Source organism: Chanodichthys erythropterus, chromosome 12 (assembly GCF_024489055.1).
Source record: "Chanodichthys erythropterus isolate Z2021 chromosome 12, ASM2448905v1, whole genome shotgun sequence".
NCBI lineage: Eukaryota > Metazoa > Chordata > Actinopteri > Cypriniformes > Xenocyprididae > Chanodichthys > Chanodichthys erythropterus.
In genome coordinates, this window is record NC_090232.1 from 28,994,847 (window position 1) to 29,119,136 (window position 124,290).

General features: G+C 37.1%; 4 protein-coding genes and 1 non-coding gene across 10 annotated transcripts; 2 read left to right on the plus strand and 3 right to left on the minus strand.

The window, feature by feature from the left end:
• Nucleotides 1-10,525: 10,525 nt before the first annotated feature.
• On the plus strand, nt 10,526-60,183 carry prkx (protein kinase X-linked). 5 transcript variants are annotated; one of them, XR_010896729.1, is made up of 9 exons: nt 10,526-11,206; nt 29,563-29,731; nt 31,702-31,965; nt 40,498-40,617; nt 51,159-51,254; nt 54,371-54,428; nt 56,425-56,502; nt 57,732-58,834; nt 59,187-60,183. XR_010896729.1 is itself a non-coding variant. In XM_067404475.1 (8 exons), exons 1-8 carry the CDS (start codon nt 11,044-11,046, stop codon nt 57,855-57,857), a joined length of 1,074 nt encoding a protein of 357 aa, XP_067260576.1. In that variant the 5' UTR covers nt 10,526-11,043; the 3' UTR covers nt 57,858-60,183. The 5 variants fall into 5 exon arrangements, 3 of the variants coding, with proteins under 3 accessions (XP_067260576.1, XP_067260578.1, XP_067260577.1); XR_010896730.1 differs by lacking the exon at nt 59,187-60,183 and having other exon boundaries at nt 56,377-56,502; nt 57,732-57,787; XM_067404475.1 differs by having other exon boundaries at nt 57,732-60,183.
• Nucleotides 60,184-77,578: 17,395 nt separating this feature from the next.
• Nucleotides 77,579-88,902, plus strand: mxra5a (matrix-remodelling associated 5a). The gene is made up of 7 exons (XM_067404776.1): nt 77,579-77,615; nt 78,833-79,041; nt 80,338-80,467; nt 80,647-81,037; nt 81,279-85,391; nt 85,528-86,449; nt 86,847-88,902. The coding sequence occupies exons 1-7, from the start codon at nt 77,613-77,615 to the stop codon at nt 88,753-88,755; spliced, it is 7,677 nt and encodes a 2,558-aa protein (XP_067260877.1). The 5' UTR covers nt 77,579-77,612; the 3' UTR covers nt 88,756-88,902.
• A 2,884-nt stretch (nt 88,903-91,786) lies between these two features.
• Nucleotides 91,787-101,943, minus strand: gyg2 (glycogenin 2). Its single transcript, XM_067402740.1, has 9 exons — nt 101,673-101,943; nt 97,737-97,875; nt 97,307-97,481; nt 96,907-97,069; nt 95,573-95,699; nt 95,228-95,423; nt 94,464-94,625; nt 92,599-92,727; nt 91,787-92,013 (listed from the first exon to the last, which is right to left on the minus strand). The coding sequence occupies exons 1-9, from the start codon at nt 101,677-101,679 to the stop codon at nt 91,888-91,890; spliced, it is 1,224 nt and encodes a 407-aa protein (XP_067258841.1). The 5' UTR covers nt 101,680-101,943; the 3' UTR covers nt 91,787-91,887.
• A 165-nt stretch (nt 101,944-102,108) lies between these two features.
• Nucleotides 102,109-121,043, minus strand: cd99 (CD99 molecule). Of its 2 annotated transcripts, XM_067402742.1 has the most exons (14): nt 120,725-121,037; nt 117,926-117,967; nt 115,436-115,486; nt 115,248-115,277; nt 114,627-114,668; nt 112,897-112,917; nt 112,745-112,777; nt 110,392-110,439; nt 107,718-107,798; nt 107,186-107,221; nt 107,057-107,080; nt 103,871-103,978; nt 103,119-103,169; nt 102,109-103,007 (listed from the first exon to the last, which is right to left on the minus strand). In XM_067402742.1, the coding sequence occupies exons 1-14, from the start codon at nt 120,783-120,785 to the stop codon at nt 102,979-102,981; spliced, it is 657 nt and encodes a 218-aa protein (XP_067258843.1). In that variant the 5' UTR covers nt 120,786-121,037; the 3' UTR covers nt 102,109-102,978. The 2 variants fall into 2 exon arrangements, with proteins under 2 accessions (XP_067258843.1, XP_067258844.1); XM_067402743.1 differs by lacking the exons at nt 102,109-103,007; nt 103,119-103,169; nt 103,871-103,978 and adding an exon at nt 105,379-106,391 and having other exon boundaries at nt 120,725-121,043.
• On the minus strand, nt 103,415-103,506 carry trnar-ucu (transfer RNA arginine (anticodon UCU)). Its single transcript is given in 2 exon segments — nt 103,415-103,450; nt 103,470-103,506. It is a non-coding gene; the product is annotated as a tRNA-Arg (tRNA).
• Nucleotides 121,044-124,290: the final 3,247 nt, after the last annotated feature.

Here is a 124,290-nt window from a genome sequence, read left to right on the forward strand (position 1 = left end):
ACAGACCCCAGGTTGGTGGACATGGTTACGAGGTTTCTGGATTCGCCGGTTCCATCAGCAACAGTATTTACGACACTGGTAACAGACAATTTCGCTTATCAACCACATGGGGGAATCGTGAGCAAATGTTCCATGGTGTTGCTTTAAATGCAATTTATTTTACAACAAATGGTTAGAGGAAAATGAGGAGCTTAATGTTCATGAGGTCAACTTTCATATTAGCGGTTTTATTTTCTGTTATTATTTGTGTCATTTAAAGATACAAAAAAAAAAAAAAAAAAAAAAACTTTTTTCTAATAACATAACACATGACAAAAAATTTTTGAGGAAAAATTAGGAAATTAAATTATTACTTTTTTACCAGACATGGGGACTTGTGACTTGGTGACTTGGACTCAAGTCGACTTGAGTCGCTATTTTTATGACTTGTGCCTTGACAAAAAATAAAATTCTTGAGACTTGACTCGGACTTGGAAGTTAAAGACTCGGGACTTGACTTGACTTGAGACACGATGACTTGAGTGTTAATCACATCATGTTTTCAGTTTGAATATAAAATATATAAATTATTTTAAAAAATAAAGTATATAGCTACTGCATACAGGCATCCATACACTGGCAGCGCTTTCTCTCTCTTCTCTCCAACAGCGAGTTCACGCGGTTCACGCACACCGCAGTTAAACACAGACACGCCTCCTGTAACTCACTCAGAGCAGCGGTCCGGTTGAAGGGTTTTTGTTAATAAAATGTTAATAATGTATAAAAATGTTTATGCTTTTGTCGCCGCATTCAAACTGGCGCAGTGCTTACTTACATTAAAATTAGGGACTAATTCAATTTATTAAACATGAAGAGGACATGATATGCGTCTGGCAGGCAAAAGCGAAAAAGAAAGCATGAAGAAGCATGAAGATTAAACAAAGAGCGCCGTTCCCTTTCAGTCGGTCACGTTCGACGTACGTCAGTAGTGACCGACGAATTGGGATATCGCTAGAGAGCCCCTATCAGCTTCGAGAAGACTAAAACAAGCCAATGAACATTGGCGTGCGATATTTGCATAACGCACCCCTCCCCATCCGGGGCATATAAAAGGGGGAGGAGATGCAATCGCACTCTGTCTTTCGCTTCGGAGCCAAGCTTTGGTGTCCTACAGCTAAGAAGATCTTTAAAACAAGAAGAAACAGCGTTCTTACCGTGTTTGGCGCAACGACACTGCAGCGAGTCCACGAGCTTCCGGGTCCGGGCGGCAACATCGGCTGTGAAACAGCGTTCCGCTGTAATTCCAATTGTTTGGTCTGCGATTTGGCCGGGTCCCGTGTGTGTGTGTTTACCACACTTCGTGACACTCCCTGTGTGTCTCATTCACAAAAGAGCTGTGAGTTTCCCCCTCTATTAGACTTTACAGACGAACCCTGCATCTGGGGAGATGGCATTTCGTCTGTGGGTTACTGGGTGTGGTCGTTCCCTGGTCCCTGCTGATGGGCACAATCGCTGTATCACGTGCTTGGGCGTTCAGCACGCTGAGGCCGCGTTTGTAGATGGTTCATGTTCTCATTGTGGGAACATGACTATCGCGGTGCTGAGGTCGAGACTCTCGTTCCTTGGTTCTCAGGGAGCGGGGGTCCCCTCCCCTATGCCCTATGCCCCGTGCGGCCGTTTTCTCTGGCTCCGGTCGGGGTGACAGTTCGTCGGCGTGTAGGCAGGGTGACTTGAGGGTCACGGTTAGGGCTTCCCCGCCGAGTGTTGCTCCGCGGGCCCCTGCCGCCTCTGCAGCACCGCAGCCAGTGGTGTTACCGCCGTGTCATGCCAGGCCCTCTTCGGAGCGTCCGGTATTGTCCTTCGGTGCACCTGCGGAGGACCAGATGTCGATCACGGTATCGGAAGGCGAGCATGAGTCCTCGGGAGAGGATGACTCGGCTGAGCCCCCGTCTCACGGGGTGGCGGCTGTGGCCGAGTCGGATCCTGAGTTGATGGCTGTGCTTTCCCGGGCTGCCGAGAGCGTCGGGCTCGTGTGGAACCCTCCACCCTGTCCCGGCCCCTCTCGGCTTGACGATTGGTACCTCGGGGCGGGTCGCACTGGTCCTCAGCGTCCCGCCCCGATGCCTTTCTTCCCGGAGGTGCACGACGAGGTGACCAGGTCTTGGCGGACGCCGTATAGTGTTCGTTCGAGGCCAAGCCCCTCGTCCACCTTCACCACCCTGGATGGCAGAGAGGCTAAATGCTATACGGGAATCCCTCCAGTCGAACGGTCTGTTGCGATGCAGTTGTGCCCTACGGCCGCCGGCTGGCGTGGTGACCCGCGCCTTCCGTCCCGAGCCTGTAAGATTTCTTCCTCTCTGACGGAGAAGGCTTATAGAGCTTGTGGGCAGGCCGCCTCCGCCCTGCATGCCATGGCCCTTTTGCAAGTGTATCAGGCAAAAGCGTTATCGGAAATGCCACAGGGTGGTCTTGACCAGCATCTGTTGGGGGAGTTGCGAGCTGCCACCGATCTCGCCCTCCGGGCGACTAAAGTGACAGCACGCTCCGTTGGTCAAGCGATGGCTACTATGGTAGTCCAGCAGCGCCATCTATGGCTAAACCTGGCTGACATGAGGGAGACCGATAAATATCGGTTCCTGGACTCCCCCGTGTCCCAGGCTGGCCTATTCGGCGACGCAGTAGAGAGCTTCGCCCAACAGTTCTCCGCTGCCCAGAAGCAGGCTGAGGCGATTAAACACGTCTTGCCCCGCCGGCCCGCTGCTGCCTCCACCCCGCCGGCGGCGCAACCTCAGCCTGCTCGTCGCCGAGGGCGCCCGGCCGCGTTGTCCTCCGCTCCTGCTAAGTTGGCCAAGCAGCAGCCTCCACCAGCCAAACAGCAGGGAGCCGGCGCCGGCCGGGGCGCCCAGCCCGCTCAAGCCAAGCCAGGTGGTAAGAGGTCGAGGAAGTCGCGATCCTGAAGCGGGCGACCTGGAGGAGGAAGTAGCAGCTCTTCAGGGGGGGATTCCATCTGCCCCTCCACTCCCGGGGGAGGGCCGGGAGAAACTTGTTGTATCTGTCCCGCCGCTGGCTCTCCGGAGTCCAGCGGTACCCACCTTTTCACAGAAAGAGCTGTTTCCCTTTCATCCTCCAGGTCACAAGAGGGCGCGGTTGTCAGGACCTGGGGCTCTGCCTTGGTGTCCGCAGCCCCCTCTCATTTCGCCAGTGGGGGGCGCCCCGATGGTGCAGGCCGTACCACGTGTACCGTCTCCCATCGTTGCTGTCACCCCACAGAATCTGACTCCACTTCGGGCCGCTGTGCTGTCCGAGTCGAGTCCCAGTATTCTGCCTCGCTGCCCCACTCCCGGTGCGCCTGTGGTGCCCTTGGTCCCGCTCGTTCGGCGTCTGGAAGCCTGGTTAACGCTTCCCAGCCCGTCCCGCTGGCTCATCCGCACTATCAGGCTCGGCTATGCGATTCAGTTCGCCCGGCGTCCCCCGGTGTTCAGAGGTGTCCACTACACTCAGGTGTCACTGGACAGTGCTCCTGTTCTTCGGGCGGAGATTGCTGTCCTCCTGGCGAAGGGTGCAATCGAGCCGGTCCCTCCAGCCGATATGAAGTCAGGGTTTTACAGTCCCTACTTCATTGTACCGAAGTAAGGAGGTTGGTTACGGCCAATCTTAGATCTGCGAGTCCTGAATCGGTTCCTTCACAGGCTGCCATTCAAGATGTTGACGCAGAAACGCATTTTTCAATGCATCCGTCCCCAAGATTGGTTCGCAGCTATAGACCTGAAGGACGCGTACTTTCATGTCTCGATTCTGCCTCGTCACAGACCCTTCCTACGGTTTGCATTCGAGGGTCGGGCATATCAGTACAAAGTCCTGCCCTTCGGGCTGGCCCTGTCTCCCCGTGTCTTTACGAAGGTTGCGGAGGCGGCCATTGTTCCCCTCAAGGAACAAGGCGTTCGTATTCTCAACTATCTCGACGACTGGCTTATTCTAGCCAGTTCGCGGGAACAGTTGTGCGAACACAGGGATCTGGTGTTGGCACACCTCAGCCGGTTGGGTCTTCGGGTCAACTGGGACAAGAGCAAACTCTCCCCCGGGCAGAGGATCTCTTATCTCGGTATGGAACTGGACTCGGTCGCCCTGACTGCGCAACTCACAGAGGAGCGCGTCCAGTCGGTGTTGAACTGCCTGAGTACGCTCAAGTGCAGGACAGCGGCCCCACTGAAAATGTTTCAGAGGATCCTGGGGCATATGGCATCCGCAGCTGCGGTCACGCCGCTCGGATTGCTTCATATGAGGCCGCTCCAACACTGGCTCCACGGCCGGGTCCCGAGATGGGCGTGGCAACGCGGCACGTTCCGTGTTCCTGTGACACCGAGCTGCCGCCGTGCCCTCACTCGATGGTCAGACCCCTCGTTCCTGCGGGCAGGAGTTCCCCTCTAACAGGTGTCAAGGCACGCTGTGGTTCACACAGATGCCTCGACCTTAGGGTGGGGCGCCACGTACAACGGGCATGCAGCCTCAGGTCTTTGGACGGGGCCTCAGCTGCATTGGCATATCAATTGCCTCGAGTTGCTGGCAGTTCGTCTTGCGCTGGGCCGCTTCAAGGAGCTGTTGACAGGCAAGCACGTTCTAGTCCGCTCAGACAACATCGCGACCGTAGCGTACATCAATCATCAAGGTGGTCTACGCTCCCGCCGCATGTCGCAACTCGCCCGCCATCTCTTGTTATGGAGTCAGAAGCATCTGAGGACGCTTCGTGCCATTCATGTCCCGGGTGTGCTCAACCGTGCAGCCGACGAGCTTTCACAGCAGCCTCCACTTGCGGGCGAATGGAGACTCCATCCCCAGGTAGTCCAGCTGATTTGGCATTACTTCGGCGAGGCTTAGATAGATCTGTTTGCCTCCCAGGAGAATGCTCAGTGCCAGTGGTTCTATTCCCTGACCGCAGGTACTCTTGGCACGGATGCACTGGCACACAGTTGGCCCCGGGATCTACGCAAGTATGCGTTTCCCCCAGTGAGCCTTCTTGCTCAACTCTTGTGCAAAGTCAGGGAGGATGGGGAGCAGGTCTTGTTGGTGGCCCCTTATTGGCCCACCCGGACATGGTTTTCGGACCTGATGCTCCTCACGGCAGCCCCTCCCTGGCCCATTCCTCTGAGGAAGGATCTTCTGACTCAGAGAGGGGGCACCCTCTGGCACCCGCGTCCCGACCTGTGGAACCTCCACGTGTGGTCCCTGGACGGGATGCGGAGGTTCTAAATGATCTCCCGCAAGCGGTTGTAGACACTATCACTTCCGCTAGAGCTCCTTCCACTAGGAGTCTCTATGCGTTGAAGTGGAACCTGTTCGTTGAGTGGTGTTCTTCTCACCGAGAAGACCCCCGATCATGCTCGGTCAGATCCGTGCTTTCCTTCCTGCAGGAGGGTCTGGAGCGAAGGCTGTCTCCCTCCACCCTCAAAGTGTATGTTGCCGCCATTGCCGCACATCACAATGCAGTTGATGGGAAGTCCTTGGGGAAGCACGATCTGGTCGTCAGGTTCCTGAGGGGAGCGAGGAGACTGAATCCGCCTCGTCCCCCCTCCATACCCTCTTGGGATCTCTCCGTAGTTCTTTCATCCCTTCGGCGTCATCCCTTCGAGCCCTTGCAATCAGTTGAGTTAAAAGTACTGTCCCTTAAGACCGTCCTCCTGGTTGCATTGGCCTCGCTCAAGAGGGTAGGGGACCTGCACGCATTTTCGGTCGACGAATCGTGCCTGGTGACTCTCACGTTATCTTGAGACCCCGGCCTGGATATGTGCCCAAGGTTCCTACCACTCCCTTCAGAGATCAGGTAGTGAACCTGCAAGCGCTGCCTTCGGAGGAGGCAGACCCAGCCCTGGCTTTGCTCTGTCCAGTCCGCGCTCTGCGCGTTTACGTGGATAGAACTCGAAGCTTTAGGACCTCAGATCAGCTCTTTGTCTGTTACGGAGGCCAGCAGAAGGGGAAGGCTGTCTCGAAGCAGAGGATGGCCCACTGGATTGTGGATGCCATCGCCCTGGCTTATGATTCCCAGGGCGTGCCTTGCCCGTTCGGGTTGAGAGCCCACTCCACCAGAGGAGTGGCCTCTTCCTGGGCGTTGGCTCAGGGCGCCTCGCTGACAGATATCTGTAGAGCTGCGGGCTGGGCGACACCAAACACGTTTGCTAGGTTTTATAGCTTACGTGTGGAACCGGTTTCTTCCCGTGTACTCGCTTCCACTAGCCGGTAGACGCGTTGAACCTGTTCTCTGTGTCGGCTTGCAATGCCATTCCCGCTCTCTGGGCTGGATACGTGCATTTTTGACTCCAGTCGTGTTCCCTGATCGGTGAACCCTGTCGAGTTCCTCCGCCTCCCCTTTCGGCTCGGACATTGCGGAGTGTCTGAAGCCAGACCAACATCCACCTTCGGTGTTGTCTGTTGGTTGGGTTCCATATGTTGTAATCCCTCTAAGCGAGTGATTCCATATGTGCATGGTCCACGTTTACTCCCTACGGTGAGTCCGTGTCTTCCCTTAGCAGAGTTCTGCTGTCACCTGTCAGATGAGTCTCCCCCTACTTAGGTGGAGCCATCCCAGGGACATGTATGCGTTCTGCCCTTCGGGCCAGGCCATATGTTCCACGTAAATTCCTTCCCCTCTGGGTGGGTAGTGGCTCCGCAGCGTCCCCTTCGGGTTCGCTTTCCCAGTGTAGTCTAGTTTACTTAGTGGGTATTTCGGAACAGCAGTAGACTTCCCGGCGTAAGCTCGCCCCCTTCTCCGTCCCCCTGGTGCAACGGGTGGCTAGAGCTTGCGCTGGGTTCGTAACTGTGGCGTTTTATTTGGGATCCCAATTCGTCGGTCACTACTGACGTACATCGAACGTGACCGACTGAAAGGTAAAGTCTTGGTTACGTATGTAACCCTCGTTCCCTGAAGGAGGGAACGGAGACGTACGTCCCGTCGCCACAGTTTCTGTACCCTCGCTGCAGTGCGGACACCAGTTGTCTCCTCAGCGAAAAACAGAGTGCGATTGCATCTCCTCCCCCTTTTATATGCCCCGGATGGGGAGGGGTGCGTTATGCAAATATCGCACGCCAATGTTCATTGGCTTGTTTTAGTCTTCTCGAAGCTGATAGGGGCTCTCTAGCGATATCCCAATTCGTCGGTCACTACTGACGTACGTCTCCGTTCCCTCCTTCAGGGAACGAGGGTTACATACGTAACCGAGACGTTTTTATCATGATTACCAAATATTATCATGATTACACAAGTGATATTGATTTTATTCAGCGTACAGTTTAATGAACAAGAACTTAGATTTTAGACACCAAATCGCTTGTTTCGCTGTATTTCACCAACGAAAATAGTTCCAACGTCCACAGCATTGTTTTGCGTCTCTGAGCAACACTTCCTGAGTGAATCAGCTGTTTGAATGAATCGGTTGAATCTCAATGATTCGCTCATTAACAGTGATTCGCTTCCACCTACTGGCGGGTTTAATTTCACATTTGAAGTGTCTTAATTTTTTTTTAATAATTTCAAATAACAGTAGGCTATTTAACGTTTTATATTTTCAACATTAAAACATTTTTATGCATCTGTAACTGCTCTTGACCGATTAACTTTAATAAATCTTAATCTATTCTATAATTCTATAGTTACACATTAGATTACAATTTATGTACCTGAAAATCTCCTGTTTAAACCTATATGAAAAACTTGAAAAGCACCATTTATTTAATTTATATGTTTGTTCTGTTGTATTTATTTGTGCTATTACTCTTAATTGTATTATTTGTTACTCTTTTATTACTTACTGTTTATTTGTCTAACAATATTTATAATATAACTTAATCTAGTAGCTTTTGGTGTCTTAACCCTATTTATTTAGGTTAAATGTAACAAAGACAACGGAAACAATAAATATGCTTATTTTATAGGCCCATTTTCTTGTCTTTTACTTTTATAAATTTTTTTGTTGTGGGACCAGTAAGAAATTGAGCCCTGCCTAGTTTATCCAGCTCGCATTAATATAAATAAATATCAATACATTTATTTAGTTGACATTATTTAATTAGTAAGATTTGTTGATGAAATTTGTAAATTAAAAACAATTTGTTCTGTTATGTGTTTTGACTGTGTTATATGTTGTATAATTACGTCACTAGGTAACAAAGATATTTTAACTATAAAATCTTTTAGAAGGGCCTCATTTATGAATTTTGCCTGGGGCCCCCACTTAGTGTCGGTGCGCCTCTGCAGCTGATTTTACAACTTTGGCACATTTGTCAGCTAAACATTCATTCAGTGTTTCCCAATGACCCTGTGCCGCCACCACCGTTTCATCATAAACCGAAAATTTAAAACATAGGCCTACAAAGCTTAAATGGTCTCTAAGTTGTATTTTAACAATGAACTAAAATCGAAACCATGATATGCCAAATACAGTGCCAAATAATGTACATTTTCTGAACAACAATACTACAACAAAAGCTCCTTTCATGTCAGTAAAGCTGTTGTGTGAGAGAGAGGAGAAATGTAACAAAGTTTAATGTATGTAAACTGTGTTTGAGAGAGAGAGAGAGAGAGAGAGAGAGAGAGAGAGAGAGAGAGAGAGAGAGAGGGAGGTGTTCAGAGAGGAGTCTGTTGGATGTTAAGCTGTTATTTGTTTTATGGACTCAATGTTGAAAATTTAAAACATTTCAAACACTGTTGGCAGAAGTGAAAAATAAATAATTTTATGAAGTTACAATTTTGTTTGATTCCATGATGTATTTTACTGAACATGAGTATTTACAATGCAAATCCAAATTATTTTAATTTACCGACAGTTACTTATATCTTGTCTTTTCACTTTATTAAGATCAGATTCTGCAGGTAAAATTACAATAATAAGGTGACTTGACTTGGACTTGACTTGACCTACTACAGGACTTGACTTGACTGGACTTGCCCAAGAAAAAAATACTTGGGACTTACTTGAGACTTGAAGGTTAAGACTTGAGACTTACTTGAGACTTGCACATGTGTGACTTGGTCCCATCTCTGTTTTTTACTTCCACTATATTATAGAAAATAATACAATATCACCTCACACAAAATGTGAAACATAGGTACTGGCTAGATATTAAGGTTTTGGTAATTAATTAAAACTACTTTTATGTTAAGTTTTATGTTAGGTTAATTTTATGTTAGATAATTAGCTAATGCCATTACATTTGTGCCTTCAATGCAAGAGGCATGAAAAAAAAAAAATGGTTGGCGATGCTTGTTTATGTAACAGAATAAAAACTGACATTTTTAACTTGTTAAAATGCTTTGGATTTTAGATATCACATTTTTGAAAGTCTAAAAAGAAATTTCATGGTGCCTGTAAACTAGCTTAGATCATCTCCCTTAGGCTGGTCAGAGAGCACAGTCCATAAATAGACACTTAAGGTTTACACATGGGTCAGTGAGTCCATAACAGTAAGTGAGTGGGTTGTTAGTTTTGTATGTGGTCTTGAGCAGCTGTGCTAAATTAAGAGAACATGAGTTAAAAAAAAAAAAAAAAAAAAAAAAAAAATTCCCTCCTTTCAACCTTCAATAAATAGGAGTTGTGGTCATATAAGTTTACATACCCCTTGCAGAATCTGCAAAATGTTAATAATTTTTTTTTAAAGAGGGATCATACATTTTTTTTTTATTATTATTTAGTAATGCCTTGAATAAGCTATTCAACATGTTTACAGTCAACAATTTACACAAATTAACCCATTTACAAGTTTACCTACCTTTGATTCTGTTTTTATGTTTTGTGATATGTGCATGTGTCTCTTTGCCTTGAGCAGTTAAAATGCCAACTGAAGGAAAATCCTCCAGGTCCTGCATTCTTTGGTTTTTCAGCATATTCTGCACATTTGAGCTTTCTATTACAAATGTAAGTTCAAGAAGGCAACAGAAATTTATAGGACACAATAAGAGTAAACTTTGATCAAAATGATAGCGTGGATGGCTATGGTAGCCTATTAAAATCTAAAGCCTAGTTTTTAATAATTTATGAATTTGCCATTACTGCTTTACACAAACGTCTCAGATGAAGGACTGCACCTATGTCATGTCAGCAGCTCTCTATCACTGTCTTGTATAATTTTGTTAAGTATTATGTTCAGTATTTAGTCACATCGCTTAGATGGCTGAGAATTATAGTGCTGTCACTGTGCTATATAATTAACGGCCTACAATATGTGTTTTGATGAAATGATTAAGAAAAAAATATTTTAAAATTAATTAAATTATCTTATCTATAAGGTATAAATTCTCCTGTCAGAAAGACTGAAGCTACAACGTGTCCTCCTGCCCCAAAATAGCATCCAGTACCCAAGGCGTGGTGATGTCTACGTTGTGTCTACATGTGCTACAAACTACTGGGAAAATACGTCCACTCAAGCTGTCAGTCAAATAGTGCTCCGCCTTTTCTAACGTTCGATTGGACATTGCCGCAATCGCGCTGCATATGATTGGTCAACGCCGCTGCCTGTCATTTTCAAGCGTTTCTCTGCTTCCTTGCCGCTGAGCGATGTTTTGAAGGGGAAATGGGTTCCGATTTCTTGATGGGTACGGAAGGGGATAGTAAATAATTGAAATGTATCTAATATCTGGCAGTATACATTAGGGGACCATCAACCAACGTTTATGCCGTATCCTTGTTCCTGAAAATTATCGACTGGATAACCTCCTGGATTCGTAAGACTTGAAGTTTGAATCCTGTCCACTCCTGTCTTTGTTAACGTGCAGTAGTCGCACAGGGGACGTCCGTATTAAAGTAGAGAATAAATGACAGTCCCATTGACATGAATCGCTTAATATTTTAATGACTTGCTGTTTACTAGTCTTTATTGTTTTGATACATTTCTGGTTGCCAAGCGATGGAAAGCAGAGGGTCACAGTCTGGTTTGTGCGAACAAAGGATATGTTAACTTGACCAAAACAGATCAATGTGTATGTTATCGATAGCGCGTTTTCCAAAAGCGGAAATTCTAGACTTGATATCTAGAATTGGCCATTAATGTGGCTAGAGTTAGAAAATCATACGGAAGAAGATGGCATCAACTAAAGGCAAAGCTGGAATAAATAATGAAAGCAGTTCTGGTCGGGATAGTGGCAGGACAGACGCAGGCAGTCCCACGATATCCGCAGGGGCCGCATCCCTGACCACCAACAGGACCTACACACTAGATGATCTGGACACCATTGCCACTGTTGGTAAGTTGGTCCTTCTGCATCAGATTAAAACACGTTTTAGTCAACAACTATTTTCCAAAATGTTTTCATATTCTCTTATATGTGTCCACCCATGTTTGTCTCACCCAAGTGACTTATTATAATGACATTTCAAGGTTTAGTTTTTTGATCCTATAAGCTTACCATTTAGGTCAACCAACTATACAAAGAGACAAGCCAGAGCTTTATAGCAGCATATTAAGTTGCCCTGGGAATTCCCTTGGGAATGACTGCAGTAATGGGCTGTCAAGTACACCTGCATCCTTTCTTTACCGAGCAAGACCTAAATATAGTTCAAAACATATACTTTTGATATTTTGTTAATTGTTACCAGTAGATTTTTAAGCTGATTTTCAGGACTGCACCCCTCCATTTATCTTTTTCATGGGTGGATGCCATTAACTTTTCAAGAATGAATAACACCAGAAAGTAAAAAAAAAAAAAAAAAAGAAAAAAAAAGTTGAGTCAGTTTCAAAGTTGAGTCAGCTGAAAGCTCAACACCCAATTGCACAACAGCACAAACCCTTTAAAAGTATGTATATCTCTCATAGCCTTGTTGTTCATTCACATAGTACCGAATATGATTCATAGCTATGTTATATGTTGGGGGGTGGGTGGGGGGAGATTTATTAAAGATATTTATTAAAAAAAGCTGTTAAACATAAAATACACTTGACTTCTGAATGATCATGTGACACTCAAGACAGGAGTAATGATGCTAAAAATTCAGCTTTGCCATAACAGGAATAAATTACATTGTAAAATATATAAAATTAGAAAACAATTATTTTATGAATTATTTTATTTTGTAATAATATTTCACAATATTACTGTTTTTACTGTATTTTTGATCAAATAAATGCAGAATTGGTGAGTGTAAGAGACGTATTTTAAAAATCTTACCAACCCAAACCTTTTGAACAGCAGTATATTACAAACACACATTAACTGATCTCATTTTGTTCCCCCACCTAGCCTAATTTTTGTTCCAAAATGGGAGAGCCAAAAACTTCAACAAAGTCTGCAGTCACTTACATCGGTGCAATGCTAATTATAAAATTAGTTTATAATTTACTACTAATAATCTGAAGTTTATAGTAGTGATTTTCTTGCTTTTAAAACTGAACCCAATAAGAATACTCAATACTGTTTTTTTTTTTGTTGTTTTTTTTTTTGTTCTTCCTCTCCCTTCCGCCCCTGAAGACCTTCACTATCTTAGTTCACTCACACCCTTAACACATTTTAATTAGTTTCATTACACACCTTCTCTTCTACTCCCACATTTGGCAGTGAAAGTAATTTAAGTACATACATACTGTTCACACGAATGGAACAAGGCCTGTCTGACAAGGAGTAAATCTCATGTGACCAAATCGTATCTGTTAATAGAATGCTCCGTTTCTAAACAAGCCTCTCTATTATATTGAAATGCATGGCGAGAACATGCTACCTCCTTTCTGAGCACCAAGTACTTCCTCGTTCTCATTAGCACCATGTGATTTCAGGCAGAAACTGACAGAATTATTATTCAAGCCATAGAACAAACATCATAAGACAGCAACCTACACCATTGTAGTTTGCATTAACACCATCAGTGATGTTTAGCCATAGGTGAGAGCAACAGTGCTTGAATAAGAATTTATTCATTATCGAGTCATGGTGATGGGCATAGTGGCTAATATTAGTCCTTCCATTCTTTTTAAGGTGTGATGTTTTAGTTATTAGTAGTTGTGGTCATGTTATTTACCTCTTTTAGCTGGACTATGTGAAACTGAAAGGGCAACTCATTGTTTAAGAGCCTCAGGGTGAGGAGGAGAACATTTAGAAAATAACCAGGTCATGTCGAAATGTGTACAAAAGCATTTTGCACATGTGTCAGCCTGTTTTGGATTTGTTTTTCTGATTAGAAAGTTATTTTTGTTATTGCGCACACATCCAAAGCTGTGTTTTAGACTGCGTGCAAACACTGAATTAAGTTCTTTTAAACGTCTTCTAATTCATACAAAATTATATTAAAATTTCAGTCTTGGCAAGTATCCTTGTAAACATAGTAAGTTATTTCTTAAATGCACATAAACAGTTGAGAAATAAAACACTTGTGGACCACTATATTGGATCCATTCAGCTCTTAAAGTGAAAGCAGCCTATTATCCCTGCTGTGCTGTTGTCTGTGTTTTAATGTTAATCAAAAAAAAAACAAAAAAAAAAAACGCTCACTTCTCTTTACTAATTTAAATTAAGGATTAACCCTCTGGTGTTGTTTGACCGACAAAAAAAAAAAAAAAAAAGGAAAAATGTTTTTTTACTTCATTACGTTACTTCATCGGAATGGTACGAAACTCTGAAGAAAACTAAATGGTCGGGAAAAAAAAAAAAAAGTCACACTTGTGTTATTCGCGATCAAAAATGACAGCCATAGGAAATTAATGGACACACACAGGCACACATTATGGACTGGTGTGACTGTATACTAGACGTGTAACAATATGTCACAATACAAAAATGCCACAATATGTATCATGGATAGTGACAGTATTGTGCATAGTTCATAGTTATTTTTATTTACCTCCAACTCTCGTTGCAGAACACACAATCCACAGTCTCCCCAACAATTTCCTCCTCCATATTCTTCTTTTCTTTTTCTTGTTTTCGCTGCAAATCAGCGCACAGGCAATTCGTAATGCAAGCTTCTTGCGGGCTACCGTTTTTAATAATAATAATAATAACTCCGGTCTTGCACACGTGATATCGCGTTGTTTCCTTGTCACATCTCGCGTGTGTTTGGTTGTGAAACGTAGTTTGTATGCAAGACATGCAGTGTGAAACCAGATAGCACTAATCTGCCTTAAAAAATTGGATTTTAAAGGCATTTAGAGTCTCTATTTTAACATGAAATACTGCTTTAAAGATGCAATAGGTGATTTTTTTGTTATACTGGTTGAAAGTCTTCTCATATCCTGATAGCAATCACTATGTTAAGCAGTCTAAATGTATTTTTATAAATGTATCATCTGTGGAAAGCGTAGGACCATAAAATGTTCATTTAATCATTGTATTCGGTCCGATACTGGTTATAAAAATGGTGATGTGGTTTATTTTGTGCTCAGTGCTGCTAGTTTTTCATCAGCTATCACGTTAGAAATGTCCAACATATCCATTTGCTGCATCTAATTCCCTTTTTTAAAAAGTTGTTTACGTTCGTTTTTTGTAGTACGAATGACACGTGATGTATTCCAATAACGTTGTCTCTGGTCGTCTCACTTCTGGTCTTTGTGCGTTCATGTTTTGGAGAAGGCGTGGCTTTGGTAAGCGATTTGCAGGGAGGGTGGGATTAGAGCTGCATGATTCTGGATAAATTAAAAATCACAATTTTTTTTTTTTGTTTCAAATAGAGATTGTGATTCTCACGATTCTGAACAAAATAACAATTTACTAGAGGTTCTGACTAAATGTTAATTGCTGCAGTCAGAATTATTTTTTTTCTGACAGTTTAACTCTGAGAATATAGTGAATAAACTATATTAATGAATTAAATGTTCAAGGTGTCTGAATAAATTTTGGTTTGACTGTATTTAATTTTTATGATTATTTTATTTCTATACCTGAAAACTACTGTTAGACTTAACATGTTTGGCTTATATGTTTGGCAACGGTTATTTTAAACCTTAAAAGCTTTTCATTTCTTAAACAACCATGTTGGAAGACACATCATGGCCATATTCCAGGATGACAATGTCAAGATTCACCAGGGTTAAAACTGTGAAAGAATGGTTCAGAGAGCACAGGAATAATTTTCACACATGAATTGGCATGTTTGAGTCCAGACCTTAAATTCATTGAAAGTCTTTGGGATGTGTTGGAGGAGACTTTACAGAGTGCTCACCTCTTGCATTATCAATACAAGATCTTGTCCAAAAATTGATGCACCTCTTGATGGAACATTTATTTCTGTCGAGAGGTGCATCATTTTTTGGTCAAGATCTGCAAGAGGTGAGCACTCTGTAAAGTCTCCTCCAGCACATCCCAAAAACTTACATTGAGGTTAAAGTCGGTGCAAATTCATGTGTGAAAATGATTCTTCATGATCCCTCCCAACAATTCTTTCACAGTTTGAGCCTAATCTTGACATGGCATCCTGGAATATGGCCATGATACATCTTAATACAAGGTTGTTTAAGAAATGAAAAGCTACACACTCCATCTTTTAGGGTTAAAAGAACTCCTGCCAAACATATAACATGCTAGAAAAATAATAATCACTGTCATAATGATCCATCCATAGACTCTTAAGTATTTGCCTATTAAAATCCAAACAGTGACTTTTTTTTTTTTTTTTTGTTGGCCGGGCAGTGTTATATATATATATATATATATATATATATATATATATATATATATATATAATATATATATATATAATATATATATAATATATATATATATATAATATATATAAAATCCTGAGTCAGAAACAGCCTTCTATCTATACCATAGACTGTAAATATACATCGAAACTCTATTTCAGTCCCTCAACCTTGAGAGGTTTCAGTTTCACAAGAATAAGCTTGTCATGCTGGATTCCTGTTGGAAGCCTATAGCAAGCAAGTGCAGACTAGCAACAGAGAGAGTTAGCCAGGCTATGTTCTGCAGCATTAAAGCCTTTCCTGCTGTCAGCACTGTAAAAAATCAGAAGGTGCAAAAGCTCAGGCAATCAAAAATGTGTTGTGTCAACCTAACAACTGAAGTTTACATCAAACATAAAACAAAATTTCTATAAACTCAAATTCTATAAAATGAGCTTGTATTTTAAGTTAAGCTATAAAATTCACATTGCATAGAGATTTATAACTTGTTTACTTTACCTAACTATTAGTTCAAGCAAACTCAAAAGTTTAGAGTTATTTCTATGCTTCTTTCTTCTTTAGTAACTTTTTATACATTAAATAGTTCAGTCAGTCTTTAAATTAGAGTTTGTTTGACAAAATGAAAGTTGGATTTCATTTTGGGATCGGTAAGATTTTTAATGTTTTTAAAAGAAGTTTTGTCTGATCACCAAGGCTGCATTTATTTAATTAAAAATACAGTAAAAACAGTAATATTGTGAAATATTAAAATATTATTACAATTTAAAATAACTGTTTTCTATGTAAAAATATTTAAAAATGTAATTTATTCTTGTGTTGGCAAAGTTGAGTTTTCAGCATCATTACTCCTGTCTTCAGTGTCACATGATCCTTCAGAAATCATTCTAATATGATGATTTGCTGCTCAAGAAACATTTATTGTGTACAGTTGTACATAATATTTGTATCGAATTCTTTTTTTTTCAGGATTCTTTGATAATTATAAAGTTTATTTATTATTTAGTTTATTTGAAATATAATCTTTTGTAACATAAAAGTCTTTACTGTCACTTTTGATTGATTTGTTTTGATCGATTTCATCCTTGTTGAATAAATGTATGAATTTCTATTAAATTGATTAATATTAATATTTAATAATTAAATTAATATTAAATTGATTTCTTTAAAAAAAATAATAATAATTCTCACTTACCCCAAACTTTTGAACGGTAGTGTATAATGTTACAAAAGCTTTGTATTTCAGATAAATGCTGTTCTTTTGAACTTTCTCTTCATCAAGGAATCATGAAAAAAAAAAAAAGTACACAATTGTTTTCAGCATTACTAATAATAAGAAATGTTTCTTGAGCAGCAAATCGGCATATTAGATTTGCAATAATATTTCACAATATTACTGTTTTTACTGTATTTTAATTAAATAAATACAGCCTTGGTGAACAGACGAAACTTCTTATCATTCATTAAAAAGAAAATCTTACCGATCCTAAACTTTTGAATGTTAGTGTATGTTCTTATGCAGTAAACCTTAGGCCTATAATTAAAGTATCTTCATCAGCATACATACTCAGGCTTCAACAACTTGCACACAGCGTAAGGCTGGGCAGTATATAAAGTTTGTAATATGTATATATAATTATACAGTAATATGATATTACGAGCAGATCTGAAAAATAGCTGAGGAAGTGCATAATCCAGCTTGTGAGACATGCTTTATAAAGGGCTTCAAAACAACCCATAAGATATATAGTTAACATGTATATTTTAATGTGGCTTTCCCCCTCAGATGCTCTGATAGATACTTGTGCTGTGTGGCTACTTGTGCTGTTTAATGTGTGAGATGCATTATACACAGTGCATAACTTTCATTTCACAGAAATGTTCTTTATCTGTAAATGTTAGAAAAGCATGCAAATATTTCCATTTTGTTGCCAAGCTTTATGCAAGTGAGTCTCTGCTAAACTTCACAGACTTTAATGAACGAGTGCAGCTGCGCATGCAATATAGTGATGCAGGGATTGATGTCAAAACCCGGAAGACTAATTTGCCACTGGTTCCCTCAAGATTTTCATTTGGGTTTTTATAATGAGGTTTTTCAATTTATGAGTAAAAAAGAGTCAGTGGTAAATGTTTTATTATATGAACACTCATACCCAGATGCTTATTAGAAACACATTTTTAAAATAAACATAACTTCAAAATTCAATTTCGATATGGATGTTTTTAATTTGCAGAGCAAATTAAACGTTTAAGTATAGTCAAGTTATGTTTACCACAGACCTTATTTTAGTAATAAATTGAAAAACCTATTATAAAACCCCATAGTAAAATCTTGAGGGAAGCAGTGGCAAATTAGTCTTCCGGGTTTTGACTTAATTTCTGCACCACTGTAAAGGCTTTATTTACCAGAGAAACAAGCGCGCCGCCATCTTTAGAACATTGTCTTTGAACTTCCGTTTTTGCGGTAGCCCTATATATTTCTATAGCATCGCTGTCAAAGAATAATTAGCTGGTGAAGTGGATTTACCTGTTGTAGAGTTAATGAAAGTTATCATGAGCATTGTATGTTTAAAGCAGATGTGTTAACAAATGTCAGCAGACCGGGAAGATTTTAAGATCGCTGTGGAAATACAAACCGGAAGTCAAAAGACAACGAGAGCAGGACTGAAAAGGGGCGGGGCTACATAAGGTCTATAGATATAGAATAGGATACTTTATGGAATTGGAGCACAATAATTCTGACTAAAATATACATTTTGCCAACATTTTTGTTGTTTGACATTAAATGTGCCATATACGGTGGCCGAGAGAGCTCAACGTGCTGCAAATGAAGAAAACACATGCAAATAGAAAAAACACCAGCAAATAAAGAAAACCTCTTCATCAGTTTGATAACACATGCGCTGCAAAAGTCCACAACACATACAAATAGACAAACATGCTGCAAATAGCACATACCAGGCCCAGCGATCTTAAGCCCTTCTGCGATGATCTGAATGATGATGAAGATGATGATGATGATGATGATGATGATTAGGCTACTTTTAGAATTAAATTAATAATTTAATTTGCCCCGCAATAATTTATAGCACATCATACATAACCAACATGCTGTAATAAGATAAGCTTTTTTTAAAAAAAAACAAAACAACTTGTAACACTTAACACTTAGAAGAAATTCTCATTTTTTTTTCAATACATTTGGGCCACAAGAGAAATATTAAGAAATAAATTAAGGTTAAATAGTGTTATCAGAACATGTTGAAGTAGAGCTCTCATCGCTGAATTTTTACTTTCACTTTCTGTAGTGAATAATTGACTGGGATCTGAGACATAAAATCAAGTAAATTATAAAAAAAAAAAAAATATATATATATATATATATATATATATATATATATATATATATATATATATATATATATATATATATATATATATATATATATAAATATATAAATTATATATATATAATTATTAATAATTTATTAATAATATTTTTTAATGCAAAATAATACCCCCCAAATCATTTGTCCTGGCGGGACTGGCACAGACCACAACGAAAATGTTATAGGGAACACATTGACGTACCTGTCTAGGGCCGCTGGCTGGGATTGTTCAATGTTTACTCATGGTGTGCACCTGAAAGATGAGTTTTTTTGTTTATACTTTTGTTTGTTAACATTCTGATCGTATGTGCAGGCCTATTTGCAGCGCGTTTGTCTATTTGTATGTGTTGTGGACTATTGCAGCGCATGTGTTATCAAATTGATGAAGATGTTTTCTTTATTTGCTGGTGTTTTTTCTATTTGCACGTGTTTTCTTTATTTGCAACATGTTGAGCTCTCTCGGTCACCGTAGCCATATGTTTAAACCGATGTTTAAACAAAATGTTTAAAGTACATTTTTATGATAGCAGTAACTGTGACTATTGTAATGGACTAATCAGATGTAGGCTAATATAATTACTAAGCTTAGATGAGTAAATATGTGTTCCTCTTACCAGTTAACATTTAATTTATTTTTTTGTTTGTATTTTTCATTTTTAATTTAGTGATTTTAACTTTTACTTTTAATATAATTATTTTTGTTTCTAGATTATAATGTTGTGACAATGTTAGAATGTGATGCTATTTTAGTTCTTTCTTCTTTATTTGCACATAATATGCATAGCCTACATGTTTACATTCTATATATGTTTTCATAAAAAGTAGAAAATGCCAAGATATATACTGTATATCACCATTCAGCAAAAAAAAAAAAAAAAGAAATGTGATTTTTTTTTTTTTTTTTTTTAGGGGTCTATATCACCCAGCCACAGAATACAGTTTACACATAGCAGCCTCACAGTTTTTATTGGAGTGGATATATAAGTGCTTTTTCCAAAAAACAATGATCTTTGTCATATCTGTGATTTACAAGGAAATTGCTTTGTGGTTTAGGGGAAAATTTTGTTCATGGCATTTTGAGAGGCACTCTCTTGTATAAAAATGGATAGTGTGGATCTAAACTGTATACTATAGCATTAGGCCCAGCATAAATAATCCAATTTGCAGAGCTTTTTGTGGGATGGTAGAGATTTACGGCCTGTGACGAATGGTTTAAGCTCCTATCTGAATGCTCTTATCGTTAAATTGTCATTAAAATAATGAGGAAATCATCATCTCTCAACTCACTTTTTGCTCTGATTTGATTCATGTGTTCTTTTGTTAAGTAAGGGCAAATACAGCTTGGAATATTTTCCAGTGATTTTAAGGCATTTGATATCACAGGCTAAATGCAGCTCAGTGAAGGTTATCTCTGCCCACCAGTGTAAAGTCAGATGTGATGCCAGACTATTACTAAAACACGCGTTTCATAGTGAAAGGCTGAAATTGTGCTTTACTGAGACTTACTTTTAAAAAGAACCTTTACAGCCTTTAAAAAACACCAGTTTCAGTGTGTATTAGAGAAGAACTAATCCATTAATGATGCCTTCAATTAGGTATTCATTAATAATTCAAAGTAAGGTCAGTGTAATGGCCAGTTAATGGTTAAGGTTGGTAATTGAAAAGTATTCTCATTTCCAGATAAAAGAGCATCAGCCACCCGAAACTAGAGTGATCCGCCTATTTAGAAAACTAAAATATATTTATACTTATTAAACTGATTGTACAATTAGGAACCAAAAACAGCCTACAATAGTGTGCTTCAGGAATTAGGCTGAAAAATGTTAGCATTTTTGCAATTGCAGTTCCCTCGTAATTTGTTTTTTGAATGGATTTTTGGTTAAATGCCTGAAATACAGTATGGTCAGTGGTTAACACAGGCTGAACATATTTTCACTTTTAATTACATAAATAATCACTTTATTATTATTTGATTATTATTATTATTATTTAAATTGTGAAACAGAAGCTGAAATAATAGTCTTTTCTTCCATATTGTGTCATATAGTGAGAAAACTTCTTGAACCAGAAAAAATGATTTTGAACATGATTTTGTCCATTCGCAATTGATTGGATCGCTGAATCATTGTCTGTTGCTGTTATCTATTGTAGTGATCGACCGATATAGATTTTTTTTAGAACCGATACCGATAATTTTTGTGTTTATTTGCCCGATAACCAATATGCAGAACCGATATTTATTTACTGCTATACTTCTGTTTTTGACACGATTACAACACCACTGAACTGAACAAACCATTTTATTTATAAAAATCACTCCCTCCTTGCATAGAAAACTATTTTTATTTATGCACCAATACATTTTGTTAATTTTAATCTTCATATTACAAAAATAATTTTATTTATAAAAAGCATCAGCAGGAACACTTATGTTAACAATAAGCAAAATAAATGTAGAATGTTTCAAATGGAGAAAATAAATTAAAGACAGGAGTCATATCAACTTTCCAGAAATGTAATACTTCATTTTGAACTACAGTTTTAGTAGATTTATAAGCTGTTTAATAGGCTAAAGAGTGAAGAATATTTCGATGGATAATGTTAAATAACTGAATAATATTCTCTGGAATATTGGAAAATAACAAACAAAACATTGTATTTTATTTCATTTTTCAGCTGGTATGTTACATCAGAATTATTAATAATGTTTTTGTCATTCTAGAATCTAGATTATGAAATATCTGCTGACAAAGCACTTTTTTTCTATGCATTTACACAGAACTATACTCAAACTGATCGCTCGTGGAGATAATAAATAATTCATTTCCATAGAGTTGTGTTTTCTTGGATGTTTATTAGCGAATTAATGGTTATATAGTAAATGTTTGTATAATTACGTTGTTTTAAATAAGTGAATTATGTTAAAAGTTACATGCGGCGGCCATGGAGCATTTCATGAGCAACAACCTGCTGAGTGAACAGCAAAATGCAGACGACTTCACGAGACTAATGATGAGCATAGACAACAGAGAGAGAATTCAATTCAGTGCTTTTATTTCCAACATGTGATCATTCATGGCTGTATTATTTAATTCATGCAAAGTTACATCTTTATTTGGACAGTACTTGACGGATTATCTTACTTGACTAAACTATCTACATTTCAGGCATTTATGTAACCCATCTAATTGAAAACTGAACACATTTAGCATCATCAGGCTTTTATTTGTGCTTAATGGATAAAACAACAGAACTGTGCACTAAGGTTTACGCATTCTGTACATTTACCTGCCACAAGATGGCACTGTTTTCGACACTCTTGATGCATTGAAACCTTTCCCGAAAAGCTTCAAAGATTTAAGAGGCTGCATTTCTCCATCCCTCCATTTTTACATAATTTAAAAATTATGTAAAAAAAAAAACGGCATTAAATATCGCCCTCTCATGGTACGTACAGTGCATACAGCCGTACGGCTGCAGGCACCACTGCCCTCAGATGTGCTTTAACGGCAATCCTGCGTGCAATTCTCAAAAGACCCACAAGATGGCGCCGTTTATCCGTAAATCCGAAATTACAAAAATTATATCCGATTATGGTCAAATGCTTAAATATCGGGGGAAAATATCGGTAAAAGGAGGAAGTTATTTTAATTAAAGATTATGAGAGCTTGTGAATTATAAAATAAATAATTATGTGCACATCATAAATTATTTATAATAAATACTCTAATATTCCATAAAAAAAAAAAAAAAAAGAATTGTCCATTTTGATTTTAAGCTTTTATGTGGTTACTAACAAGTGGCTAAATAGGACTACAGAGGTTTGCTGGGACATTAAACCGCATCATGCTGAACAAGGAAACGTATACGTTTATAAATTGTTCATTTGTGAAGATTATCTTGATGAACATAATGTTTAGGTTAAAGTCACTGTGAACCAGAAGTTGCGAGTGACTTTACTTCAGTATTGTGACATATTTTCCGAGTGAAACTGGAATTGGAATCAGCTTACATGTATGAATTTTCCCGCACAAGTAGTAGTAGTAAACTTTATTATCCCCTTGGGGAAATTTTGTTAGAGTGGGTTTCAACATGCATTTTCACAGAAGATAATATAACATACACACAAATATAATATGTATAAAAATAAAACAATCCCCAATACTAATTTAAGACCCGCTTAATTACAAAAAAAAAAAAAAACATCTTTCACTATCTTTCATTTAAACACTTAAAAACCTGTGGTATAAAGATTTTCCTCCCTGTTTTTAAGAAACTCTGGCATTCTGAATCTTCGACCTGAAGGCAAAAGCTTACTCATTATACAGTGGGTGCCTAATCAGACATAATTTTCATAGCTTTACTACAGCAATCTGCTAAACAAATGACATACTTGGGGGAACAATTTTTATTATTATTTCAAATAAATGTGATTAAGGGTGGGAATCTTTTGGAATCTCATGATTTGGATAAAATCGATTCTTGCAGTCACGATTCTATTAAAAATTGATTCTCGATTTTGAATCAGATTATTGACTCAATATATGCATAGATTTGATTTTAGATTTGATTCCAAACATATTTTTGAATTTTATTTAATTTATTTGTTTTTTATCTGGAAATCCTTCACTGGAGCTTTAATGAAGAGAGGGAAGAGTTCAGAAGAGTGTAGAAGGAGAGCAGCAGTATGCAAACTGAGCAACAGCTACTGTTAGTGAAGTTATTTAATAAGGTAGTTTAAATTGTACACACCTTATAACCCCATTGTTATTTTACTCAAGCATGCTTTTTTGTGGACTATCATTATATATAGTATATTTATACTTATTAAACTGATTGTACAATTAGGAACCAAAAACAGCCTACAATAGTGTGCTTCAGGAATGCAGCCTCCAAATGCGACTGCCGGGGGACACCACCTCTGAAATAAGACACATCTCCTGTTGTGAGGGAAAGATTACCTTTTTCAGCTTCCCAAAGAACCCAGCGTTAAGGGAACAGTGGATAAAGTTTGTTTTTCCGGGGCAGCAATGGAGTTGTGCACGTATGTTTGTTTGTTCCCGGGATTTCGGTGACGAATGCTTTGTAAACAAGCCCCAGTTCGGCACTAGATTTGCAGATCGTGGGTGGTGAGTAAAGCAGCATCAGATGTCTGTGTTTTGTTGGCAATCAGAGCACCAAGTGCATAAAATGTAAACAACACAAACGTTTTTGTTCCCTTTTTATTTATAATGATGTCACAGCTTGCAGACGATCTATACGCAAAAGCTGCGTGCACGTGACTTTTTAGCTCTGCTCACGGTACTGATGGCAGGCTTGGTACAGCGTATCTATCTTTTTATAAATATGATAAAACAAAAGACTTTTTGGAGATATGAAGGATGCAATATTACTCTATGTACTCAAGATTAACATGAGATTGGCATAAACTGTGTGTGACAACCCCCTTTTTAACTTGTAATTATACATTATTTAAGGCTATTTTCTAGGGCTGCACGATTATGACAAAATCATAATAGTCGATTATTCCCTTGAAATTGTAATTGCGATTTATTAATTACGATTATCACAATTACATTGAATGATATTTTCAATAGCATTATACCATTGTTTGAAGCAAATGCATGCCATATTTTTATGTAAACATAAAAATCCATCTGAAAACACTCTTCCTGATTTTTTTTTATTGCTTTTCTATAGCATTAAGCCTTAAATGTCAACTAACAAAAATAAATGTATGCATGTAGTAATAATAATAGGGCTTTCGCACAATGTTGATCTAGGAACTTAGTTCTAGGAGCTAGCCACCAGGAAGTTTCCCCGAGAACTAATGTTTCCCTAGGGCCATTTTCCTGGTTGCTTTCACAACGCCCTGTACCCTGGAACAATATCTAGAAAATGTACTGTGGCTGAGTGGCTCTTCCCTCACAGTAGGAGAAGTGGATGAAGACACAATCGCCCCTCAGTGGCAGCCTCCCTAGACCAATTTAGTTCTCCTGGTGTCATCGGTCTTCAACTCAAGAGACACCACTCATTTTGGAACTCCTCCCTAGTCCTTCTCCACCCTTTACACCCACCACTGAGCCAGAGCCAATGACTGCCACATACCCAGAGCCAAAAAGGCCCCTAACTCACCATGGTCACAGAGCCAGAGCCCACCACAGATCCAGAACCTGAGCCAGAGCCAATGCCCACCAAGGACCTTCCACAGATGGAGAAGGTCACCCCGGAGGCAGAGCATGCAACCCTACTCATCCCGGAGCCTGAACCAGTCATTGTGTCTGACCAGGTGCAAGTGTCGGCACCCATGTTCATCCTAGTAAGGATTTTAGTGGAATTTGATGGTGTGGAGATGGATTCCATCCATGCCCCCTTCTCTGGTGAACAGCTGCTGCTTACTAGCATGGTATATATCATGGATGCCCTGGTTCCCTCCTGTTCCCAAGCCAAGTCTCCTTCATCCCTGCTGTTCCTGCCTAGCTCCAAGTCTGCTGTGTCTCTGCTGGTCATGCCAAGCATGAAGTCCCTTTTATTCATGACGGTCCCGCCAAACCTCCCTCTCCTGCCTCCTCCGCCTAAGCCAGCCAATCGTACAGCCCCGCCTCCATTGTATCCCGTTAGCCCCTCAGCTCCTTCTTCAGTGGTGCCGCATAATGGTTTGGATCCACCTTGGGCCTCCCAGTCCCCAGCTTCGCCTTGGTTTGATGATCCCCTAGATCCATGTCTGGCCTCAAAGCCCCGGACTCCACCTTGACCCTCTGACCCATTGGCTCCACCGTGGACTGTCATGCCACTGGTTCCACTGGGCTACCTCATCCCTCTGGCTCTTCCTTGGCCAGACTTTACCCTGGTTTTGTCACAGGATCCCAGGCCTCCACCATCGTCTCAACCTTCCATGCCTTTTGGATTCACCAGGCTCTGTCTTCCCTCCAGCTCCACCGTAGTCCTCAGTCGCTCTGGCTCCACCATGGTTTTCTGGGTCCCTGCCTCTGCCTCAGTCTCACAAGCTGTCAGCTCCACCTTGGCCCTCCACACCAGTGGTGTCACTCTGGCTCTTTGTCTCCTCAGCTTTGCCTGGCTCTCCACCTCCCATAGCTCCATTTCTGTTGGTCAGATCTCTGGCTCCATCCTGGTTTACACCATGGGTCGTTGTCCTAGCTCTAGTCTGGCTCACTCTGTGGTGTTTTCCTTCACTAACTCCTCCACTGCCCTCTCACTCACTGTTCCCCCTCAATGCCTCAAACCCTCCCTCCCAGGCCCTCAAAAACTACAACAAACTATGTCATTAAGGACTGTTACATTTTTGTGTTTGTCAGGAGCTGCCCTTAGAGGGGGGTATGCTCCCCGTCTGCCCAACTTCAACAGTCCAGTCATCTAGTCAAAGACCACATTTCCCAGCATACCCTCCTGTTCATTACCTGCACAGCACTGCAATCTGCACTAATAGCACGCACCTTACAGTTACTCTTTCTCTGGTCTCAACTACGGATAACAGACTACTTAACCACTCTACTTACCTATTGGATCTCCTTGTGAATCAATCTCCCTGTGATACTCCAGCAATCTTCTGTAAGGTACTCTTTGGAATATTATACGTACCTGTCTACTCACCATAATCATGTGAAGAGGTGTGTGTGTGCTCTCTCTACTATCACGCTCTGGTCATCATTGCTCCGCTGTCACCCTGGTAAAGGAAAAGAGAATCAGACAGTTCATATGCATTTGCTCATCATTATTCTGACCATTACTAACCTGCTTTCTGATTAATTCATCACTGTCTATAAATGACCTGTTTGGAATTAACCTAATTTCTGTCTCCAAGTCTGGAATTCCATTATACATTTATGTATTCCGAACAAAACTTAAATGTATACGCAGTGCCCTACTCACCATGTTTATAACTGGAGAAAGCCGCAGCTTTAATGTCACTGGAGTCACTACTAGAGTATCGTTTTTGCCTTAATGACTTACCTAAGGAAAGCTGACAAATGCCAGAAGAGCTTTTTTGGCAAATACTTATTCACTGACCAGTTCGTAAGACCTAAGTAAACATGTGCACATTTGTAAGAAATAAAATGCATGTAAACAGATCTTATTTTAAAAATGCTCTGGTAGACATCATCACAGCACTGCACATGTGCGCAATGTATTTCTGAATCCAATTGAGAACATGTTAATGTGTTTACATGCTTAGTTTTTTTTTTTTCCCCTATATTGTTTAAATTATTTCAGGTCCCACCCCTTTCAATTCAATTGAAATTTAATTTGGATCAAGCTTAATTGGATCAATTGAGATTTTACATGAAGGCTTTTCAGTCCGATTGAGCCATTAATCTGTTTTTTGGGTGCTGTACAAAGGTGGAGAACAGTGAAGCATTGGGTCCTTTTGTCTATAGAGACTTCACTTCACAATATCAGATTCGTAATACAATGAAACTTCAACTCATTTGAAGTTTTAAATATGTAGCTAGCTGAATAAGATTTCCCTGTAACGTCGGAAATATGATCTAATAATGTGTCATCATCACAAGTGTCTTACTTCACATTACCAATCCCACCTCCTCCCCACTGACATCTAAGGCATTTGTTTTCTTCCATGCTTGTGTAACCATGTCAACAAAGTGGTCTCTGAACAAAGATTCCTTGTGTGAGGTAAATGTGTTAAATGCCAACATTCCATGTCAGTTATTCCATCTATGTTGTAGCTCATAACTCATCACACAATGCAACTAAAGGAAATGTAGGTCGTCTGAAACTGCCCTGTTACAAATACTTGGAGCATGGCTTAGTTCTTGTTCAGTAAACATTAAACATTTTGTTTCTATTTCTAGTTCCATTTTTTTTTTTTTTTACTTAGTGAAATGTAACTTTCTTTTGACATTTGTACTTTCATTGTTACTGTACATGGAAGAAGAGCCATGAGTCTCAATACTTTATTGTCCTTTTAATATTACTAAGCAACAGTTTTATGAAACAGTTTTATGAAATTTCATGTGTTTTATGAAATTTCAAATGTTTTTAAAAAATGTGGGGAAATGTTAAGAATTTTGATCAAATATTAAACTTGTCATTGTTTAAGTGCCTATATAAATAATGGTATATTTATTTGTGGTATTTATTTCCGAAAATGCATATAAAGCTAAAAAAAACCCTACTGTTACAAAGTTTAATAAATGTAATTCACAAAAATATTCTAAAAATATTATTACAATGTAAAATAACTGTTTTCTGTTATATATATATATCTTTTAAACTTAAATTATATTAATTATATTAAACTGTTATTATATCATGTATAAATTATATTAAACTGACTGAATTTTCAGCAGCCATTAATCTATTGTTTAGTGTCACATGATCCTTCAGGAATCATTCTAATATTATGATTTAGTGCTAAAACATTTCTTATTATCATCATCAATATTAAAAACTGTTGTGCTTCATTTTTTTATTTGGTAAATAGAAGGTCCAAAAGAACACCATTTATTTGAAATAGAAATGTGTGTGTGTCAGTGTGTGTGTATATATATATAATATATATATATATATATATATATATATATATATATATATATATATATATATATATATATATATATATATATATATATATATATATATATATATATATATATATATATATATATATATATATATATATATATTTAGATTTTTTTTCCCTCAAAATGTTGGGGATGTTTGTTCTTTCTCAGGTGTCTAGGTACTACTTAAGAAGTCTTTCTCAAGCCGAAGCTAGGTTAAACATATAAACGCTCTCTGCGGTATCTCACAGCTTCTTGATTCACTTCATGCCCCTTAAACCCAAACTACTGCCACTCCACGACTGTTGTTTTCCACTTCTTGACCCGAGTGCTAACAGTACCCGCAGAGAATGCCAACTCCTCACGTACACACTCACAACAGGGTTTATTTTTTTATTTTTTTTTACTCACCATGCTTTAAGGTTATGTTTGGTTTATCATCAAAAATTAATTAAGCATTTAGTGTGAGGTTTAGGTCTTAGAGCATATAATAGGATGTGTTGGTTCAAATAGTCTGTCGGGTTGTCTCCTGTTGGTATTGACCTGTCAAGCTTGTAAAAGTGCTCCAATGAGACCGAGTAGCCTGTAATTTTGTGGGTGGTTCAAGGTGCCCTGCTCTCTGTTTGAGAGCTCTCTCTGTTGCCATTGATCATATGTGTGCAGCATAAGATATTTTACCCACTGAAAACCATGTCCCCATACAGTAGAAATCAAAGACTTCTTTGAGATAGGCTGTCTTTGAGAGTTTTACACTCCCTGCTCTGAGTGCCATTCATCTGTGAAGAACAGAGCTATGTGGAGAACAAACACAGACATGCTTCTGCAGTCTCAGTATTTAAAAAGTTGGATAAAGTGGTAGTAATTGAAGTAGCTTAAGTGTCCATACATTTTTGGTCCACTGTGATTGAAGTTTCTCTATGTATTGAATTTTGTCAGGCTATTGTGTGATTTTTTTATTTTTTTTATTTATTTTTTATTATTATTATTATTATTATTATTATTATTTGCAGTCACTGTCTTTATGTCAGTACTCCACGTTGTTTCAGGTACAGGAACCTTTGGAAGGGTTTTTCTGGTGAAGGATAAAAAGACAAGAGGTTTCTTTGCTCTGAAGGCGATGAAGATCCCAGATGTTATCCGTCTAAAGCAGGAGCAACACGTACATAATGAGAAAGAGGTTTTGACGGAGGTGAACCATCCTTTCCTTGTCAGACTGTGAGTGAACACTAAACAACATTAACATATAGGCTAACAGAACTGAGAACACTGTTTATACACTGTTATCTCATAAACACACACTTGTTTATGATCTGTATAAACATTTCAGTCTGCTGTATAAATATATATAATATATAATATATATATATATATATATATATATATATATATATAATATGTATAATTTCAATGTTCTGAAGTACCAAATATATCAATGTCAAATGTTGTTTTACCTGCTACAATCAGTTTAGTCAGTTCATAACACTGAATTTGTTATCTTTAAATCTATTATTATTATTATTTTTTTTTTTTTAGATAGATAGATAGATAGATAGATAGATAGATAGATAGATAGATAGATAGATAGATAGATAGATAGATAGATAGATAGATAGATAGATAGATAGATAGATAGATAGATAGATAGATAGATAGATAGATAGATAGATAGATACTGATCTAGTTGTTTTCAACCAGGGGGCCTCAAGAAAAAATATTTTTAATTCACCCCCTTAACAACTAGATAGATAGATAGAGTTGTAGTGTATGTGTGTAATTGTTTCAGGTACAGGATATATATATATATATATATATATATATATATATATATATATATATATATATATATATATATATATATATATATATATATATATATATAAAAGAGCACAGCAGAACTTAAAAGGGCATCACTGTTGAGCAGCAAACAGATATTTGAAGCTGCTGGTATCTCTGGAGTCTTGAGAAGCTCTCCCTGCAGGCTGGCAGTTATGTGTAAAATTGCATTTCAGCCACCACTAACCAAACCTCACAAACAGAAACATTTACAGTAGGTTTAGAAATACATAAAGACTCATTTTTAAATAGTTTTATTCAGTGACGAATGCCGTACTACAGTGGATGGTGTAAATGGATGGATGGTTGGTGAATGGCCACCACATTCACATCCAATAAGACTGCGACGTCAGCAGGGAGCTGGCGGGTGATGATTTGGGCTGGAATATTGGGAACTGAGATGGAAGGTCCCTTTAGGGTCTCTGAGGGTGTCAAAATGACTTCATCAAGATATGTGGAGTACATAACTGGTCGTTTTCAGCTTTGGTATAAAAAGGATAGTGCCTTCTGAAATTCAATGTACTATGCATACTATCCCATGCGGCAAAAAAAACAAAAAAAACACCACAGCAATAAAACTACTTGAAAATGTATTTCTACACCCACTGTAAATGTTTCTCTTTGTGAGGTTTGGTTAGTGGTGGCTAAAATGCAATTTTACACATAACGGCCAGCCTGCACAGAGAGCTTCTCAAGACTCCAGAGACACCAACAGCTTCAAATACCTGTTTGCTGCTCAACACTGGCTTTTTTTTATAACTGCCCTTTTAATACAATTAACTTGTTTGACAGTAACTTTCCTTAATAAGCCTTTATCTGACCAAGTTCTGCTGTGCTCTAAATCACTCACAAATCTTATGATACTTCAATAATCTGCATTCAGTTTTCACACAATATGAGTTGTTTTCATGCCTTTTGCACAACATTGCACCATTTCATGCTTTTCATCTTCAGAAAGATCTTTCTTCCTCTCCATATTGCATGAGAACTGTGACTTGTTTAATAATGTGGAACAACCTCTAAGTAGGGTTTCCATTTACCTAAGTAGACCTGGCAAACTATTTTGTCTGAGATTGATACCAGTTATCTAAAAAGACATGGATAAATAAACAAACAAACACTTTCTTAGAAAAAACTAAAATCTGAATGTTTATTGTACTGAAATCCTACTGATATGTCACTTGCATAATAATTTGGAACACAGTGTATAAGAGGAAAAACCTGGATATGTGAGGTAGTCTAATTTTAAAATTATGAATTCTAGACCTGGAAAAGTTCATAAAATTAATTAATATAATTTTATAAAGCTGTATGACCAAATCACATGTAAATATTATATGGACCTTTCTCAGGTTCTGGACACATCATGATGATCGCTTCCTGTACATGTTGATGGAATATGTGAATGGCGGTGAACTCTTCAGCTATTTACGCAGCCGAGGACGTTTCAGCAACAGCACCGGAATGTTTTATTCAGCTGAAATCGTGTGCGCCATTGAATACCTTCACTCCAAAGAAATAGTCTACAGAGACCTGAAACCAGAGAATATACTGCTGGACAACGAGGGGCACATTCGACTGACAGATTTCGGGTTCGCTAAAAAGCTCTCAGAAAGGTATGTCGTCATTGGTTATCTATAAAAACAATATCTGTGTAATTTTCGTAAAGTTTTTGAAAGAAGTCTCTTATGGTCACTAAAGCAGTAAAAATATCATTACTAATTTATAAAGTATTATTGCAATTTAGAAAAACAGTTTTTCTATTGTAATTTTATGTTATTATTTTTATTCCTGTAATGGCAAAGCTTAATTTTCAGCAGCCATTACTCCAGTCTTTAGTGTCACATGATCCTTCAGAAATCTTTCTAATGTGCTTTGGTGCTCAAGAAACAAGAAATTTCTTATTATTATCGATGTTTAAAAATGTTGTGCCTCTTAATAGTTTTGGAGAAACCGTCAAAGAATTTTTTCAGAATTCTTATGTTCAGCTATTTCTGTGGTTTACACCAATTTGATGGACAATCATCCACAGTGGATAATCATCCAAACAAACATGATAATCTTTATTTTGTGTGTGTGTCTGTGTGTGTGTGTGTGTGTATATATATATATACAGTTCTTTCTGGTTCTTGGATCTATTTGGCTGAAAGCTGTGCGATATTCCCCCAGTAACGGCACTGGAACCATTTCACCGTTTGTATCATTCTGATTGCGCTGGCTGTCAAGGTGGTCCAGCAAGTTCACCATATTTTTTTAAATAATACTACTTCTGTTGTGTCACAAAATATAGTTTTAAAGTTGTTTTTTTTTTTAGCCGAGAATGTAGTTATTTAGACCTCAAATATGTGACTCATATATAAACATAGCGCCTATTTTACAATTTATTTAGACACTTTTGTAGATCCGAGATCCAGGCCGTCAACGGTCTTTCAGCGCTCATACCCGCAGAGAACTGCTTCATCTCAGCCAGTCATTTGGGAATTTGCTGCTGACACTTATGTAGATAGTGGTTAAACATGAGATATAATTAATTTGGGGTATTATCAAATGGGGAATCTTTGGTCTTATTAATCTATTACTTGTTTCAGAGCAAAACGATTTGGGTTGAGGGGAAAATTAAGTTTTGTAACTTTAAATTTAGGCTATATTTAACATAAATCCTGATTTTGAGATCACTCTTTTCACTCTGAGGGACTCATACACAACTCTGACAAAAGGTACAAACATTCACTTATGCTCCAAAAGGAAACATGATGCATTTAGAACCAGGGGTTGTAAACTTGATGAAGATGTGTAAATATTTCTTATTTTGTTTAAAGATCATAATTTTTTTTTTCATTTAGTACTGGCCTTCAGAAGCTACAGAAGATACTTACATGTTTTCCAGATGACAAAATAAGTAAAATTTACCCTAATCTTCAAATTCAAAAAGTGTTTTTTTTTTTTTTTTTTTTTTTGCCCTGGCTCTTAATGCATCATGTTTCCTTTTGGAGCATCAGTGAATGTTTGAAGCTTTTTTAATAGTTGCGTATGAGTTCCTCAGTTGTCCTCAGTATGAAAAGATGGATTTCAATATCATACAGTTACTGCTGGAAAGGGTTAAAATATGCAAAAAAAAATGCTGGAAAACCAAAGAATTTGTGGGATCTGGAGGATTTTTCTGAAGAACATTGGATAGTTTAACTGCTCAGGACAAACAAGGGACTCAACAAGGGACTTGTGTGTAAACTTATTTTTTATAAATTCAACTTTTATTTTGTCTTGTGGACCATATGTAGACATATTTTAAGTAAAATATTTCATTCAGAACAGTACTAAATAAAAAAAAAAAAACATCAATTTTTGTATGATCTCTCTTATTTTGTTAAAATGATTAACATTATGCAAGGTGTAAACTTGTAAACTTATGTAAACTTTGACCACAACTGTATATAATACATGCATGTATAAATATATGCATCCGTATTGTTACTAGAATCAATATAAGATTGAATTTGGTGCTTATGTACTCGTTAAAGTGCTCCGGATCCAAAAGTCAATACTGTAAATATGAGAACCTACACAACTGTCTGCAGCTCTAATCTTTCAGTCTCTAAAAATGGCATTGGTACATTCCTACCTCAAACAGTCAACATATGATGGAATTTGAATGCAGATATCACACTTTTTTCTACTTGTTGTTGAAATAGTACAGTGAAATTTCTGCTTAATACACTCCTAACAGTGTTGGATGTAATGCATTTCTAATTAATTATTTTTTATAATTATCTTTGAAAAAGTAAACCAAGGGACTACTCTCAATATTTCTGTAATTCAAAGGGTTAATCAGTATCTGGTGTGACCACCTTTTGCCTCATGCAATGCAACACATCTCCTTCGCATAGAGTTGATCAGGTTGTTGATTGTGGACTGTGGAATGTTGGTCCACTCCTCTTTAATGGCTGTGCGAAGTTGCTGGATATTGGCAGGATCTAGAACACGCTGTCGTATACACCGATCCAGCACATCCCAAACATGCTCAATGGGTGACATGTCCGGGGAGTATGCTGGCCATGCAAGAATTGGGATGTTTTCAGCTTCCAGGAATTGTGTACAGATCCTTGCAACATGGGGCCGTGCATTATCATACTGCAACATGAGGTGATGGTTGTGGATGAATGACACAACAATGGGCCTCAGGATCTTGTCACGGTTTCTCTGTGCACTCAAAATGCCATCAATAAAATGCACCTGTATTCGTTGTCCATAACATATGCCTGCCCATACCACTCGATCCACAACGTTGACATAAGCAAACTGCTCACCCACACGACGCCATGCACGCTGTCTGCCATCTGCCCTGTACAGTGAAAACCGGGATTCATCCATGAAGAAAACACCTCTCCAAAGTGCCAGAAACCATCAAATGTGAGCATTTGCCCACTCAAGTCGGTTACGATGACGAACTGCAGTCAGGTCGAGCTTCCCTGAGACAGTTTCTGACAGTTTGTGCAGAAATTCTTTGGTTATGCAAACCGATTGTTGCAGCAGCTGTCCAGGTGGCTGGTCTCAGATGATCTTGGAGATGAAGATGCTGGATATCGAGGTCTTGGGCTGGTGTGGTTACACGTGGTCTTTGGTTGTGAGGCCGGTTGGATGTACTGCCAAATTCTCTGAAACTCCTTCAGAGAGGGCTTATGGTAGAGAAATGAACATTCAATTCACGGGCAACAGCTCTGGTGGACATTCCTGCAGTTAGCATGCCAATTGCACGCTCCCTCGAAATTTGCGACATCTGTGGCATTGTGCTGTGTGATAAAACTGCACATTTTAGAGTGGCCTTTTATTGTGGCCAGCCTAAGGCACACCTGTACAATAATCATGCTGTCTAATCAGCATCTTGATATGCCACACCACTTACGGAACAAACATGGCACCAGTTCCATTTTTTCTATAAGTTGAATAGGGAAGGCGTAGGTCATACAGCGTAAGCTTTTTGAAGAACATGGAAGGCGAATGGCGAAGCACTTGCAAGGTGATCATTTGTGTTTATAAAGCATATACATTTTGTATTTTATTTTTTTTTTTAAGAAAATAACAGATCGTTTTGCTAGATAAGACCCTTATTCCTCATCTGGTATCGTTTAAAGCCCTTTGAAGCTGCACTGAAACTAATTTTGACATTCAACCGTTAGAAAGAAGGACATGGCCTTCTTGAATGACATGGGGGTGAGTAAATTAACAGGAAATGTTTATTTGAAAGTGGACTAATCCTTTAATGTTTTCCTGGCCTAAAATATAGTACTGCCACCTTGTGTTGACATTGTGAAACTACACAATTTGTAAATTATTCATGGCGGGCCACATATAATAGATTTTACTAGACAAGCTGCTGTGTTTGGCCCACGGGCCGTAGTTTGGACACCCCTGCATTAAAATATCTTCATCTGTGTTTTGAAGATGAACAAACATTGTATGGGTTTGGAACAACGTGAAGGTGAGTAATTGATGGCAGAATTACAGTTACTTTTGATATAACTGCATTAAATACTGTATAGACTACAATTCTGTACAAAACAATAATGGATTTAATATCAAAATTGAATGTCTTATGTTAATGTTTTTAATTTAACCTTCTCCCTTTAAATACTTTAGTCAGTTCAAAATGTATTAATGCAATTTTATTTTATTTATTTGAAAATTAAAAGAGCAGTTTCATGTCTATCCTTAAAGGGTTTTGGTCGAGGTTGATATGGGATTTAGAAAGTAAGTAATAAAAATTCAATACTTTTTAGAGAGAGTAATTTATGTAATCTAATTACACAGTTGAAGATGTAATTAGTAGTAATTAATTACTTTTTTTTTCCAAGTAACTTACCCAACACTGACCTCTAGGTCTGTTTATGTTGTGAAGTAATTAAGTACATAAACCAAGGAGAGAGATGGCTGAGCAGCAGTTATCTGAAGTGTGTGTCCTTGATGATTATAGTTTTAAGATTGGTTTAGGCATGCTCCAGAATTTTTACATTCATTTCATGTCATTTTAACATTCCCAGTGTTTTCATTGTCAAATGAAATGTAAACCACCATCAGACAAGCATTGCTGAAATTCTGTAGGCGATCAAATTCATTTCAGTTTTTCAGAATCTCAGCTGATGTGTAGAGAATGAAGATGCAGAAAGGGCCCAGAAACCAAACGTTCCACTCTTCGTCCTTCAAAACATCCGACTGAATCCCTTAATTTATTCTTCACTCATACAGTGTGACTTCCCCTACAAACGTCATATAAAAGTCCTTCTCTGTGGGTATTAAAGCTGTCCTAATATGAGTCTCTTTAACAAAAAAGGTGGCTTTGTTTGGCCCCAGAGCATCCATCAACCCACTGTTATTAATTCTGAATGAGAGCAGCACAGACCAATTTAAGAGTAACCTTGCTGAAATTGAAAATCCCTCTGGATGTGCCCTCTGATAGTATCATTCAAATAAAAAAAAAGAGAGAGAGATTGTGTGTGTTTGTTTGTATGTATGTGTGTGTATCCATCTGCAGTGCAGAGTACTGCAGTGTTTTTTTCAGAGCAGCCAATGACCCCAATGACAATGTGTATGCTTAATGGGTCACGATTCTGTTTCCCTGTGCATGAAGAAGGGGTCCAGAACAGTGAGGGTCTGCGCAAGCAACCCACACATATATAAACCGAAAGCAGTGTCTCTCATCCAGTGTAGAAGACAGCAGTCCCTGCAAGCAACAGCTTCGGCTTTTGAGTTTGAGTAGCTAATGTCTACACAGATTGTCATGTGGCAACAATGCCACCTGGTGGCTATAATTGCGTTTGGCTTTTCGAACGTGATATTTGCTGTTTGCCTTGATCAGTGGCCATTTAAAGTGCCTGTATTGTTAAGATTAGGACAGGATGAGGACCTTGGAAACCTGGATTTTTTTTCTTCTTTTCCTTTTTATTCATTTATTTTTAGACAGCACTAGGGCATTTTCATCTGTTTTTCTTTTATCATCTTGTCAGTGTCTGCTCAATATGAGGGCTTATTAATGTGCCACACTTTTACTGATGAATTGCAGGGCTCTTATTGTGGTCATGTTTGGAGGCAAAGGAGAGAACGTGTCAAACGGTATCTGCACAGTTTCGAGTGGCCGATCAAAAAGAAAACATAAAAAGGAAAGTCACCTTGAATACAACAGCGCTGACATCCTAAAGGTCCTTTTTGAAAATTCCACTGAATTTTGAAATGTTTACACACTTATTATAGCAATAACATATACTTGTCAGCCGTGACCGCAAAGAGTAACAGTTAAATAAAACAGGCTTACCTTTTCTTGTCTTGCCCCTGTGCAGACACACAAACACAGCCATACAGACAAACATATTGTTAAGTGAGTCATCAGGTGTTCTTATTTTGATAACAGGAACTGATCTTGATAACAGGATCAGTTTCTTCACTGCTCCTATTAGTATGCAGTCTGATATAATTAGTGTAAACATAAATCATCTGAGCCAATCAAAAACCACGTCACACCGAACTTCTCTTGCGGTTCATTGAAATGCTGTTGTGAACTGACACTGAGAGGCTTCAGTTAACACAAGGGAGACTAATCCTCTCTATTACAGAGAGAAGGATTAAAACCATACAGCTGAGCACAGAAAGATAAAGAAAGACTAAAATAGAGGGAAGAAAATAAGGAATAGAAATACTGTGAGAGACATTTACACAAGCTGTTCCAGACTCACTAGCTATTATTTTTTATATATATGTATATATATATATATATATATATATATATATATATATATATATATATATATATATATGTATATATATATATATATATATATATATATATATATTGGGAATAGAAGGGCCAAGCAGAGATTTGTAGTCTCTGCCCTGCAGTACTGAGTGAACATTTTCATTTAATGTAATAAATAATATAATATTCATGTAATTCATGTATGTTAATATAAAATAAAATGTTCCTCCTATACTATAATGTTTTAACTAAAATGTAAATATAATGTATGGTGACAAGTGTATGACTGCAGACATCAGTAATGAACATTTTAATGACTTTGCATTGTTACATATGTTATTAGGCCTGGCCTAAAATTCAATACTGATTCAATATGTTTTGTCCCTTTATTAAATAATTCTTGGCCTGAAAAGGTTGAAGACCTGAAAGCTATAACAATCAAAAGGTTGAGCTGAGTTTTTTTTTTTTTTTTTTTTCTGTTAAAGTGCAAAATATATTTTTGTTTTACAGTTTTTATACAGAATGAGTAGTCAATAATTTTCTGCTCTTTTACATATCTTTTCAATATTAACATTCTGGTATCAACAGGATACAATCTTATAATTCTGTTACAAAACCGTGTCCAGACAAAGAAGCAAAGGGCAGCCATTTACTGAAGGACAGGTCAACAGACTCATTTATCGACCGGCCCCATGGCCCCAAACAAACAGATTTGTCATTTCACCCCATGGAGCTGCAACTGCTCTATGTAATCAGAAACCCTCTACTACAAATAAAACACAGTGTAGTGGGCTTTCACCCTGGCTTCTAGCTCAATATACAGTTACGCTTATAGTATCCTTGTCTTGAAGTGGATATGCTGTCTCTACCTTACACCAGCCAATACAATCCAGCCCAGATAGCCAGGTGTACTGTAATTACACCCCTCTGTGTGTTATCTAAGCAGTCCCTGCAGTAGCTTGGCTATGTCATACTGAGATCTATCTATATCTATCTATATCTATATCTATCTATATATATATATATATATATATATATATATATATATATATATATATATATATATATATATATCCCAGTACTGTGTTAAATATAATGTATATAAATATATAGACAACACAAATCAATAATCCAGGTCCATTTATTTATTTATTGTAAATACTGTATGTAAAAGAAGTATCTTAAACTTATACAAAATGTCTTTTTTGTTTTCTTTTTTTTTTATTTTTTTTATTCATTTATTTATTGCATGTATTTTTCTTTCTTTTTTGATTTGAGCTAATTTTTTTAATAGAAAAATTAAAGGTGATAGAGAGGATTTTCGTCGACTGAGAATCCAAAGACTGTTACTGAGTTTTTGAAATGACTTTCAAAGGAACGCCTCCCAAAACTCGTGCACGAGTATTGGAAAACTAGTGTTTACCACCGGCTTTCGCTATGTCGTGTTTTTTGGATTCATTATGTCGGACTCACCGCAGGTAACTCATAATCTGCAGTTGTTACTCCTGTCTCCTGACAAAAACATCGCATGCGGCGCCTGTGGAGTGTGGAAAGTTACTGGAGCGCACAGCCGCGCTCGTCTCTCACAAGGAACGTCATGGCAGTGATTGACAAGCCAGAGGGCCAATCGTTTACGTGATGATCGCGTAAACGATTGGCTGATGTTTTTAAGGCCCTACCTCGTGCACAGATGATGTATATTAATATTATTCCTTTCAGTGCACCTAATAAATAGTCTTTTATCAGTTAGTAAAGACAGTTTCAAGTAATATTGCAAAAAATGTATAAAACAAAACATCCTCTTTAGCACCTTTTAATATGAATTTCAGTATGTTTAATATTCAATGTGTCCCATTTTTCCTTTACTGATCATAGCACTCAGACTGACATACCACATTCAAAAAACTGATGATTGATGTAATCTAGCATGAATTGAGAATACCCCAAAGAGCATTGTGTGCTGTAATGAAAGCATGAAAATCTGATATTTTAATAGAAGTGTAGTTCACCCAAACATTAAAATTGTCTTAATTTGCTAAACCTGTATAACATTCTTTCTTCTGTGGAACATAAAAGATATTTTGAGAAATGTCCCTGTGCTTTTTTTTTTTTTTTTTTTTCCTGAAATGGAAGTCTGTAGTTGCCAAAATATCATTATTTTTTTTTATTTTTTTTTGTGTTCCGCAGATGATGGTAAGTCTTGTGAAGTAAATGATGACAGAATTGTCATTTTTGGGTGAACCATGCCTTTACCTCTTAACAAGGTCAACTTCAAAACTATTTGATTATTTTTTATAGTCTTAAAACATTTGGTTTATTTTCGAGTTTAAATCACTTTTGGGCCCTGTAGGATTTTTTTTTTTCTCTTTTTCTGTCCATCACAATTTTATTCTTTCTTTCTGTACAGGACATGGACTTTATGTGGTACTCCTGAATATTTGGCTCCTGAAGTGATCCAGAGTAAAGGTCATGGGCGAGCCGTGGACTGGTGGGCTCTCGGCGTGCTCATCTTTGAAATGCTAGCAGGGTAAGACCACCTGCTAAACATTGTACAGAGTTTGTGTACCCTGCGTGTATGTGTGCGTGTGTGTATATATAATATCAGTGGTGTGCGGTCCATATAAGCTCTGAATTCTCTGCATACCCAAGATATTCATGGACTCGGCAATTAATATTAACACTATAAATTACCATTAAATGCCTTGTTTGAGGTGTACCATAAAGCCTACATGATAAAATGTTGGTAATGCGTATGTAACTGTCTGTAATTTATTTATTTGCCAAACGGCGGCAATTTTCTTTAAATCTGCCAGTTATGGAGACCTCCGGGTAAGCGGATCTACAGCAGCTTTTGCGCATTCACTCTTTTGTTATGGAACGTCATCATCTTCCTGCGTTCTCATTGGTTTGCTGGCCTATGGCAGATTCCATGGGCAGGATATGCTGTGAGCAGATCATGAGAAAAAATGAGCTGCTGCCAGATCTCGATCAATGAAAATCACATTGTATTTGATACAAAACTAACTAGACTAAATCAAATGGTGAAAAAAATCATAACTAAAACAATTTTCATAGTAGACCTATTTAATTTTCTCCATAGGGAAATACATTTTTTTATGAAAACTTGTTTAAGACAGTCCTACTGTCACTATCAGAGGGTGTTAATGTAGTCTGCATTTGTTAAAGTCATCAGTTTGCATAATTTCAACTTTTTTTAAACATTTTTTTTAAAAGAATACTGACATTTTTTTAATTGTTACAGCCTACTTACATTTGCTAATACAAATTATATTAAAGCCCACTTATTTTTAGTTATTAATTTAAAAAGTACTTCTGGCATACATTTAAATTGATGCCATGGTGTTTCTTATTCATTGTGTTTGATTTAGATCTGTGTCCTAAAATTATACGTTTAAAGGTGCAGTATGTAGTTTCTGTGACTTAAGTGGACAGTGGACTTAAAAAAATACAGCATATTTTGCAAATGTACCTTTCGCATGCCGACTCAAACATCACAAAAGCTCTTGCGGTTGCTTGTGAAGGCACGTCTCAATAGGTAAATGTAGGCTACTCTAAATAAAAGGTAAATGTAGGGTACTCTAAATAAAAGGTCCAACATATTAGAAATACTTTTCACTGTGTTGCTTTGTGTCTTGAGTAGGCAAATGAGTAAACTAACACTGTCTAGAGAGAACGCGAGCATCTCGCTTATTAGCTATATCTATATATATCAGTATTTCACAAAAGTGAGTACACCTCTCACATTTCAGCAACTATTTTAGTATATATTCTCAAGGGACAATACTATAGAAATGAAACTTGGATATATTTTAAATTAGTCAATGTGCTGCTTGTATAGTAGTACAGATTTACTGTCTTCTGAAAATAACTCGACATCCAGCTATTAATGTCTAAATAGCTGGCAACAAAAGTGAGTACACCCTAAGTGATAAAAGCTCTATCTTTTAACCATGCAAAGTCACATGTCCGATTCATCATGTTCATGTTTTTGTCTGCTTGACAGGACCATACAAATTTGTGTATCTTGTATTAGAGCAGTTAAAATTTGGTGCTTTGAGTACAATCCTCTCATACTGAACACTGGATGTTCAACATGGCACCTGATGGCAAAGAACTCTCTGAGGATTTGAGAATTAGAATTGTTGCTCTCCACAAAGATGGCCTAGGCTATAAGAAGATTGGTAAGACCATGAAACTGAGTTACAGCACAGTGGCCAGGGTCATAGAGAGAGGTTTTCCAAGACAGGTTCCACTCAGAACAGACCAAAGAAGTTGAATCGAAGAAGTTGAGACCTTGTGTTGTGCATCGGGTGCAGAAGCTGGCTTCAAAAAACCGACACATGAGTTCTGCCAGCATTGCTGTAGAGGTTGCAGAAGCGGAAGGTCAGCTTGTCAGTGCTCAGACCATACAAATCTGTTTGCATGGCTGTCATCCCAGAAAGAAGCCTCTTCTGAAGCTGGCTCACAAGAAAGCCCGCAAACAGTTTGCTGAAGACAACATGTCCAAGAGCATGAATTACTGGAACCATTTCCTGTGGTGTGATGATACTAAGATAAACTTGTTTGGCTCAGATGGTGTCCAGCATGTGTGGCGATGCCCTGGTGAGAAGTACCAAGAAAATTGTGTCTTGCCTACAGTCAAGCATGGTGGTGGTAGCATCATGGTCTGGGGCTGCATGATTGCTGTTGGTACTAGGGAGCTCTGCTTCATTGAGGGAAACATGGATTCCAACATGTACTGTGACATACTGAAGCAGAACACGATGACCTCCCTTCAGAAACTGCCAAGATGACAACTGCCTTGCTGAGGAAGCTGAAGATGAAGGTGATGGAGTGGCCAAGTATTTCTCCAGACCTAAACCTTATTTGAGCACCTATGGGGCATCCTCAAGCGGAAGTTGTTTATGTCATTATGGAGGAGTGGAAGAGGATCCCAGCAACAACCTGTGCAGCTCTGGTGAATTCCATGCCCAGGAGGATTAAGGCAGTGCTAAATAACAATGGGTCTCACACAAAATATTGACACTTTGGACACAGTTTTGACATGTTCACTTAGGGTGTACTCACTTTTGTTGCAAGTTATTTAGGCAATAATGGCTGTATGTTGAGTTATTTTTAGAGGACAGTAAATCTGCACTACTATACAAGCACCACATTGACTACTCTAAAGTATATACAATTTTCATTTCTATAGTATTGTCACTTGAGAAGACATACTAAAATGGTTGCTGAAATGAGGGGTGTACTCACTTTTGTGAGATACTGTATATAAGGAATCACTAATTTGGTTGAGAATCTACCTTGGATCTACAAACTTTAAAAACCCTGATTTACACTAATTATTAAAAAAAAAAAAAATCCATGCCCACACTTTTGTAATCTGTTCCCACAGTTTTGCAAACTGTACTCAACCTAATAGTACACAATAAAACAATGTAAATATATATATATATATTTTTACTTTTTTGTTTTCATTTCGATGATTACAGCTTGCTGCTCATGAAAATCAAAAAATTATATGAATATTTATATAAAATTATTAGAATATTTAATTTCAAGTTCTATTAAATTGACCTTTCGCCTGGAGTTTGATTGACAAGCAGTCTAACCAATCATAACGCCAAATCCGCTACTGACACTTGAACTTGAAAAATGGTGTGTATTTACGTCTTTCTGCGTCTTAAACGACATTCCTTCTCATGTTCATTCATGTTTATTTGATGCTATAAATAAACTAGTAGGAAGAGATGATCGGTTCACGAGCCGCTTGAACTGCGGCACTACAGCAATCTGTCACGACACATTAAAGAGACACACAACTTTTTTTATCGTTCGAATTTCTTCAAAAAAATTGCACAGTTTGAAAGCTGGGACTTTGTTTAATATCATAAGTAACCTACTCTGTCTTGTCTGTCGACGTGTTGTCAGTATCCTCTTTGCGCCACAATGTATTTTTCACTCTGTGTGGGGTGACAGCACCACGGCTTGTCGGGCAAAGCAACAGTAACTAAGGGGGGCGGGTCTTTGCGAAGGGTCAATTACCATTCTCAGGGTATAAATACCCATGGGTTTAGGTCAGTAATCCCAACAGCAGTCATGGGGAAGTCTGCTGACTTGACAGTTGCCCAGAAGACGATCATCAAGACCCTCTACAATGAGGGTAAGCCACAGAGGGTCATTGCTGAAAGAGCTGACTGTTCACAGAGTGCTGTGTTAAAGCATATTCATGGAAAGTTGACTGGAAGGAAAAAGTATGGTAGGAAAAGGTGTACAAGTGAAAGGACTGACCACAGGCTTGAGAAGATTGTCAAGCGAAGCTGATTTAAGAACTTAGGAGAGCTTCATAAGGAGTGGACTGAAGCTGGAGTCCTTTATGAAGATGTTGATTTCCTTTTCCAGCAGGACTTAGCACCTTCCCACAGTGCCAAAAGTACTACTAACTGGTTTGCCTGCATAATATTACTGTGCTTGACTGGCCAGCCAACTCGACTGACTTGAACCCCATAGAGAATCTATGGGATATTGTCAAAAGGAAGATGAGAAACACCCGACCCAACAATACAGATGAGCTGAAGGCCGCTATCAAAGCAAGCTGGGCTTCAGTAACGCCTCAGCAGTGCCACAGGTTGATTGCCTCAATGACACGCTGTATTGATGCAGTAATTTGTGTCAAAGGAGCCCCAACCAAGTATTGAGAGCAAGAATGAACATAAACTTTTCAGAAATTTAATTTATTTTGTATTGTAAATCCTTTTTTGATTTATCTTATGTAATTTTCTAATAATTTGAGATACTGATTTTTTGATTTTGATGAACAGCAAGTTGTAATAATCAAAATGAAAACAATATAGATAATATATAATATATAAACAATATATATATATATATATATATATATATAATATATAAACAATATATATATATATATATATATATATAATATAATATTGCTTTATTGTGTATTAATAGGTTAAATACATCAAACTGTCTTAACTGTTTGCTTAAATTCTAGGCTATAACTTTGTAGTGGAGACAGGGTGAAATAGACAAAGATTTAATAAGAATTATGTGCGTCCGTCTGTTTATTTGTGATATTCTAATACTCTCGCTTTTTATAGACAGGGGACTGTGTATTTTCAATACAAAATACATTTTACCCCAGCACTTTTTCTATTGGCAAACAACAATACAAAATACATTGAGCATTTCCATGACAACCTTCAGTCAGCCAAGGAGCATAAGCCTCCATTCATTCTTCAACACCATAGGATTTATTATTATTATAATCAGTAGCACCAATCCTGTGGGTACTCGGGGGCTTGATAACCCACGGAAATGGCTGAGCACCCACAGGAAAACACAAGATATTCTCTATTCACAGTCAAAAATATAATAATAATATGTGTTTTTGTTAATTTGGTAATGTATTTCCTGTCCTTGTGTTTCACTTCATGAGACATTAAACCCTTTTGTGTAATGAATTCATCAAGTGCACCACTGCATGGAGAAAAAGACAGTACTCTTGAAAAATATAGGAATAAGTATAATTAATAATGATAAAGTATAAATAATAATTATAATTGTATGAAATGTGCACACCTACTGACAGATTATTATTATTATTATTATTATTATTATTATTATTAATATTATTATTATATTACTACATTGCCATACATAAACCTGCAAAAGCAAGAAATGTAACCAATAGGTGAGCCATAGTCTAATCAGTCAGTAAGGGTTTCTAAAATGAGGGACGGGCCACTAATCCATGACAACTAGTTTGCAAAATTCTGGGAACTGATTATAAAAACGTGGGCAAGGATTTGCCCCCCTTTCTATAGGTGACTTCCCAGGCTCTGTAGATTTTTACGTTTGTTTGTGAAAAAAATGAGAACCTAAAATCCTGACAACTATTTTTCAAGTATAACTGAACTGCCTTTCAGCTAATGGCTACTTGATCAAAACCAGTAATGAATAAATACTGTACACTGAAGAAAAATAGGTTTCCATTCCATCCTGTATGGCTCAGACATTATGTGATATGGTGTGTGGTCAGGAGAGTTTGGCTATTGTCAAAAATACACCACTAGAGGGCAGCAGTGGAATATTATGCTCTGCCAAGGTTCTAAACCTCCATGCGCATGCAGTGGCCTCTTTCAGTGCTGTCTTGATATTTATCCTTATTATGATATTTATCCTTATTTGCCTAGACGTTTATTTCTGCGGCCCATATTCAGCATGCACAAACTGGCATATTTAATATGCACACAGTCAGATAATCTGCTCGCATTTACAGTATCTCAGGGGGTGGATGTCTTTCTTGGAATAGATCTTGTTTACAAAAAAGATTACATTCAGATTAAGCTGTTATTACCCACACATGTGGGCATAAATGTGTGGTAGAACAGCATGTAAAATTTGTAGATTACTTTAGGGCAAATTATATGTGATATTTTTATTTCTTGATCAATTTCCACACAGCTAAAGACAAAAATCTTTCTTGCACAAGAAAATGTGGTCATTTTGTCACATGGACTCCAAAGCTGGTGTGAAAATAAACTTCTTCCCTCTTAGTATAATTTTGGATGCTGTGGTGTATATCCAATCCAAACTGTTCCATTCTCCCACCTGCATGTTGCTGAATCTAAATCTGCCCTAGAGCTTTCACAGGCTCTCATGTGGAGGAAAAAGTGACCCACCCTCTTCATTTATCCCAGACTTCCTTTGGAGTGTTGGCTCCTGCAAGTCAGTAAGAGAAAAAGACCTATTCCCTTATTTTTCCAAGAGACAGACACACGGACATGGGCTCAGCTTGCCCAGACATACAAAAGCTCTCTTAAGTCGTCTCTGAGACTGGTGGTTTGTCCTGTCCATTGTATGTCAAAGGTTGTTTGACTCTCCTTTGTGAGAAATGTAACAAGAGTTGAAATGGCTCCTCCTGGACTGGGCCATCACAGGAGTCGCAACCTCAATGATGTGACCGTGTAATGGGTGTGAGCAGATGTCTTGTGGGTGTGTTTGTATTTCTGACCTAACTACTTTTAGGGACAAAATTAGTGAAAATGTCAGCGAAGTCTGAGCAAAACGTTTAGAGATGCATTAAAAAGCAAAAAAATTGTTCACAAACAGGGTAAAACAAAATACCAGAAGATATTTTGGTTGCACTTTATTTTACAGTACGTGCACATATATGTACTTGCAGTGTACAGAAAGTACTGGTTACTACATTGGTTAAGGTTAGTTTTGGGGTAGGTTTTGGGTTAGTACCTAGTTATTACCCAGTTATTGCAATTACTATAATAAGTACATGGTATGTACATGGGGAACAGGACTGTAAAATAAAGTGCTACCAATATTTTGTATTAAAAGTATTTTGAATTAAGGATTGGTTTAGGGTTAGTCTGTACTGTAGCAATTATAATTCAAATACAATGGTACAGCTAGGGTGTTTGAAAGAGAGATTGGTTGCGTTTATTTATATGTGACAACAACTTACTGTCAGATTGTTGGGGGGTCCATAGGAAATGACAGACACAGCTTCCTCTGAGAGTTTAGGAAGGAAACTGGAGTGTCACTCAGGGCTCTCTAGAGAGATCACACCTTAGCTTCAGAGTTCATGTAAATTTGATGTATATTTTTCCAGCTGTTTAAATGCAACTGGCAGTATTGTCTTCTACAATAATGTCTTTGAATTATGTTCATTTAGGAGATTTTGAATACAGTACATGTAATTGTCAATAAATTGATTGATAATCGATGGACTAATACCAATTAATTTTGATTAATTAAACAGAAAATCATGCCATCAATTTGATTTGAACTTAATCAATTTACAGTCTTAGTTATAATACAATGGTTGTTATAAGATCCAGCACTTCAAGAGCACACTTCTCCTTTTCTATTATTTTTCTCAGTGGAATCTTGGCGACACCTGTGCTGTTATGTAAAAGTTTTAGTTTTATAATTCTCTTTTTCTTTTTCTTTTTTTTCCCCCCTGTCACCAGCAACTGCTTACAGTAACAGTATAGAGACTAATATGTCTCTCTCTCTCTCTTTTTTTCTCCTTCACTCTATCTTTCTTTTCCATCGCTCACAAGAAGGAATAGCTGCAAGTTCTGCTCTCCTGGATTCTCTCTCTCAGTTTATGGTTTCCACACTCAGTCAATACTGTCAGTCCTGCTCAATCCATTATGTTGAACCACCTTATTTTACTTCTTTTAGAAGGCCGCAGCTAGAGGTCTGTAAAGGAATAGAAAATTATGTTATCGTTTACTCACCCTCATGTCATTTCAAACCTATATGACCTTTTCATTTAAACACAAAAGGAGATTTCTAAGTTTTTATTTTCCATTCATTGAAAGTGAACGGTGACCAGGTGCTATCAAGCTTCAAAAATGCATTATAAACAGTAATGTGTATGACTGGACTATGTAAATTGCTAATTTTTGGCAGGAATTAAAAGGTATAAGGTAAGTCTATGATAAAAGTATTAAATCTTAAATAAAATCGTACTGCGGTTATTCTGGGTGAGTGTCACACGTTTGTCGTCCCCATTGTGCAACTCTGAGCTAATGGCTTATTTTGTGTCTATCACTGCAGGGTCTTTCAGTCTATATTTTGCTGCTGATGTATCATCTCATCTTCACTGTTGACACTTGAGTTCTGTCATTGTCAGTGATCTGTGCCCTCATGCGACTTCAGGTGGTCGCCTAGTAACAGGCTCCTTAGCATCTCTCACCTTATCTATTCCTCATATTAATGGCTGTTTGCAGTGCCACCTGGACTCAGGCATTAAACACAAGCTCATTGCTTGGAGAGTGGAAGGATGTTTGATGGCATGTTTGTTGAGGCATAGCAGGACTGAGCTGGAAGTCTGTAATGGAGGAGAAATGGATTACACAGCATGAGCTGGTGAATCACATAACAGACATTAGAGAACACGTGGACACAAATGAGTAGAAACAGCATTATACTGAGACACAGTCCACAGCAGTCATTCCAGGGTTCCTACGCAGTTTGGAAAAGTATGGAATTTGATTTGAGTAATTTCCAGTTCTGAAAAAGTATGGAAAAAAATAAATCGGTATGAAAAAATATTTGTGTTTCCAGACTATTGGCTCTATTCAGTTTTCTAATTTATCATATCTGCAAACTAGTGACTTTTAGGCAAAAGTAGCCGTTTTGAATCAAAATACGTTATTTATGTGAATTGTTTAGATCCGAAGAGTTTTTTTTTTTCTTTTTTTTTTCGGAGTGAGTGTGTGTGTCACAACAAGATTCTCATAAGAATCGAAAATGGGCTATTTTCTCATAGACTGGAGTGAGTCGCGATCCTTCTTGGTGCTCTGTGGCGTGACAGATCGCTGTAACGCTCATGAACCAACCATCTCTTCCGCTTTACTAGTTACAACACAAAATAAACATGATTGAACATTCGAAGGTATGTTGAAAGATACAGTACAACTTACTGAAATCTGTATCATGTCACATGCAATCGATCAATCAGTGTTTCAACGGCAGAAAGGCGTCAAAAAAACAGCATGTAAAAATGTCACATTTAGCCTACCTCAGAAAAGCCGTTCAATGTCCAAAAACTCATTATTCAGCTACAAAAATTAACTTTGAGAGGAGCATTTTGCTAAATATATTCTGTGTTATGACAGCCACCATTTAAATGTTTAGGTCTACATTTAAAAAAAAGTAGAAAAAATTGTCATTAAAAATGTATCATAACGTTATTATAAAAACATCCTTATGTGTAATTTAGCCTATATGTAAGTATCTTACAAATTAATTTTAACCTAATATTATAAAGATGTACCAGCTGTGGTTCCCTCCCTGTATAGTTTACAGTATTAGTTGAGAGAGAATTTTTTCTTTGAATCAAAAATCGCTTTCAGTTGTGAAATTTGTCAAAGTTTTCACCTCTCTTGGCTTTGCAGATATGTTTATAAAGTTATGAATTTCTAAAATATTAGGGAAACTGTCATACTGCACTTGTGTAGGCTACTCGTACTCATAGGTTACTTTATAGAAATGCTTCGATAACAACAACCAATACCGACAACAGAGCAAACACCGTATGTATGAATGTAAGACCCAGACTACAAACATGAAACAGAGAAAACATAGAATAGGAGACCAAGGCTTATCAATGGCAGAAATCATTTGGAAGGAGGTCTGGAAATTTGAGTATGGAAAAGTATGGAATTTTGAAATGGAAAATGTGTAGGAATCCTGTTATTCACAGGCCTTAACAACACATTCAGCATTTTCAGTCCTCCTCCAATGGTACTTTTGGTGATTTGGTGACTTTGTCAGCTGAAGACCCAAGTTCGGTTTAAAAACATTTAAAAGCTCACTATTACTGATTTCTTCACAACGTTCGCAGTGGTATTTCGGCTATCAGAGCAGAAACATATGTTTTTCCGTTATCTCCGGGCGCGTTCATATGTAAATTGCGCAAGCTTATTTTGTCCATTAGATCGAAAGATCTGAAAAAGCCCATACCCATTGAAGAAATCAGGACAGAAATGGTTAAAAGTGGACAAAAAAGATGGTTTAAAATACTAGGTGTAAGGGGGTAAGTGTTCTCGTCCACTTGTGATCCGATCGACCAAAATGCATCTTAATGCCAGGTGGAAACAGGGCCCTAGTTCAAGTTTGGTCCTTGATGTCTTAAGCCACAGTTGTTTTTGTGTTCATCTATGTGCTTGTCTTGTCCGTGTGTAGTGTCCAGGTCAGGTCTCTTCATGAATCATTGCAGAGGTTTTGCTGACAGAGATAAAGTCCTCATTAGTTCTGGGCATTTCAGCATTGAATTTAGCTAAGCGGTCAATAAGATGGAGGACGCTAGTACACATCGGTAAAAGACTTTTCCTGCTCTGTCATACTGACACATTAATTGATCATTATTTCAAAATGTCTTTGACAGCATAAAAGTATTTCAGGCCCTCTCTGGTTGGAATATCTTTTTAAGGTTTTGGGATCTTGGATTTACTGGCATTTAAAAATCTCTATCCTTTTATTGTTTCTCTGTCTAAGGTATCCACCATTTTTTGATGATAATCCTTTTGGCATCTACCAGAAGATTCTGGCCGGAAAGCTGGAGTTTCCGCGGCATCTGGATTTCTATGTAAAGTGAGTTTGATAAAGAAAACACAACCCCAAAAAATGACACATGCCATATTTATAGCATACTTAAAACACAAAGTCTAATAAAATCATGTCAGCATCAACATGAAATATGTTCTTTTTTTTTTTTTTTTTTGGTAATTAAAACTTATGATTAAATGATTAACTTATTTTCATTTAGTGAAATTACATTGAAATTATTATCTCATTTTCATTTAGTGAAATACACTGAAATAAAAAAAAATAAAAATTGAAATTATTAGATGAAAAAATGTAAACTTAAAACAGCTTAAATAAAAATGAGAAAATTACTAAATTTTTAACATTAAAACTTTGAAAAAAGAAAAGATTTAAATATTCAAAATATGAACAAATACTGTAATAGTATATAAATAATGCTAGAATAACACTGGTAAAACAAAAATGCATTGTTAAATTTAAAAAGCTATAGTTCAGTTTCATTGCTCCTCCCACATTCAGATATATTAAGTAAAATAAAAATGTCTTTGAACATCAATAATGACTATTTTAATGACATTGCAACAAACCATCGTCAAGTATTTAAATCCACAAATATGGTACTACACCAAATGTAACAATCATTTTGCAGTGATAACAGGATTCCTTGCTCCATCTCCCTTTCCAGCAAGGGGTCTGTGACATGAAAAAGATTAAAGACCCATGTTTTACGCAGTTCATAGTTCAAAGAGATGCTTTTACAGATACACATGCATGCCCTCTAATAACCCATTTAAACATGTCAGCTAAGCACACTGATGGCTGAATGAGTGGAGGCATCCTCTAGATTACAGACTGACATGTGTCTGTTTACTCTACACTATTACTCATGGTGCTTTTGAACTAAAGGAGCTCAGGATTCAGCAAAAAAGCTGCTGTTTCACCTTGATGTTCAAAAAAGTAATCCTTAATAATACAGAACAATATCCTCTCTTAGTTGTATCATCTAACAAGGCATTGCAGCTGTACAAACACATACACAAAATGACATCACAGCTGCATTTCCAAATATAGCTTTTGTCCACTAACTGCTGTTCACTGCTTTAAACGATCTCCACTCTAGATACAAAGACAGCTTAAGGAAGCTCTCGGAAATAGAGACAGACAGTCAACTCAGGCAAAGCAAATCTGTGTTTCCTTTCGACTGACATGTTTACTCTGGTTACAATTGTGAAAGCAGACGAAACGACGTCTTATGTCAGTAGGGGTTTAACAAGCTTGATAAGATTATAGTATTGTGAAGTCAAACACATGTGATCATTTGAGAATGAATAACATCTGCAAGGGAGGCTAGAGTGATTGGTAAGGTCATCTGTAGCAAGATCGCTCCAGGCGTCTCTCGTGTTAGCTTGAGTGAGAACATCAACGCCACAGCAGTCAACATGCTAATGCGCTCCTCTTTGCGGCTTGAAGCTTATTGGATCATAGATACAGATTATTTTTGTGAAAGCAACTCTTAACCTTAATGAAGGTAGATTTTTATGTTTGAAGAAATTGTTTTTATGTTCATAAGCTGATTAACCCTCTTGCACAATGAATAATCTCTTTAAGATGGTGGTACTCCAATATTTTTTAGACATTTGTCAAAAAATAGATTCACATATCATGTAACAATCTGTATACATTTTACAATTGTTCAAAAGCAGACCACTCTTCCACGGGGACACACAAGATATCAGCATGAATTAGATAGTTTTATTTATGTATTTGTATATAGATTGATAGTGGAAATTTGATAATATTATTAATACATTTCCACGTTTAAACATTATATAGAATATAGATTTGTTTTTGCCATTATGTAGCACAAAATAAAATTGCATTATAGTGAAGATTTAACTCACTTTCTCTTGAAGAGGCAATTTTCCCTTTATTTCCTGATAATTTACTCACCCCCATGTCATCCAAGACGTGTCTTTCTTTCTTCAGTCGTAAAGAAATAAGGTTTTTGAGGAAAACATTCCAGGATTCTTCTCCATATAGTGGACTTCAATGGGGTGCACTGGGTGGAAGGTCCAAATTGGAGTTTCATTGCAGCTTCAAAGGGCTCTACGCGATCCCAGACAAGGAATAAGGGTCTTGTCTAGCAAAACGATCTGTCATTTTCAAAAAAAAAAAAAAAATGAAGACACTTTTTAACCACAAATGCTTGTCTTGCACTGCTCTGCGATGTGCCATGCATTACAGTACGTTGAAAGGTCATGCGTGACGTAGGCGAAAGTACCGCGGTAGTGCCATAAACTTCGATACCGTTGTTTTACCTTTTTTTGTAAAGGGCATTTGGCTTAATCTTTGCTCATTCACTTTGTAGACACTGGATCGGTACTACCAACTATGTCACGTGTGACCTTTGTAACGTGATTCCTTCATTAGTGCAAGACGAGCGTTTGTGGTTAAAAAGTATATACATTTATTTATTTATTTATTTATTTATTTATTTTTTTTTTTGAAAATTACCAAACGTTTTACTAGATAAGTCCCTTATTCCTCGTCTGGGATCGAGTAGAGCCCTTTGAAGCTGCATTGAAACTGCAATTTGGAACTTCCACCCGGTGAACCCCACTGAAGTCCACTATATTGAGAAGAATCCTCGAATGTTTTCCTCAAAAACCTTAATTTATTTTCGACTGAAGAAAGAAAGACATGAACATCTTGGATGACATGGGGGTGAGTAAATTATCAGGAAATTTTCATTTAGAAGTGAACTAATCCTTTAAAAAAGTACATCAAATGTTCCATTTACAATTATTTACATTTACTCTTTTAGCAGACACTCACAAATGAGTATTACAAAGTTGCAGATATCGTTCAGAATAGAACAGAATAGTTCAAACTTTAATGTAACTTATTAAAAATGTGCCATAAACTGTTTCTGACCACACACAAATTCCTATATAATTTTTTGAGGACTTATTTCAAAATAATAGTGTGCTTATTTTATATAGAAGATTTCAATACTGCACATTTATAATGCTATGATGCATAAATTCACTTTAATTTTTGCCTTGTGCATCTTACCTTTTTGTTTTGTGTAGTAAATTAAATGTCTAAATCATGTGCCTTTTTAGCATAGTGATTCTCATATAATGTCTTTGTTTGTCTAGGGACCTAATCAAGAAGTTTCTGGTAATTGACCGGGCAAGAAGGCTTGGAAACATGAAGGTAAGCAAGGTGTTAGTAACAGATATTTTCTATAGTGCTTGTATGGTTGAGCAAGGTATTTCATAGGGCTTGGGCAATACATCAATGCATCGCAAATCGAGAAATGATTCTGGATCGATTCTGATCTTTTCCGTATGTATCACGATTCTCTCTCAAATTGATTCTGAGCTTAGTTTTCAACAGTAGATGGTACTGCGTGCTTTAGAAACAGCCGTACTCGGCTTCCTTCAGATTCCTTACACACACCCCTTGAACCTTCTATAAAATAATCATTCATAAAGTTTGAAAAGGTTGAAGCGAAATACAAGGGTGTTTGCAGCGGGTTGTTTACATTAATCAGGCATCATAAAAGCATTCTGAGGCGTAAATACATTCTCAGACTCAGCCGAATGCACGAGCGCTCTTCTTCGTGAGCATTTGAGCATGCAGTTAAAAATAGCTTAGAGCATCATCTGCTGTTAAAAAATAAGCTCAGAATCGATTTGTGATGCATTTGGAAAATATCAGAAATGATCCACGAATCATGATACATTGTTATATTGTCCCAGCCCGAGTATTTCAGCAAGAATCAGCATCTGGGATATTTCCTTTGAGAACATTATATTGATGATACACTCTTCTTTCTGTCCATATGGGCTCTTTATAGTCATATCACATTCAAGGCCAGGCTGAAAATCCATGAATCATCTAATAGATTAAACTCTTTCTAGGCCAATTTTGCATCTTTATGTAAATAATAAGACCTTGATTGAGTCCTTAGAGATCTTTCTCCCAAAGGCCACAGTTGGCCACATGTTTCCATTTATGATAAGGAGGCTGCCTATCTGCCGAGAGGGGATGAGATGAGGCTCTGGAGAAACTCCCTGGACACTCACAGAGTGATTCTGACAAAGGGCAACTCTCCCACTATACCTCCCCTCCAACCCCCATCAGACAAAGTGGAACGAGAGGAAAGAACTGCAAACAGAGCCCTTGTGCAAAATGTCTCTGCATCTCTAACTTGAGTAATTCAAACAGTTGCAGTTTAATGGCAGTAACTTTTCTAAATTGTCCTTCGAGAGGAAATCATTTAATAACTGGCGCCAGATGAGGTGGCAGCAGTGCGCCAGGCCTGTCACACGTAATGTGATGCATATCGTGACAGTGATGTCATGGGAAGTTTGTGAATGGTTGCGTCTGAGCGTCATTTTCCCATTAGCAACAGTTAATGGTGTTATAATTCCCGGCATGTGAGGAATAAGCTGTGCTGAAATGTATATCTCATTGGTTGTTTTTTGTTTGTTTAAATTATGATTTAATCAGATTTCCTTTTTGTTTTCAAAGCAGATTCAGAGTAGGAGACACAGATGGCAAACTTTTTCAGAAGAAATGTCACTTTGAGTGGACTTCCCAAGCTAGATGTTTCTGTTGTTAATTTAGCACTATTCTTTCTTTCTTTCTTTCTTTCTTTCTTTCTTTCTTTCTTTCTTTCTTTCTTTCTTTCTTTCTTTCTATTCTCTTCTCACTCCATACAACGAGAGTTTAAGAGCCGGCAGCCCAATCACAGCTGTGTTTGCACTGTTTCCACAGCAAGGCCAGGTCCTGCTGGCAGCGCTCATTCACAAGTGCAGATATCTGTTATTCCACTTGAGTGGATGTCTATCTCTCATAGTCCTACAGTGCAATGCGTGGCCCAAATTCTGAGGTTTCTAGAAGACTTCAGTAGGTTTGCATTGTTGCCCCACTTTTCTTTTCCTCTCTAAGAAACTAAAAAGACCGCACAGTGGCTGAAAAGACTGTTTAGTATAAAATGGATTCAAATGAGGAGTGTAATGTTCAAGATCAGATCTAAAAGTGTTGATAAACATATTATTCATTGTAGCACATTTTAGGTTTTTATTCTTGTCACAGTTTTAACTGTGATGGTTTGTCTCAAAACGTACTTTATTCTACTTTAATGTTAATTTAGTTATAGTAATCCATCACATTGTTGTGTATTATTTTTGTCTTCTTCCAGAATGGAGCTGATGATGTGAAAAAGCACAGATGGTTTAAGTCAGTAGACTGGGAGTCTGTGCCCTGTAGAAAACTCAAGGTAAGCACCGCACTTCTGTCGTATAGAGTTTTAGGATATGTCTTGTTATTGAAGATTCATTTAATACCACTAATCATTTTTGTAAGATTTCCAAGTCATTACTGGTCAAGTCATTACTTACTTTACTGTTAAAATTACATAGCCAGAATATTCATCAAGGTTCACTAGACATATTGCATATAGTTTCCCAGAAGTCTTTGGTAGCTGGACAATGGGAAGAACAGTATACACTACCAATAGTCAATTATGCCCACCAAGGCTGCATTTATTTGATCAAGAATAAAGTAAAACCATAATATTGTGAAATATTATTATTTAAAACAACCATTTTAAATATAATTTATTCCTGTTATGACAAAGCTGTATTTTTAGCAGTCATTACTCCAGTCTTCAGTTTTACAGGTTCAGTTTTATTGGACTCAATTCCGATTTCTTTCCTCCCATGTGGCAAAGATCAGATATAACCCACAAACACGTAAGCAGGAAAAAAGCACATGGATTCTGATATTTTTAGATCGGTTTCAGGCCTCATTCGCATGTGGAAAAAAAATCTCATATGAATCGGATACATGCATTTGCGTCTGCCGTGTAAGCGGACAGATTGGATATTCCCGTCAATGTGTACGTCATTGAAAACCGACGATTGCGAATGACGTCAACTCCTGTGTACACCAACCACGATCACACTCTTTTCAATGGTGCAATAGAGGATGAAGGCTCAACCCATTGGAAAGCAATAGCTTGTATTATCATTTCATCTGCATCCATTGTTTTTTTTAATGGGTCACTTTTAAAAGAAGTTGTAAGCTGGTTGTCAAAAAAAAAATCGGACATAGTCAACGAATCAGAATTGGGCATCAAGACCTGCACTGTAAATGTGGCCTAATATGCTAATTTGGTGCACATAAAACATTAATATCTCATTATTATCAATGTAAAAAAAAAAAAAAAAAAGTTGTGCTGCTTAATATTTTTGTGGAATTCTTTGGATTCTTAAATAAAGGATTCATAAATAGAAAGTTCAAAAGAACAGCATTTGTTTGAAATATAAATATTTTGTAAAATAAGTCTTTACCGTCACATTTGATCAATTTAATGCATCCTTGCTGAATAAAATTAGTAACTTCTTTATAAAAAAAAAAAAGTAGTGACCCCAAATGTTTGAACGATACTGTACATTTAGCTGTATCTGAAGCTTCATTAATGAGTTTCTCTCCTTCCTGTGACAGCCACCCATAGTTCCAAAGGTATCTCATGAGGGTGACACGTCTAACTTCGACACCTATCCAGAGGATGAGTGGAAGAAGGACACACCAGTAGCAGCTAAGGATCTGGAAATTTTCAAGAACTTCTGAAAGGAAATTCGTTTTAATGACACAAATGACAGGACTTGGTAGAAGATAATGAATTGGAGCTAAAGGTTTAACCTAGCCATTCAGGGGACATTAAAAGGTCATAGTTGCATTAATATAGGTATGTCTTCCCTGCTTGTCCCCGAGTCCTGCACACTTGAGAAACAGAATTAGACTTCTTGTGATCACCATTATTGTTATCATTATCGTCAAATGAATAAGGAGGAAACGGTTTATCACTTCAGCATCTACTAAGTAATGAATAACATCATTCAACAGTCTGTCTCTTTATATTATGCAAAAATATCATTTTAAATTAGCAATAACAAGGTTCTGCTCAAGGTTCCTTTTGCTGGATCTAGACAATGTCTTCGTTTATACAAAAACATGTATGGCCATGCTTTTGTTATGACTTTATATCTTGAAAAGCTTGCTGAATCAGAGCTTTAAGTCTGACAAATTTTATTTTCTGGTTAACTGAACTTGCTGTGTTGATCCTTTCCTCCTACATGGTTTATCTACGTAAGACATGTTTCACACCGCACACTTGCGCAGGCCCATCAAGAAAACAACAGCAGAACTGCAACATTGTGCTTTTACACTCACAGCTTACACTAACAAAACTGCCAGTCTATTAAAAGAATAAATAGTCACATTTCTCGGTTACTATTATAAATATTTCCTTTAATAACGGCCAACAATTTTAAAATTGTCATTTTTTTTAATTCATTTAAAATTATTACAAAAATGTATAGTCTTAAATAGAATTTATGTTAGGTTCCAAATAGTCATTAATCTACACAGAACAGATCTCACACTGCTTAAGTCTCCTGAAGTCAAGCCTGACCGATTTTTTTTTTTCTTTTTTTTTTCCCCGCTCTTCAGACAATAGGTGGATAGTTTGTTCCAGTATTTTATTTGAATACTATAACAAAAGTATGGAAGCCCATTTCCAGAACATAAGGGGAAAAAATGCATTGGTAAATCATAATTATAACATACTATGAGGGGGGGAAAGTAGAAATATGAAAAATTCGAAATTATGAGATTAAAAACCATAAGTGACTTTGTTATAATTAAGATAAGTCATATGACAAGTTGAAATGGAAATAAAAAGTCAGACTTTCTCAATATCAACTTTGTCATGACTTTTTATCCCATAATAGGTTTTGACTCATCATTTTGACTTGTCTCATGACTTATGATTTATCTCAATTTCGACTTCATCTCATAATTCATAATTTTGACTTTTTGTAATCATTTCTACTTTTTATCAAAAAGTTTTTTTGTCAATTATGTATATCATTTTTTTTTTTTTTTTTTTTTTTTAAGTGGCGGAAATGGGCTTCCATACCAAAAAAAAAGTGTTCTGTGTGAATGGCCCCAAAAATCCAAAGAGCTTTTTAACACATTCCTGCCAGGATGTCGTACTGAGAATACCAGGTAAAATAGAGGTACAGTAGCACTTACCTAATCAAACTTGACCTCACAAACCTGTAGGTAACTAATAAATCTGCATTAATGCTTGTATTATCAGATGCCTGTTCAAATACTTTGGCTGTTGTGCTTTATGGTGTTTTATATGTGTTTAATAATTGGTTAAGTGCATTAAGACTTAAAAAAAAATTACTAGCCAGGTGTTTTCTAAAGTTGCCTTGCATTGATATGGGGGTGAATTTAGCAAACACAGTTTACATTGCTTTATAATGCCACTAAATACACGGTTGGCGTATTGAAAGCCTTGCATAATGGGAAGAGAACTGAGTATGGTGTGAAATGCTTTAGAAATGTAGCTATTGTGTGTATGTTCAAAACCATTCTTTCTGATTCTGGAGTTCCCTAGTTTTTTGTAACTGCTTTTGTTTGAAGCAGTTATCTATCATTGTAAAGTGTCTACTGAAAACCATTTATTAAGATAATTTCTTGAAATTGCTGTTCTTTTTAAATTGCAAATGCAATTTTGTACTAGGAACTTGCAGATTTCATATGGACTTTACAGCTGTTACCATCTTTGGATTTTTCTGTTATTATTTGTATGTTGTTGTACCCTGTGTGGATGATTTTTGCTGTATTCTCAGTTTTTAGTGTGTTCTTTTTTACACTTGTTTGAGAAAAGATTGTATTTTATATTATTTGCAACAGCAAAAACTAAAATGAAGTTCTATGAACTTAAAAATTGACAAACCCAGCATAGGATTTTATACTGGTTTTTAATTACGTTTTGTTTTAAGTTTTTCAGTACTTTTCTTTTATTGCCTTCTGAATATTTTTGGTGTATTTGAGATGGTACAAGTGCAATGTTAACTTCAACCAAGCTGTTATGGAAATCTGCAAGTACTATAACCATGAAAATAAACTGAACTTTTCATGTGGGCAAAACTATTTGACTAATACACCTACTGCCTGTTATAACATTTCGGTGTACGCTGACAAAACTTGTTGAGGTCTTATTGAGATGGGTTGGACTCTGTCTGATGGCACTAAGCCATACGCTCTTAGCAAACTGATTCAAACCAGTCTCTGTAACCTTTTAAACTTTGACTAGCTTAGGGAAAATTATTAGACCATTTATTTTAAGTGTCTTAATATATTCTCATTTTCCTATATACCCAAGATTAAGTGTTTTCCACAGTTTAATATGCTTGTATTTCCTTCTTTTGGTCCCTTTATAGTTTACTTTCCTTAAGTATTAATGTAAAATGTATATTAAATGTACATTAGCAGTTAACAGACAAATTAGCATCACTCCTTCCCCGCAAAAGCAGATGAATGATCTCATCCATTGAGACTATTGCATTTTTAAGAGGTTATTTCATTCTCTAACCCCTGTGGTTAGACATCACCCATAGTGAAATGTTCAAACATAACTTTCTTTCTTCGCTCTGCTCCTTGTAAAATCCGACTACAGTTTAAACATTTTAATGACATTTAGTCCTGTCAGACACACCACTGGGACAGACTAATTTTACTTAATAGTTCCCTTACGGTCTTCTAAATGCCCGCACGATGGATCTGTCCTCAACCTGAAATGGTTTTTAATGTATGGTATGTATTGTGTGCGCACCTCTGCACTTTGGCAGTTTTGTGTAATATATTACCACATGTGACAGGAAAGCAGAAAAAACACTTTACTCATAAGACGTAAATGACATTTCCATTTAACACTAAGACTACAGTGTATTCAGCTTTGTGTACACTCATCTGTGTGTGTGTTTGGGTTGCACAAATCCAACAAAATTTCGATGCATCACCCGTTGAAAGATGTTCTCTGAAGCTGCGATGTGAAAAGTTGCAGCTGCTGTTTCAATTCTTAGTACTGTCAACACAGCTCTTACCTGATGACACTTTTTGGCTGAGTCAGGGGCGCTGAATGATGTTCTCTAATCTCCCTTTGTCCCGTAGTGGAATTGTTGGTAAAGAAGACTGATTTTGTTCGTTTATTGCATCAGGGTTACTTTATTTATTAGGAAAAGAAATTACAGGGCCAGTGCTGCTGTGTTGGAAATAAACCTGATGTGAATTTGCAGCTTGGAGCAAATAACCTTGAAAGTTGCTGAGTGTGTTGGAGTCTACTTCATAATGAAGAAAAAAAAGCCTACAAACCTATCATTACACCCTCGCTCACTTAACCCTTTACCTACTGGAGTAAACAGGTCAAACCACCCCAAAAACCTCCATTTAGAGACAAAACTCTATAGGGCGACACCTTGTAAAAGCAGGTAACCACAGTGATCAGTGCATTTAAATGGCTTTAGCTTCTGATCACATCAAAGAGTCCTGTCATCAAACCACCACCAAACCCTCAATGAGATATTATCATAGAGGAAACCCCACCCATCTAACAGCTACACCTCAAGCTTTCTTCATGTGCTATCGGACATCAGCAGCTTCTCAAGTCGTATTAATGACTGGAAAACTCTAAAATAATTTTGATACCAGAGTTTCTAAATTTGACAGGTCATAAACTCTAAACATGGCGGAGGAGAGAAATATTGCTGTAGCAAATGTTAAGTATTTTTTTTTTTTCCCAAAAAACAAATACATTGCTTTATCTTGCCATTACAGTCATATATTAACATATAAATAAACCATTTGATATATATATATATATATATATATATATATATATATATATATATATATATATATATATATATATATATATATATATATATATATATATATATATATATATATATATATATATATATATATATATAAATATTTTACAATAGTTTATTTTACTGGACCTTATTAATGTGTAGTACAGTGAATGCATACATAGTATAGGTAATGCTGGTTGGCAATGAATGGGATTCAATTCAAAATCTGTCATATATTGACTAAATATATTCAATACATTTTAGCTTTAATAAGTTTCCCCAAGAAATAGGCAATAATGTACCTGGTGTCCTCCATGATTCCTATTCTTTCCAACAATAAAGCACTTGAGCGTGTCAAACTCGCAATTAACACTTCAGAAGTGGGGAAGTAGGAGATTTCCGAAGGCAGCATCAGACGCCTTCTTGTCTTGCTAAACTAAATATGATATAAAAGGCAGAAACTGCTGCTAGATTGGTCACACTTTCCTCATAAAGCATTACAGGAACAAATTCAATGTGTTTTGTTGTGATAACTGTGTTGGATAACCTTATTATCTAGCATAGTCTGTCCCACTTTAGATGTCTTGAACTTCTCAGCTGTATCTAACAAATAAAATCATGCTAAATTAATATTCAATTCATTGTAGTAAAAATGTTAGATCATTTTATTAAGACCAGTAATTGTATATATACAGTATGTTAGTGGCTACACCAAGTAACGTCTTTTGAAAGGGAGGAGTGTGTATGTGAACGTGATTCAGATACTGGATTTGGTTTGTATTTGGCTCTGATATTAACTTTTTCTGTGCAGATGTATCATGTGCAGGTCTTTCACTGATACACACCTGTTAGTACTTAGGAAGGGAAGCTCAACATCTGAGATTTTGTCTCGGTCAATAGAAAAACAGTGATGGTTTATTCCAGTTTTGGATCACAGTCTGTCTCCTGGAGGAGCTTTGCATTGTTCAGATCCAGCATGATCAGAATCCAATCCTGTGAGTATATATAATACATATTTCTTTAGAAATACACACGACCTATAATATACACAATTACAATACAATATTATATACAATATTGATGCGCTTCACATCAATTAAAGGTTTCTCATTGAATGCAATGGGTTTACCTGTCGTGTAGCTCAATATCAACATCTGATGACATTGGAGTAAGAACTGGCAAAGTATTAACTAATAAGTTCAAAACAAAGTGCATGTGTTTCTAAGAGATAGTTTATTATCCCTTTAAGTGCACTCATTGGAAGCTGCTTCTTGGCAATTAAAAGTGCTTGACATGATTTCAGGCATTTTACTAGCTTCCACCATTTTGATAACTTTAATTACATGCACTCTCTCCAAAACTAGGCCTTCCAAAGACATGTCAGCAAACCCACAAAATGATTCACTAAATTCCAAAAACATCTATGAAATCGATGAATCAGACAACAAACAAATCATTAGTAGATATGTTAAAATGCTTTCTTCATTTCAAGCTTGATTGGGAACATACTTTCTAGAGATTTGTTTCAAGTAAACAATGAAAGCAGGCAGCTGGATAGGGTAACAGGAATAATTCAAAGAGCATCTGTTTCCATGTCATGAACTAATTGCATTTCTCAGCTCATAATATCAATATCCCTGTGCTCTTTAGCCGATTAAGGAAAACACATAATCTAATGTAACTGCGTTTGCAGATTTGGAGAGGGTTACTGATCAAAAGAGGATTTAACACATTTATATACAAACACTGGGCAATGTTTTATTTTTTTAGTTTTTATAACAGGTTATTTAAAAAAAAAAAAAAAAAAAGGTTGCATATGGGTTTTTTGTTGAGTATCACATTTGAAACAGGCATTTATGGCTTATAGAAGAGCACATACTTGAGGTCATATATTTAACAGTCATGTTGACCAAACCTTTCATTTTTAAAAATGTTTTCAACTCTTTTTATCCATACAATGAAAGTCACTGGGTTCCAATGTTGCCCCTTATTGGATCTTCTTTTGTGTTCCACATCTGAAACAACAAGTGGGTAAGTAGAACGATGACACAAATTTCATTTTTAGGTGAACTAAGGTGTCAGTGAAACCATGTGGCTATCAGGCACAAAACCCTGTCAGTACAGGGGGCAGTTAAGGTCAGCAGATACATAAAGACCATATCTAGGTCAGCCTAGATTCCCTATTTTAACACCGGCAGTGCTGTAATATTTTTTGATTAACCAGCTGTTGAGTGTAACGGCAAGTGAATTTGGAGCAGGCCTCCACGGTGATGGTCATTGCACAAATATGCTTACTCAGATCTAAACGTCCATTTGCAGAGCCTCTGGGGAAGGAGTGAACTCCACTGTAGCTCTCGTGATTACAGTCTAACGGTCTGATTAGAGGGGAAGATGTTGCACGGAAATGAGAATCAAATTAGAGGGGATCTTCTTGCATGGAGAAGTAAAAGATCTAATTGAAATGATATTACACTGGATCTGCATCTTATTCAAGTGGTGGATAAGAGCAATAGAGGAGACTTTTATGTGATCATATATTTGTGATTCATGGCTGTAACTGTCAGAATGTTTCAGTATCATTATGATTTGGACTCGTACAAAAGACCGATTGGAAAAGCCTCCACTTAATAAACTGTAATGTTTTTCTTTAGGCCGTACTTTATTGTTCATCCGGTGTTGTTTTGAGTGAATTGTTAATGGAATTTGATCTGACTTTATTTAGACTTTTACAGAAAAGCAGACATGCATGTATGACACAAACAAATCATTTTAATGATTGTTTTCCCAAAGTCTTCAAATAATTGCAAGGCTCTTATAAATGAATTGCTTGGTGGTCAGTCTGCATCATCAGTCTGACTCTGCTTGGTTGTTAGTCAAAATGAGCAACTGACTTATCTGAAGATTTGTTATGTCTCGTCTTTGTTCTTGTTTGTGAGTAAGGGAGTCCAAATTTTTTTGCCTATGAAAACAAGTTTAAGATCTACACACAAAAATTGAATAAAGTATGTCTTTGGGTATTGCGCTTGGCTATTATTTAATGCAATGAGTGCCACATTTTTAACACGTCAAGTGAAAACAGTGCCTTGTAAAATGTGTTGCAGACCACTGCATTCTGTTTAATTCTGTATTGAAAAACAATCTGTGTAAATGTGCTTTGGCAAGTTGTGTTGCTTGTAGTAGCAGAAAATTAAAAAATATAAGGATGGCACTTCAAGCTTAAATTGCTCCAATGGAAGGAAAAACCTTTAAAATAAAATGTTTTAGTTTGTTATTTTGTACAATTATTACTTCTTGTATCCTCTGTGTTTTCGTGCTTGCCACTTGAGGATGTTGTGAGGTTCTAAATGCTGCTTTATTTCATCACAGCAAAACACAAAGAGAATCTCTAAGGAAGAATCCAAAAACTTAGTGGAAACAAGGATTGGATGGAACAACCATTTGAAAGTGTTATGACCTACAAGCACAACATCTGATAGTAAAAAAAAAAAAAACTTTGCTTGTAATTTTTAATCAGAATTTCATAATTTGCTCTACCTCTGATATGCTCAATTCTCTCTGTTGACATTTGCAAGGCCGCATTGCAGTTCAGCCAATCACATTCAGATCTGCCTTCAATTCAGTATGCAACGTTCGCTTTTCACAATTCAAACAACAACCAATGGATAAAATCAAGTCCTTCTCTACACCGTTTCTACCTAAATGATTTGCAAATACATCACAGTATGGAAGTAAAGTCAGTCACGACTTCTGTTTCATGCCAACTATAAGAAACAGAGACAATACAAGAAGATGGAAAGCAGAATTTCAAAACAAGAGCACTTGAATTTTTCAAGGGTGCACCAATTTGACATCTGTGTCAAGAATTGTGGTCTGGTACAGGTGTTATCTGGCTATGTGGATGTGGCCACATAATGCACCTAGAATGACAGACCTCTGGTGTGATGTCATTATAATCTGTGTTGCTTCAAGAAGAGCTTGTTTGCATGACTTTTAATCGTACAACATTGAAAAATGAATGAGCAGGCAATACTCAATTTAATACTATATGCAAATACAGAATAATATGAATGCGGCCGTATAAAGTGTGATAAACAATTCTACAATATTATTCGATTTAATCATGGTGAATTCAGTGTCCCATATCCCAGCTGTCATTCCTTTTATAAGCCCCTATAAAAGCCCCTCAGTCCTTGACACACTGACATGCTCAACAGGCACCAGTAGACATGTGAGTCATGCCCTGGCAGAAGTGAAGTGTATTCTGGCATAGTTTCCAGGAGATGTCTTAGCTTTGAGAGAGGAAACATAAAACTAAATCTCATGGCTGAAAGACAATCCAAAGATTTATCATACCATCAGCACACTGCAAGTTTAAGCACTGCCTAAGGCCTTCCTATCAACCCATCTTGTTACTGAATGCAGTTTCCTTTAAGTTTAGACATTTCCAGGTCAGTGATAACAGGTTGATTTCATTTCTTAACAGATGTATGTGTATGATGACGAGTTGTTTGATACAAACACTATAAGGATTAACTAATTCAGCTGTCTTCGGTTTTACTTTAGCTTGCTAAATAGCTGTTGTGTCCCATTGAGGAGATTCAATGAAATCAAGAGAAGAAAAGTGCTAATAATTTGCTTATACTATGAACCCTTTGTAGCACTTTATTATGCAAGTTATTATGCAAACATGGTGTCCCATAAAGGTCGACCCCTGTCATCACCCTGTTATTACTGCCTTGCAGGTACAGTAAAGTGCCATTAGGTCACCATCTCTTTCCCTTGTGAAGTGTGACCAGTGACATCTTATTAAAGCTTTTGCTTTTGTAACTTCAAACATCAAGTCAATAAAACAGAGGTTAGGAGTAACTAGCTATATGGCTGGCCTTATTCTTCATACAACAAATAATAAAAGTGAACTTAGAGAAGTTTCTTGTTTGAGAAAGGTTGGTCTGTTCCATTATTGGAATTGGAAAATAAATCACCAAGTACAATTAAGGCCTATTCACACTAAGAAGAATATTTGGTGAGAAAGTGTGGCACAGTAAACATTTTCATTTGAATGAATGCTGTTAATGCATCTGTTCAGACTGATATGAACAATTGCTTACTTTAAAGGTGATCTTTGGTCACATTTTCACAACCGCTGATGTTACTTAACTTAGTGGTGCTCACAAACAGATTATTTTGCTATGCAATAGCAGAAGAAGAATCCAGAACAAGCATGTGTTACAGACAGAGAGTTGCACAGCACTTTGTGTACCGGGTTTAATGGGGTATTTCTACTTTTCTATAAGTGCCAATTACTGTCAGAGAGTGCAGTATTTTCATTCCGCCCCCTTCCTGTTTTTACACATTTGTCTGAGCATACAAAGTGCATGTGATAACCAGACAAATTTTAATGCAAAACTGAACACAGTTTTTGTTTGTGTGAAAAGGTCTTTATAGGCCTTTTATGAACTTGATTCAGTTGGACAAAAACATCCATGTATCTTTTTAAAGGTCCCGTTTTTTGAAGCTTTGATTGTGTTTATAGTGTGCAATATAACGTGTGTTCATGTTTCGCGTGTAAAAAGACACAGTATTTTTCACATAATTTACTTCTCTGTATACCGCTGTTTCCACTGTCATAAAAACGGGCTGATGACTTCCTTGTTCTATGAAGTCCCTCCTTCAGAAATACGTAACGAGTTCTGATTGTGCCAGCGGTTCCTGTGTTGTGACTCGACAGCAGCTTAGTGCGCCTTGCCCGGAAAGGTCACGCCTCTTACCATAACGTGGAGATGCACAAAGTTTTACATGTGGATTATTGTGGTGTCGTGCCGAATGAACACAAAAGACAATAATTCCAGAGAGACTGAACTCTTTAATCTCCACAAGCAGCGACAGAAAATGTACAACGTTAGCACTCACTCAGAAGAGTACCTCATACGGAAAACAGCCATGTACATAAACATAGTCCCCTCTTGTGGCCATTATGTGCACTGCAGTCCAACATTAACTATTGCAGTAAGGATACCACAATTATAATTTTCGGGAACCGAGTTAAACTTAAATTGTAACCATTGATCTCTAAGTACAGCGTCCCTGGGAAGGCCAAACAAAGGTGATTGGACTGCGGGATGAAAATAACACAGTTTCGACGACATGGTGACAAACACACTCTACAAACGCAACTCTTGCTCTTCTCCATGGGAGCGCAACAAGACCACGCCCCCTCTGTGTATTCCTGTGGGCGGAGGTTAGTCAAAAACCTTTTTTAGTGACGTCATTAAAGAAGGAAGTAGAGGGATGTAGTCCAAACTGGCCGTTCGATGTAGGCGACTTCTGTTAAATAAAATATCTCGCTTGGCATTGAACTTTGAGCTTTAAAATTTTACAGATTTTATTTATACTCTAACAACAACATTACACACTAACTAAAGTTTGAATCATGGGATCATGAAGAACGGGACCTTTAATATGTCATGTGAATGCTTTAGTCCAGGGGTGTCCAATCCTGCTCCTTGAGGGCCACATTCCTGCAGAGTTTAGCTCCAACCCAAATCAAACCCACCAGAACCAGCTAATTGTGGTCTTACTAAGCATACTAGAAACTTCCAGGCAGGTGTGTTGAGGCAAGTTGGAGCTAAATTCTGCAGGACAGTGGCCCTCCAGGAACAGGTTTGGACACCCCTGCTTTAGGGTACATTTACATGACAACAATATACTAAAAACAGGAAAGTTCTTTTCTTTGTACAGATGACAACGTTCCACGAAATGATTCACGAAAATTACTAAAATGCTGTATTATGTATGCTGTCACTTTGTAAAGAAAGACTACGCGCCTGTGCATACGCATTATTTTACAGAGCACTCGCACTAAACGCACATGTTTAACCACCTTATTTTTTACACTTTAGATAATCTTCTCATTATTTCCCTATATATAGTGTGTTTTCACAGATTTGCTTTTTTGCAGTTTACACGGAGATTACAACAGTAGTTTTCAAAAACGTGCACTTTGAAACCCGTTTTCAGGCCACCAAAACGCCATTGTCGTGTAAATGAATGTCCAAAACGCATACAAAGTTTTCTGTTTTTAGTTGAAAACATTGTCATGTAAACAGCCCCTTAATCTGACTGAATCGTATTAGTCCTAGTTTTGCAAAGTTTGACTAACAGACCTGAATAATGTTATTGTAGCTCACCTTTGTTAATTAGAATACAATCAACATTTCTGTTGCCCATTTGCTCCAAAAGGCAAAAGTGACATGCATATAATTGCGCATATAATTTTAATGGATGTCAAATAACAGTGAGGTGATTCCAATAAACTGGTTTCGATTCTGATCATCGGACTGTTGCTGGGGTTTTTTGGGTTTTTTTTTTTCCTTTCAAATATTTTGGGCTGCTGTTGAACGGACATTCCGATAGAAATGTCTTGCTTTCTCACTCATGAAACAAGACATCTAGTTTATCTCATTCCAGAAGCAAAGGGTCAATACTTTACAACTTTAATTCAACACTGGCTGTCAGTGTAGTGATATGGCAACCTCATTAATGTCTGCCACAGGAGGAGATAAAACTAATTTAAAGTATGCTTCAAAATTGTATCGTTTATATCATCATGTTAATGAGCAATTTATGAAATTCACTTAAAAGCTCTGTTATTTAATTACGCTCCCATAGGAGCTCCTCCCTCTGTGTGTGGATCCTATCAGGGTCTCTTCCTCTTGGGGTCAAACAAAAATTTCCACATTCTTGCCTCTCACTGCATTTCTCCAAAGGAGTCCATGTGGATTTGTTTAGAGGTACATCTGTTAAAATCCAGATTCTCTCAGTTACTATTTGACAAGACTTCAAAACAAGAAGTGTTTTAAACAATTTGCAATGTGTGATATCAATCTTTACAATGTTAAACAAGTAAGCACTCAGAATTTGGGATTGCAGGTTTATTCACTAGAAAAAGATAGATTCAAACCTATTTTTTTAACAGTTAGCAGTCAGAGAACTAATGTATTTGTAGACCATATCTGGTGCACCCCAAGATGTCTACGAAATCTCAGAAATCATTCAAATTAAAATCACAATTTAAAACAACTGCTCTGGAAGCACATCTGAAATAACTCTCGGTTTATCAGCCTTTGGTGGACAGGCTGGTCTACAGCAGATGTTGAATACTGTAGGTCTGTTACACCATTTAGTGATTCAGTTTATGTTCAATTTGATGTCTAAGAAACATCTCCTGCCTCTTACTGATTTCACTGGGCAGAACACCTAAAGAAGTGTCTTGGTTTTTTTGTTTTGAAATGCATTCTTTGAATGTGTTCTACAGCTGTTGAGTTAATTATGTGAACAGGTTTGTGTTTTAGTCATTACTGTTGTTGCTACAGGTAGTTATTATATAATCCTGCACTTACAGTAGAGCATTTTATATGCTTAGCATCTGTTTGTGATCTGAGCCAGACATGTTGAAAATATGTTACACTGTGTAATCTGGGGTTTCTGGGATAATACTGATTTATATTCTTTCTTTGACCTAAGAGATTTTCCAGTCACTGGGGTTCAACATTTGCATCAATTAAGTTTTGTTACCTTGAAAAGTCCAAAAAGTCATAGCTGTTCTTTTCAGCCTTTTCAGCAATTTGTTTTATCTTCAAAAGTTGTCTACTTTTCATAGCATCACTTAAGGAAGATCAATTTTAGTTTTTATTTTCTTCATTCTTTTTGCTTTCAGGGATTTTATTAATGAACATTCTAAGCTTTTCTCCCCCACATGTGACAACCTGGAAAGAAAGGTATTAATTTCAGTGCCATTCCACAGATGGTCTTCATTAAAGTGTTTTAATCAGAATACACAGGGTCTGCTTCCATCTCTGGAGAAAGTAAAATCCCTCTTAGAGGACACAAACTAATGTAAGACCTGGAAAAGGCAGAATAGACTTCAATAATTTCTCTTGCCTTTAACCTGTAAAAAAATAAAGAATGTGCCAGGGCATGTTTGGTTTAGTGTGCTATCACATTCAGTAGTTTCCACATACCTTGGCCATGATTTCTCAGTAGTACATACAGTTCTGTGATTTACTGTTATCTTATATCACAATAATCAAGACCAGGTGTTATGTTCCAACTGACAACATGTGATTTGGCTGTTGCAGGAAGCAGTTCATTACCAAAAGTGGGGTAAAATGCATGTGTGAGTAAACTCGTATAACGTTTGCCTGCCTGAAGATTTAAATGCTGTTTTGATGGTGAAATACAGAAGATCTTTCCTGCCCATTAAGACAGATGTGTTGGTGGTGAAGAAATCATCCTTCATTGCAGAGAGATTGCATGTGCTATGAGATTTATTCATTTTTTTTATTCTGGGTAAGACTAAAAGTATTAATCTCTAATAAACGGAATATTTATGAAACCAGTTTTTGTATAACAGATAAGTGTGCACTCTAAAGGAGTGCTGTGCATTTTTTCGGGTGAATCATTTGCCTAAAGCTTGATTATGCGACTTAGATACGCAGTGTTTTCCTACAGTTTCTGGATAAATATTGACTCAGCTGAAATGCATTATGAGAGCACTGGAAGAACATCAGAACAGTTTAGACTTAGTCTTACTTTAGAATGTTTTGTCTTTATACAAGCAGCAAACACATTTCTCAGAAATGTCTTAATGTAATTCTTTGTGATCTTTAAATATTATATCTTATCCCTGCTTATTCTCGATTAAAACAAATATATTTCTTGGTTGATTTCCACAAAGAAATGGGCAAAAGCTCTACAGTTGCATTTGTTTGAACATCGTCAGCCAACAATGGTCGCAAGTTTTGTAGTTACCGACATAGTTCAATGATTTAGCAATTCCCTAAAACCATAGTTCCAATGAACATTCACAAGCAGCACAGCAAGTTGGAACTACAGCTCTTGACCTGTAGTTAGAATTTATTATACAACCCGAATTCTGGAAATGTTGGAATGTTTTTTTGTTTTTGTTTTTTTGAATAAAATGAAAACTAAAAGACTTTCAAATCACATGAGCCAATATTTTATTTACAATAGAACATATATAAAATAACAAATGTTTAAACTGAGAAATTTTAAAATTTTATGCACAAAATGAGCTCATTTCAAATTTGATGCCTGCTACAGGTCTCAAAATAGTTGGGACGGGGGCATGTTTACCATGGTGTAGCATCTCCTCTTCTTTTCAAAACAGTTTGAAGACATCTGGGCATCAAGGTTATGAATTTCTGGAGTTTTGGTGTTGGAATTTGGTCCCATTCCTGATATAGGTTTCCAGCTGCTGAAGAGTCCATGGTTGTCTCTGACGTATTTTTCTTTAAATGATGCACCAAATGTTCTCTATAGGTGAAAGATCTGGACTGCTGGCAGGCCAATTCAGCACCCAGACTCTTCTACGATGAAGCCATGCTGTTGTAATAGCTGCGGTATGTGGTTTTGCATTGTCCTGCTGAAATACACAAGGCCTTCCCTGAAATAGACGTCGTCTGGAGGGGAGCATATGTTGCTCTGAAACCTTTATATACCTTTCAGCATTCATAGTGCCTTCCTAAACATGCAAGCTGCCCATACCGTATGCACATATGCACCCCTATACCATCAGAGATGCTGGCTTTTGAACTGTACGCTGATAAAATGCAGGAAGGTCTCCTTCCTCTTTAGCCCGGAGGACACAGTGTCCATGATTTCCAACAAGAATGTCAAATTTGTACTCGTCTGACCAAAGAACACTTTTCCATTTTGAAACAGTTAATTTTAAATGAGCGTTTTGGCCCACAGGACACAACGGTGCTTCTGAACCATGTTCATATATGGCTTCCTTTTTGCCTGCTAGAGCTTTAGTTAGCATCTGCAGATGGCACAGCGGATTGTGTTTATGGGTTTCTGGAAGTATTCCTGGGCCCATGCCAATGACTGATGCAGTGTCGTCTGAGGGCCCCAAGACCAAGGGCACCCAATAAAGGTCTTCAGCCTTGTCCCTTACGCACAAAGATTTTCTCCAGTTTCTCTGAATCTTTTGATGATGTTACGCACTGTAGATGATGAGATTTGATTGTTTTTAAAGTATTCCACAATCTTTTTACGCATTCTTTCACAGATTGGAGAGCCTTTGCCCATCTTTACTTCTGGGAGACTCTGCCTATAGCTAATCATGTTACAGACCTGATATCAATTAACTTAATTAGTTGCTAGATGTCCTCCCAGCTGAATCTTTTTAAAATTTCTTGCTTTTTCAGCCATTTGTTGCCCCTATGCCAACTTTTTTGAGACTTGTAGCAGGCATCAAATTTGAATTGAGCTCATTTAATGGAAAAAAAGTTTCAGTTTAAACATTTGTTATGTTATCTATGTTCTGTTTTGAATAAAAAAAAATGGGCTCATGTGATTTGAAGTCTTTTACTTTTATTTTATTCAAATTTAAAAAACGTCCCAACATTTCCGGAATCCGGGTTGTATGACTTGTGGACTTAAATAGATCATGCACAATAAGCGAACATGCAGGACAGTCTATATCTTTCATTCCATTTCCATCTTTGGGAGTCCGATGAGTGGGACCGACAGGACACTAGCGTGTTTCAAGCTCTGTCTGTCTGGCTGTTTATGTCAGTAGCATGCTTTTCACAACAATTAAGACATGCAAGATTAAGTAAACTTAAAACAAATTAAAATAATTTAAAATTACATTTTTATTTTTTAAGCATATTAAATGTTCAAAATGATGGCTTTCAAAATATAGAGTAAATTCAGCGTGTAATGTTGATGTGATTAATGACGTCATTAACAACAGTCCTATGTTATTGAATTAATATGGTTAATGACAGAGGTGAGACATTGTTACAACAGTTTCATTAACTAGCTAGTTAATTTCTCCAATGATGCATCATACTACAGTGGTTAAACAGCGAGCTACCTCATACAAGAAATGTTCAACCAATGGTGTAAGTGAGGGACATGATCAGGAAATCTGTTTGGAAAAAAAGTCAATTTTGCAATTCCGTTTGGTGCACTATTTGTTCAGAAATTGGAAACATCATCTTTAAAATTTCTATAACTATTTCTCTATAGCCTCACAGTCTAAAATATTTCTCTGTAGGTTGAAGTGTCCATGGTTTTCCACTCTTTGTCTGGATTCTAGCAATAGTCCAGCTGCACTCAGTGGGTTGGGAGGCTGTTTATTATACAGTCCTGTCCATGTGGAGGCCCTGGGGATCTAGGCCAGAACGGCAAGACAAAAAGCTATGTGAGAATTCAGGGTAATGGCCTATAAACCTGAATGCTACGGTTTAATACTGACACACTGAAAACCTGCTCTACAGTAAAGTGCTAAAAGCAAATACAGAAAGGCTAAAATGGCACATCTTTATGTCTTGTCAGTGCTTGCCTTCTTTCTCAGATATGCCCTTTAAATATCCATCACTCCTTTTTCATTAAAGCTGAGATAAGGTTGGAAATATTTCAAGAGTCATGGTAATAACAGAACTGATAAGCTATTAATTTCAGGGCTCATAGTTTGTTTTGCATTGCTTTGACAAAAATCTATGTAATAACATATTCCTTTATTAGAAATATGACAATGTAAATAAAAGCTTCTTTACCCATTATAGGATCATTTGTCTCACAGTTATCATTTTAACATATGTGGTCAGACCACCAGTGAAAATAAACAGGACTTCATTGTCTAGGGAATGTTGTTTGCTATTAGTGGGATTCTACAGGTCGGTCTTCGGCCAGATGGTCAAACAGGGCAGTCTGTTCAATATAGATCATAGCTTGCAGCTGCCTTTTTGCTGATCCAAGGCCAGCTTTACTGTTTCCTTTTCAATGAATAAAGCAAGGAAACTGATCTGGGAGCAGCAAAAATCACTGTCACTTGTTGATTAATGCAGAGTTACACAACAGGTGCTACAGTATATTTCACATCTGCCACAGCAGGTGCTGTTGGCAACACTGGAAAAAAAAAATGTTACCTGTATCTGAACAATACCAGTTAAATAATAAGTAAACAATGTTAAATAAATCTGATAATTGCTAAAGAAGAATAGAACCCACTAATAATCAATTATTATTTTGCATTTATTTATTTATTGGTACATTAATTAATTCATTCATTCATTCATTCATTCAATCATTATATTTTAAATGTACAACTTGCCACAATATGCTTTACTGTTGATTTAACTTTTGGTTTGTTTTTGTTTTAAGTAAAATTAAATTGGACAATGAATTAACTTTTTTTTCTGCAATATCATGAAGATCTCAGCTGCCAGAAACAAAGCTTTTACTACAACTGAAAAGTATTTGCAAGGAGATCATGCATGCAATAGGTTCTTAGGTCATTTCCATGTCAGATGAACCACCACTCAGAGACCACTGGGAACATGTGCTATCCAGGTGCATGGGTCTGCATTGCACACTGTAGATTCATTGTTAAATGGTAGCTACATTTGCTTTCAAAACAGTGTCTGGAAAAACAGGTGCAAGCTTTGATGCCTCCCTCTACACCAAAATATTATTAATCCAATATGAGATTGTTGTTAAATTGTGTGCACACCCTTTCATGTTAATTTAAAATCATACCAACAAAGCTCTTTGATTATAATCTTAACAAAGCACTTTTTGACCTCACAACCTGTAAACATACTACTCTGCATGCATCCCTATTATTACGCTGAATCATGTCTCAGACATAACAAATGTACAAGCTTTAAGGCATGACACCCTAGGTGAACAGGGTAAAAATGAACTAATATATATCACCATACCTCCCTAGCTGATTGAATACATTAAGAATTGCAAACATTTTTTTTTTCTGAAATGTTATGTTTAAATATGCAAATGAGGCATTATCTAAATAAATATGCAGTCATTTGCATATTTTGTTCATTTCCAGAACAAAAATCTGAACATGGCAAAGACAGGTTTGGGTTTTGAATATCTCTTTTATCACTACATAAATCAGAAAGTACAGAATCACATTTTTTTTAGGAATAAAATGTAAAATAATCATGCAAAATATATAAACAAACCCCTCTCTAAAAACTTTCAGAATGTAGATAGGTAAAATATTGATAGATAAAACTGTAAAGTTTGGTGTATGTAAGTGCTACTGAAGTGGAGATTTCTGACACATTTTGAGAAAATGGATTTTAAAGATATGTACTGTAATTGAAATCTACAGACACAAATAGATAAAGTGCTATAAAAGATACAATTAAAAGTGGATGGTTTCTTTCCACTAGTCTGAAAAAAAAAGAAGCCTGTAGTGTCTCACTTTAAATTAACATCATTATCTTTATTGCATGAGCACTTACATTTAAAAATGTATTAAACCTTTAAAATTAATTGCACACTTGCTACAGGTATTTAGTTTATACTTAAAATGTATTTTAGAGTGCACACTTAATTTCTTTTTCCACCTCAAGCATGTATGCAATAAAAAATGTACACATAGCCGTAGAATTTGTTTTGGAAAGTTGAAGTTAAGTCATGTTGGCTGATTCAGCATAATGTGAGCCTGCACGTGTGTAGTGTGTGTATTGAAGGCGATGGAGGATGAACTCACAAGTCTGTTCCGGGTGCACTAGTTCATCTGACCACTGTAGAAGTATAATCAAAGACCATTCAGCGTGACTGTAGTGTATGACTGGTCTGTGGCAAAGCATGAGACATTTCCCTCTTCTTTAAGAGAGGCCTGTTTTTTAACCAGTCAGTAGTTGTTAAAAGATTCTGACATCAGGTTCTTTCACTGTGTTTAGAAGTTATTCTGCCATTAACTGAACGACATGTGGAGGTCACAGAACATTAAATGGAACTTAGTTGTGCATGTTGTTTGAAGAATGTGTAAATGTGCTCACTGAGAAAATCAGTCACCTTGGAAGACTGTTTTGATTACCTTTTAACAATGCCCTGATTGTGAATGAATAATGGAATTTCTTTATTTTCATGTTTTGTTAACCATTTTGACTATAAAAACTAGACTATGATTTCATAAATCACTCATTTTTCTCTGTTATATGTTTTTACACAAAGACCTACATAACAAAAGTTTATTCAAGATGTCTTGAAATCAAAAGGAAAACCTATTAACTTTCTTAATGCACATTCCTAGTCTTACTGTGTGACATACTGAAGCAAAATAAATAAAAAGAAGAAGAAGAAGCAGAAGAATCAAGTAATCAGGTCAAGTAATTTACATTCACACTACCATTCAAACATTCATGGTTGGGCGGTAAGATTTCTTTTACAGTTTTGAGAGATTTTTATGCTCACCAAGACTGCATTTATTATTACAATTTAAAATAATTTGATATGTCTTGATATGTGAGGTAAGAAAGTTCCTTTCTTGAAGATGATTACATTTTGTTTTTATTTTTGTCTTACCCTGATCACAGCCTGTGCATGCTCACCTCTATGCTCACTGAAGATGACTGCAAATACATGTCATTTTCAAACAGATATGCTTTCTGCTTGAAACGACATGACATGATGTATGGAATCTCCCAAGTGGTCAATAACATAGGCAGGAGCTTGTGACCTTTGCCCTTGCCAGCCCCCTGCATTTTCTTCTCTAAATGCTTCAGGGTGCCCTGTGAACTCAGGGGACTTTATGCGTCAATTTCAAGCATGCACAGTATTTGTGTGTGTGTGTGTTCTTGTATACATGGTATGTATATATTTATCTTGTATATATTTATGAGGACACAAATGTGTATAATGGCATGGGTATTACAATGTAAACATGGTTTATGAGAACACTTCCTGTGTCCTTTTTTTTTTTTTTTTTTTTTTTTGTACAGTATAAAAACCATTATGTCTATGGACAGTCCCTGTAAACCATATATAATACAAGTATGTGTGAATAGCATGGAGGGTCTAGGATCAGGGTCTAGGAAGGAAATAACAAATAAAGTCTTCGAACCATGTGTAACCTTTACTTATATAGAGTCTGAACCTTTAAGGGTCAAAACAGCATGTCATGGAAAAAAGAACAGCGGGGGGATGCAATAACTTCAAAGCTATCCCATAAACAACCACAAACATGTTCGGGTTTGTAGATACTGCCAAGTTTTAGCATAAAACTAACATAAATACACTACCTTTTGTCTGGACTGTGCGCTTTTCAGCAGCTCTTCATCTCATCCAAAACATTACTTTCAGGAACGCGTGTAAAAGGCTTACAGTCGGTCACTCCCCCGGGTCCTGCGTTCTCTGCGCAGACGCATCCACGCGAGCGCCACCGCCATCTGAAAGTTCCATTCTCACGTTTCCAACAAAACGCACAGCTTCACAGCTGGAGTCTCCAATGCGCGTCTCAAATACAGCCTTTCTCTAAAATTGTAGAGATTTATTTATACTGTTTTGACGTTTCTCCACATCAAAATGCAATCAATTGGAGTAATCTTGGATTAAGGAGAACACCGACAACCAATAAAAACTTTTTGAATGAAAAAATTTTGAGCTTTTTCATCATCAGTGGATAATTTGCTTCCTGAAGTGAATGGACTATCACATGATTTCTGGAGATGAAATTTTGAGGGGTGCCGTGGATCAAAATCATGCCGGATTGTAGTTGGAATAATCTCCTGTTAACAAAGTTAGCATAAGGTTTGCTTTTTCTCTTTCCAGTAGCTCTTGAATGAAATCGGATTTTAGTATTGCTCCCTAAATTATTTTTAGCAAGAATGTTTTTTTTATTATTGTAAGATTACAGTGACATTTAACAACAAAACAGCGTTATCTAATTTCTCAATGAAAAGATCAAATATAGATAACTATAGATCGGGCGCCTTGTGCTAGCAGACATATTATATTGTGTCTTAGAAATCACAAGCAAAAATTTCTTCGACAGTATGCCGCTTCAATTATTCCGTATTTCTGCAGTTTAAGGTGGTTGCTGCTGTGAAGATGAAGATGGGTCGCTTTTATGCTCAGGTTTTGATGATGCTGTTGTTAGTAGCACTGCCTGTAGTGGTACGGTGTTGCCCGAGGCCATGTGCATGCCAGCAGCCCGCAGAGGTGCACTGCACGTTCCGCTCCTTACTCACGGTGCCTGCCGGCGTGCCCAAACAGGTGGAGCGGATGAATTTGGGGTAAGATTGACAGTGCTGTGCCATGAGATTATTATTCTTAGACATTGCTTTCTTTCTTCGCCTTCTGATATCAGCTTTCTTAATAGAAAACTTTAGCACATACACTTCCAAACCAAAACTGATCTATCTGTAGATTATCATACAGGTCATCGTAGCATGCTGAAACTGGATTGTATTACTCGTTGTTTTAAGACATTTAATCCAAGTGGGTTCATCTGTAGGTTAGTGGGAATTTCCCTTGATGATGTCAAATGCCGGGGATATTTCGTCCATTTTACAGGTGACCTACAACTATGCAGTATGCTTACACTCCCAGGAAGGATTTGAGATCATACTTAATTGGGGTGACAGGGGCTTATTGACACATTGTTCTCTCCAGTGAATATCAGTATATGTATGTATGTAAATCCTATGTGTTTATTCACATAACTTATTGGTTATAAAAGCTACTTCACCTGTTCTTACCCAAACGTAAGATCCAGTTCTCTGAATAGCTGTCACAATGCAACTTGTGCTCAGTCTATATATATATATTATAAACAAAATAATTTATGAAGCAACAAAAATGTAATCAGTAATGAACAAAATAATAAACTATTGCTTTAACCAACAAATATTGTATTTAATAAATTGTATACATTTAACAGAGATAGTTCACCCAAAAATGAAGAATCTGTTATTAATTACTCACCCTCATGTCACTCCAAACCCGTTACACTTTTGTTTATCTTCGGAATGCAAATTAAGGTCTTTTTGATGAAATCTGAAGCTTTCTATCACTCCATAGATAGCTACGCAACTGACACTTTGACGCTTCAAAAAGTTCATAAAGAGATCATAAAACTAAATCATATGAATTGAGTTCCAAATTTTCTGAAGAGACACAGTCGCTTTTCTATGATGAACAGACTGAATTTAGGCTTTTATTCACATATAAACATTCATCAGCTCACACATCTATTGTGGTAAACGGAAGCTCAAGCATGTTTGCATGACATGAGAGAACCATTGAGGTTCATTTTTGTGTGTTTCGCAGCACGTTTGTGCTTCCGCAAGAGGTTTGTTATTGCATGTCAAGCAGGTTACAAATTACAAATGTGATTTTGGAATTGTATTAATTTTAAGAGAACTTTGAACTAAGCATTTGAAAACATTACAGTTACTGAGATAAAACTTTTTCAAAACTAGCCCTACTCTCCCACACTGAAATTGAGTAAATTTAGGTTCTATTTTGGTAAATCTACAGCATCACAGCATAATTAACCATCTTATTGTCACCTTCTTCTGTTCACTCAGGTTTAATACTATAAATAGAATAACTTACACCTCTTTTGCTGGGTTACGAAAATTGGAGCTTCTTTTAATGCATGGCAATGATGTTCATCAAATTCCTGATGGAACATTCGGTGATCTCATATCCCTTCAGGTACATTTTTTCCCCTTGAGAAAACATTATCTCTGTACTTCTTTTGTTGTACTACTGTTTGCAATGATACCTCATATATTTATGAAACAACTTTTGCAATGAAAACATTAATGAATTCAAATTGAAAATGCAATATAAATAAGTAAATCATATTTAGTTCAATGCCTCTTTCTCCTCAGATGCTGAAACTAAGCTATAATAAACTGAAGGTAATTAGCAGGCAAACCCTTATGGGTCTCTGGAGTCTCACTAGGTTGCACCTGGATCACAACAGACTTGAGTTCATCCACCCTGACGCATTCCAAGGTCTCACGTCTCTTCGCCTTCTCCAACTGGAGGGCAACCAACTTCAGCAGCTCCATCCAGCAACCTTCTCCACTTTCTCTATTCTTGGACACTTCCCCGTGTCCACCCTGAAGCACTTGTACTTGTCAGATAATATACTGACCACATTATCACAGAGGATGCTAGCAGGCATGCCCTACCTGGAAAACCTTTCCTTGCATGGGAACCCCTGGACCTGTGACTGTCGCATGAGATGGTTCAAAGTGTGGAATAAAAATTCACCAGGTCATTATTATCATGACTGACAATAGTAGTAATAGAAATCATCACTTGTGATTATCTTCTCATAATTGTAGTTCTGCATAGGATTATATAATGTTGTTTGTAATCATACTGTATTCATAATTGTGACATTAGTTGCAGACCTGTTTCCAATGCCTTTTTCATTTTAAGATCATTGTATGACATTACTTTATCTTAATGAATGTCCAGTTACTTCTAATGCCCTCCTTTTTTTCTTTTCCAGGTGTGCTGAAATGTAAGAAGGACAAAGCCTATCTGGATGGCCAGCTATGCCCTATGTGTTTCTCTCCAAAACACCTAAAGAAGAAACAACTACAGGAGTTGGAGAAACCCACTTGCAATAGTCCCATCATCCGCACCTCTCACAGAGCCATTTCCCCAGAGGACACTGAAAGTGACCTCTTGACAATGGACGAATTTCATCAACCTCTTGGCAACATTTCCCTGGGCCTGTCAGATGAACATGGACATCAAGTAGACCTGGAATGCCTTGTCACTGAGCCAAGAGAGCTGACAACTATAGGCTGGGACTATGTTAACCAATTTCAAATATCAGCAAATGTGACTCTGACATTAGATTTAAAGTGCGCTATTGACAGGTCCAGTTATGAGAGGTTGTGGAGATTGATTGCATATTACAGTGATGTTCCAGCCCACCTTCGAAAGGAAATTATGTTAAGTAAGGAGCCTTACCCAAGCTTTAGATATCGACAAGATGTTGAAAGGGATGCTCTTTACTATACAGGAGTAAAAGCTAACATAGCAGCTGACCCACCCTGGTTAATGCAGTCATCAATGGACCTCCAGCTAAACAGACTTCAGTCGACAAGTAAAAGTGTTAGAATTATTCTCAGCACCCATCTGACTGAAGTTATAGAAAAGGAATCTATAAGACAGCAGAGTAGGGGATGGGTTATAATTGAGTCCAGGAATGACACTAGAACAATGCAGGCTGCTGTCGTGGGAAGTCCTGCTAAAATAAACTGTGCCATACATAGCTCAGGGAACGAGTCAGTTAAATGGATGCTACCTGATGGCTCTACTTTAAAAACACCTTATAGCAATGTTGATAACATGCTTTCAGCTTCAAGTGGTGGTGTTCTTGAAATCAAATCTCTGGATCATTCTGATTCAGGAGTGTACTACTGTATTGCACAGGTTTCAGATGACCTTACAATCCTCCCTTTTCGCCTGACAGTAGAGGAATCCTCCAGCCCACCTCCTGGAGGTGAAGGAGTAACTGAGCCAGTAACAGGATTCACAGGTGGGCCATTTTCCCTTCCATGTGTCGCCACTGGATCCCCTGATGCTGATATACACTGGATTCTCCCTGATGGCAGCATTGTTAACAAGTGGATAAACATTTCTAGGATATTTGTGGCTTCAAATGGAACGCTAATTATTCGACACAGTCAGCTTTCAGACAATGGATATTATAAGTGTGTAGCAGGAAACCAGCATGGGATGGATACTTTAGCCACAAAAGTAATAATAACTAGGGCACCAGGTATGCCCCCCTTACGGAAGTACTCCAGTAGCCCTCAACCTGCTGAGGGAGTTTCAACCAAAATAAAAGTCCTTGTGACAAACGATGTGGAATCATCTGGGGATAATGACCCTGAAGACTTTTCCAAGAAAGCGCTTCCTACGCAAGTGGATTTTCCCGATCGACGAAGGGTCACAAGTATAGGAATAAGGGGAGGCCATCCATCTAGGAATTCCTGGAGACGCCCTGCTACACCAAGGAGGAGAATAAGTACCCCAGTAGTGGACAGGATTAACACTGTCGAGTCAAGAAGAAGAATCAACATGTCAAACAACCAAATAGACCCAAAGCACTGGGCTAACATTTTGGCAAAAGTTCGCAGTGGTGGAACTAGTTCAAAAACAACTACTCCAAACTATGTTCAGACCAGCAGAAACAAAATACAGGAGTCAGAGGCTGCCTACACAATGCAGTCAGAAATTACTAACAAGATTGAAGGGTCATTTGCAGAAGGTACAACTAGGACACCACTAAAAGAAGCATTGTACTCAGTCACAATATCACAGATTCCTATTGAGGCTACTCAGTACAACTTGGATATAAGAGCTCTGGATTCTGAGGATGCAAGACATGTTATTTACCAGATAGCAGCTCCTGAAACAGATTCAAATTCAGATTTGTTTACAGTTAGCAAATATATCACACAACCCACAGTTCGACCACAGATAACCCGTTTTACTGTGGGAGATTCAGAGGATGCAGATGGAGTTGCTGGGAGCACTGTGTGGAGCACAACATCATATGGAACCCATTTACATGAAAACCAAAGCCACACAATGGATGTAACTGAAGCAAATCAAAAGTCTGATGGCAAAGATGACGTAGAATACAGGGTTTTGCAAAACCCTAAGCATGTGGGAGAGGTTTATCAGGAAAGGATGGATCACAGCTTAGCATCAACCACAGCAAAAACCCTCACAGAACCAAGTACAGAAGCTGCTGTGTACTCATTTACTGAAATTCTAACTACAATTAAGCAAGGACCACAGACGCTGCAAAAGCACATAACTCAAGAGAAACAGAATGTCTCAGAAATTCCACTGCTTCTTACTATGACACCAACCACCAAACCCACTTCAGGACATAAAGCAACCTTCACTAATTCACTTAATTCTTCCTCCTCACGTGCTAGGAACCCATCCAGTTTGAGGAGGAGGAAAGGTGGAAGACGTAGAAAGCCTAATCGAATCAGAACTAAGACAAACAGTTCTAAATCATCAGTTTATGTCACAAATGTCACCCCTCAGCCCACTTCAGCTTCAGCTGCAGAGGTCACAAATGAGTTTTCAGTCGTTACTAAGACAACTGCCTCCTCTCAAACTAAAATAGAAACATCTCCATGGGCCAAAAATGCAGGAGCCAAGATGAATACTACTGTTCCATTAACTGACAGCCAACCAGAGTCACTAGACAAAATGACTCATGAAGAGAACACAGATCCTTTATACAGTGGCAGGAATCACAAAACCCACAAATCCCTATCCCAAGAAAAAGTATCTATGACAAAGGATACACACTCATCTCATGCTAAGCCAGCTAAAGAGAAAAGCACCACAACAGTACCAGTGTCTCCATCAACATTCAGTAGTTTAGGAAGTGAACAAGAAAAAGCAACTATAGAGAAAGAAAAAGAATCCACCTTGTCTCCCCATATTCCAAATCCTTCTATGAAGGCAGCCATTCATGAGGGGTTTACAAGCACCAATACCCCTGCAGCTAAAAAATTTGAAGAGACTCAACAGGGAAACATTACAAGAGACCCCAGCTCGAGCCTAACGTCAGACGACTCTCATGCACTATTAGAAGAACTTCCAGATGCAAGTCCAGACAAAACAAACAGCCAATATAATCCCACAGAGACTGAAAAAGTTATGTCATACAAAGAGCTTGAAAGAAGGTTTCCTTTGAGGTCATTCTCTTCATCTTCCCCAAGTACCCAGTATGAAATCATCAAAAAAACATCAGAAATCCCACATGGTTCAGCATCAGCAACCTCTAGAGCTTTTGAAGGGGTACAAAAGAGTTCACAGCTTCCAATAGGAAGCCCCAACATTTATCCAGCATTAGTGCTTGCAACAAAAAAAACAATTAGGCTTCCAACTGGTAGCATTCATAACAGACAAGATTCTGGTTTATTCATGACCTCTTGGTCTCCATCAGAAAATGTGAATGTGTCTCCAATTACAAAAGAAAACATAATTGCCACAACAACAACTACAACAGCCCCGATACCTCCCACAGCACATACACATATACTTTACCTAAATACTCCCACTTCTGCAAGCATGCTAGGTGAACCAGACAAAGCAAATCACATTCCTGATAGTGACAATGGCAGAGTTGTAACCCCAGGCCAGGAAAACATCAGTAAGAAAGAACTTCACAGAACATACAGTAGGGCAAGACTTCCAGTCACACAATTTCCTTATCAATTAGCCAGCGCCTCTGAAAAGACAGGATCACAAGAATTAGAGGAAAATATCTACAAAAAGACCACTACAAAAACACCCACAACTCAACCACTTCACTCAACTTTAACAGTATCTTCAAAACAGCAAACACTTACTGGCAGGCCAGGTGTTCAGGGTAGAGGAAGCTTTTCTGCACATTACGCCACATCAGGAGGACCTCAACAAAGACCAACGGTAGTGCCTGAGGGTAGAGGCAGACCTCAGATCACCAGCACCAACATTAGATCAGTAACCGCACATGCTGAGACTGATGCCTATTTGCCTTGTGTGGCTGTGGGGAAACCCAGTCCCTTCCTTTCCTGGACTAAAGTATCCACAGGTTGGACATGTATGGTTTATCTCTATTTAAATATTACAGTTAGGTTTTCAAATCAGTATTGTTGACACATTCATGTAGAAATATCTTCTTTTGATGCTGTACCTCTAAAATTATTTTGTCCCTTTTTTCCCTACAGGAGCTAGTATCACACAGAACACTAGGGTTCAGAGATTCGAGGTCTCCTCTAATGGTACGCTCATAATCCACAATGTACTTCCTCCGGATAGAGGCCAGTACCTCTGCAGTGTTCAAAACCAGTATGGAGAGGACAAGATTGTAGTTAATTTAATTGTTCTAGCTGAACACCCCAGAGTGCTGCATCCTCGCTATAGAGAAGCCACAGCATACCTTGGAGAAACTGTCAAGTTTGATTGTCAGTCCCAAGGGCATCCTCAGCCTCGGATCACCTGGGTCCTACCTGATAGGGAAATGGTACATTCTAGTGGACCTACTGATGGCACTTCTGAGCACATGGTCTCAGTCTTACCTAATGGCACACTTCACATGAAATCGGTCAGTCACATGGATCGAGGAATTTATAAATGCATTGCTAGCAATGCTGCAGGTGCTGATACCATATCTGTTCGACTGACTATTACTGCATTGCCACCCATCATTCAGCAGCCAAGACATGAGAATGTCACTCTTCCAGAGGGAAGCACTGCCTACTTGAATTGCACTGCCAGGGGTGCCCCACCCCCTGCCATTGGCTGGATCACCCCTGATGGCATGCAGCTCCGTCCCTCACAGTTTATTAATGGACGTAACTTGTTTGTATTCCCCAATGGGACACTCTATGTTCGTAGTCTTGCTCCGACAGATACAGGGAGGTATGAATGCTCAGTAACCAATGTTGTTGGCACTGCACGGAGGGCCATTATTTTGACTGTGAGGAAGTCCATAACATTCTCAAGAGCCAAGATTACATTCTCATCGCCTCAAAAAACAGATGTGGTCTATGGAGGCAGGTTGCACCTGGACTGTATTGCGTCAGGGAATCCAGAACCCAGGGTCATCTGGAGGACTCCGTCCAAAAAGCTTGTGGATGCTCATTACAGGTAATATAAACATTTCACTGATGTACATCTACTTTGCAGGAAGTACATACTAAGTTTATACAATTGAGAAAAATGTGCACATAGCTACTGTCCTCCTTTCTTTTTCTTCTCCCTCTGTATTTCTCTTGCTCCTTAAAGCAGGCACTTAGACACTATGTTTTTATAAGTTTGGATCCTGTTTTGACTAATGAGACATGTTACTGTTTGCATGCAAATCAAACACACTTAACTGCTCCTCTAAAAGAGGGGTTTATCTCTTTATGAAATTTCAAGCATCAGGGGTGCCACATTTTAAATATAAAGGAAAAATCTTTTGCTAGTAACATTTTACATTAAATTGATTGAATTAAACATATAATACAACAAATAATACTTTTGTCATGTTTTTATATTTCAGTTATGATCAAAGGATAAAAGTCTCTGTCAACGGTACACTATCCATCATCTCTGTGACAGAGAAGGATAATGGTGAATACCTCTGTGTTGCTCGCAACAAAATCGGGGATGATTTTGTGCCCTTTAAGGTCAACATCCTGGCAAAACCTGCTAAAATTGAGCAGAAGACAGAGGCTGATAGGAAGGTGATGTATGGAGGTAACTTAAAAGTTGACTGTGTGGCCTCTGGACTACCCCATCCTAAAATCCAGTGGGCATTACCTGATGGCACCATGATCAACAGTGTTGTGAAATCTGAGCGTAATGTTGGCAGTCGAAGTCGCAGGTATGTTGTCTTTGATAATGGGACCCTCTTCTTCAATGAAGTAGGGATGCATGAAGAGGGTGACTACACATGTTATGCTGAGAACCAGGTTGGAAAAGATGAGATGAAAGTGCATGTCAAAGTAGTTGCAGATGTTCCTATGATTGCAAATAAGACACATGATGTCATCAGGGTCCTCTATGGAGAATCCATCTCTCTGCAATGCAGTGCCAAGGGTGAGCCAACACCTCTTATATTGTGGTTCTCACCCACTAACAGAGCCATCACTTCAGCTTCAGACAAATACTTTATACACACCAATGGGACTCTAGTCATTCAGAAAGTTCAGAGATTCGATGGTGGGAACTACATATGTATTGCCAGGAACAGTGCAGGACAGGATCGCAAAGTGATCAGAGTAGAAATTCTTGTCTCTCCACCTGCTATTAATGGCCTCATAGGCACCATCAACTCAATGAGAGTGTCTAGTGTGAAAGATCAAAGGAAACTAATTGACTGTGAAACTACTGGCACTCCTGTTCCACGTGTCATGTGGGTTCTTCCAGACAATGTTGTACTCCCTGCACCATATTATGGCAGTCGGATGACCGTACATCGCAATGGCACTTTAGACATCCGTTCAGTGAGAATGACTGATTCGGGCCAGTTAGCCTGTGTTGCTCGTAATGAGGGAGGGGAAACAAGACTCATTCTTCAGCTTGATGTAACAGATATTTTGGAGAAGCCGAAACTTAAGAGTCCTAAAATGGAGTCACTCTTATTGACTGTAGGCAGGACCATTAACCTAAACTGTTCAGTTGAGGGGTCACCAACCCCACAGCTGACGTGGATTCTTCTAAATGGCTCCCCACTATTGAGTGGTGCACAATTCAGTAAATTCCTCCACAAGTCTGATGGGACTTTGGTCATCAGTAACCCTGCTCTCTCAGAGGCAGGCACATATCGTTGTTTGGGACGCAATGCAGCTGGGCTGGTTGAAAGAACTGTTACATTAATCCCAGGGCACAAGCCAGAGATCAAAAACAGGTATAACTCACCTGTTAGTATCATAAATGGGCAAAGTTTACATCTGCACTGTTTGTCAAACACTGACTCAGTCCGCCTCGCCTGGACCCTGCCAAGCGGTATAGTCTTAAACCAACCTCAAAGAGCAGGTCGTTATGCTGTTCTTCCCAATGGAACCCTCTCCATCCAACAGGCCTCTGTCCATGACAGGGGCTCTTACACCTGCAGGGCTTCAAATGAATATGGAAGCTCCTTGCTAACTGTTCCAGTCATCATTATTGCATATCCACCCCGTATCACTAATGGCCCAGCTCCTGCTACCTATGCTAAAAGAGGAGTAGCGGTACAACTTAACTGTGTGGCCACTGGCACCCCCAAAGCAGAAATTGCATGGGAGACTCCAGACCAAACACGGCTTGTTGTTAGCCCCCAACCACGGCTGATTGGGAATAAGTATCTTCATCCTCAGGGTTCCTTAATCATCCAGAATCCTACAACAAGAGATGCTGGACTGTACAGATGCACAGCCAGAAATGTGGTAGGGGTTGACTCAAAAGGTACATACCTTTATGTATACTAAGAAATACAGGACATCTACTCTTCATATGCCCAAGGAACTGCGACATAGAGACATTGAGCTTTAACAAAGCTTGATAGCAATAGCATTTGTCAATGTGAAATATAGAATGAAATCTGCCCAGTGCAAAAAAAAAAAAAAAAAAAAAAAAAAAAAAAAAATCATGTGAGCTTTAAAGTTTGCAAGTAAAACTTTGCAAAATGTAAAAAGGTACTATTCTTCAAAAGCTTGGTATGAGATTCATGTAATGTAACCAACCTACTGATATTACAAGGCATCTTTCTACTTTTAATGTTTGACAATGACAGTTTATGTCTAAATGTATAGATGAAAAGATATATATTTGTAGCCATGAAGAAAAAAATGAATTACATATTCTGACTTTATGGTAGCCAATAATGCAGAATATTTCATAAATCAGGGATAACATTATTTTAATAATGCTTCAAATAAAGAAAAACAATATAATTATTCAAATCTTTCAAATGTAACAAGATGCTTAGATTAATTTTCACAGTATTACAATCACAGATTTGAATTCAGCTTTCAAGAATTACTAGCAAATGAAACACAAAGTTGCCTACAATAACTTCCTCATATGATGATTTGTATCTACATTGATCCATTTGAAAGATGTCATACCTACTTTTCCATTTGTAACACTTATAAATTATTTGTCCTTTAAAAACTAATGTATTTCTATTTTGCATATTTTTTAATAAAGACAACTTTTAATAAATAACCAAAGTTTCATGTCCTTGAGCAACATGATGGTATTGATAAGACAGAAAAGATGTGAGCACTCTCTCCCTTCTGCAAATGACTTTCAAATGCAAATGCAAACATTCTCCAACCAGTAAATGAGAGCAGTACATAAAAATGGGATTTTGGAAACTATCATGTAATTGAGGTTTTCTCAGACATGATGGAAGCACAGACTAAACTAAACCCTCATCTGCTTTATGGTTTTTAAGATTTCAACAAAACATATTCTGACCAGCTACTCATTAAAATTTCTGTAAATATTTTTTTTTCAAAGAGTGGGAGAACATTACTGAGACCGAAAACATCTTTACATCTGTCACACTATGTGGTACATCTTTGTTACCATGCAAAGCTTTAAATTGTAAAATTCACACTTTTAAGTGTTTTACACAAATGTGTGTGAAATCTGTTTGGGAAGCAAGAAAAACTATGTATTGATCCCAACAACACAAACCATGCAAAGTGGAAGAGCTCAGATAATCCATATTGAATTCAGTAATGACAATGGAAGGCTTGCCTTGTACTTTGCAGACACTTAGGGTATACAAAAAGCTCACCAAAAAGGGTATACAAAAAAAAAAAAAAAAAGGTCATCAAAAGCTCTCTCTATATATAGTTAGCCTGTTCTTCATCTGTCTCTTAGAATACTTCTAAGACTTCTGATTTTGGCAGCAGTGTGAAATGAAGTAAACAGTGCTTTGTACCAGACCATGACACAAAGCACAGCTGAGCAGCTTAACAAATCTCTGAGATTGCTAAAATGTCAAAATGAGTAATTGTGAAAGACTGAGAGTTTATGTCCAGTGCTACATCTTGATTGATGTAAAAGTCAACTTCATTTGCTTAATGTTTACCCAAAAACAAAAAATTACTAAGCTTCAAGTTGTTCCAAACTTGTATGAATTTCTTTCTTGTGCTGAACACAAAAGAAGATATTTTGAAGAATAGGGGTAACTTAACAGTTGATTGACCCCACTGACTTCTATAGCATGGGGAAAAGAAAAAAAAAGAAAAGAAAAAGAAACTATGGAAGTCAATGGGGTCCAATCAGCTGTTTAGTTACCGACATTCTTCAACATATCTTTTTTGACTGTGCAACATAAGCATAGATATTTAATGACTTCAAAGAGCTGTCATGTTAGCTGGCCAGGGCCAGAGGGTAAAAATGGCTCCAGTATTAAAACATGGAGAAAAAAATATGCATCACAGAAAACGCTGCCTTTGACTTTGCCTGGGTACTATAGTTTGATTAAAGTTTGTGGTGTCTGGAAGATAAGATTTAGAGATGCGTCAGCATCTCTGGAGAAAGATAATATGTGATGTAAAGCTCCGAGAAATAATAATTTAGGACTATTTCCATTTAATAGATGTTTAAAATGTTAAATGATATAGTGTTCATACATAAAACAATTTTGCATCGAACTGTTAGTCTCTATCAGTGGAGCTTGTGGTAGTGTTAAAGCTAGAGAGTGTTTATAGCCTGACCTCTAGTGGCCAAAATGATACTAATAATACTAATAAAAGTAAGATTTTAAACACAATTGTACATTTCATCTGGGTTGAAGGATGCTACACGTTTATTTTTGGACATTGACAAATAATACCAGACCTTCTCTTGATTCCTTACTCATGATTTAATAATTGATTAATAAGTAAGTTATTTATAATGGCTTCTTTAACAGCTCTAGAATGGGATTTATTTACAGTTAAGCTTTAATAAAACTGTAAACAAAAGATCACAGCAGAGGCTAAGATAGACCATATATCACATAATCTAGGCTCATAGTACATACGTTAAATTACTAAATTCAGTTTAACATGTTACATTTGTATGCAAGACATCTTCATTTTTTTATATGATCCCGTCATTGTGGCAAATATCCTACAGAGGTAGAAAAAAATGGCTATATTTGAGGTGAAAATGTAACAGTTGAGATGATGATGGACATACAGTACAAGCGAAAATATATTGAGATACTGTGTTATACATTCTTGAAAACACACACACACACACACGCACACAGGTTTGTTTTTGTCAACTGTGGGGACATTCCATAGGCGTAATGGTTTTTATACTGTACAAACCATATTTTCTATCGCCCTAAACCAACCCTACCGCTAAACCTACCCATCACAGAAAACTGCACATTTTTACTTTCTCAAAAATCCTCATTCTGTATGATTTATAAGCCTTATGAAAAACATGGGGTAATGTCCTCATAAGTCACCCTCTCCTTGTAATACCTATGTCATACCCATGTCATTGTACAAATTTGTGTCCTGATATGTCACACACACACACACACACACACACACACACACACACACACACACACACACACACACACACACACACACACACACACACAATTAATCAAGGAATAGGTCAAGTTTCCTCTTGATGTTGTTGAAGGCATCTCTGCCCATATAATCAACGTGACCTTCCTCCCACATGCGTCGGTGCTCCAAGTCTTCCTGCTCTGTCTCAGTTGCAATCTGCAATGGGACCATATGATAAAATCAATCTTTAATTACAATATTACTATCAAAATCATAATGATAAGTATAACGTTCAGCACAGGTGAAATACTGGTTGATTCACGACTGCAAATTCAAATAGTAACTTCTCTACTGAGCCACCATTAGATGGCAGTAGATACACTAATATTTGCAAGAAAAAACACCCATCTCAAACTTCATTATGTGAAGCAGTTATTTTAGTGTCATGTGATATACTATTCCAGTTTTTATTATTTTGAATTAGTTATTTTTATATTTTACATTTTCAATTTAACTTTAAAGTTTTAGTAATTTTGTTGAGTATACATTTTTATTCTAGTTTTAGTTATTCTCGTATATCAAGTTAAATTAATTAAAAATAAGAAAGTTTGTAGCTGAACAAGTTTTTTTTTTTTTTTTTTTTAGTTGACGTTTATTTCAAATTAAGAAAAAATATATGGTACTCAAGTATCTTGGAAAGAAGTAATAATTAGTAAAAAGTATACATTATGAAAAATTATAACAACATCAAATTAAAAGTGATGTTTCCCATAAGCCACATCAGCTTATTTTCATACATACAGCTTCTCCAGTGTCTACGGCAGAATCATCAGCAGTCTCTGGTTCAGTTTGCTCACTCTCTTGCTCAGACGAAAGGCTGATAGGGGTCTCGTCAGTCTCCCCACCAGACAGGACATCAAAGAGAATATTCTGAGAAGACAGAATAAATAAATAAATAAGTAATAAGTAAGTAAATAAATAAACAGGCCTTCTACTAAAACACAGTGGTTCCCAAACCTGTCCTAGAGGACCCCCAGCCCTGCACATTTTCTATGTCTCCCTATTTCTGACACACCCATTTCAGGTCTTGCTGTCTCTACTAATGAGCACAAGTTAAATCAGGTGTGATATATGAGGGAAACATACAAAATGTGCAGGGCCAGGGGTCCTCCAGGACAGGTTTGGGAACCAGCGCACTAGACAAAAGACATGCACATTCACTACGTATGCATGATTAATACAAAATTGGGATTTGGAGGTGGAGGGTGGCACTTAGAAGATATGAAATAAACTTTATTTTCTTAACTTTGCTTTGATTGAAGTTAACTTGATATTGTATTTTTTGTTTAATGCTGTTTTTCATTTATACATAAAAATTAGTTTGGGATCAAACAATAACGGCCTGCTGAAGGGAAACATAAATGTAGCATGAATGCTAAATGTAATGAATTTTATTTATTTATTTGAGGATGTACACTTTTGTTGCATATTGGCCTGGTTTCACAGACAGGGTTTAACCTAAACCAGGATTAGGCCTTAGTTCAATTAGGGCATTTAAGTATCTTTTATAAACTTGCACTGAAAAAAAAAAAAAAAAAAATTACTGGTGTGCATCTTGAGACAAAACAATGGCACTGACATATTTAAGATATGTCAGTACAAGTTTCTTTTAGTTAAAACAGCTCAAACATGCATATAGTCTAGGACTATCTTAAGCCTTGTCTTTGAAACAGGGGAATAAGGTCTATAATCCCTTAAACAGTTCTCTAAGGGAACCCTCTGTGCCTCACAACAGTGACCCAGGTTTTGCAGTTATAAAATTCTATTGTTGCCATGAACACGTATTTGTTAATACAGACAGGGTATGCTACATATGTAATTTGATCAATGTTTATATATATAAATGCTTAAATTAAAATGTTAATGTTTAAAGCGGCCGATCATGTCTCGTAAGACTTGGATTGAACCTGCTCGCTCTGTGTAACATTTAACATGAAGTTTTCAAATTACTCTTAGGCACGGACATCCTTCTACTTTTTCAAAAAAAACAAAAACAAATGAAAGCATACAAAACTATAGAGGCATACTACTTTTTTGTTAATAGTTGCATATGATGAACAGAACTCTTGGTGCATGATAAAGGCTCCTTGTGGTTGTGGTTTCTCGGTTAGAGCAACCATAAGCGACGCAAATTATAGGCATTTCATAGTGCTTCCCTATGTAGAAAATCACTTCCTGCCCTCCATCTGCATTTTGCGGCACCACGTGACGTCATGTGCAAACTACCTATTGTATCCTTTTCTTCAATCAATCAAAAGTCAATTTTTTTTTTTTTCCTGGGTCTTTGCATTACATGTAAACTGATATATTCACATTCATTGTGGTTTTGCATCCTTCTGAACATGTTTTTGTTCTCTTTGTGTTGGGGTGAGTCACTGGTGCTGGGGTGAGTCACTGTTGGGTGTGTCACTGGATTTTTCTAAAAGCCCCGAGGACACAATACTTTTAAAGGAAGAAGAGTTGATTCAGAGAGAGACTCAGAGCGAGAGATGAATCAAGGCTGCATAATGTTGTTGTCTTTTGTTTTGTTTTTCCTTCCTCATCAGAACTCTTAATTTCAGTTCTTCAAACCTTTCTCTGGATGGACAGCACCACCTATCACTTACCATTTCCTCAGGCTTTTCAATTGAGCTGATTGTCAATGAGTCCAAAGTCAGATCTTGGAGAGGTGAAGAGGGTCTCATCTCTCTGTGGTGGGCTTCAATGCTGCTCTTTTGGGTTTGTGATGGAGTCTGATGTGTCTGTGGGGAATCCAACTGCTGCACTGACTGCAAACCAAGAAAAAGATCAGAGATGTATGACAGATTAAATTAACATTGTCTATTAAATAAAATAATTATACAACTGGAATTTAAAGGAATAATCCACCTGAAAAAAGAAAAGTCATTCCAATCCCATATGACTTTCTTTCATCAGTGAAACATAAAATAAGATATTTTGAAGAATGTTGATAACCAAACAGTTTTAGTTCCCATTGACTTCCACTGTATGGACCAATATATATATATATATATATATATATAATGGAAGTCAATGAAAATCAAACCTGCTGGGTTACCAACATTCTTCAAAATATCATCTATTATGTTTCACAGAAGTAAAAAAAGTCATACAGTACAGGTTTGCAATGACATGAGGGTGAGTAAATGACTGAATTTAGATTTTTGGGTGGACTATAAGGTTCCAAGCGCTTGTTTGCAGTGACTTTTGTTAGCAATTAAAGAACTGATCAAATGTATTCCTTTTGATAAGGCACTTTGATAAAAGTTTCTGCAAAATGCATAAATCTACTATAAGTCATAAAAGTAGCCAATAGGGCATAGGTAACACTACTATGTACAACACGAAAAACAAAATAGTGTAGTCTTACATCGTCTTCATTCTTGTCATCCTTCTTAACTTGTAGCTGGATTTGACTGTAGTACTCCGCCCACCATAAATGTATAAATTGCTCAAAGTTTTTGCAACCCTTGAAATATGACTCACTGGCAGCCTGTCGATTATAGGATTGATGCCAGGGCTTTGTCCCACCCAAGAAGTGGACAATCTTTGCATGGTGGCCATACCTGTACAAAACCAAAATGCTTATTTGTCCTACTTGTGTATGTGTTTATTGCAGTATATAATTAGTTAATAAACAACACATGTTAAACAAATAAATAACACCATTAATTATTGGTATACCTAAATAATAAGATTTAGTGTGAATACTTACTGCTGATATGCTGGCAGATACGTGTAGATGGCACTGGCTGAGAGGTTGTACACAAATGGTAAATGCTTCCTGATATCTTTTACTGCCCAGTCACTGAAGAAAGTGTTTAAAACACCCTGGTCTCCTCCTATGCATGATGGGTCATATCATATTAATGTCATTTATAGATATTTGACAGTACTGTAGTTTCTGGAGTGAGGTGAGTGAGTGAATCAGTGAATTAATAAATGAATGAATCAATGAAGAGACAGTTCAAAATTTTGGGTTCGGTAAGATTGTATGATGTTTTCTGTGTGTTCCTAAAGCTTTGAACACCTTGATGTACTTTAATAACCATATTTACTTTCATTTATCAGAACAGAACCAAGTATTTACAAGTGTGTTTGCATCTGAGTGAGTGAATCAATTAATTAATAAATGAATCAATCAATGAAGAGCCACGTACAGTTCAAATGTTTGGACTCGGTAAGATTTTATAATGTTTTCTGTGTGTTCCTAAAGCTTTGAACACCTTGGTGTACTTTAATAGCCATCTTTACTTTCATTTACAGAACTAAGTACTTACAACTGTGTTTGCATCAGAGTGAGTGAGTGAATCAATCAATCAATCAATCAATCAATGACGAGCCACATGCAGTTCAAAAGTTTGGGCTCTCTAAGATTTTATAATGTTTTTGAAAGAAGCTCTTGTTCACCAAGAACACAATAAAAACAGTAATATTGTCAAATCGTATAACAAGTAAAACAACTGTTTTATATTTGAATATATTTTAAAATATCATTCATCCCTTTGATGGCAAACTGAATTTTTAGCAAACATTACTCCAATCTTTGGTGTCACCTGCTTTTAAAACATTTCTTATTATCAATGTTGAAAACAGCTGTGCTGTTTAAAAGTTTTGTGGAAATATAATATGTATAGAAAGTTCATATTTAACTGCATTTATCTGAGATAGAAATCTTGGTTACACTTTACTTGAAGCCTTTATGTATAATGCATTATAAAGGTATTTTTCTATTAAATATTTTCATAAATAATTATAACCAAAGTTAAAATGCATTTTAATATTTGCAGATAACTTGTTACATCTAAAATTGGTTGTTGGTCGTGTGTTTTAATGCAGTATACTTTGTAAAGATGTAACAGTGACTAGTTAAGTATCATAATGTATATGTGATGCTCCTGTTGTTGCTTTTAAAGATTAAAAATACAAATGTGACAAAACAGCATTTGAGGCTAATTATAGTTCCAACGTCCGATTGAGCACATCCGATTTAGACTGAACTTAAAAGATCTGAATGTAATATACGCTAAATATAACCGAGTGGCTCACCATCAAAGCTGCCGTGCTGTGCAGCGTGTTCCAGTATTTGGGTATGGGTATTCAGGGAGGGCCTAAACACAAATACCCCAGAGTTGAAGCAATCCGGCCAGCCTGGATCAGGTGCAGCAGATAATTCTTCATATTCAAACAGCTCATCAACATTACACAGTACCTGCGGCACAGAATAATATAACAGCCTAATATGTGGGGGCATCAACTCATACATTTTCCTCAAATGTAGTTTACTTGCACTATATAACACCATGGCACATTGTGTATTATTGCATATTGTGCATTTTTAACATATGTTTATTTATTTAGTTATGTATTCTGTGTGCTCCTAAAGCTTTGAACACCTTGATGTAGTGATCTTATACTTTCATTTATCTGAACAGAACCAAGTACTCACAAGTGTGTCTGCATCCAAGAACACACATTTGCTGAACTGTGTAAGGGTCCAGCAGTGGAGTTTGGTGAAAGTGACCCCTAGTTCACGACGTCCCAGCCAGGTGAGATGAGCCTTGTCTCTACTGTCCAACACATCTACCATGACAACTTCATCAAACACGTCCTCCAGGGCCAATCTAGAAGAACGCATAAAAATCAATGAGGCAAAAAAAAATCAATCTCAATCCACGTTAGATGAGAAAATCCAAGATGGGATTGAAAACTATTACAGACTTAAGAGTACCATGCATGGGAATGTATTACCCTTTTGAAAGTCATACTATAAATTTTCAGAAGAAGGTGCTTTATCACTCATAATAGCCCTCACTTCTGAGTCAGGAACGGATTGATGTTATTTCAAAATGACTAGTGAAGGACAGTTGCTCACTCACCTTCCTGATCTGGAAACACTGGGGGAAATGATCACCACTAACTTCCTTGATGTTCCATGTCTGCGCAAACTTTTGCCTACCACTATACATCCCATGCAATAGGAATCTGTAGTGGCCAGGGTCACAAAGGCTTGAGCCTCTGAGAGAAAGAGACGTAGATAAAATACAAGACAGAAATAGTAAAAAGAGGACAATAATGCAATACAGGTGCTTTGGGCTAATACACCATACCACACTGTAAAAAAAAGGTCCCACTTTATATTAAGTGGCCTTAACTACTATGTACTTACATCAAAAAATAAGTACAATGTACTTATTAGGTTCATATTGAATTGTAAAACACTTTTGCAGCTTTTGAGGTGGGGTACGGGTAAGGTTAGGGAAAGCTTTGGTGGTATGGGTAGGTTTAAGGGTAGGGGTAAGGTGTAAGGGATGGGTCAACAGTTTAATTATAAATGTAATTACAGAAAATAATTACAGATGTTATTACATGCAGGTGTTTTTAAAATATAATGTACAATGTAAAAACATGTTTGTACACAATAAGTGCATTGTATCAAATGATTAATTTAAATGTAAGTACATAGTAGTTAAGGCCACAATATAAAGTGGGTCCAAAAAAAAAAAAAAAAAAAAATATATATATATATATATATATATATATATTTATTTTTTTCCCCCCCAAAGTTGTAAATGAAACAGATTTTTACAAGAAAACACTATTTTAGTCTTTGTGCTTCAAAATTGCATGTTTAAGTCAATGTGTTATTTGCCATTTCTTTGTAATTACTGTATTTGTGAAATTTTGCGGTAAAAAATTTGTTCCAGTGTACTGGTCACATTTTAGTATGATTTTATTAAAATGATCAGAATAAGAATCAGAAAGAGTTTATTGCCAGGTATGTTTACACATACAAGAAATATGTTTTGGTGACAGAAGCTCCACGGCACAAACAGAATGACAGTGACAAGACATGGATAATAAAAATAGAATAAGTAAAAGGAAATAACAATATACAAAAAATATTTAAAAAACAAAAACTTAAGACAGTAGACAGTATGTGTATGTACAGGTATGTTATGCACAAATGCAAGGAAATGTAAATAAGTATGATGTGTTAAATAAATAAATGTATAAATAGTGTTATAGCACGTTTTTTTGCCAAGTGGGAGCATTAACTGTTCATGAGATGGATTGCCTGAGGGAAGAAACTGTTCCTATGCCTGGCCATTCTTGTGTTCAGTGCTCTGCAGAGCCAACCAGATGGCAAAAGTTCGAAGAGGACGTGGCCTGGGTGTGAGAGGTCCAGTATGATTTTGCCAGCCCTTCTACTCACTCTGGATGAGTACAGTTCTTGGAGGGAAAGGGTTGTGATTCACTCGGCAGTCGGGACTATCCGCTGTAGCGCTAAAAAATAGCTCTTAAATCTGTGAAATGTTAGTAGTCAAGAAGTCACTAAGACCAAATCACAAAGAATCCTAAAATGGTTGTTGCCGGCAATCTGCCTCAGCCTTAGTCTGCCCAAAGACACTGTACACCATTGAGGCAATAGGTGATAGAGATTTGGGTGCTCACCCTTTTCTTCATGAATGCAATAAATATTTTGATTTATAGATTTTAATCTGTGCCATGGAAAGTCGGCCTGGAGTCTGCCTTTGAGAGGAAGAAGGAGAGGTATGCAGAACTAACAGCTGCGTGCACAGAGGCAGGGTGGAGCGCTTTCACCTATCCAGTGGAAGTCGGCTGTCGAGGCTTCACCGGCTTCTGAAGTCTCTTGTTGTCAGAGGCACCAGGTTGTCAAAGGCATTAAAAGATCTGGCAGAGGAGGCAGAGAAAGGGAGTTTCTAGCTCTGGCTGTGGAGAAAGGACAAGGTGTGGGGGAAAGAAGAATCCGAGGGTAGGCTGCAGGGGGCGGTAGGGAGACGTCCCTGACGCTGCTCCACCACCTGGAGATGTTCCAGGATTAAAGGAGCGAAACATCAATGATGGGTGGCTCCTGGCTGAGGACTCAGAAGCGAGCCCAAATGGCAGGCAGAAATGTAGGTATTCCTACCTGTCTTTACAATTAATCTGCGATGACATAACATAAAGGTTAATTTATGTACAGGCTAAAAGTATTTCATGATGGAGAATAAAACTTTGCAGTCAAGTTGAAAATAATAATCAGTTCCGATAGCCTTGTGGGCAGCTCGGTTTACCCGAGTTTAAATTCCAGCTCATGGACCTTTCCCAAACCCTTTCCCCAGAGTACTCCCCCATATCCTAGGAATAGAAACCAGAATTTTGGGGTGGCGGAATGCTCCCTCTTGAGCTGATTAGTTAGACCATTTGAACCCTGTTTCTATATATGTATAATATGGCCTCTGTACACCACCTTTCATTTATGTAGACGCATGTCCCACCGCCACACGATTTCTCCACTGATTCTGTCACGCTTGACTAGCGCCAGCTTGCTTCCCATGCTTGCGTGTCCTTTTTTTTCAATGTGCAATAAATTTTACAACACTATACTTAGTATTATATTACCTTTGCATCAAATTACAAAAACATAGTTCATGCTGCTGTGAGGGTGTATCTAATACAGCCGCTATATGGGACTGACAGTAAAAATGACATCTCTCTTTTGACAGTTATTGCCACTCTCTATTTTTTTTTTCTTTTTTTGAAAGTTATGAAAACACTTTTGCTATCTGCACAAATGAAAACACATTATTTAATGAAGTCTCTCATTCACTGCTATAAAAGTTTAAAAGTTTACCCAACTATGACAACTTCCACTTCTGAGGAACACGAAATGTGAAAATAAGGGATATATCTAGTTTTACATAGCCTATCGCAGCTTTCATTGGCCAAGGAGCGCCCAAGAACAACGTTTGACTGACATGTAACACAACCAGTCACAGTTCATTTTGTTCTGCGTCATGTTCAGGGGCGTGAAAATGTAGAAATTTGAAAAAGTCGAATAACACACCAGCATGCATCTAATAAATTATTCATTCAAGAGTGCAAGTTTACTGCATTGAACCACGAACTTCACATAGGACTACTTTCGAAAATCCAGTGTTTAGTTGATCCTGGCAAGCGCTCAACGTCACAGTTGTAATCACGACAGAGTTCTTCTTCCACTAGGGGGTTTGGCGTCACTGCATTTGTTTCCAAGCGGACCATTAAAGAATGCGACACACGTCTCTCTGACATCCTGTAGAATTCAACCAACCAGATGACGACTTTGAAAATCCTGAAGTGTTTCCAGGTAAGAATTCCATATGCATCAGACATTTTTTTAAAGATGTGTGAGGCTGAGACTATAGAACTAACAAAAAAAGTAAAATCCACTGTGCCATCTTGATCATAATTTTACTTTTTAACTAAATTCATGATCACAATCATTTTTTTAAACTATAGGACAGATGCTTACATGAAATTATTAACTAAATTGACCTGATATTTAAGGAAAAGCAGCCAACAAGTGCCAAGCACACATCTGAATAGTAGCCTAATAAAAGAAGAAATAAGTGTGTCTGAATGAAGGTTACAAAAAGCAAACGAGGTTTCAAGTTCAACTCAATGACACATTACATTCACCTGCCAATGTGATTTGGTTACTGATATACACAGGATATCACCACAGTTGTTTTCCTGACCCTCTTTTATTTGGCAGGCAATGGGAGCAGGCTCTGACACCGTCACTGGATGTCATGGTCAGTGATTGAACAGGCTTGATATGCTTATATTGTTGACAGCACTTGGAATAAACAATTTCTTTCAAAAAAAAAAAAAAAAATTTTAAAAAATTAAAAAAATTCCCATTATAAATCTAGGTTTGTTGGATTAGGTAAAATATCACACCGTCCTCAGTTAATAATTTAAGTGAGCTCGAAATATATATTTTTAATCTGTCTAAACATTTGGTAGTATTAGAAGGATCAACTTACCCGTCATTTCTGTCAGATTTTTATATCGCTCTTCGGAGTAACGAGGGACACTCTTTATGGAACAAGTGCTATAAAGTAAATGGCAGTGTTTAAAATAAATGATAGTCGATTAAACGATAGTTGAGCAATAGGTCTTCAAACATCAGCTGCCTTCAGTCAACGTTCACTGTCAAGTGGGGGACTGTTTGAAGTACTAACGGTCACGCGACAGGGGTCATTCAACCACTACTACGACTGGACATATGAGCAACTACCGATATCGATTTTTGGGTCGTTAAACGTATTACAATATTTAAACACTGAAAATTAAATCAAGGAAAACACCCTCGGCGCCGAATTAAAAGATAACAAAAAAAAAAAAAAAAAAAAGATTAAAAAGCATTAGCCTATAAGAAACCTCAAAATACAGAACAATGTTATAAATCTAGGAATAGTAAATGATGACTTTATTTTGGAAGATGAATATTCAAACAAAAAAAGACAATAAATCATCAAGCCTTTTTCTGTACTTAAAACACGCTTTAAAATAAATGCAAGTTGGTTTGTGTGTGTCTTATAATATGGCCAGTCTAAACGTTTATTATATCTTAATACATTGCTTTAGCAGTATTTTCAGTGGCTAAAACAGGCTAATAATGAGGGGCTGGGGGGAATCTCAATCTCAAATCACTCCATTCTATTTAAAATGAATTTAAACATAAATAATGATACAGAAGTGAGATGGCCCATAATTTTAAACTCATTCCATGTTATTTTTATTTTAGTTGACATTGTCACCAGTCAATTCAATTCTCATCAGCATACATCATCATCCTCCTCCTCCTCAGTGTTTTGTCTGATTGGAAAAATAGGCTGTATAAATTCAGATTATGCATGTAATGCAAGAATGAACAAAAAACAACTGATGCATTCATCTGTATACAGACAGCTCGTGCACACGTGCTTTAAGTTCTTTATGAAACTTGCTGAACTTCTACAAAAATATTAACAACTTTGTCAATTTAAAGTGCAGAATCTTACTTTGGCACATGAAATACTAAAAGAACATTCAAAGCCATTTAGTGACATTACCTCTTTCAAAGACGAACAATTAGTCAAGAAAAAAAAAAAAAAAAGGAGAAAAAAAAAAACATTCTTAAACAAAATGATCAGAGGCAATACAATTAAAAATAAAATAAAATAATATTTTTTAAAAATTAGCCTTAAACCAGTCTTTCATATATCAGATATTTCACACAGGGTTAGGCTCTCCATAACCGTACATGCCAAATGTGCATATTCTTTCAGTGCGCAGATCCAACTGCGGTTACGATGAACGGAGCAGGTTGCTGAGAACTTTGGGGGAGAAAAGAGTAAATTGTTATCTATAATTACATTTTCTTAAATTCATTTAAATCTTAAACCACACATCATATACAAATGCTATGCTGGCACTATCATGCTTACCTTGTGGATCAGACTGAGTACCACGGTTTTTGCCACTCTCTGGATCCTCCCCTATAAGAAAAGTTACTTTTTAGCCTATCCCATGAAACAATTTTGTTTATGGTATTTTGAAAATTCTGTTACAAAAGTTCTCTGTTAACCTTTTAAGTAGATTCATACGGTCTTTGTTACGTCAAGTACTGTATTATAGTTTCTTTTTTTATAGTTTCTTCTCTGTTAACACCATTCACACTTGGACAACACACTGCTAATGGTGATATTAGGCTTTTTCAACATTCTCTCAAACTCAAAAAACTCGACTCTGGTGGGACTCGAACCCACAACCTTTGAATCACTTCTCCAAGTGTAGCTTAGAAGTCCAATGCGCTATCCATTGCGCCACAGAGCCACCTGTTGAGGCCTCGAGGTCTTTTGTAATACAAGCAAAGCAGTTAAACTGCCTGCCACGTCATGCGCCCAACCCCCACTTCCTCTACAAGAGCTGCTGTGTTAGTTGAGCTAAATTAAACCATGTACTGAGGCTACCGAAAGCATTTATATATATAATTGTGGAACAAGATATTAAAAGGGGTCAAATACTTTGAGTAAAAAAAAAAAAAAAAAGTTAAAGTTTAACAGCTTATTTGTGAAGTTTTTATTTTTTTCCCTTTTCTTTTCGAACTGCTCAGATAAGCAAAAAAACTTAAAATCAAATCCAAACTAGTACTTGTATAAGGATTCAGAATCCTTCACTGGATAAGTGTTAAACTCACCTCCTTGTACTTTGAAACACAGTTTCTTTTTCTGATATGCAAAGTAACTTGAGGCAGCACCGAGCAGAGCAACACCCACAGAACTGAGAATGGCAGCCATGGCTCCGCCTGTGGGATAAATTTAAAGGGACAGAACACAAGAAAAGAGAAGGACAAGGGCTAGTTTCAAATTGTTTTAGGAGTACACAATAAGTGATTCATATTTAACTTTTTAAAGCTACATCAGTTATTAATTGGAGCTTGATGACAAAACTACAGAAACATGGGCATTTATCAGGAGGACAAACAGTAATGGTTTTTGCCACTAGGGGGTGCAACAGGAGTTTCCAATTCTCCACAGAACACTTGGCAAATGTTCCTGTACATAATGTTCTTCAACTAAACATTTGAGATACACAGATTACAGTATGCATTCAAAATCATCCAATTGCTAAATGATAATTTATTTAACTGTACTATGACAGAAAGAGAAAGGTTCATAATACTTTAAGTACATTGTGCAATTTTGATTACACTAGAAATTTAGTTGCGGAGTTGCTGTAATACCACTGTGTCAAGATATACGGTGTAAACATGCTGGGAGTTGCCTGCATACGCCCATTTTGTGTATGCGACCATGCAGGCAGGAGTTGACCTGACTAAATAGAGACTTCTAAACTAATTATTGAAGTTAACATCCTACAAAATAACGTAGTTTCAAATCTGAAGCTATGAAGAATTACCTCCCTAAACCTTAGGCAGCTAGACAAGATAAGAGGCAAATGCTAGCTGGCAGGCCAGTGTTCTTCACACATGCTCAATACATTCTCACCATGCCATTGTTGATGGAACTTACTCAGTGAGATATGCTGACACTAATGTTAAAGGCATCTATCATGAGAAACAAACTCATGCCAAGCCAACACTGAAATATTCAACAAATTAACAGAAGTACATGCTAAACCATATTCTTCCAATAAGATGAATGCATGCAATGTGGTAATGAATGCCTGCAACAATGCCATACAGGGGAAAAGAAAAACATTTTCAGTTCCCCAGTAAACCAGTAAGGGGGGGTTCATGTGCATGTGTGTGTGAATGAAAAAAGTCTAAATAACTCCTAACCACTAAAGAACCGTTTATGCAATGGAAAGTTTATAGAAAGGTTCTTTATGGAACCATTGATGCCAATAAAATAAAAACTACATTTTTAAGAGTTTCTTTATAAAGACTCTGTCTCTTTTTACCTGAAATATCAAAATCTATAATGTCAGAACAGGTATCTAGGGTGAAAAGCCATCCCTAAAGCACCTCTACTCTCTTTGAGAATTAGGAGGCATAATCCCAGCGTGTGCTTAAGGCAAGTTTCAGTTGAGACGCATGTCGCACACAGGCAAATATTTGACAATTTCAATCCTCTGGTACATTTGAGGTCAAGTATATCTAAAACCAAGTTTTAGCCAAGAGAATTGCGCTACAATGTTTCAACCTTAAATGTTCTTTTTTCAAGAAAATAGGTAATAAGATGGCTTCCATGAGCGGAGGGAAAAAGAAAGGAAGTAATGGAATGATCAACATGGCCTTGGGGTTAATTCCATAAAACCCACAGATGAGAAACACCTTCTCAAACCCATGCAAAACCAGTCACTCTGTTAGATCCATTTTTTTGCCAAAAAAGTGAATATACCCAATGTGTCAACACAGCAAGGAAGAAAGAACAAAAGACCAGAAGTCATAAAGGATGTCCTGAGGAAAAAGGAACTCACCCATCTTTTTATCTAAAAATAAATGTACAACTAGTATATTCTATATTTCATAGCCAGAATCATCATTTATTTGTACAACAGATACATTACAAGCAACTGTTATTGGCTCCCACCTACTGATTTATTACATACACTGCTGTTCAAAAGTTTGAGGTCAGTAAAAGCCATAATATTTAAAATGTTTTCATTTTAACATTTTAAAATGGAATTTATTCCTGTGTGCAAAGCTGAATGTCCAACAACTATTACTCCAGCATATCAGAATGATTTCTTAAGGATCATGATACTGAAGATCGATTTGACTCAAGAAACATTTCTTAACGCACACTGACCCCAAACTTTTGAATGGTAGTGTATAATCCTTACCAACATAAAAAGAAAACAGTCAAACTAGTCAGCAATAAAATGCAATTCATTCCTTAATGCCAGATTTGCTAGATCAATGTGATTAATTTTTATCACGACCAAATATGCATCTCATCCAAAAAACAAAAAAACACAAAAACATGAGCACCAAGAGCCCCAGCCTTAAAACAAAGTATAATTTGCAAACCATGTAAACAATGTTTAAAATAACTTCATCCCAAAACAAGCAAAGGAGGTTACTATACAAGACATTTAGAGCTCTGCCTTTTCCTCCGTTACATTCAGAAGTCCCTGAAACTGCTCTAGCAGGGGCTCTACTACTTGTAAAAACCGGGCAATCCAGACACTGAGGCCTTCCGGTATTTTAACGCCTAGCATCTTGATAAGTTGGAGCCACTTCTCGTTTAGATCTGCAACAACAACAGGCAATCGAAGCAGATATTTAGGGCACAGCCACTGGCAGAATGAAATCAGTCAAATCAATCAGTCTTCAGATATACTAAAAGGCACTGTATATGACTATTCACCACCCATTTACTACTCCAACACATAAGAAAACAATCACCTAGTGGAAAAACCTCAACATGTACTGCCCACAATAATTGTTTTTGTCTGTTGGACTGCCCTGTCATTATGAAAGAACAGTGTGACAGTCATCAGACTAGCACAGTTTCCATGGTCTCGCTCAATATTCAGGCCGAAACATTTTAGCTTTTGTGGTCTCATTTTGTGGACTCATTCTTGATTTAAAATAAATAAATACATAAATAATCTGAAACAGAGCACATGCTAACTCCACTGAAAAAGACGACATTGGAAAGTAAACAAAGCTTTAGTCAGGACAAACAACTAGAAGTGAAGAAAAGAGAGCATGAAAGAGCTGAAACAAAAGCACCACCCAGAGGCACTCAGTCATGTGAGCGTTTAAGAACAACTTTATATTTCAATGGAAAATTTATCCTTAGGTAAACTCCATAGCAACCTTCATTTTGTAGCCGACAGTTCCCCCCCCCCCCCCACCTGATAGATGGAACTTAAGTATTATTTAAATAAAATTTGTGAAAATAATATTTACCTTGAGGTTGTTCAGAGGCACCACCTAATGAGAAAATTACATTCAAATTAACACCCAGATGAAAATAATAATAATAAATAAATGAATCAGAGGGTATATATTTGGCATAAATATATGAAAAATAAATACCGCTATGATCATCAGAACCAGGGTCTGCTCCTCCCCCTTAAACCAAAACCAAAAACCAGTCAGATTCACTCACAGCACTTGACAGACAGTACTATACATTTAGTTACAAAACGCTACCAAGTTTAGGTAATTCTGTTATTTAAGTCACAGAAACCCCTATGGGGAACCCCAGGGAAGCATGATAAAATGTTGTAGGACTTCCACGGCCAACTCTACTGGTTATATTTTTAAGAAGAAAGAAGAGAGAGCGAGAAAAAGAAAAAAAAAATAGTATTCGCTAACTCATGGACAATGAAGAACATCTTTTAAATTAACATTTTTAAATTAGAAAAATCACTGCAAGTAGTTATTTTTATATAACATTTATTGGGAGATTTTTTTTATACAACTGAATTGGGTAACATCTATAATATATAATTTAACTCTGGATTTGATCCTCTGCTATGAACAGAGATGCAAACTTCAAATCGAAGACAACATACTAAATCAAGCTGAAAAACTGATTTAAAAGATTGTAAAACTTGACACAAACCTCCAATTCGGCCTTTATCGGGCACATATTCACCTCCCGCATTAACGTCATAAAGGTCTTTGTCATCAAAATTTCCACCACCTTAATGAAAAAATAAATGCAGAATTTCACAAGAATAGCGGTGTAATACACATAAGATTCTGAGTGGGTTGAGTAATCTTTCAGTCCCTTAAGGCATCTTTACACAGCCGATTTATGGCTGTTCTGAAGCGGGTCTGTACCTGCTCAGAATTCAGTGTAAAGACGCAATGCCGTGTTAAAGAAGACCTAAAATACGCCGGGTCTGACCCACCTCAGCCCCTAGTATCAAAGGCGAGTCTGATACTGTTCTGGTTCAGTGTAAATGAAAGCGAAATATAGCCGCTCTAAACCACGTCATTGTCATGACAACCAAAAGCATTCCAGTCAGCTCAGGCGGCGCGAGATTCAAGAAGCAAGAGACGAAACATATAACTTAGGGCAAATAATAAAAATAATGTCTTCCAACAAGGGGCATTGAAGTAAAAGAGTCCTGTGCTCACATCGTGAAGCAAACCACCAAAATAACAGCAGATAATCGTCGTGTGTCATCAATTGGCTTTCGCCGTTTCCTAGAGACTGTCGGATCAACGCGCTGCTACATTTCTCTCAGATAAGGTAAATGCTTAACACAACCGGCGTCACTTTGATTGTGTACTGTTATATTATATTCCAAAAATCATCTCCTTGAGGATCTCCCACACACGACGGTCTGTCTGGTGATCTGCTGCTGCCTGATACACGCAAATGCTAGCATCATTTGTTGTTTCTGTCTCTTTGAAAAAAAAAAAAAAAAAATGTTCGACCTCTTTTAATCCTGTTGTGAACTACCCGGTGTAATAATGAATAATTTTTTTGTTGCATCGTTCAATTTTTATTATGACAAACATCAAAGCGTGAGATATAGCACGCAGTTTACTAACTTGTTACTTTAAATGTTCGTATTTTTTTTTTATTTCGAGTTATATTTCATTGTTTATTATTTAATTTTTTTAAAATTAATTTTGTTAAAACTCTTAGTTTTGAAATACTTATGTTCAAAGCATTGTTTCCCGTGATTTTAATTCCTGTGTAAATGCGTTTATGCCGCTTCAGAACAGCATTAAACGTTCTGTGTAAATGCACATTTTTGTGGTATTATGCCGCTTCAGAGTTGGTTTCTGTGCCGCTTTTTCTGTGTAAAGATGCCTTTATTAGACTTTTTAAAGGGGTCATAAATTGAGAAATCAAATTTTCTTTGAGCTTTTGACATAAAACAGGTCATCATCGTACTACGAGAATATCCTGTAAGTTTCAGAACTGTTAGTCCAAAAACAGCTTTTATTAAAACCAATCCCAGATTACGACTCGTGGAGTGTGCCTCTTTATCATAGAGAGGTGAAAGACCGCCTCTGCAGAAGATGATCAACGCCTACTTCTACATCGCTACCACTGTAGCCCCGCACACTGATTCAAGCATGACAAGTAGTAGTAGGTAAATAACAGACATGTTTAATGCACCAAGCGATAAACATGCCTTTGAAAAGTGCAAAATGTTATGAAGTGCCAGGTTGCAGAAAAACACAGTAGCTGCATTGGATTTGCATATAGAGCCTGAAAAAACAAACAAACAAACAAAAAACGATGCTGTGCCTTCTATATACTTAGCTAATTCTATATGCAAAGATGTTAGCCAATCATAGCAGTGGGCGTTTACACTGAAGTCTCACAGGAGACACACCCCTTAAAACAGTTCAAATCAGAGGGCTAAAAATCAGTGTAGCAGGAAAAATGCATCATTTCTAAATAACAATGTTTGATGTAAAAAAAACAAAAAAAAAAAACATTATAAGTGACCTCTTTAAAGTGTTGATTTTCCAAAATCAAATGTAATGTTTTTTTTTGTTTGTTTGTTTGTTTAATAGACTGCTGCCTCTAGTATATTCCATTTTTTTTTTTTCCTTAAAAAAATAAAACAAAACAAAACACAAAAACATCAATAAGCAATTTAACCCCTGATAGACTTCACTGAATTTGAAAATGTGCGCATAATCCATAATTGTCATTAAAGACCCCAAAGTCAAAATTTCAGTTTGTGACCTTGTGTAAGAATGCTAGTTTAAAGTTTATTAATAAGCTAGCGTGTTTCTAAATGGCAACATAATTCTCATTTAGAAGATATGCATTTAAAATTTACATTTTTATTTTCTTGATTAAAAAAATAAATAAAAAAACAATGAGCTAAATAAAAATATGAGCTTCTCACTAGATTGTCTATCCAATCAAATTGGTAATTTGTGAACATATTTACTAATTCCTAGATAGTAATAAAACATGGCAAACTATATTATATATATGGAATAGGGAGCGAACCACACAGTGTAAATGTGTTTCCATTGGGGTAATGCGTCAACTCAAGGAAAACTGTGCTCATCAAGCCACCTCACTTGGACTTTAATATAGAAAATGTATGCATGTTCCCTGGCTGAGTACGGTATTTCATGTTTTATTAGTGTCATACATTATAATAAAACAATTACATAATTTAATGTGCAGCACTCCAGTTTTCTCTCTCATAAACAGTAAAATAGACCCAAGAATCACTATTACTTTTTTTGAGATATAAGGGTGGTGCAAGGCCCAAAGGGTGCAAACGAACATGTTGGCAGAAACATACCCGTTCCTCTCTCTCTGGGTGGAGTGACAGGTTTTTTGGTCACCTCATCTGTAAAAGTTGAAAGTGTATATATATATATATATAAAAGAAGAAGAAAACAAATAAGATATTTTGAATAATGTTTTTAGTTGTTTTTTTTTTTTTTTAAGAAAACCTATGACATGATTGGTTACTCATTGTATTGATAGCACCTTTAAAACAATCATAACAGAAAAAGTATTAGCATTTGTAATACAGTGGGTACGGAAAGTATTCAGACCCCCTTAAATTTTTCACTCTTTGTTATATTACAGCCATTTGCTAAAATCATTTAAGTTCATTTTTTCCCCCCTCAATGTACACGCAGCACCCCATATTGACAGAAAAACAGAATTGTTGACATTTTTGCAGATTTATTAAAAAAGAAAAACTGAAATATCACATGGTCCTTAGTATTCAGACCCTTTGCTGTGACAATCATATATTTAACTCAGGTGCTGTCCATTTCTTCTGATCATCCTTGAGATGGTTCTACACCTTCATTTGAGTCCAGCAGTGTTTGATTATACTGATTGGACTTGATTAGGAAAGCCACACACCTGTCTATATAAGACCTTACAGCTCACAGTGCATGTCAGAGCAAATGAGAATCATGAGGTCAAAGGAACTGCCTGAAGAGCTCAGAAACAGAATTGTGGCAAGGCACAGATCTGGCCAAGGTTACAAAAAAAAATTCTGCTGCACTTAAGCTTCCTAAGAGCACAGTGGCCTCCATAATCCTTAAATGGAAGATGTTTGGGACGACCAGAACCCTTCCTAGAGCTGGCCGTCCGGCCAAACTGAGCTATTGGGGGAGAAGAGCCTTGGTGAGAGAGGTAAAGAATAACCCAAAGATCACTGTGGCCGAGCTCCAGAGATGCAGTCGGGAGATGTGAGAAAGTTGTAGAAAGTCAACCATCACTGCAGCCCTCCACCAGTCGGGCTTTATGGCAGAGTGGCCTGAAGGAAGCCTCTCCTCAGTGCAAGACACATGAAAAAAACACCTGAAGGACTCGAAGATGGAGAGAAATAAGATTATCTGGTATGATGAGACCAAGATAGAACTTTTTGGCCTTAATTCTAAGCGGTATGTGTGGAGAAAACCAGGCACTGCTCATCACCTGTCCAATACAGTCCCAACAGTGAAGCATGGTGGTGGCAGCATCATGCTGTGGGGGTGTTTTTCAGCTGCAGGGACAGGACGACTGGTTGCAATCGAGGGAAAGATGAATGCGGCCAAGTACAGGGATATCCTGGACGAAAACCTTCTCCAGAGTGCTCAGGACCTCAGACTGGGCCGAAGGTTTACCTTCCAACAAGACAATGACCCTAAGCACACATCTAAAATAACGGAGGAGTGGCTTCACAACAACTCCGTGACTGTTCTTGAATGGCCCAGCCAGAGCCCTGACTTAAACCCAACTGAGCATCTCTGGAGAGACCTAAAAATGGCCACCAACGTTTACCATCCAGCCTGACAGAACTGGAGAGGATCTGCAAGGAGGAATGGCAGAGGATCCCCAAATCCAGGTGTGAAAAACTTGTTGCATCTTTCCCAAAAAGACTCATGGCTTTATTAGATCTAAATACTGAGCAAAGGGTCTGGATACTTAGGACCATGTGATATTTCAGTTTTTCTTTTATAATAAATCTGCAAAAATGTCATCAATTCTGTCTTTTTGTCAATATGGGGTGCTGTGTGTACATTAATGAGGAAAAAAATTAACTTAAATGATTTTAGCAAATGGCTGCAATATAACAAAGAGTGAAAAATTTAAGGGGGTCTGAATACTTTTCCGTACCCACTGTAGCGACGAATAGCAGAAAAGGAGCAAGTAAGTTGTAGCCTTACATTAATATTTAATCACATTAATGCCCAACATTTATTTTTTTGGGATAGGTCACACAAAATTGAATCGAATGATTACATTCTCATGTCACCCTAAACCTAAAGCCTATACAAAAAAAAATATCTGTGTTTTTGTCCACCTTATGAAAGTCAAATGATTCATGTTGTTTTGATGCCCTTTGACTTATTTTTTTTGTGTGTTGAAAGGAGCTCAGAGGTTTGGAATGACATGAGCATCAAAATAATAAAAAATATTGGGTGAACCTTCTCTGTTGTGTTAAAAGCAAAAAACAGTTGTCAGATATCTACTGACTATCTATGAATACAGTGCACCTCAAACATAAACTGCAAGCAGGATTGCAATATTTAATTAAATCAATAAATGATATTGAAAAAAAAAAAAAAAAAAAAAAGGTTGTACACAAGACAAAAACTACAAAGAAACTACAAAGTTCTCAAGAGAAAGCAACAAACATTAATTTTTACCTGGACCAAATGCATCGATGAGATCAAGATCACCTGATAATAATGAAATCATCATGTTAATTTGTAGGTCGATTACTATACAAAAATAACCGATTTAGAAACATAATTAACCTACAATGACGTGTGTGTGAGTGCACACATGTATATTTTACCTCCAGAAGGTTTCTTTTTATCTGCAAATACACAAAAATGAACAATACATTGTATTAATGCACTCATTTACAAACAAGTAATAAATAAACTTAAATTAGGTCAAACAAAATTCACTATATGGGTCAGTTAAACAAACACTACTACATAATATGGTAACACTTTATTTTTACTGTGTCATTGTTACAAACTTTACATGTACTTACTATAGTAACAATAAATTACGTGTAATTGCGTCAACCCTAAACCAAACTATAATCCTGACACTATTAGTACATGTTATTAATTAATATTACTATAACAAGGACACCTCAGTGGAGCTCTACCTTTTTAACTTCAAGGCTCCACAACAATATTTGAAGACCCCACCACCACAAAATTTCTACCTAATAAAATATTTTAAAGCTTGGTATAGCTAGAAAGATGTATAATACTGTATGTAGGGGAGAGCGGGGCACTTTCTCACTTTGACTTTCTCAGTTTGTGTAAATTCACTTGGGGTTCAGAGTATTATTAATTTCACACATGTCCAGTACAATTACATGGTTTTGTTTCATTAATACAGTGTATACTTTTTTCTTGATTTACCCCAAAAGAATGGAAGTAAAATGTGACAACATGCCCCATACAGCAGCTTAAAATGTTATCTGATCTAATCAAAAGACAAAAAAAACATATACACACAAGACAAACTAAAATATTTTGTCAATAAAATACATTTAACTTTCATATAAAATTAGATTTTTTAATAATTAAAAATAAACTTTTTTTGCATTTTACAACAAAAACTGCAAAACACAGCAATACAGCATAGTTCAAAACATAATAATTAATTTCTGAACATTAAATCTCATCCATTTTCTCATGGTTTATTTAAAGTATAGAATAGAATAGCATAGTTCTAATAAGGGCATATTGTAACGCAGTGTTACAATGTGCTCCACCTGCGCAACTGTGATTTAAACCCGGCTAGTGTCTTCTGCTGGTTAGATCAGCATTAAAGAACTATATCAACTGTTAAATAACAGATATAAGATAAGATTACAATAACATCAGATCTGTCTAGTTTTAAATAAACACACACACACAAACAAAAAAAAAACAAAAAAAGAGATGGAAAATTAAGTAAGAAATTTACTTTTGCTATGGTTAAATGATATCTTCCAAAGATTTTATAATTTTGGAGTAATTTTTTTTCTCGATATAGTGTTGACATGGCAACTAGTAAATACACCAAGTTTCGTCATGCTGGCATGTGTGGAAAGTTGTAAAGGATTAGTTCACTTTCATATAAAATTTTCCTGATAATTTACTTACCCCCATGTCATCCAAAATGTTCATGTCTTTCTTTCTTCAGTTGAAAAGAAATTTTTGACTGGTATGTCTGGTATCGTTTAAAGCTGCACTGAAACTGTAATCCTGGAATGTTTTCATCAAAAACCTTAATTTATTTTCGACTGAAGAAAGAAGGACATGGACATCTTGGATGACATGGGGGTGAGATAATCATCAGGAAAATTTTATTTGAAAGTGAACTAATCCTGTAAATCATGTGTGTTACAACTAGCCCCGCGTTACTTTGTGCCCTGCGCTTCCCTATATTCAAAATATCTTGATTTTTAGTTAAATAATATTAAGTCATCTTGAGGCCCACTGTTTGAGAATTACCATCTTAAAATTAAGTGTAATCCATGAACTTTATACATAAATACCCAGCATAATGATTTCTTACCATTTCCTGGTTTGGGGGTAACCACAGCAGGTTTTTTCGGATCTGTGTACAATAAACAATGGTCATTAATAGATATTTTACTTTAAGGTAATTTAATTTCAGTAATTGAAAAGAAATGGCCACACCACATGGAATGGTGGAATTTGAATTAGCATGACAAAGGAATTTACTGAATTCAAATTCAAAGAAATTCAACCATCATACAGCAATGGAATTTGAATAGTCACATTTTTTCATAAAATATGATTTTTATTCTTTGAGTAACTGTGCCTTTTAATTCCCCAATATGTAAAATGCAGTTTTTCCGACATATTTCACTCAAGTTAAAAACTTCAAATCCCCAAAGGTGGTGTTCATTTTTGCTATGCAGAACCACAAAATATTCATCAAATTGCCACACAAACACACATTGATAAATTGTTAGTTTAATCAATATGGTGATCATCATACATTCAGTAGGTTAACTTTATTAAAAACTAATGCAAAATTAAATATTATTATTATTATTATTATTATTATTAACATACGTAGTTAACGTCCAGTACAAAAATATTTATAACCATGTCTTTAAAAAAAAAAAAAAGTAATAATAATAATAATAAATAGCCCACTCAGTCTTACCTATATCCAAGGCATCTAACAGATCCAAATCTAGAAGAGCAAGACAAAACTATATATTAGGTGAAACTCATGTTAAATAAGTCACTCTACATATGCTGCAATGTGCCTAAAATAGTCCATACGACTATATCATAATATGCTCAAACATTTCAATTTTTTTTTTTTCAAAAAAAAAAGTTACTTATTACCTGGATTTGAGTTTTTTGGTGGGGCTGGTTTCACCGTTGGCTTTGCAGGAGCTTAAGATCATAATATTGTTAATTGTTTGAAAATACAATATAAATGACATAACAGAATAGTTAACACACAAACAAGGATGGGAATATGATATTCCACTTTTGATTAAAAAAAAATATAGAATAATATCACTTTATACAGGGTTTGACAGTAAGGACTGCTGATGGGCCGGGGTGTACACACCGGTAGGTGTCAGTATAAGTAAGTGTAACATTGACCAGCACAAGATAAACCAAAACTTAAAACAGTTGAGGAAGAACCAATGGTGGTATATTTGCTATTTGTTTGTGAGTTAGATAGTAGCAAAAACAAAAACAAGTAATTAGAGTCTGATATTGATTTAAATACATATAGATAGGCTTATCATTTAATATGTGGTTAGTGGCTCATCTATATGGCTTTATTACTTGACAATAAATTTTATGGAATTATCTAATAAGAAATAAAACGATTGTTTTACAGTGTTAACATGCATTCCTTCTGGAGATGCCTGAATGTTTGTTAAAGTATTTGACTTGCCGTAGGCACATTATAATAGACATCCAGTAGGGCTGCAAGATACTGGGAAAATATGCAATATATTTCTTGCGATATAACATTTCCCTAGCGAAATGCAAATTTTATTAGCCATTTAAAAAAAAAAAAAAATGTATATATGTAAAAAGGTAATAGATATTCTTCTGATCTAATTAAATCTAATTCAGGCAACAACAACAAAAAAAAAAACGTCAAGGTGCAAAGTATAGTCATATTAACCTAAATCTTAATCTTATTTTTGTTATTTTAATTTATCTACAAACAATAGGACAAATACAACAGGATAAAGTCAGAAACAATACAGAAACTGAATGATCAAATGTAAATCTAAAACCTTGCATAGTCTTCACATTAATTAAACATACATTGATTCATAATAAAGCTGATTCAAGTGCAGTGAGTGAATTTCTCTTTATCTTTTGTTGTTTGACAGACAGCAGCAGGTTTACTGTATTAGGCTACTGTTCCTTTAAAGGCCCACTGAAGACTATTGGAACGCGCAGCATTATTCAGTGTTGACGTAATTTCAACAAACAGGAAGACAGGGCGATATCCCCTGCCCCGCCCCCTTTTTTTTAAATAGCCAATAGCGTTTTGTTTATGTTACAGCTCGGCCAGAGCCAATAGACTAGATTAGATTAGAACCTCAGTTTCCTTCTAATCTCTAACCGTTTCTCCTCCTAATGTCCTTTTTATCGCTTACATACAGCATTCTGAGCAGAATTCAAATGAGTCCGATACCTTTTGTGGTCCGTGCCGACTCGCACATACAATCCGCTCTGTGCATGTCTCTGGACCGGAGCAGACTGCTCGCGTTACGGTGGTTCTTGCAACAATAGCGTGAAACGGACTTCATTCACGTCAATGGAAAGCATATTTACACTGTCTGAATCAATCCCTATTCTCTATAAAGTGCACTATGTGCCATTCACCATGTAGAAACTAGTAAACGTGTGAGCAAATGACTGATTTCAGCCGAGGCTTCAGCATCTGCAAGAGTGTAGGAGGGGGCGGGACTTCAGATTCTAGAGAGCATTCGATTGGACTGAAGATTTGATGAGAAACTGAAGTGCGATGTTATGTCGTGAAAATCCGTGATCCATTTTAGCAGAAGTGAGAGACTAAGTTTTGAATGCTGTCTCCTGAATGCAAATTTTGTCATTGTTTTGGAACACAAAACAATGAAGGCAACCTGAAGGCTAACATTCGTACTAAAAGCTAAAAAAACTTACATTTTGATTTGGGGACTTTAAGACCTAATGCACAGCCACGGAGACTCGGCTTGTGCGCGGGCTTTGGTGTGTGTGAGATGAGACAGCAGACAGTGCGAGACCACAAGGAGTTGTTTTCCGCAACTTATTGGAGTTAACTCTTTTTAACATCATGTAAGTAACAGTCGTGTGCCCAGTCTATTCACTGCTATATGCGTTGACCTAAAACTTTGACTTTTCACGTAGCTTATTAAAATCATTCATATAGCCCATCACATGCAGTTGCGATATGCATATTGCGATATGTACATTTGTGGTCTATCTATATATCGTGCAGCCCTATCCAGTTTAATATAGTATCAAAAGACCTACATTACTCTTTATTGTGAAGAGCCAGTGTCAAGGCACAGGACACTTCTGAATGGTTGATTTTCATAATGCATCTTTTCTCTAATTCTAGTTTGCAATGAAATACCCGATCGGTAGGGCTGAGACAATACATCAATTCGCAATGCAAAGAATCTGGAGTGAATCTGGTGACTGATATTTTTCAAGTACACCTGTCTGATTGGGCCGGTGCGACACGTGCAATCTGAGCCCTATATATATTATAACTATTTAAGATAAAAAAAAAAATAAAAAAAAATAGACAAACATAAAAAGGGCAGTAAATACAGAGTGCTCTTTACTTACGCTTATCATCATCAAAATCAAGGGCATCAGCGAGGCTCAAGTCTGCAAGAAAAACAGTTGTTATTTTAATAATTTGTTCAAACTGAAAACCATCTCTAGAGGTTTTAGGGCCAGTTTAAGCCCATTCAAAACTCAAGTTTAAAATCTAATATTTTAACTGAAACTAAAATGTGCATGTCTAGAAAACTGGCCGAATGCTGCAAATAAACTTGCCAATAGAGGATATATCCAGCTAATAGAACTCATTTGATTCACTAAGGCAATGTATATTATATCTCAGCAATAGACAGTCACTCCAAATTAGGGCTGCAACGATTAATCGCGATTAATCGTTTGCAAAATAAAAGTCTGTGTTTACGTAATATACATGTGTGTGTTCTGTGTATAATAATTATGTATATATAAATACACACACATACAGGTATAAAGTTTAGAAATATATGCATGTATTATAAATATATATATTTATATATATTTTATATTACATATAAACAAATATTTTATATATAAATATAACATTTTAAATATATACATGACTATGTGTGTATTTATATATACATAATTATTATGCACAGAACACACACATATATATAACGTAAACACAGACTTTTATTTTGCAAACGATTAATCAGCCCTACTCCAAATACAGCAAAACAGTCATTAAAATAACTGCCTATAAATGCCTAATGAAATTTCAGAAAGAGTTCATAAGCTTTTCAGATTGTTAAATTTGATCAAATGGAAACCAATTAGCCAGATTCGAGTTGACTTGTGCAATTTACATGACGGCTCCACATCTCAGTACAAAACCCAAATTAATGATGCACATCAAACTCAAGTCAAGTTAGTTAAGGTAATTGTTTTGTTTTTATGAAACCATTTCCAAATATAAAGACTATTAGCACTGCAGGAAGTCATTTTAAAGTGTTTCAAGTTAGTAACAAGACAGCCGTCATATTACAGAAAGTATCTAATGCCTTTCCTCCAGCAAAATTACTCTTGTATGACCCACAAATAGGAAGACTCAAAAAACTAAAACTATCTGTGTGTGAGAAAAAGAAATCACCAACTAAAAATAAACCAGTCTCGTTCCTAGAGGGTATGAACGTTGGGTAAGGCGTTGACTGAGCTAAATGACTGGAATTTGACAGTTCTCTTTGACATCATAACCCCACCCAACTATATACTGTATTGTATTCTATAAACTATTGTGTGTTGTACTGGATTCACATTGTGAACAAACCCTCCCACCTCTTAGGATGGCATACACAGCAAAACTAAACATTAATTTTTGTATATGAAAAAGGATGTACACTACACAACACGTGATGGTGAGCCTGCGTGTGTGTCTGCCACACGAAACACCCTAGCAGAAGCCGCATCCTGTGCCTTATGTTGCCAAGGCGATGTATTGTTTTTATTATGGTCTTTGCATAACCGATGATGATGACTGGTGGTTGAGTCAGAACTCAAACCAGAGCGATCCTTTCATCTGAGTAGATGTTCATGCATTTTTGAATGCAAACTACATTTAGAGTTCAGGAAAAGTGAAGATTCAGGCAAACTTGAGTTATGCAGGTATTAGATATATGACTTTATTTTAATTTGTGCATGTCTGATTTTCCTTATGATGTTATTCTGGTACTTTTCATGCTGATCTTGGAGTATTCAACTATTAAAACCAGATGTTGAAATTAATATTAGATCATTCCAATCTAGAATAAAAGGAGTGTGCCTGTTGATTAATGGGCTCAATGAAGCAACAATACCACAGGAAGTGTGGGTCAACATCATGGGATCAAGTATATTTAGAACATTGTGTTCAAGGCAACTTGACTGCTGAAAATGTAGTTCAGAGCAAAATTTGCTGTGGTTGAAGGATTTCTTTTTTTTTTCTTTCAGTGACCTTAAAAGTCTAACTACCAGGGGATGTTATGAGTTGCTACTGGCTTGCAGCTATAGGAGATGTCACCAACAAGTGTGGTTTTAAGTGGTTCTTTTTATCTTTTATCATTAGCAATGTCAAGAATACAATTATTGCCATTCATAAGCCTGCAAAAAAACATTAAACATGTAACAGCATTAAATAGCATGAATCTGCCAGTATCAAGCTCTGTTAATTTATGATTTACTGTATTTAAAGTTTAAACAGAAAACTTAAATTACATTACGGTGTACTTTCCATAAGGTTTGTTTTATTATTTTTTGTTATAATTGAAAGGGTTATTTTTTTGCTGCTCTGTGAGGAACAATTACAGTCAAACAATTCAAATTAACATGTAAACTCTGTTTCATTGCGTTTGCCGCTAAATTCAGTGACTTAAAAACAACTGAAGTTGGGAATAAGGAATTAAAATTAGTAAAACCAATCTCAGCTTCTGTAGCTCGGTTTAATTTTAGCTTTTGGAAGTACTTTTAAAAGTATTATGTGATCTTAGCAGGCTAGCTTCGTCCTCTTGCCATTTTTCCCCATAAGCTGGTGAGTCATGCTACTTTTATGTAGGAAAAATTCACCATGTACCAACTCCTTGGCACTTCAAAAACATTCTCGTATGGCATCAGCGTAAATAAATGCGTAGACAACTACTTTTAACTCTACTTCGCTTCAACTTCAATTCAAGAAAGATTTAAACAAGCGACGACGTCGTTTATATTCAGCAGGACGTGTAAACAAAGCAAAAAAGTGACCACTCTGTTCCCGTTGTTATTTTAGGGATGATATAGCCTACGTCCCGGTGCAGGAAATGTTACGAGCGCTGTTACCAAAACTAAATGTCAAGTTTAGATAGAAAACCATACCTTGTGCTCTTGTTGCCGCAAGACTTGCCAGAATAAGTAAAATCCACGTGTATGAAGTCATGTTGCTGTGTAAAGATGTAGCCTAAGATTAAAAGGAACCTCGTACAATGTTTTAATTCTCAAACATACGACCGCTTTACAAGCCTTGAAACGTGCTAAACCTACAAGTTCTGGAAAGGAACGCTAAGGAGTAACAAGTTACCCACCCCTCTGAGTAATCTAAGCGTAAACCAATTGCTATTCTACAGTGCAGCTATCTATGTAGTCTGTAGTGATGATTCTAAACAGTGCAGGAAGAATACACGCCTCGACACGCCCTACCTGAGCTGGTTTGAGCGCGTGAGTGCTGGCTTTTGTACAAAGTATCACGGCCAGAACATACTTTATTATGGAACATTTGGAATATAGATTTTTCGCATATGCGTAGGGGCCTGGGATATTGTTGTTTTTATAAGCAAGCAAGCCACATTACAAATGAATAAAAACTTGGGGTAAAAAACAATTTGTAAAACAATTTGCTAAATTGTTACACGTTTATGGTTTCTGCCACAGAATTGAACACAAGCATTTACCTACAATAGGCTAGCTAACAGGCTAACAGCCCATTTTAAGTTTTATTTATTGCTAAAACATCATTGGATGTGCACGTGCCTCAGTTTGGGTGTGCTTCCAATTTAATTCATTTTCAGCATGACGCTCTCTTGTACAGAAAATAGACTGCTTGCGCCATCTAGTGTTAAACGAAGGCGCTGCAACAACAAAAGCGCAGGCAGATCTACAGCATGAATTAAGTACAATGACATATATTTCATCCTCTGAGAATCACCCTGGCTTATCAGATAGGCTACATAACCTCAGTAGTGCAGTTGGGAATAAAGTTAAAATAAAAAAAAACAGCCTATGTGATATCGTCTTTGTCGATGGCTTGGTGACAATACAATTCAAGGACACCTCATTTGTAGGACAAAAACCCTTAGAGCAACAGATTTTTTCAAAACCTAAGATTTGCTTTTGAAAACACTTTTTTTTGGAACGCAACCGACTAAATAGGCTATAAAAATGTATATTTGATATAATATTGTTTACATATGCCTATATATAAATTCGAATGGTGATTTTTTTTAAACATTTAACATTTGATTTAATTAACATAGTCTATATTTTGAGCGAGCAGTACTATTGGATGATGGGTATCCTGAAGGGACCTCAGAGTATTGTGCCCCCTTGCGCAAATGGTGTGAGAGATCACCAATGGATGAGGCAGCGCTCTTTCGCGTGTCATGTTTTTGAAGAGCCACGCGTTTCACTCTAGGTTCCCCACTCGGCACGCACCAATGCAGATACGGACCGGATCGGACGCTGCTGGCGCCTGAACGTGTATCCATCTTCATTGCGCTCACGGTGCTTTTCTCCAGCTCGCCGGTATCATGCAGTCTTTAATATCCCCAGTCACCAAAGCAATACTGGTTGCACTGTTTATTTTTGCGATCCTGCTCATTTTGTACGTGATATTATGGTATATATGTCGAGATGTGGATTGTGATCACGGAATTTGATTGACATTATTGGATGCGTCTTTAAGGACATGCACCGGGTGTCCCAGCATTGGCACTGATCAACAAGGGAGCAAAGGGTGACTCTGGTAAGTGCCCTGTGACTAACACCTTTAACTCCAGGAATGAGATTTAGGAGTGGACAGCAGTGATTCGGTAGATATTATTTTAATATACGCTACAGACATAGACTGAGGTGTCCTTTTCCACTAACGTGTTGCGCTTCACTGGCTGTCGGTAACCACTGCAAAGACCTGCTTTCCTTCCACCTGTTAATGTGGACGCAACAATTCAACTAATTTCACATGTCCAATTTTTAGCTTTAAAACTAATCTGAAATCGGGGAATCAAGGAGGAACCGCATCATATTCAATCCATCGTTTAAATTGAATTCAGTTGACTTAGCTGCCATTTATGATAAACGAACTTTTCTCAATTAGTAGTAAATATACAAAAGACTAGATCACCTTTCATGAATTCAGTTTTCTTTCCCAAATAGACAGAGAGCAGATAGCCTACTGCCGCGCTGTGAGCGAAAAATACCAATAAAAGTTGGCACAGATATGATATCAAGGGCTTTCAATTGTTTTTAAGCATGACTGCCTTCTGCTTAGTGTTTGTACAGTTTATAGCCTGTCTCTCACTTTGTCTGTTGTAGATTTCAGATACACTAAAGCAAATGTCTTACACCAGTTAATCGCACTGGAAGTTTATGGAATACTATGGCAAGCCTATTTAACATTTATTCCTTTAAATTAAATAGTATCTATTTTTGTTAATCTACTATAGTGGTTCCCAAACTGGGGTACACGTACCCCTGGGGGTATGTAAGGGTGACAGAGGGGGTACGCAAACAAAATGCCGAATTTTGCCATTCATTTAATTATTCCCTACCTTAAAGGGATAGTTCACCAAAAAAATGAAAATTTGATGTTTATCTGCTCTGCATCCAAGATGTAGGTGACTTTGTTTCTTGACACAAATGATGATTTTTAACTCCAATCGTTGCTGTCTGTCAGACGTATAATGCATGTCAATAGGAACTCCATCCATAAGAGTTTAAAAAAAACATGCACAGACAAATCCTAATTAAACCCTGCGGCTCGTGACGACACATTGATGTCCTTAAACATGAAACGATCGGTTTGTGCGAGAAAACTAACAGTATTTATATTATTTTTTACCTCTAAAACACCACTATGTCCAACTCAGTTCAGCATCCGTTTTTTCTTGCACAAACTGATTGTTTCGTGTCTTAGGACATCAAAGTGTCGTCACAAGCCGCAGGGTTTAATTTGGATTTGTCTGTGCATGTTTTTTTTTTTTTCTTTTAATCTTATAGATGGAGTCCCATCTATAAGAGTCAAAAAAACACACACAAACAGTTCTGCCTGAGCAAATCGTGCTACATTACTGCCGTTCTAGACAAATGTACCTGCAGATTTAGCACTTACTAGCATGAAGAACAAATAGCCTGGCACAAAAGGTGCATAAATATCAATTTAGATTCAAACTCTTGATACAAAACATAGCCTACCTTTTGTGAGTTCTTGTTTTTAATGTTGGTAATATTATTATACGAGCAAGAATGCAAATCCAAATATCCACACAACAGTTCAACAAAGGGTAATATTAAGTGATGTTCTTCACAGTATTGTCAGTATTTGCTCTATTTTGCAATGAAAGCAACAGCAGAATTTCAACACAGCCGTGTTTCGAGAACGAATCGTTTGTGAGTCATGATTCAATGATTCATTCATTAATACAGCCACTTACTACGTTGAATGAATGACTTGATGTCTCACGCATTAAGACAGTGACTTACCGCCATCTACTGGTGGTTTTAGAATTTAAAATAATCACTTTTCATGTTTTTAGTATTGCAAATTTCTCTATTGAACATTTTTTTTTTTATTTATTTAAAACATTATTAAAGGAACACTCCACCTTTTTTGAAAATAGGCTCATTTTCCAACTCCCCTAGAGTTTTCGAATCCATTCAGCCGATCTCTG

Coding starts and splice junctions, on each gene's coding strand:
- prkx (XM_067404475.1), top strand. CDS start 11,044: ATGGCATCAACTAAAGGCAAAGCTGGAATAAATAATGAAAGCAGTTCT. Junction 29,732..31,701: donor CATCCTTTCCTTGTCAGACT/GTGAGTGAACAC, acceptor GACCTTTCTCAG/GTTCTGGACACATCATGATG. Junction 51,255..54,370: donor CATCTGGATTTCTATGTAAA/GTGAGTTTGATA, acceptor TTGTTTGTCTAG/GGACCTAATCAAGAAGTTTC.
- mxra5a (XM_067404776.1), top strand. Junction 85,392..85,527: donor CTGGACTAAAGTATCCACAG/GTTGGACATGTA, acceptor TTTTCCCTACAG/GAGCTAGTATCACACAGAAC. Junction 86,450..86,846: donor CTTGTGGATGCTCATTACAG/GTAATATAAACA, acceptor TTTATATTTCAG/TTATGATCAAAGGATAAAAG.
- gyg2 (XM_067402740.1), bottom strand. Junction 92,728..94,463: donor TTGAAAAGCCTGAGGAAATG/GTAAGTGATAGG, acceptor CTGTCTTCTCAG/AATATTCTCTTTGATGTCCT. Junction 92,014..92,598: donor CCGTAGACACTGGAGAAGCT/GTATGTATGAAA, acceptor GTCCCATTGCAG/ATTGCAACTGAGACAGAGCA.
- cd99 (XM_067402742.1), bottom strand. CDS start 120,785: ATGACTTCATACACGTGGATTTTACTTATTCTGGCAAGTCTTGCGGCA. Junction 110,440..112,744: donor CATCGATGCATTTGGTCCAG/GTAAAAATTAAT, acceptor CAACTTTTACAG/ATGAGGTGACCAAAAAACCT. Junction 107,222..107,717: donor CGATAAAGGCCGAATTGGAG/GTTTGTGTCAAG, acceptor TTTTGGTTTAAG/GGGGAGGAGCAGACCCTGGT.